Source organism: Chlamydotis macqueenii, chromosome Z, assembly GCF_036417535.1.
Source record: "Chlamydotis macqueenii isolate bChlMac1 chromosome Z, bChlMac1.mat, whole genome shotgun sequence".
Classification (NCBI taxonomy): Eukaryota; Metazoa; Chordata; class Aves; order Otidiformes; family Otididae; genus Chlamydotis; species Chlamydotis macqueenii.
In genome coordinates this window covers 46,935,524-47,053,010 of record NC_141593.1, presented here as the reverse complement: position 1 = coordinate 47,053,010, position 117,487 = coordinate 46,935,524, and the positions used below count along the sequence as shown (strand labels likewise).

General features: G+C 41.7%; 2 protein-coding genes across 2 annotated transcripts; one reads left to right on the top strand and one right to left on the bottom strand.

Annotated features, from left to right (window-relative positions):
* Nucleotides 1–18,324: 18,324 nt before the first annotated feature.
* Nucleotides 18,325–19,212, top strand: LOC104485387 (tubulin polymerization-promoting protein family member 2). The gene is made up of 3 exons (XM_010127718.2): nt 18,325–18,516; nt 18,666–18,819; nt 18,977–19,212. The coding sequence occupies exons 1-3, from the start codon at nt 18,347–18,349 to the stop codon at nt 19,163–19,165; spliced, it is 513 nt and encodes a 170-aa protein (XP_010126020.2). The 5' UTR covers nt 18,325–18,346; the 3' UTR covers nt 19,166–19,212.
* A 5,985-nt stretch (nt 19,213–25,197) lies between these two features.
* SYK (spleen associated tyrosine kinase) lies at nt 25,198–88,830 on the bottom strand. Its single transcript, XM_086770355.1, has 14 exons — nt 88,711–88,830; nt 58,795–59,241; nt 57,908–58,068; nt 47,835–47,973; nt 46,345–46,426; nt 45,291–45,340; nt 40,320–40,388; nt 33,763–33,853; nt 32,922–33,099; nt 31,415–31,624; nt 30,787–30,976; nt 29,315–29,455; nt 28,967–29,079; nt 25,198–27,384 (listed from the first exon to the last, which is right to left on the bottom strand). Exons 2-14 carry the CDS (start codon nt 59,206–59,208, stop codon nt 27,312–27,314), a joined length of 1,911 nt encoding a protein of 636 aa, XP_086626481.1. The 5' UTR covers nt 59,209–59,241; nt 88,711–88,830; the 3' UTR covers nt 25,198–27,311.
* Nucleotides 88,831–117,487: the final 28,657 nt, after the last annotated feature.

Below are 117,487 nucleotides of genomic sequence, written 5' to 3'. Positions count from 1 at the left end.
CCCAGCCTTGATGGGAGCAGAGCTGTGCCATTGCAGAATTGAAGCTAGTAACCACTACTGACCATTACGTACATATATTTTTTCAGAAAACTGGACCATAAAAGTCATGCCACAAATTATCCCAGTTCCACAAAACGAAAGCATGTGGATTGGTCAGTGAAATCATGCAAGAATGCTGCTTTTGAAAACAAAATGTTCTTAGGCCAAAAAGGCCTTGTGTTTTGTTCAGTGGGTTTCAGACCTGGCTGAAAACTGACTCTGGCCTCCTTGTCCTTCCTCCTGGTTTTATGGGATGTGTACCATCAATCTGAGCTGTGAAAGTGGGTCAAGCATCACACTCAGAGAAGCAATAACCTCCTACCGTCCAGCGAAGTGATGGCATCGCAGCCCAGCGGCCTCAGTACTTCTCCTGGACTGCCATGTGTGACAAAGCCTGCACTGCCTGACTTGAAGGCAGAGTGAACTAAATTAAAGTCCCTTGTGAAGTTCAAATGTGTTGCAGCCATTCACACTGCAAGTCTCGGCCTCCATCGGCTTGCACGGCTTGAGTAAGGCATAGTGTGCAGAACAGGTGTCAGCCCTTCTAGTGCAGGCTGGAAAATGTCACTGTTACTTAAGTCAAATATAAATTATTTTACAAGTTGTAAAACAGTGGAAAAAGGGCTGGCACTCTCTTGCTTTTCATGAGCTGTCCTCTCTCAGTTTCTGCTGTCCAGGACTCTAGTAATTCTTTTCAGTGTAGTTGCAAGTGTGAGCTGCTCTGGCTCCAATCTGCAGCAGCACATGGCTTTTACAACCTTCCTAGCCTGAAAGAAGGAGTATTTTGTGGTGTACTGGCAGTTTGTTTGTTTATTTGGTTTAGAAGAATTGCTAGCCTCAGCAGATTTTCCCATTTTCTAGGAGAAGCAGCATAGGCCAAAAGTAGAAGGATGAGAACTGGCAGAAAATATAATAGGTTAATGTCCCCCTAGGTCTGAAAAAATGAAAAATATTTAGGTACTCAGAATTTAAAGGGAATGTAGTGAAAATTGGTTATTGTTTCATTTCTACCTCAGCTCCCTCTGGACACATAAAGGTGATAGAGTGTGTTTGCAGTTTCTCTTAAGGAGATAATAATGGATGCAAAGCATGAACAAAATGCAGTCTGATGCTGCTTTGTGCTTACTGTAATCACCCTTCATCCCTGCATGACTGCTTGTGCAGCCAAGCTTTCTGACTCAGTTTACCCCTCTTCAGTGTTGCTATGGCCAAAGTGGCCCCAGGAGCTGCTAAGCATCACATCTGTGGCAGCCACGGGAGGCAGGGGTCAGCAGCCACAGGGACAACCTGCCTTGGCTGTCTGTGTGGCAGGTATTTTCCCACATATTTCCTGGGCATCAGTGCTGTGGGCTTCGGTGCCTGTGCTACATCATCTGTCCCACCACTTCTAGAGGATGCTTTGGCTCCTTCTGCACCAGTGCAGCCTGCCATGGGGAGAGCCTGGCTAAGACAGGACTGGGCATCTCCCACCTTAGACAAATTCCTACCGTAGACAAATTCCCGTGAGAAGGACTGTCCCACGGGTGTCCCCCTAAAGCGTGTATTTCCCGAACAGATGCAGATTCAAACTGACCACAGGTCAGAAATCATGAACTATTTCTATGCTGAGCCTCTGAAATGAAAGGCAGGTGATTTCCATAGATAGGGAGACAATCTGTTTTTTTGTAATCATCCATTTTTACTAAAGGGATATGTTCAGTAAGGTCAGTGGTTCAGCACAGGGTCAAGAGTGGATAATTTCTTGGGTTTATTTATGTGGGCTTACGGTGAGATCTGTGGCTCACCAGAGACCCCAGGACAATCCAGAAACATAGTTTTCCACGTGTTGATTTTCAAGTAAAGGACGAGACCCTTGAGTTCATGTGGGCTAGACTAAGGCATACAGAAGTTCACTTCAGTGCAGGATTATTAAATTTGTCCTAATTTACTTCTTTGAACAGCAGTTTGTTCTACATGTCCATAAAAGGTTTTCTGATTGTGTATGTGTGTGCATGCCTGACATAAATAAAAGATGCACTGAAGAACTGAAGATACTGAAAAGAAATCCCATAAAATATTTTACACAGAACAGCTGCATGTCTGGTCTCTTTAGCTTTATGTAATTTCTGACAAGTAGCTTCAAATTTCTCAGTGCAAGATTCTTCTTTCAACTGTTCTGTAGGACTTCTCTTTTAAGCCCAGGCACTAACATAGTTCTCTGTTTTCTCCCCTTTCCCCAAACATCTGCATCAAGACAACGAAAGTTGCTGCCTTTCAAACTTGTGGTATGTATTCTGCTGCTTGACACTCATTTTAAATAAAACTTTGTTCATCTACTCAGACACCAAGAAAGGGGCAATTTTGCTGCAAAGAACTTGCTTCAGAATCAAACAAGGGGACTTGCGGAATGAGTACAGCTCCACATCTGAGTTTCAGTTCACCTTCATCCCCCATTTTGGGGGGTTTTGTGGGTGTAGCAGTAATCTGAGCAGCTCATTTTGGCAGATTTAAAGCGTTTCATATGGTAATTGGAATGTCATTGCTTTAATGTCTTCTTTCAAACAACTTCTCTGATCATGCCACTGAAACGGAAGTCTTTTGCTATATATAGCTTTATGTGAAAAAAAAGGAGGTTTGTGATTATGGTAATAGTTCATAAAATCTATCAGACAAAGAATAATTTAGAATTCATTTATTCATAACAGCAGAAGTTTATATTCTTCTTGTCTACAAAAGAGTTTCAGTTTCAGACATTAATCTTTTCTTCTGGATTTCTGCTGTTCTACAGAGCTAGTTTGGATTGCTTCAGTGTTACAGGTGCACTAACTTCTTTTTTTTTGTCCTTTTTAGTCTGTTCAAAACATTGTTTTTCCTTAAAGAAATAATGTTGATTTCATGAATATGGTATCAAAGCTGTCTTCCAACTTTCCTGCAGATTTTTGTAAGTATTTGAACATAACACTGAATTCTGGTCTTGATTTTGCAGCTAATCATTTTACCAATATAGAATAAATCACTTCCTTACAACTAAGATTTAATATTTAAGCAAATGAGCATATCCTTTAATAATTTAAGCATTTCTTGTTAATGGTGTATTTGCTTCCGTAACAGGGGAATATTGCGTGTGTATGTCTGTTTATATATGTTATTTATATTATCTCAGTAGGATACTGCTTTTTCCTCCTTTTTTTTCTCTTCTTTCTTTTTATTTTTTTTTCCTGATGATTCTCCTCTATGTCTACAGCTTCTGTCTTATCTAACATGCTTCAAACCTCCCAAATTTAAACTGAGCTAATAAAAGACTAGCAACAGATTCCAGATACTTAACTAATTACTTGTGACCAAATTGTGTGCTCCCTTAGCCTGACATTGCTAAAAGCCTTGCAGTTGAAAGCAGAAAAAATTGGCATGTAGCCATGAGAGAACTGAAGAGCAAAAATCATAGGCACAGTGATTCAGAGTAATCTCTGTATTAACTTCACTGAAGCAATATATCTGCAGCATATTGAAACAATTTTATTGTATAATCTGTCAATTATGTGTTATCATTCTAGAGGGTGGCTCTTTAAAGCCCTGTCTTACAGGTTAAATGGATGTAGCGATGGTGAACTGACAGATCAGAGGAGATGCTTTTCCGTAGGCCGACAGACAGTAGCAAATACACTGGCAGCCACAAAGAGCATTTTGATGAGAGTGGCAAAGGGAAGGGCCTTGCTGGCTGCCAGGACCTGGCAGACAACAGCGGCTACGTTGGAGCCTACAAGGGAGCTGGCACATATGACAAGACGCATCAGAACTGAAACTGCTTAATGAAACAAGGACTTTTCCCCTATAACATGGGAGGCAAATAAACATCTCATGCAATCAACCTTCTGTGTCTGTGCACCCCAGATCTGACAGGGTGGGAATGCATGGGGTGGGCACTGGATGACTCTGCAGAGTGGTGCAGGTTCTCCATCCAACCATGCCTTGATTGCTTAGTGGTGTGGTTAAATCCAAGCAGAAAATAGCCTTCTGGAGGAAATTCTATGGGCCAGCTAGTCCACTGCCATCACACTGCTTTGCATTTCCAATCAAGTGAACAGTAGGTTAATCTCTGAATAGTCACTCATTGTTGTTATCCTTCCCTCCCAATGCACTATATTTTTTTTTTCTATGATTTTTGTCTTGGGACGCAGTGTGTGCATGTTTTTGTGTAACTATGCTGGGTTACATTTAAATTTGTGGTGGCAGACAGCCCACCAGTGGTGTCTGACCGCACACACCTTGAAGAGCACTCTTACAGGGCATAGGATGCAACGTACCACACTGTGGAGAGGGAAGAGGTACCAATAGCACCAGTTCCTGCTTTTTGCTTTCCCCTTCCCCCAGGCTGAACCCTCTCACCCATACCTAGCCCTTGGCATGGTCATTCATTACTATTTCGCCAGACTTCAGGGTGCTGGCAGCTGGGGAAGAGTTTGTAAGCCTAAGGAAAGCAAATAAGGAGCTGTGGTGTCAGGGATCAGGAAGAAGGGAAGGCGTGTGTGGAGCACAGCAGATCCTCTATAGTTGGGAGGATGGTTTGCAAGCTCTGTCTGCACCCAAATCCTTTCCCCAACTCCTCCCTCTTTCACCCTTTGCCTCCCAGCCCCACCCCTGTCGTTGCTTATGAGATCTCTGGTACTGACAAGACCTAAAATCACAAGTGCACTTGTTCTTTCCCTCTGATATTTTGGTAGGCTGGGAGGATTAGCATGTCCGTTGTCCCTGCTGCTGGATCTGTGGCTGTGTGGCCAGTTTTGGGGTGCCCAGTGTGGGCAACCAGCCAGGACACACTACTGGGCAGCAGAAGACTGTTGGGTGTGTGATCGGCTCTCAGCCCACCAGGGCTGCCTTGCCTGCCAAGCGCTTTAAATCTCCTGGATTTAGCATAACTAAGCTTTTAGGGACAAAGGAAACAGCAGCTTTGGGACAGCTTCCCCTGACATGGAGAATTGCTTAGCTGTGCTATTCCAGTCCCAAAAGCCCTCCTCATGGGCCGTGACAAGGGTGCTCAAGGCACAACGCTTGCTCAGAGCGCATTGCTCTTTCCCCCATAGCACTCACGAATGTACTTCTTGTTGCTCTGACTCCAGCTAACATGGCAGTTGGGTGGATCTGGGAATTACCAAATCCCACTCACTTACTTGTTCTCTCTTATGCTGTCCTTAAGTACTGGTGTTCTTTTAAGCTACTTCAAAACCAATCCATTGTGCCCCTAGGTAACTCGTGTGTAAAACGGTTTGGTAATCTTGTTGCAGAAAGTCCTACTGAAAAGTGAGCAGGTGCATTGGGCATAATTGGCAGGGTCTGGGTAGCTGGGAACTGCAGGGGTAACCTAGGAGGAGTAGGTCACAGGCTGCGGCCTGAGACGGGCTGGAGCAAAGACATGCCACCAGCAAGTGCTGTAACAAAGAAACCCCCTGAGCAAGGGCAGGCACACAGAAGACACTGGAGCAGGTATGGCTCTAGAGGGCTGGTGGAGGCAGCCACACCAGAGTAGCGTGGTGACAAAAAAGGAGCAGCAAAAGAGGAGCCACAGCAACTGACTCAATCTCCTGCAAGGTCCACGGCCTTCTTGAAGGCACGGCGGGGATGGAAGACCAGGAAGGGGGCAAGAGAGGTGTCTGGGGGAAGCTGATGTATTTCCCCTAAATGTTTGTTTAATTGCTTGTCTTTGTTTCTCAAGATCAGAATTGGTAATTTAAAGTTTATGTTAGTAGGCAATAGAATTAAGTGTGAAATTCAGACTGAAGGGTTGAGGTGGTTTCGCCCGGATCACCACACAGTTTCTCACTCACCCTCCCCGTACCTAGTGGGATGGGGGAGAGAAATTGGGAAGAAAGGAAAACTCGTGGGTTGAGATAAATACAGTTTACTAAAAATACTAAAAACTACAAAGCTAACAGAATATAAGGATACTAATATATACAAAGTATACAAAATGAACAATGTACAATTTCTCACCACCCGATGTCCGAATGACCGGCGCAGCCTGTCCTGAGCAGCAATCACAGGAATGACACCGAGCAGCAAGCAAAGTGGTGAGAGCAGCTAGCAAGGTAGAGGGAACGATGCCAGCAAGCCAGAGAGAAGAAAAGGATGCCAAGTGTGCCTGCAAAGAATGCCTGAAAAGAATGCCCCCTCCCAGCGGCAACCCCCACTTATATACTGAGCATGACGTTTATGGCGTGGAATACTCTCTGTGGCGAGTTCGGATCTATTATTCTGTGTGTCTTCCGCCCGGTTTCCCGCACCTGCACGTTAACGAGACTGTAACGAGACTTGGAAAGCCAGACAGTGTCCTTGGTCTCATTAACAACAACTCTTATCATCAGAGTGTTTTTATCAACATTCTTCACACAGGAAATCCAAAACACACTGGCTACTGAGAAGAAAATTAACTCCATCCCTGCCAAACTTATTCCATACCATTTACGTCATGCTTATAGATATACACACAGGTATCACTATCTCAGTCTAATAGCTATCCCTCCGAAGTCTGTTGAGTTGATTTAGTCCATGACTTTGGGCCCCATCTGTGATAGCAGTCTCTCAGGGCAGGAGAGATGGTATGTAGTGTGAAGTTGTTACATACTGCATCTGGAACTCGTAGCTGGTACCTCTGGTGCGGCTGATGTATCACATCTGTGGTCTGCAAGTTGAAGATGTTGATCTCAAGGAAGTTGTTGGTCGCCAGTTCTGGTTCCATCGCTGCTGCATGCCACTCAGTTTCATCGAAGCTTGTTCTTCACTGATGAGGGTGATTCTTGCTGCAATACCTCTGATAGAACATAAAAGAACTACAGACACGATTATATACAGTTCAAATTATTGGCTATTTTCACCTAGAATCAAATCTCCTCGAGGTACACATCGGCCATCCTCTGGCATCACCCACCAAGTACATCCAGGTCCTTGAGCGAAAGCAATCCCACGGATGGGTTTGCCTTTGCCCAGAGGAGGAATAATCCAGACTGTTTTCCCCAACATATTCCCTACATGCACCACAGGAACTTTATCACCATCTACAGTATGTAAAAGTTCAGACTGGGCAGGGCTAGCTTGACTGATGGATCCCTGAGTGTTGACTAACCAAGTGGCTTTTGCTAAATGTTTGTCCCAGTTTTTGAAGGTTCCACCACCCATTGCTTTCAGTGTAGTTTTCAGCAGTCCATTGTACCGTTCAATTTCTCCAGAGGTTGGTGCATGATAGGGGATGTGATATACCCACTCAATGCCGTGCTCTTTGGCCCACGTGTCTATGAGGTTGTTTCGGAAATGAGTCCCATTGTCTGACTCTATTCTGCCTGGAGTGCCATGTCGCCAGAGAACTTGCTTCTCAAGGCCCAGGATGGTGTTTTGGGTGGTGGCATGGGGTACAGAATATGTCTCTAGCCACCCAGTGGTTGCTTCCACCATTGTCAGCACATAGCGCTTGCCTTGGCGAGTAGTTGGGAGTGTGATGTAATCAATCTGACAGGCCTCTCCATATTTGCATTTCAGCCATCGTCCTCCATACCAAAGAGGCTTTAGCCACTTGGCTTGCTTAATTGCAGCGCATGTTTCACAGTCGTGGATAACCTGTGCAATAGTGTCCATGGTTAAATCCACCCCTCGATCACGAGCCCATTTGTATGTTGCATCTCTTCCTTGATGGCCTGAGGTGTCATGGGCCCACCGAGTTAAAAATAGTTCACCTCTGTGTTGCCAGTATAAGTCCACTTGAGAAACTTTAATCTTAGCAGCCTGATCCACTTGCTGGTTGTTTTGATGTTGGTCCGTGGGTCGAATCTTGGGTACGTGGGCATCTACGTGACGTACTTTTACAACCAGCTTCTCTAACCGGGCAGCAATATCTTGCCACAGTGTGGCAGCCCAGATGGGTTTAGAATCATAGAATCACAGAATCATAGAATCATAGGTTAGGGTTGGAAGGGACCTTCAAAGGTCATCTAGTCCAACCCCCCTGCAAGGAGCAGGGACATCCCTGACTAGATCAGGTTGCTCAGAGCCTCATCCAGCCTGGCCTTGAACGTTTCCAGGGATGGGGGATCTACCACCTTTCTGGGCAACCTGTTCCAGTGTTCTATAATTCTCATCGTAAAAAATTTTTTCCTAATTTCTAATCTAAATCTACCTCCCTCTATTTTAAAACCATTACCCCTCGTCCTATTGCAACAGGCCCTACTAAACAGCCTTTCCCCATCTTTCTTGTAGGCCCCCTTGAGGTACTGGAAGACCGCTATCAGGTCTCCCCAGAGCCTCGTCTTCTCCAGGCTGAACAGCCCCAACTCTCTGAGCCTGTCCTCATAGGAGAGGTGCTCCAGCCCTTTTATCATCTTTGTGGCCCTCCTCTGGACCTTCTCCAACTGGTCCATGTCCTTCTTGTGTTGGGGGCTCCAGAACTGGACACAGTACTCCAGGTGGGGTCTCACCAGGGCAGAGTAGAGGGGGAGAATCACCTCCCTCGACCTGCTGGCCACGCTTCTCTTGATGCAGCCCAGGATGCGGTTGGCCTTCTGGGCCGCAAGGGCTCATTGCCTGCTCATGTTAAGCTTCTCATCCACCAGCACTCCCAAGTCCTTCTCCTCAGGGCTGCTCTCAATCCATTCTCCGCCCAGCCTGTATTTGTGCCTGGGATTGCCATGACTCAGGTGCAGGACCTTGCACTTGGCCTGGTTCAACTTCATGAGGTTGGCACGGGCCCACCTCTCCAGCCTGTCTAGGTCCCTCTGGATGGCATCCCTCCCTTCCAGCGTGTCAACAGCACCACACAGCTTGGTGTCATCGGCGAACTTGCTGAGGGTGCACTCTATCCCACTGTCCATGTCGCTGACAAAGATGTTGAACAGGGCCTGGCCCAGCACGGACCCCTGAGGGACGTCACTCGTGACCAGTCTCCACATGGACATTGAGCCGTTGACCACCACTCTCTGAGGGCAGCCATCCAGCCAACTCCTTATCCACCGAGTGGTCCGTCCATCAAACCCATGTCTCTCTAGTTTAGAGAGAAGGATGTCATGCGGGACAGTGTCAAAAAGCTTTGCACAAGTCCAGGTAGATGATGTCAGTTGCTCGTCCCTTGTCCACCGATGCCGTCACCCTGTCATAGAAGGCCATCAAATTGGTCAGGCACGATCTGCCCTTGATGAAGCCATGCTGGCTGTCACCAACCGCCTCCTTGCTCTCCATGTGCCTTAGCATGGTTTCCAGGAGAGTCTGCTCCATGACCTTGCCAGGCACAGATGTGAGGCTGACCGGCCTGTAGTTACCTGGGTCTTCCTTATTCCCCTTTTTAAAAATAGGGGTTATGTTCCCTCTCTTCCAGTCATCGGGGACCTCACCAGACCGCCATGACTTCTCAAATACGATAGCCAGTGGCTTGGCAACTTCATCCGCCAGTTCCCTCAGGACCTGCAGATGGATCTCATCAGGTCCCATGGACTTGTGCACCTTCAGGTTCCTCAGATGATCCCGAACCTGTTCTTCGAGTACAATGGGCGGTTCTTCATTCTCGCAGTCCCTGCTTGCACCTTCTACAGCTTGGGTGGTGGGACAGGAGCTCTTGTTGGAACAGGACAAGAACTCTTTGCCTCTGCGCTGCCAGTTGCTCTGCTTCCATTGCTTTAACCACCCCCATAGGGCATTTGCAACCGTCCATGAGTTGGTGTAGAGATAGAGCTTTGGCCATTTTTCCTGTTCAGTGATGTCTAAAGCCAGCTGGATGGCTTTCACCTCTGCAAACTGACTTGATTCACCTTGGCCTTCAGTGGCTTCTGCCACTCGTCGTGTAGGACTCCACACAGCCGCTTTCCACTTCTGATGTTTTCCTACAATACAACAGGATCCATTAGTGAACAGAGCATATCGCCTCTCATTTTCTAGGAGGTTGTTGTATGGTGGGGCTTCTTCAGCACGTGTGACCTCTTCCTCTGGCGGCATTCCAAAATCTGTGCCTTCTGGCCAATCTGTGATTACTTCTAAGATTCCTGGGCGATTGGGGTTTCCTATTCAGGCTCGCTGTGTGATCAGTGCGACCCACTTACTCCACATAGCATCAGTTGCATGATGCTATGAGGGGACCTTCCCTTTGAACATCCAGCCCAGCACTGGCAGTTGGGGTGCCAGGAGGAGCTGTGCTTCAGTACCAATCACTTCTGAAGCAGCTCAAACTCCTTCATATGCTGCCAGTATTTCTTTTTCAGTTGGAGTATAGCAGGCCTCAGAACCTCTATATCCCCAGCTTCAAAAGCCTAGGGGTCGACCTCGAGTCTCCCCTGGTGTTCTTTGCCAAAGACTCCAGGTAGGGCCATTCTCCCCGGCTGCAGTGTAGAGAAAGTTTTTCACATCTTGTCCTGTCCGGACTGGCCCAAGGGCTACTGCATGAACAATCTCCTGTTTAATTTGTTCAAAGGCTTGTTGTTGTTCAGGGCCCCATTTAAAATCATTCCTCTTTCGAGTCACTTCATAGAGAGGGCTTACAATCATACTGTAATTTGGAATATGCATTCTCCAGAAATCCAGAACACCTAAGAAGGCTTGTGTTTCCTTTTTGTTAGTTGGTGGAGCCATAGCTGTTATTTTGTTGACCACATCCATTGGAATGTGATGACATCCATCTTGCCATTTTACTCCTAAAAATTGGATCTCTTGTGAAGGCCCTTTGATTTTGCTTTGTTTTATGGCAAAACCAGCTTTCAGAAGGATTTGGATTATTTTCTCCCCTTTTTCAAAAACTTCTTCTGCTGTGTTGCCCCATACAATGATGTCATCAATGTATTGCAGATGTTCTGGAGCTCCACCTTTTTCTAATACAGTCTGGATCGGTCCATGGCAAATGGTGGGGCTGTGTTTCCATTCCTGGGGCAGTCGATTCCAGGTATAGTGGACACCCCTCCAAGTGAAAACAAACTGTGGCTTGCATTCTGGTGCCAAAGGAATGGAGAAGAATGCATTGGAAATATCGATGGTGGCATAGCGCTTGGCTGCTTTCTACTCCAGTTCATACTGAAGCTCTAGCATGTCCAGCACGGCAGCACTCATTGGTGGTGTAACCTCATTTAGGCCACGATAGTCCACTGTTAGTCTCCATTCTCCGTTAGATTTTCACACTGGCCATATGGGACTGTTAAAGGGTGAGCGGGACTTACTGATCACTCCCTGGCTCTCCGGTCAACAAATCAGCTTGAGGATGGGGATTATGGAGTCTCGGTTGGTGCGATATTGCCGCTGGTGCACTGTGGTGGTAGTGATTGGTACCTTTTGTTCTTCAACCTTCAGCTTTCCCACAACGGAAGGGTCCTTTGAAAGTCTGGGCAAGATGGACACCTGTTTATTTTTCTCTGTCTCCACGGTGGCTATACCAAAAGCCCACTGGTGCCCTTTTGGGTCTTTGAAATAGCCACTCCTGAGGTAATCTATACCAAGAATGCATGGAGCATCTGGGCCAGTCATTATGCGGTGCTTTTGCCACTCATTCCCAGTCAAACTTACTTCAGCCTCCAATACAGTCAACTCTTGGGGTCCTCCTGTCACTCCAGAAATACAAATGGGTTGTGCCCCTTTATAGCTTGATGGTATTAGGGTACACTGTGCACCAGTGTCTACTAGAGCTTTATACTTTTGTGGGTCTGATGTGCCAGGCCATTTAATCCATACAGTTCAATAAACTCTGTTGTCCCTCTCCTCCGCCTGGCTGGAGGCAGGGCCCCTCTAGTCCTTTTTATAATATTTTCTATTCACTTTCTGTGAATATGAATCAGAAGTTTCTTCCATAGAATCAGAGGTGAGATCAGCCCTTCTACGCTGTCTGGGGAGCTGCCCACTGGAGACTGGAGCAGCAAATTGCCTGGAAGAACCTCCCTTTGTGATTGTTTTACCTCGCAACTCACGTACACGTGCCTCTAGGGCCGAGGTAGGCTTTCCATCCCACTTCCTCATATCCTTTCTTTCATCACGCAAGGTAAACCATAGGTCATCTCGTCGGGTGTACCGTCTCCCTTGAGCAGGAGGAGGATGAGGTCTTGTTCCAATAGCTGAGATATTAGTCCGTGCAGGTGGGGAGCAAGAATTTTCGAGTTTCTGACACACCTCAGATAGTTTTTCTAACAGTTTTTCAAACTGGCTTTCAGATTTCTCAGTCAGTCTTTCTATGGCTGAGGCACAGGCCCGCATCAGGAAGAGAGATTGTCTTCATATTGTTGGAGCTGGTTAGCCACTGCACGTACTGGTGGCATCTCATCATCTTTCCAACTCATTGCTGCCAATGAGTTGGCATACGATGATGGTGTACTCTGTACAAATTTCCGCCACATCGGTTGGGTACATTCAATTTCATCTGGATCTACGGATGTCTGTGGGTCATCCAGGTTATGATAAATCAGCTCCCGAACAGCTAATTCCCTCAGAAACTGGATACCTCTCTCCATGGTGGTCCACTTGCTTGGGTGGCATACAATATCTTCCTTAAAGAAATATCTATCCCTCACACCTGAGAGAGGCTGCAGGCTGCTGACTCTCTTCCAATTGCCCTGTCAATGGCTGCTTCCCTAGACAGGGATCCCAGCTGTCTGGCTTCCCTGCCTTCTAATTTCAGGCTACTGGCCCGACTGTCCCAGCATCAGAGCAACCAGGGGACAAGTTGTTCACCTTGATTACGGCTGAAATCTCTTCGCATATCTCGCAGCTCACTCAGGGATAGGGAGTGGGTGACTACCTCTCCTTCTGCCTCTCCCTGTTCATGTGACAGCCCTGGTTCATCATCATCTCTCGCTACGCGAACTGATTTTTTGGTGTGTATCTTACGTACAGGGGCAACTGATACTGGTGTAGATTGGGTTTTCGGTTTCTCTTTGGTACTGCTTGCCGAGGTTTGAGTAGCCACAGTGTCTGGCGTGGGGGCCGAAGCAATCGCAGTGCCCGTAGCAGGGGCTGGGGTAGCTGCAGTGCCTGCCGTAGCGGCTGAAGTAGCTGCAGCATTTGTAGCAGGACTTTGAGTAGCCACAGTGCCGGTTGCAGGGGTTGGAGGAGCCATAATACTTTTAAAAAATTGCTTGAACTTAATCAATATCAAGATCTGAGATAGCTGCAAGAGACTTGTCAACATGAACACGGTGGTAGGGATATCAAAAGAGTATTCAAAATTCTCAAAAGCTGTTGAAATTAGCTTAGCGAGGTGGGGAAAGCTGTAAACAGATGTTCCCCCCGTGGCCTGGCTTCCCGGAACAAAACAACAGGTATAGTTCCAAACAACACCCACAAGATGGCTCCCGAAATACCCGGGTGGAGCTGCCTCTGCCTCCTCGCTCTGCACGCTGCCCGCCGCCACTGAGTACAGATATGAAAATGGTCCTGTTACCAGCAATCTCACTAAACAAATCAGTGCCGCATAGCAAAGCAGAACGATACCTTTGATCCAACACACATACTTGATAAAGCGTGCACAAACACCGACAAACAGAAAATACGGCAAGTAGGGTGCTATCCAATACAGCTCTAAAAACAACAGCGAGAACGAATAAAACAACATTGTGCCCAGCAATGACCAAACCAGCTTAATGAACACTCGTAACAAATCTGTTTTCAACACACTGTGTTCAAACCTGTCCTTATCTCAACCCTTCAGAACTGACCAGGGCTTGAACCTTGGATCCTCAGACTAAGGTCCGATGATCTCATGACAGATCTAGTGAGGCCCCTTCGAGCCCCACGCTGGGCGCTAAAAAGACTGTGGTGGTTTAGCCCGGATCACCACACAGTTTCTCACTCACCCTCCCCCTACCAAGTGGGATGGGGGAGAGAAATTGGGAAGAAAGGAAAACTCGTGGGTTGAGATAAAAACAGTTTACTAAAAATACTAAAAACTACAAAGCTAACAGAATATAAGGATACTAATATATACAAAGTATACAAAATGAACAATGTACAATTTCTCACCACCCGATGTCCGAATGACCGGCGCAGCCTGTCCTGAGCGGCAATCACAGGAATGACACCGAGCAGCAAGCAAAGTGGTGAGAGCAGCTAGCAAGGTAGAGGGAACGATGCCAGCAAGCCAGAGAGAAGAAAAGGATGCCAAGTGTGCCTGCAAAGAATGCCTGAAAAGAATGCCCCCTCCCAGCGGCAACCCCCACTTATATACTGAGCATGACGTTTATGGCGTGGAATACTCTCTGTGGCGAGTTCGGATCTATTATTCTGTGTGTCTTCCGCCCGGTTTCCCGCACCTGCACGTTAACGAGACTGTAACGAGACTTGGAAAGCCAGACAGTGTCCTTGGTCTCATTAACAACAACTCATATCATCAGAGTGTTTTTATCAACATTCTTCACACAGGAAATCCAAAACACACTGGCTACTGAGAAGAAAATTAACTCCATCCCTGCCAAAACCAGGACAAGGGTGCTTCTTTGCCCATGACAGTAGGAATAGGATATAGTAAAACGGAAGTAATAGCCCTGGAATATACATTAAAAAATAGGCCTTATCTGTGCTTTTTAATTTCCTGTGCAACTCAGATCTTTAAAACACATACTCAAGGTGGTGGTCCGCAGGAATGCTGTCTTGGTACATCACATCCTGTACAACAGTATAAGCAAAGTACCATAAATTAAGAGATAACAGGATGTTGTTCAAAAAAAAAGTAAAGCTAATGCACTCAGTGAAACAATGACGGAACATTCTCACCTAGCTCTGCTTTTGGTGGCGTAACATTCCTTATTTAAATACTGTCAGCAGGTAATTGTGACAACTACTAATATTTCAGAGCTATGATTGCTGTTGCTGACACTTTCTCTTATTAGTTCCTGGAGTGGCTCTGTTCATCCTGTTGCTCTTGAGATGCTACTGCAAAAACACGTCTGAGAGGCTGCAGGACTGCATGATGGTGCCTCAGACCTGGGGACAGCTCTTTAACTGTTTTCTGTGCTTTGGTGTGTAAGTCGTAGTCCCCTGATCTTTCCAGGATGAAGGGCTGATTGATTTCTTTCCCACAGCATAGCTCTGTGTGGGGACCATCACTGGTGCATGTTACAGTGTGATCAAAGATACGGGTTTGAGATTCTCCCAGTATTTTCCACACCCCTTCACCCCCAAATGCTTATTAATGCATGATGGTTAGTAATCAACAGAGTCCTGCTGATGCTTGGTGGCCATGCATGCTCACTCTACCTGCAAGGTGCATAGCTAGAGAGGGGTCTTAGTCCTTTGGCTGAGACGGAGGCTGGATGAGACCGCCTGTTTGGGCCATCCAGATCCACAAGTGTGTGCCCCACCTTCCCTGGCAATCTCTGCAGTTTTGGAAACTTGGCTGGTTTGAGCTGGTTTGATTGTGGCTTTGTTGAGGGTATAGCTGGGGAGCATTTCCCCAAGAGCTTTAAGAGAAGTGACCTTTGCTTTATTCATTGTCACATGCAGACTGTGAGACGTGGAAACAAATAAGCTGTTGCCATCACAGAACCCATCTGAAGTGGTTTTGAGTTACCGGCTGAAAAAAAAAGAGATGAACTCCTGACCTTGAAATTTATGAGCACTTGGCTACTCACTCTTAAGAGAGTATTGCCTTCTTTCTGGATCCTTCAGCTTCACCTGATCACCTAAACCTAGGTATACCTTTTTCAATTTTAAAAAAAGTCGTATGCTGTAACTAAAAGGGGAAAAATGTTGAGTTCCAAAAATACACTCTGCCACAGAAAAGAGACATCTTTCCAGAATGTAAGAAAAATCTCCACCAATAGCACACACATCTGCCCTGCACATCATCATTCCTGTGATGACATCTACTGCGTCATTTCTTCCCTGCTTTCCTTGTGCAGGTGAGGAGACTGGCATTCTTGCTGGGAGAGCCCCAAAACAGGCTGCCTGCAACAAGGAAAGAAGAAACAATTCACTGGGATGATCAGCACTTGATTAAAAGGCAGAAATGGCACTGCTGCCAATTGTTTGTCTGAGTTTCATATTGTTATCCTTAGTCTCTGCCCCTGGCTCACCAGCAGCAAGTGGTACTGCAGAACCGGTGCGCTGCATGGCTGTGCCAGGGCTGTGACGCTGTTGTCATCCTGGCCCGGTGGGATGGCAGGCTGTCTTCCCCAGCAGTGGTGGGAGATGGCACCAGGCACTTTTTGGCCATTTCACCCTTGCCTAGACCACTCATCCCACACAAGCCTCTCAAGGCTGACAGCCATCCACTCCTTTGCACAAGATCTGGCAAGGGGTGAATGAGATTCTCTGGGTGGCAGTGGTATTGGTAAAGAATTATGGTCAGTCCTACAGGAAGACTGAAGGCCAGACAGAAGTGCAGGGGCAGTGAGCATGCCACAGTATCTGCAAGGTTTTCCTCCTGGAATGGGTGAAGTTTGGCCAAGCTCACCCCGCTGCTGTGAGCTTGCTGCAACCAAGAGTAAGACTAGAAAGTATATGCCTGTTGATTAGTGATGAGAATAAAATAGCTCTGAAATAAGGCGTATTTATACATGATTCCACGTTGCTAAGCACAGCTTAAGGAAAATAAATAAATCAACCAATGAAGGCACATTAATTTAATCTTACATGGGTCACAGAGATGAAATGCCTTTTTTAACAATGTGCTGTCACAGTGCCCCCACAAACATGGTACGACTGCCAGGGTGCAAGCTGAGCCTTATTGCTGGCCTGAATGTCCCAGATCCAATTTCCAGCTACTTTAAGTTTGTTAACTTACGAGTGGAAAACTATTTCTCAAAGGTTTTTCACAGGTGATGTGTGTTGTGTCTCTCCCCTTTCCCGCCCCAGCCCACTTTTTGGAGTTATTAATTGCCTGGTGACCCCCAAAGGTCTGTGGGCACATCCCCTAGCCAGGGCAAGAGCATGCTGGTAGCAGATCAGCTCCTCGATGAAGAAGGATCAAGGACTGGCTACAGTTACTGGTTATAGGGGTAAAATCTCCTTCCCTTTGGAGTACATGTCCCAGAATAGAATCATAGAATGGTTTGGGTTGGAAGGGACCTTTAAAGGTCATCTAGTCCAACCCCCAATCCAAACGGATGACATTTCCAGTGTGTGATACTTATGTTAGGTGAAGAGGGTGCGGTATTTGGGTTTCTTGTCCCACAGTGGGCTGAAGGTCCTATAACCCCCACTGAGAGGTTTGCATCACCACACCTCTGGTGGCACAGGGTTGTTCCCCCTGCTTCTCCCACCCCTCCCCCTCCATGCCCCGCCCTATGGTGAGCCTTCCGAGGACTGTGACATACATAGGCACTGAGGTGAGTATTGGCCAGTGAGGCACGAGGAGTGGCTTTGAGTGCCCACTGCCTCCAGGACAGCTGGGAAAGTGCCAGCACCATTGCCATCACCATCAACCACCGTCTCATGCAGGTAAGCTGGATGCACACCTCCCAGGGAGAGAGAGAAGGGTCCTGGGAGGCCCCGGTAAGGCCACCCGAATCCCTCCACTACCCTCTTCGTGCTGGCAGCATACAGCCTCTCTAGTACAAGCCTGCCTGAGTTTTGCTCTAGAGAGGTGCAGGCCCACACAACATTTATGTTAAATGGCAACCTGCACACAACCTTGAGACCCAGAGCCCCTGGGTGAAGCACAAGGCTGTAGGAGAGGCTGGGTATTTCAAAAGGGTTCAAGAGTGTCTCACAAGCAGCAGGAATCAGCTGCTCAAGTCGTGGGGGACTGATTTACAATCCAAGCAATGGCTTTTGTGTTCTCAGAGATCCCTGATACCTGCTTGCAGTAGTCTAAGTTGATCAGTCGTGTAAAATTCACTGGTGTTGGCAGGAGGACAACATAATTCAGGGAGCATTTCAGGCAATGAAGGATGATGGGAAAAGATGGGCGCAATTCCTTGGTAACTTCTTGCAAGAAGGTCTGTGAGATTTAGGCATTTATCTGGGAGTTGGAAGACAAATTTGGGCTCTTTATCATCAAGTAACAGGGAAAGCATAAATCAGTTTACAAATGGAGGCATTTGTTATTGAGACAGTCTAACTGAAACTTGCTTTTCAAAAAGGTTTAGAAGCTTTGGATGTCTCATTCCTTCACATGCAGCAGTCATTAAGTCATTCCAGAGCCCCATCTCTACCCCTCCTTTGCTTGCCTGGGGTCCCAACCTGTCCCTGCCCAGATCCTGCCCGAATCCCAAGTGTTCTGTGTCAATACCTGCGTGGTCATCATGGTTGTCCCATACTGGAGAGATACCTGTGGGTGGTACCCCTTTCTCTGCTGGAGACGAGGTGCATGGGACATGAGCGTGTGTCCAGCAGCTGCAGATGGTCCTCAGCTCCTCCCCTGATAACTTATTTTCTTCACAGCAGCAAGATGTCGGAGTTAGAAAACACTTTCCATAAATTTGCAATATATGGTGACAAATCTGCCAGTGGCAACAACATGACGGGGAAAAACTTCTCCAAGATGTGCAAAGAGTGTGGGGTGATGGATGGGAAATCCGTGACCAGCACCGACATTGACATCGTATTCAACAAAGTCAAGTGAGTGTCGCAGGGAGGCACAGTGGGCAGCACAGCCAAGCGGGAGGAAGGAACAGCAGGCTTTTGTGTGAGAGGCAGCCCTGGGAATTTCCCACTCTGCCGCCATCCAGCTGTAAGGTAACTTTCCTCTTGGTCTCCCCTCGCCATAGGACCAAGGGTGCCCACACCATCACCTTTGCTGAGTTCCAGCAGGCCATGAAGGAGCTCTGCAGGAAGCGCTTCAAGGACAAATCGATGGAGGAAGCGCTACAGGCTGTGTACAGCCTCATTGAGGGGAAGGAGCCAGGCAACATCAGTGCCACGGTGAGTATGAGTCTTCTCATCTGCTGTGCACCTTGAGCTGCCATGTGACCATTTGTCCTTGCTGTAGGGACATGTGCTGTCCTCATATGTAGGGAAGAGCTTGTTTGTGAGCTGTTTCGTAACAGTGGCTGCTTCTTGCTGGCCTCCTTTCTTGCAGAAAGCCACCAAGGTTGGTGGGGTCGAGAGGCTGACAGACAGTAGCAAATACACTGGCAGCCACAAAGAGCGTTTTGATGAGAGTGGCAAAGGGAAGGGCCTTGCTGGCCGCCAGGACCTGGCAGACAACAGCGGCTACGTTGGAGCCTACAAGGGAGCTGGCACATATGACAAGACGCATCAGAACTGAAACTGCTTAATGAAACAAGGACTTTTCCCCTATAACATGGGAGGCAAATAAACATCTCATGCAATCAACCTTCTGTGTCTGTGCACACCAGATCTGACAGGGTGGGAATGCATGGGGTGGGCACTGGATGACTCTGCAGAGTGGTGCAGGTTCTCCATCCAACCATGCCTTGATTACTTAGTGGTGTGGTTAAATCCAAGCAGAAAATAGCCTTCTGGAGCCATCCTGTTGCTCTTGAGATGCTACTGCAAAAACACGTCTGAGAGGCTGCAGGACTGCATGATGGTGCCTCAGACCTGGGGACAGCTCTTTAACTGTTTTCTGTGCTTTGGTGTGTAAGTCGTAGTCCCCTGATCTTTCCAGGATGAAGGGCTGATTGATTTCTTTCCCACAGCATAGCTCTGTGTGGGGACCATCACTGGTGCATGTTACAGTGTGATCAAAGATACGGGTTTGAGATTCTCCCAGTATTTTCCACACCCCTTCACCCCCAAATGCTTATTAATGCATGATGGTTAGTAATCAACAGAGTCCTGCTGATGCTTGGTGGCCATGCAGAAAGGTACTGCCTTCATGGGCCCAGCAGTATCCTACCACCAAATAATGTAGTTTTCAAGCAAAAGATGTAGGTACCAGCAGTCTAACAGTTGTATCAATGTCCACGTTTGGTGTGGCGTCTGATGTCTCCATTCCTTCTAGCTGCATTTCAAACACCTTGGGACATTTTCATTTTGGGGGAAAGGAAGACAAGGACTGTCCTCAACAACCAAGAAAATCTTGAATGTACCTCTTTGTTCAGACCTCAGCTTCCTTGTAATTAAATGACTCAAGAAAGTGCTCACATACCGTTCTGCAAACAAATACAGGAATGTGTTGTATTTTTAGTTTCTTTATTAGTTTGTTATATATATATATATATTTTGCACGGAAAAAGCTCTGGGAAATTTGGGAACAAAACGAGAGCTTTGTACTCATGCTTGTGCAGTGTGAGTTCTGGTTTGCATTAGCTCGGGTACAATGTGACACTAGAGGGTGAATTTCTGAGACATGATTAAATCTGTGCTTCATCCTGTAATCTAACTTGAGTAGTACTCCAGCACCAACAAGAATCTCTACTTGTCCTGCCTATTCCTTATAAGTAGAAACCACAAAAAGATGAGGAATGTCATGCTCACTCCCTGTGGCAGCTACAGAGTGGATAGATAAAAAGGAAGTTGTGGATGACTGAAAAGTTTAAAAATAGTACCTGATTACTTCATGCCGCTGGGGAAGCAGCAATACTAGTGGATGTAAGATTTTAAAACAGCCAAAGACATGCATGTATCAATGATAGAGTCAATAACACATTTACAAATGAGAAAAAAAAAACAAACCAGGAGTTTATGCTGTAGTGCATTGGGAGCCTGCAAAAATCGAGGCGGCTCCTCAGTGCAAGGTGTGTGGGGGTAGTCCTGTTACACCATTGCCATCTGATATTAAATATCATAGAATCATAGAATGGTTAGGGTTGGAGGGGCCTTCCGAGGTCATCTAGTCCAACCCGCTGCAAGGATCAGGGACATCCCCAACTAGATCAGGTTGCTCAGAGCCTCATCCAACCTGGCCTTGAACGTTTCCAGGGATGGGGCATCTACCACCTCTCTGGGCAACCTGTTCCTGTGTTCTACAACCCTCAGTGTAAAAAATTTTTTCCTAATATCTAATCTAAATCTATCTCCCTCTGTTTTGAAACCATTACCCTTAGTCCTGTCACAACAGGCCCTACTGAACAGTCTCTCCCCATCTTTCCTGTAGGCCCCCTTGAGGCACTGGAAGACTGCTATAAGGTCTCCCCGGAGCTTCCTCTTCTCCAGGCTGAACAGGCCCAACTCTCTCAACCTGTCCTCCTAGGAGAGGTGCTCCAGCCCTCTGATTGTCTTTGTGGCCCTCCTCTGGACCCTCTCCAACTGGTCCATGTCCTTCTTATGTTGGAGGCTCCAGAGCTAGACGCACTACTGCAGGTGGGGTCTCATGAGAGCAGAGTAGTGGGGCAGAATCACCTCCCTCGATCTGCTGGCCACACTCCTCTTGATGCACCATTTTCTAGTTGCTCTCTTAAAGAGTCCATATTATCTAGAAAACCAGCCATGTTGGGAGAAAGAGGTTAGGAGCCTTCCTCTCTGTAGTGGCTGAAGTTTATTGTGCATCAGTTCGCTGCCCTTTGATGGTCAGAGGGAACACGAGGGCTTTGGGAAAGGGCTGGCTGCTGGTGCTCCTGTTGTCATTTCAGCACGTTTGCATAGCATTCAGAAGAACAAGGCCCATGGAAGCTGTTAGAAGAGAAATGTAGCTGTATATATATATAAATGGCCCAGTTTAGAGGATTTACTGGCAACAGTGGAAATCTTGCTGAAACAAAATGGCATTTACAATCTACATATTTATAGCCAGCTATGGCTAAGATGTGTCATTACTGTGCAAAAATAGGGAAGCATTCCCTCCAAATTATCTGTTGGGAAAAAGAAACATCAAACCAAGTCAAACAGCCAATTTACAACTACTTCAAAGTAGAATGGAAAAAATATGCTGAAGTCCTGCTTTTTGGCAAGCTCAGTGAGCTTGTTTCTCTAGTGTGTCTTGATGCAACCCTGCGCCCTGCCCTGCCCTTAGCCATTCCCTTCCATCTAGTTTCCTCGCTATCTTCTAGAAATATGACTCAAGACCAACATTAGAAATTCTCTGCCAGCTGGGCATTGCTTCAGGGTGCTGGAGGTGGGACCTGATACACCAGTCAGATAGAAATTACTTGATAGCGTTGATGAAATCTGCACACAAATTAGAACAAGATCTGAAGATCTACAATGGCTGTGTAATAAAAACTGAGGCAGTACGACAGGGTGTTATTGAACACAATTAGGAAAAAATGACGAGAAACTACAGATGTGTGTGTGCCTGTATGTGTGTAATGTTTTTAAAGCCAAGTCTTCAAACTGTGCAAGAGACAGTTATAAAAGGCCTCTGCTACCTGTTCTGCCACTCAGTCATGCAGCTACGGTCTTGGCACTCTTGCTGTTTCTGAAATCGGCATCATTTCACTTTAACAAAGCAAGAAGAAAGAAGAGATATTGATGTTAGTGCAGCCACTGGCTGCTGGCAATGAAGAGGACAGATGAGTATCCACACAAAGTAACAGCTTGTGTTGCATCCTGGTCTAATGGCTATTTTCTGTGGTATTAAGAAAATAGTTTGTATTTTTTTGTTGTTGTTGTAGGTTGTATTCCTAACATGACAGAGGCATGGGGACCCCAGCACTCAGCTTACTATCTTGCTGTCGCATGGGGCATGCCAGGCTGATAGCTGTACCTGCATCCGCATGGCAGTGGAACTCCTTCACATGTACTTTGTTACAGTTAAGCAAGGCCTGGACCTAACAGGCTCTTACCCTAACAGACAAAGGCATTTGCAATGGTAGACAGATGCAGGGAGTTAATGATCTGTGTACATTTATACTGAACTGGTCATTCAGGTGCTATATACATTCCGAGTTATGAATTTTAATGGACAGCAGTGTAATGCCTTCCCCCAGCTGCCTCTTGTTTCCTCTGCTTCTCTGATTATCAAGAAATGTGCACATCTCCACTGCCTCAGGGAAGCAGTGGTTATACTCAGTGCGGGGTTAATTATATGCCAAGGAACCCAGTGGGTAATCACTTCAATTGACACATATATGACAGAAAAGAAAAAGTACTCATTTGGAGACCGATGCGTAGCTTGATGCTTGGCTTCAGAATGCTCTAGGTAGTTGGAGGACTGTTTTTTTCAGCTGGGTTTGTGCTACACCATTCTGACTGTTGTTTCACGTGAATCCATGGTTAAATACAAGCCGAAAGGAGGTGTATGCCTTAGGCTTGTCTCTTTTTCCCCAGTACTATTAATCAATCTAAGAGGAGAAGATTTCTTTCCCTATACACATGGTCTTTCTGATAGTCATGGCATGCTCTTCTCTCATTCCTCCCCTCCTTTTCCAGCTGCACACCTTCACAGGTTACCTGAGTGTCCCAGTAAAGGTGTTTGCACCTCAGTCCCCAGCTGTGGGTAGTTACTGCAAGAGGCGTTAGGCTGTTGAGTCTCGCCCCTCAGCCTTACAACCACTCCTCGCTACCAGTAGGCCTGCAATCCGCATGGGGAGAGGCGGGGCCCAAATGTGGTTGTGCCACTGTCTCGTGTTGCACCATGGTGTGTAGCACCGGCCAACACTGCAGGGGAAGGGTGGTCCTGACTCTGGAAGGGGCTCTTTTCTACCTGAGTCTGGGATCGCTTTAACGCCAACACTGTTTAAATCCGACACAGTTTTTCTTCACTATCCAGAATCAGATGGTGCATTTTTTTTCTCTCTTTTTTTTTTTCCTTCTTCTTTTTCTGCATGACTTACAGGTTTTATGTCCTCACTAAACTTAGGGCTGGTATTTATAATTTCTGGCTCATGTTCTCCTGTCCTATTCAATCCAGATGCCACCCTCACTCCCTGCTATGCATGTGTGGCACATATTCTGTATCCTTCTGCCTGCAATGCCCCACTGATAGTATCACTTCAAAGACAAGGGGACAGAGTCTCAGAAGTCTTTGTTAATGATCCACAGCTGACCATTCATAATATAAATCATTGACTATTTGTCCTCACATGAAACTTTGCTTCACAGCAAGCAGCAAACGGATGAACAAGTTCCTCCATACCACACAGGCATAGCAACAGCCGGGGCAGAAGGTACAGTGCCAGAAATGCTCACACAAATGTGTCAGTCTAAGAGTGGCCAAGCATTGCCACCTCCTGGCAGGGCCAGCCCATACAGCTGCCTCAGCGCACAACACGGCTGCCCAGGGTGCTCTCAGATACGCTTTTTATGAAACCCGCAGTTCTGATGGTGATGATTTCAGGTGTGAAAATTATGGGTATTTTTAATTGTCTGATTAAAACCCCCCTTTTTGCATAGCATTGAAGCAGGTGGAGATTGTGCTGGGGTTTTTATGAAGTTTGGGTAGTTCTATACAGGAGAAGGTGCATGGCCTTCTGTGCTGCAAGAAAACTCCACGATTTTGTAGATTTGAGCCATAACCAAAGCTGTAATTACACTGTTTCCCTTCACTGAAGAACCTGTTTAACATGTTCTCACTTGCTCCTTCTTCTCTGAGTTACTCACACTAGCCTCCCTTCCTCCATGCTGCAGTTTGCTACCCCTTAACTCTGCTTGACAAATTACTTGTGGGGCTATACTGCCAAATGACATTTCTGATATGAGTCAAGCTAAAAATAAAGACAACCAAATCCAGACAGCCAAAAGACAAAAGCCCCTTCATATCAGTTGACGGTGCCACAAGTGAGAAGGCGGAACAATTAGGCCAGACTTGCTATGCAGGTAAACAACCACAGCAGTACAGTGTACCTCAGTCACAGACTGATCCTCTCCAAAGGTAAGTACTTGCTTGAAGAGCTGTCTACCTTTTGGCCTTTGTTGTTTATTGTTCAGATGCACATTTAATTCCATCTAGCCTCTGCTTTCCTGAGGACTTGAGCTAGCAGCAAAAGCTAAATGAAAGACTGAGGTCTCTCTGTTATTTCAGAATACCTAGAAGAGTTGCCTGCACCTTTGAGGGAGGCGCCAGGTGGTATAATGTAACTTAAATCCTACAAAGCTGATAGCTGTAATGCAGAAATCCTTGGACAGCCGATACGCTGCACCAGCTCCTGACACCTCTAACCTACCAGATCCAGCACAGTACTGATGAAAAGCAGTATCTTTGAAAGGCTTAGGCATAATAACAACATGCATATTTTGGGGGATTTTCCTGCTAGTCCTGAATAGCTCCAAAAGCAGCCCAAGCTTCATTTGGCTTATCTGTTGTATCAGTTACCTTTCAGTGTTGGTAGGGGAATCTCAATCTTCCACAACAATCACAGTAATTCAGTAAATATACATGCTCTGCACAGCATGAGCATTTTTTAGAAAACACTTAAATATTAAAGGATTCTTTGTAAAACAATGTATTTTGTAAAACAATGTCTTTAATTTAAGTTTTAAAACCTGATCCATTTATTTCACATTACTTTATATTCTCATTGTAAACTTTTTTACATAATAGTGAAGTTAAAAATAATCAAGTAAGATCAAAAAGTGACAATCACTCAGAAGAGAGGAAAGGAAATACTCCTCCAGTTTTGTATCAGATAACATTTTTTAAGAGAGAGAGAGAGAGAGAGCGCTCTGTCTCAGAGAAAATTAGTAATGTCACTCGCTGCCTAATAGAGCTTTGTGCAATTTGTTTATAACTAATATCCCCATTAATGTACTACTTGTACATGTAGAGCTAACTAATTTCTCTGCAACAGGATAAGAGCAACAAAACATATAACTATGGTTAACTTCTACACAAGCTGTTCTTGTAGAAAAACTATTCTTAAAAACAAAACAAAAAATAAATCATCCTCAATATAAGTCACATTTGGTCACATTTAAAACATGGTCTAGTGCACTCAGTATCTTTCAGTAGCATGTGCTTTCTGAGGTGTCCTGCACTGGATATCCAAGATTAAACTACCAAAAATCACCAGTTTTGTTTTTTTTTTTTTTTTTAAATAGACCATAAAATTAGTAAAAAGAAAAAAATACAGTCACTCCTACATTTGTTTTTAGTCATCTCTTTTATGAAACTTATTTCACACTTTCTCACTGTAATTGCCCACACAGTTTCTTTGCTAGAGAAAAAATAATGCTCTAACCAGCCATATGCAATAAATATATCTAACTCTAAATCTTATTCTTTATATTCTTCTAAAATCACTGTATCTAGACTCCTGATATATATATATGTAGACTGTAAAAGCCAATAAAGTAGCTGCTTCTGAGGAATAACTGATAGAAATTTCGTTATCTATAATATTTAAAATGAGATTGGACAAACAAAGCATAAGGGTAAAAACAGAAGCAGAAGTTATTTGTTGTTACCATTGCTATACTTGCACATTTATGGAGATGCATGGTGCATTACAAAGTATGATAGGACAAATACTTTTTCCTGAGATGCTCACAGGAATTAGTAAGAGGACAAATATTAACACTTAAGAGTGGACAAAGGTAAACTCGATGCCCATATGCCTGTTTTAAAATATTAGAGCTGGGGGTCACATCTGGCTTTAGAAGCAATAAGGTGTGGTGAATTTTCACAAATGCTTTTCAAGAAAGGTTTGAAAAAAAGAAATGATTGCTGCTCAAAACAGAACACAATGAGCTTTGGTATACCCAAAGAGATACATGGAAAAGATATCTTTGGAGAAGGCTGTAACAGCACAGAGGAACAGTGCTGCTCTGTCACCTTTCACTGTACAGCTGTGTTTTCAGGAATGCAGTGATGGAGTTTATGTTTAAAGCCCAGAATCATTATCTTAGGTGCTGATACATTTTGTTCCAAGACAAAAGCAATCCCCTGAGTTCCTAAGTTTCACCAGGAAAAAAATAACTCCCCGAGGGACAGCTGGGCTTCAACATGAGATGAGGAACAAGAGAAGTTGGTCACATTTAAAGGAGGTGATGATGTTAGAAATCCACATCTCCAAGCTCCCCTCTGCTTACTCTACTACTGAGAAGAACAAGATTTGGTTTTAAAAGTGCTTGGGAGTAAAATCAAACATGCTGTCAGTCAAAGTGACTGATACACTTTCACAGTGAATTTCCTTCACAGTGAGAAATGTTTATGGTATTCTTCCTTGGGGAGAGGGAAGGCTGGGTCAATTCAATGCATTTGAGGGCTAAGAATACTAATACAAGAATCTAAATTCCAATTCACATTCAAATACAAGAGAGGAAGACGGTTGAAAGACATTAAACAGGTTCTACATGACCAAAAAATGTAATGCTAATACAGCTGTAAATAAAATGAAATGCTGTGATGTCCTTGTTGTTTGCTTTGGGGCCTCTCCACTTTCAAGACTCTGTTTCTAGGCTGAATATTGCACAGAAGGCAAGAAAAGGCAACTCTACAGATCCAGGGCTTAGCTCTGAGCTTTGCAGGGTGAAAGTAGCAGTACAAAAATCAAAGTTGCTTGGTTTTGGAAACTGAGCTGCTTCTCACAGGGTGCTCGCTGGAGGCAAGGAAGCTGCTGTTCTTCATGCTGTTAGTGGGAAATGTCGTAATAGTAGTTACGTAATCTCAGCTCAACTGCAACAAATCCTGGTCGGTCATCAGCACTGTGGAAAGATGAGAAATATCACTGTGTAGGAAGGACAAAGCTGTAAAGGTGCATGGGCCCTGTAACACCTGGGACTTTACCTCAGCGACAGCTCATTTAAAGCTGCTTATAATATTTTAAAGCTACAAAAATGATGGTACAAAATTAATATCAAGTGGCAAATATCACTACAGAGCATCCAGTCAGTGGATTTCCTATCATGCCTATTTGTGGGTGGTGAAGGTACTGTAAGAAATAAATGGTAAATCAGCTCTTTACTTCAGTAATAATCTGGAAAAAAGAATACTTACAGTGCAATATCTGCCTTATAATGGGTCCTACAGTCATGCAGAGTGGCTTAGCACCACTGAGAGGAGCCTATGTGTGCACTGTATGGCAGTACTGTCTTTCTTTCCTCTGTATCTGCAACTCTTTCTTGATACGGGAGAACAAAATTAAACTGACAACAAGCCCTTACAATAATACATTACATATTGAGTTAGTTACACTGCCTGCCTGACTTGAGCCTTCTTTTCATTTTTTTTTTCTTTTTCTTTCCAATACTAAAGATATTTGAGTATAAACAAATAAAAAGCAGATGCTTTATGATATATTTATTAATCATAACAAAAAAATGATCCCTTTCACTCTAGAACTGTTACAGCATTCTTTGAGTCAAACTAAAAGGCAGAAATTATTTTATGGCTCCACATTCTTTCTAGAGTACTAGATGTAATAAAACTAACAAAGAAGCAAGGTACCTAAAAGTGAAGTACCACAGCTCCTTAAATGGAACCCAGGGACCTTTGTTGGACACACATATTCTCCAGATGGTGAACTGGAAGAATAGTTGACATTCCAGGAGAGTTTGGGTGCTTTATGGACAACTTCCTACAGCTAAAAGTAACTTCAACAAAATAGTTTAAAATGATAAATCATAAAACATTTAAAATATATATTTTTACAATATACTAATTTTAAAAGTGTATCAGGTAAGCTTTCTTTTTTTTCTCTTCTCTGTATTTCATAATTCTAACTTCTGAATTGTTATATGTTTCTGACACATTAGGTAAGATCTGAAAAGATGTTTTGCATCTCACTAACAGGAAGCCAATGTGGGATCCAATGTGACTATATTCAAAAACGAAAGAAGAGAAAAATAGGTCAAAACTATTAATTATTGAGGAATGTGATGAATAACATGACTTTGACATTTCAGTAAAGTCTTGGAAATTAAAATTAAACAAAATACAATCCAAAATTAAACAAAAATATTTGCTTAATATCAAACTTTATTTTCAAAATGCATCATACATGACCTTTTTGTGGAATTTACTTGGTTTTTCTCATACCCTATTTTTTGTATATAACTGTTCCAGCAAAATCAGCTGTGCAAAATCAGCTTCTTGTTGTACACTCAACAATTCAAATAATTTTAACTTGAAAATGCAACTAACTTCTTAGTTTGGAGGTTGTTTGTAAGCTAAACATCAGCTGAAACTATGTACTATCCCTGTTTCCCCCCCTACCCCTTTCTGGCTGTTAATTGAGTAGATTAAAATATACTTGTATTAAAAGAGAGAGCATCACATCACACTCACTTGTACGTCCAACACAATTTCATTAGATCATAGACTTCTGTTGGACAGACTTCAGGACGTTCCATTCGTTCTCCTCTTTCAATCATCTGTGCAACTTCACCACCTTTCATTCCCTGGAATAGGGTGACCAGAACAATCATTCAAGTTACAAATGATTACAGCATTCATGTTAGTATAAAACAAATAGAGGCTGGAGTTGATTTTTGGGCTTTTGACTCATTTGTTCCAACAGCTGTGGTGCTAAGGCCTGCTTGAGCTGCAATAACCCTTTGCAGGTAGGAAAAGGCATTGATCCAAATTTGCTCTGAATTTTTACAGATAAAAAAATTGCCAGATAGAACTACTCACCTTATATGGTTTTTGCCCATAAGAGAAGGCTTCCCACATTAAAACCCCAAAGCTCCAGACATCACTTTTGCTAGAAAATTTGTAGAAATTCATGCATTCTGGAGCATACCACTTGACTGGCCATTTTCCATGACTTTGTGCCTAAAATAAGTCATAACAGAAAGGAAAAAAGCAGGCTACAGACAGTAGTTAGTAGTAAACAACATCAGAATTCACATAAGCCATGTTAACTTAGATCTGCGCACATTTGTACTAAGTACCATAACACTTCTGATGCAGTTGGCATTAAGAGAGAATGGATAGCAGCTTCTTCAAAAGTGTTACAAAATTGTTCCTGATCTTCCACTTTCGAAATAACACATTGAAATGAAATCTATGGTAAAGCAAAGCTTAGCTAAATGACCTGGCATCATGTTTTTAGTAGCATTTAATTTAAAGTTGCTCTTTAAAAGTAAGATTTTTCATCTAGGCTCTCCACAGAGTGTAAGAGATACACACCCAGCTGCTCTGAGTCTCATTATTACTTGAAGCTGATGCTTCATTTCAAAGCACAGCAACCGCTTTGTGGTGAACTGCAGTTTGATTAAATTATCCCGTAACACTGTGTTACGACAATGCAAGTGTCAAGCTATCCTAGCACAGTGCTAGATCTAGTGAAAGAATGGCACTGCATTTTGTGAAGCTGTAAAGGGAATGAGCCTTTGATACCAATTCTCAAACCTCCGACAAGCAGCTCTGGCTAGGTTAGAGGCAGTAGTTTAAGACGTTACTGCCTTTTCTGGCAGTAGTTACTATTCCCATAGGAAGGTCATCACAAAACAATATGTGCCTGCTCCTCCTCTACAGTGTTTCATCATCTGGCTTACTAGTTTTAAACAGCTAATGAAACTGAATAGGCAGAAGGAAGAAACTATTTGAACTGCAAGAGCAATGCATCAGAAAAAAAAATATGGAGAATGCTTTTACCTTATTAAATGTTCCTTTAGCTGTACAGAGATCCAATTAATTTAAAACCAAGCTAAACAAGTTCCGCTAGAATCAAATGATTACTTGCCAACGGTATTTTTCCAAAAACTTCCCACATTCAGTTCTGTTAGTCAATAATACAGTGTGCTAGCCTAAATTTTCTTTGGTCATGGTGAAAAGTGCCCTAAAGTTCACATCTGCAACAAAGACATTTTCCTCCTCTTATATAAGGAGGTATCTAATTTCCACCATAAATTTCAACCTTCTAATTAGAAGTTTACCAAAAGTAAATGAAAGAAGCAAAGAAAAGAAGGGACTAGCTTTTAACTCCCTACACATCTCTTAATGTTGATCGTGCATTTTGAAAATCAGCAACCAACTATCAGGCTACAAAATAATGGATAATACGTATTTTTAATTTTCAAACTTTTACAAACAACTGGACTTAAACTGAAAATAACCTTACAAAGCTATGCTACTATACAGCTTTCATGTGGAAACCTTACCTTATAATAATTTTCATCAGCACTAAGAGCTTTGGAAAGTCCGAAGTCACTAATTTTGGCATAATGTTGGGTGACTAATAGCACATTCCTTGCAGCCAGATCCCTATGAACGAAGTTATTCTCTTCCAAGTATTTCATCCCCATGGAAACCTGATGTACCAGCTCTGTTATGTTCTTCTCTGTGACATGTCTGAAAATCATGATTGAATTTTTAAGAGGTCAGGAGTTCATTTTCATGACTTTTCATGGAGTTCAAATATAAATCTTTACTATGAACTTCCCCAAATCATACTAGGAACCTGATTCACTTAGGTTTAGCTAAGCTTTAATTAAACAGGCAGCATAAAAATGTCCTGAGCAAGGTGTGTGATCATACCAATAAATGAGCAATTGAGAACATGTGAAAATTCTGTCATTTACTTAAAATGCACTACTTTCCCAGAAATATTTGACAGTTAGAAGACATGTACAAGACAATCATGTCTCAATGAAGAGTAACTACAATAATTAATTATTACATTCACAACATGTCAATTTAAAATTGCCCTTAAAGGAAAAAAAAAAAAGGACCTGTATCTTTTTTTCTCCTTTGGATAAATCCTATGAAATGGAATCAAAACTTACATACCTATTTTTTTGCAAAAATTTGTTCAATGGCCCAAGTTCAGCCATTTCCATTACTAACATCCAGGCCTCAGCTTCACATATGCCTATCATTCGGACAATATATGGGTTATCCAGTTGCTGCATTACATTTGCTTCTCTCAGTAATTCATCCTTCATGGCTGGGTCATTACTCTCATTCTTAAGAATTTTTACAGCCACTGGCTTGGCACCTCTACAGAAAAGAATCCAGTTCTGGGATTAGTTGCTGAGAAATCTCTGTGCAAATGGACACAATCTTCATCTGATGATTCTGTGCACATAGTGCAAAATTGTGACAAATGCCAGAATAGACATTCAGAGGGGAAAAAACTCAACTGAAATAGGAACATCTCTCTATCAAATACTCCCAAGACAGCTAAGCAAAAGAAAGAGAATGGAAAGAACCTGATAAAATTATAAATAGTCATCAAAATGTCTTAACAAGCCTGAAAACAAATGTACTGGACAAAATTTTCTTGCCCATTCTGGCAAGAATGCCATAAAGTTTTTTTTTGGGCAAGAAAATCTATTAAAAGCCTTTCTAAGCACTGAGGTGTTTTGGAGGTGAGACTAGAAAATGCAGTATCGCAAGGCCCCAAGGCAGTGCTCTGAAATCCTGAGAAACTAAGCCTACTCCTGTACACTTCAGCTCATACAACTAAGTGAAAGTGAGACTGATAAGATCAACAAAGTTCAAATGTGAAACAAGATTAGCAAATACACAAGCTGGGACCAGAGCCCTTCAAATCCCCTTGGATTGTACTGGAAAAAGAAAAATCCTTTCTGGCTCTGAAAACCTGGGTTAAAGAAATGCCCCCAGCTTCAGGTGATTAAAGTGTACACATAATCAGCCCATGCATTTAAACAACATCCTGGTAACATTTTACTATGAAAATGCATGAACAGTCAGGTGCTCCCACTTCTGTCAGTATAAACAGGGTCTGTTCCTACTGCACTTACACGATAAAAGAGGTCACAACACGTTCTGTCTTCCTGAAAATCAACATTCCAACTTAATGAAATAGGTATTTATAATACTTATTTTTCATTAAAATCTCTTTGCTACAGGTAAGCTGTCCATGGCACTCTACGCTATTTCTAAAAGAGAGGTTGTACAGATGGGAAATACTGAGTAGCATGACTGCCTATACAAACTATGGAGGAAAATAGCTGACTTCCCATTCTACTATCCTTGACAGGAGAGAAAATAGTCATAAGGGGCACTTCCTCACTTTACAGGCAAAAATAACGTCTGGGATGTGACTACGCTACAGGCAAAAAGAGGAAAACTGGTTACAAACAGAGGAAAGGAAAATCAGTGTACAGAAAATGAGTATATGAGTCTATGTACAAAGACAGAAACTGATGAATGTTAGCCCAAATTACTTAGGTACAGTCCGTCACCCTCAGTGACATGCAAAGATTACCGCTGCTCCAAAAAAATAAAGGCTAGAGCTTTAGATGTCATGAAAACAGAAAGCAACACTTACTTTTTCATCTTATAGAACCCTTTTTTTACAGTACCAAAGTTGCCAGAGCCAAGTTCACCTTCCTCCAAGGTTAACAAATTCCTGTCAAGAGTGACATTTTTTGGTTTAATTTCATCTGGATCAGCATATGGACTTTCATAGACCTCAGTATCCATGGGTAAGGCCTCTCTCTGATCACCTGTGGTTCAATCAATGAAAAAATTAGACATTATGTGAGACATTTTTGCTGCGACAGCTACTACATTCACCCTTTCTATGTTCAGGATCATCAGTGTGCTTGACTTACAATGCCATTATAAAGAAAACACATGCACTCCAGCTATAGGCACTTCAGTGATCTCCACCTGGTGAGATGCTCTAATTACTGAGAATCTGAATAATGTAAAACCAGGAGGTTCTGTTACAGAAGGAGAGTTAAAAGCTGGCCCTTCTCCTTAGTACTTGCCATTAGTTACCTCAGAGAATTCTTCACTCTGAATGCTGCCTTATATGTACTTCATTCTTAAGCATCCATCTTTAATTGCATTTTACAGAAAGCCTGAGCACAAACTTGGCACTGTGGATGAAAAGGCACAATTCTTTCTATGAAATGCAAAGATGCAGCTTTTAGAGTCAAGGAACTATTCTTCCACTTCAACATGGAAAAAGGGATTTCTGCTAAATGACTTTTATTACAGATGGTGACATGTGGCAGTTTCAGCTACCAGGCTTGAGCTATGACAGTGGCTATGCCAATAGACAACATGGTGTGAAATATATGCAAAAAAAAAAGAAGTATGAGTTGAGGAGAGATCTCTGGTATAAATAAGATTTTATTAATGACATAAATTACTCTGCCTACCTTTTTCTGCTCCTCTAAGACCTCCCTTCTTTTGCAGCACGTAAGGATTAAAAGGTGCTTCATCAGGTGGGTAGCCAATAGTTGGCTGAAGCTGTAGCACACAAATAGAGTTTTTATGTTCAGCAATGAATAGATAAGTTAAAAGCACTTTTTTTTTTTTTTGCCCCAAGTTTTATGGCATAATGACTGCAAGAGACACATAGGTGAGAATCAGAAAGTAAGGAAAGGATTCAACAAAGTTTATTCCATTCTGGAAATTACTGCTTGAGTAAATATGCAGGCCAAATGACACATACACTGCTAAAGCACAAAAAGTTACTGCAAATATTTCAGAGCATTTGATCTGAGAGAATTAACTGGAATAGGTCATGCACAAATCTTATTCTGCAGATATTAAATTTACATGGTCTTTCTAAATCTGCCTTGTAAGACCAGTAGTCATAAGGATTTCTCTTTAATCTGTCCTTCCTCCTGCTCCAAGTTATCTCTCCCTGTATCTAGGCCATAGAGAAATTCCTAGCACAAATGAAACCAAAAAGTACTCCCCTGTTTCTCTTGTGGATGTTATAGAGTGACTCCACTTGGAAGAAACTGGGGTAAAAAGTAATTATTTTAATAGGCTTGTGTAACGTCATGGACAAACACCATGAACCAGATACTAGGCCAGTCTGCCTGCTCTGAGGAGGGAGAAAATGACCTAATTCTTACTGTACTGGAACATCTGGTTCAAATACAATCCCTGTGCTTTTAATCTTTGTCAGAGGAATACATTGGAACACACAAACCACTCCAGCAGAAACATGATGTGCTCTGGAGCTCCTTAGCTGAAGGATGAGTCTGGCACAATAAAGGATAGATGAAAGAAACTTAGAATCTGCTCTCTTATGTCTGTGAACTGTCATGAATGTGGAACTACAGAACTTATTTCTGCAGTTTAGTCCCTTTTCTTTCTCAATGCAGAAATTTTACTCTATTCCTGAGTGACCTCACCCTCCTAAGAGAGTGTTTAAAACCAGAAATTCAAACATTCAACATGAGGCTGCTCAGCTTGAATAGGAAACAAAGGTATACAGTACTTGCAAAACACTGGATGGGGCTATTTTGCATATATTTGCTTATATAATTCTTCTTTTTAATAAGTGACGTTTTCAGTGGTATAAGTACCTGCCTGAAACAGTTGTGGTTTTAAAGTAAAGAGAAATGTCCAGGAGTGAACTACTGGGTGAATCAGAAGTTTTAACACTTGAAAACTGCATTTTGTAGGGAAAATGCCTGACTTGAGTGGTACAGATCTTTAAATCATAATTAAGTTATCTGCCCAGTTGGATGAGGGCTTTGCTACATAGATTTTATAGCAAACTGTGAGTAGGAGAGCAACATTTGGCAAGGTTCTGGCCTTGTGGGATGAGCACAGTAGCATCAGTGATGGTAAGGATAACGTTTCTGACCTGAATTGCTCAGCCTTGTGGACCAGTGTTGAAAGGCCATTTGCTATCAGGTACCAAACTGACCAGCCAATCTCAAGAACAATGAGGGAAATGAATGGCATAAAACAAGAATCCTCAGCTCTAGTTTTGTTTTTCTAGCCTAATTACACCTTGCCAGGTCTGAAAGTTAAGAACTGTATTTCCAAGACCTGTATCACTCTATTTCACACACAGGCCATTAACTATCCCCAAAAAAACCCACTAAGTTTGGAACTCAGTCCTAAACCTCTCAAGTGATGGTCTGGTAGTTTCACTGTGAACACTGAGGACAGTCTTTCCCTACACTATGTCAGGGTGTATAGGGAAATGCTTGTCTTCCATCAAAAATATTAATTATCTTTTGCAAAGCAAAACCAAATCAGGTGGAATTATACTTACTGAGACAACAGTGATTTTAGTTTGTGCATTTCATATATTCTGTATTGCTTCAGAACAAACACATCAAAACTTCATAGTGTTCTTTGATCTTATTGGTAGTTACTATGACTCATTCAGTATTACTACTAGGAAGTGATTATAGTTCCACTGGACAGCTTCTTGGATATATTCTTGCTTCCTACATTGACTATATTTACACTTTAAAAGAGAGATCATTTCACATTCTAAAAGGTTATTGGAATCAAAGAACTGAGTGGATACAAAGCAATATGGACTGACATGAATACCTGTTGCTAGATAGATAAAAGTAGAAAGGAAGCAGATGCAAATCGCGACATTGCATGGATTTACCAAAGTTCCTCGTTAACACTTCTCGGCCAAGGGATCCAAAAGAAGAGTGGGAAAAAAAGGATAAAAATATGGTGACTATCTACGAAAGGGACTGAGACACTAAGTCTTCAGTGGCAATTTCCAGGATACTGGAAGGAAAGTTCTGAAATACTTAGGAATGACAGAATCAGAGTTTTAAAGGACGTGTTTTGCGTACTTTACCCTTAAAATAATCTTTCTGATAGAATTACAAAGTGTTCAGAAAATGACATCTAGAAGAGACTGCATTGCTCTGGGACTCTTTTGGTTTTTGAAAGCTTCGATAGGAGTATCAATTGTCCTCTGTTCACTGTGGGGAGTACCTCAACCGTGCAGCAAAAAGTGTGATGGGAATATCTGAACCCAAGCTTTGAAATGCCTCACAGCACACCCTTCACTTAAAACACCGAAACCTTTTCTGTAGTCACAAGTAGGTAAAGTCACATGGGTGTAGCTGTAGCTCTAAGCTAACCAATGAAGCATGGCAGCTCCGTTTTCTTTCTTTCCACAAAGTTAAGCAATCAATGGAATTTGTGTGGCTGATGTTACAGAACGAAGAATATAAATTCATCCTACAGAAGGGCACAACTTCAGCAGATCTTCCTTGTTTTCAGATGAGTGAAAAGGCCTTTGGAAATTATAAGCTCAAGATTTCAAATGGACTTGAAATTACTGTTTGAAGAATTGATGCTTTTTTGCATGGTAATAGAACCCAGACAGCTGAAACATAATGATGGAAATGATTAATTCCACTGCAAGACCTGGTATAGGCCTGAGAAGTAAGCTTCACCTGATTGCTGCTGAACAACAGGGCAGAAACACTTAAGGTGTACTCAGCCAGTACTGGATAACCCCAGAAATTTAAAAAAACTTGGGAGGACATAAAGCCTCATGTGATTGGTATCAGCTGCAGACTAGAGAGGTATTTAAGTATCCGTGATCGTAAGTCTCAGCGTATGAACTGGCATACTTTGGACTGGCCAAACAGAATTTGTGTACACCAAATTCATACATCTCAAGAATCCATTCACCTGTGTAGAACATCTGGTAAAAATACAGCTTTGTCCACCACATAGCTGACTCCTTAAATAGGACATACAGAGATGTTTCTGCTCTTTGCAATTTGAGAACAAAAGAAAAAAATCAGAAAGGATCGGATGCTCTTGTTCAGGAACTGCATTTAAAAAAATGAGCGCATCACTCCTGTGCTTGTGAATAGAAGTCTGTAGCTGTGAACTAGAATTGACACAGTGACACTAAATCGAACAAAGAGGGTTCTCTTTGTCAGTGAGCTGCTCATGTTTAAAATGAGTGATAATATCTTATATATCATTAGTGTTAGCTTAGTTAACTAATATATATGTTTGTGTGGAATGATACACCCTATAGTTGTAGTTTGATTAAACAGCTTAGTAATGGCTTTTTCAGTAATGTTTCTGGTTGAACTGCAATTTGATGTTTTGCAGACACCTTTTCACCTCATATTAGTAACTTGGGAATATTGTGCAACACTCAGAAAACCTCAGACATTTTTCTTTAGTTCTGCCAGTTACGTATTCATGGCATGTAGCACCCTCAAAGCCTTTGAACAGAATTTTCTAGCAGAAAGGCTGTAATTTTTCTCTTGAAGTCAAGCAATACTGACTAGAAATGGTGCAGGAGGCATGAATCATTGCATGTACAGTGGTCTGGGTAACAGTACAATAAAATTTAATTCTTATTTAACTGTCACTTAAATCCAGAGTCCTTTCTGCCCTACACTATAAAACCAGCAATTTTAACTTTGCAGACCTTTTCCTGAGAAAAGTAGCTTTGTCTTAATACAACCAAGGTACAGTGTAGGAGATTACTCCTTATATTCTTACAAGAAGCAGAGTATGGGAAAAAATTACCACAGATTTGCTTGTCCAGTAAAAAGGAATACAAGAAAATAGTCCGCTAGAAAAGCCTATTAAAAATGGCAGATACTACATGACACTTTGTGGTACATACACTTGTAAACTATGGGGCAGGCTGTCATTTTATGCTCTCATACTAGAAAGTTGTTGTAAGCCTGTCCTATTTTCACATCAACATATTTTTTTTTCTCTTCTGTTAGGGTTTACTTTTCATTGGTTAAACTTCTCAGGTACCCACAGTTAAGCTAACCTAAATGTGCCATTCTTACCCTTATTAGGGATTGGCTATACTAGTGTGGCACTTTTATGGTAATACAGCCACATCCACAATGAGAGGAAAGTAGGAGGCAGAGAGTTTGCATTGACTTAAAGACATATTTCTAGAAAAAGAAATACCACCTTCTATGCAAGGCGTTGGTAAGAAAACACCTAAGCAGGTTTGATAGCATCTAGTCATGCAATGAGAAAAGGATCCACTCACTGTTTGCTTTAAAATATGAATGAAACAGCTCTAACTACTCTAAACATAATTTTTATAGTAAAGATTATAATTTTATAGCAAAGAACAGACTTAAGAAGGTAATCTGTACAGCAAGTGTGATTTCTTTTCAGGTTAATTATTATGATTTGCAGAAAACACAAACGTAGATGTAGGACTATAAAGTCATCTTATTTTGCTAAACCGAACTGAAGAGCAAAATACTGCATGACAAAGACATTATCAGCCAAATCCCCAATGAGCTTTGGCTAAAACATTTTCGTCGCCACTAGGTGGCATGAGTCCATTTAAATTGTTGTCTAAATTGCCAATTTTACATGAATGCATAAAATAGATTGAAAAAAAAATTGATCTGAGTGCTAAAATTATAGCCAAATAAACAGTTCGTAATTTTTTTTTTAAAAAACCCTATAATTTCCAAGACTGAATAAATATAACAGGGTAAATTATCCATTTTACTGTCTGAAAGTTTTTGACATAAAATAACTGCCTAATTAACCAGGTCTAAAGTAAACTCTGCATGTTGGGGTTAACGGATGGTAAATTTCGGAAATGGTCAGAGCAGGACTTTTGTTTAGAGTCTAAAATTGTGTGTGTTTGAGTATTCAGGGTAAAGTATATGCAAATGGCGATTAAATCAGATTTTGGAAACTATTTCCTTAAACGATTGCTCTTTCTCTGCCAATATGCTTAGATTTGTACTCTCTGTATGTTCCTCAGAAGGCAAGGAATAAGTGTTTAACTGCAGAAAACAACTAGAGAGAAGCGTAGGTTTTAGCAGGTGATCAGAGAGCAGAGTGTCTAGAGACATGTCTAGAGAATTCAGACACCACATTCTTCTGAACAAAATAAAAATATTTCTCTTGTCTAATGTGTGATAGTACAGCAGTTATTTTCAGATGGCTTTAGTGTGATAGTACAGCAACTATTTTCAGATGGCTTTAGAACATGTCCTGACACTGTGTATGTATTTGTACAAGATGATAAGACATTAAAAACAAGACGTGGGTCCTGTAAGTGTATGCAGATGACAACAGCTATTAATACTTCAGTATAAAAATAAACTGAACTTATAAAGAAAGAATAATTATCAAATACAGTATAAGTCAAACATAGTTTTTCACTCTGAACAGCAGAGACTTCTTATGCCTGCACATTTTTGTTGAAGAGCAACTAGAATTAAACAAATAAATAAAGAGAGACTCGTGGGTGCAACAGGGACACACATGTTATTCTCAGCATGCAAAGCTCATAACTAGATGCTTCACAACTACATCAGTTACTGTACAGCATAATTTTCTGGCCATGCAGCAGCATTTTCATTAGCACAGGGCTGGGTTCCCCTTGACTCCCTGACATCTAATCACATCTCCCATTCTGCTTGGTGGTGTGACACCTTACACCTGCTTAAATGTAATTAACATCAATGCATAAAAAGATTTGTGCACACAGGTTCTGGAAGAATATATTTATGATTGTTATCAACAAATCGTTCCCTAAATGTGCTCAGTGACAGCATTGTGTAAGCAAGCCAATTTTCTGATCGGGAATGATAGTTCAGAGTAGAAATACTTTTTTGTTCTGCTCTAAGTGACTGGTTTTTAAAAACATTTTATCACTTACATTTTATTTGCAGACATGTTGACATCTGCACTAGTATTTTGGGATGTCAGAAATTACCTAAAATAATCTCTCAATTTTAAAAACTTCTTTGAAACCATTGCTGTAATTATAAAATCAAGGTCATAATTAGGCAGATGATTAGAAAGAAGCAGAAAGCTCACAAAATCTTCACAATCTGACTGTTAGTAGCCATGACACAGATTTAGTAACAGCAATCCAAAAGAAGGGGGAAAAAAAGAGTGAAATTAGTCAAGTGTAAGTCTTTTAACTCAGTCAAAAACCTAAAAAGACTGTATGAGGCACCTTTTTGCTGCCAGCCTTTGGAAAGGTGTACGATTTGAGTCTTGAGATAATTCCACCTCCTGGCCAAATCTAGAAACCACAATATCAAAAAGGAACAGTACATGTGTCAGGAAAATAATTAAAGGTATTTTACAAAACAGATGTAGTACAAAACTGTCTTGATAGTAGTATACAAGAACAAAACACCGCCAATCTTTCTCTTGTGTGTGCCTGAAAGTATACATACGATGCATCAAACCAATGTAGTATAGGAAATCTTAGTACTAAATTTCCTTTCAACTTTATTACTCTCAAACTCTCTTGAATCTGTAGATACACAGATATATCTGTGGATATACAGGCAGTCGTTAAATTCAAGCACATTGCCCTTTCCCCAGATCTTCTACACAGTATATTTCTCCTGCCTCTGTTACTGAATTTTAGCTGCCCCGAACATACTTAGCAGTGTAAATCAGTTGACAACTGTAGTATCTTGAAGTATGACTAATCTATCAAGCAAGATTTGAAGCCCATCTTGATCTTAAAACAAACAATGTGGTTACTGAAGCAAAAAACACATAAAATTATATTCATTCCAAACAAAAATGAACAGGCTTTAGCTTTTACATGTGCACTTATGCAATGCATAAAGATACTTCTAAAACAAATGCAAATACATTAATTTAATTAAATGTGGCTAATTAGCATTTCTAGAGGTCACTGAGAGATCATAGCTGCCTCATTAGAACTGCAATGTAGTACTTACTGATAAAGCATTTAGACTGAGACTGAGCTTGAAATAATAATCTGAGCCACATTCTCAGCCACTTTAAACAGCCTTTGTACTGTCTTACGGTTAGATGTTCTGAACCTTTGAATAACCCATGTGGCCTTTTTTTTTTCTGAAAAGATAGCTTTTGTAATTGACAGGATTGGCATTTTTCCTAGCTTTCTTTACAAAATAAGTTTGATTTCACATAAAAAGGTATATTTTGTTTTAAAACACCAAAAATCACTATGCAGTCCCTATTCCTGCTCCAAGAATAGAAACTTTTTTGATTCTCGACAGTCTTCATAGCTGTGATATAAAAAAATTCAGCTACTGCACACTGAAAAAGCCTACGGAATCTGCTATTTTCTTTTACTTCACAAAATTCTCTTTCCATATTGGGAATAAATGAAACCTGAAACACTTCTTAGCTATAGTTTTGCAACAGACAATTTCTCTAAGAGGTTAAGTGCTCTTTTGCACATGGTGAGCATGGGTCATTATACTTTTCCAACAAGAGTAGCTCTGAGCACTTGACCAAGCAGCCATCTGTACTGTCTTGATGGCAAAACTGCTTTAACTCAAATGTTTTTAATGTATTAAACATACAAATGCAGGCTAAGAGGAACACTTAATCAGGGAGAGCAACATTACTAGTTGAAAGTTAGGCTGTACTCATAAGGTTTAGGTTTATTACTACTATCTGATAAACTGTGGATAAATAAATTCTGACCTTCCAGTACATAAAGGGGGCCTACAGGAAAGACAGGCAGAAACTCTTGAGCAGGGCCTGTTGTGACAGGAAGAGGGGTAATGCTTTTAAAATAGAGGGAGGCAGATTCAGATTAGATATTAGGAAAAAAATTTTGACAATTGAAGTGGTGAAACACTGGAACAGGTTACCCAGAGAGGTGGTGGATGCCCCATCCCTGGAAACATTCAAAGCCAGACTGGACTCTGAGCAACCTGATCTAGCTGAACATGTCCTTGCTCCTTGCAGGAAGGCTGGACTAGATGACCTTGAACAGTCTCTTCCAACACTAACTATTCTATGATTCTATGAAAATGCTGGAAAAGGTTAAGTGGAGAATTCGGGCAGTGGCCACAAGTTGTCAGCTTCACTGTAACATCAACAACTGATTTTAGGCTCTACGAAAAGCTCCTCCACAGGTTTAAATACATATTGGGATGATGTGCAGGAGAAAAAAAAAGTAACTTAAAGTCAAAGGGGATCAAAATCAGCTTAAATCTAGTTATGGAGCCTCTGGTAAAAAAAAAAAAGTTCTAGTCCATATACTTACTGAGAAAAGTAAGAAGGAGTAAGCCTCCATATTCTGCATGGAAAAATTATTTTCAATACAGACTTTCAGCAGAAAGTTCTTCCTTTAGCAGAGGAAGCATATTAGTATCACTAAAATGGAGATGTCTAGATCACCAAAAAGGAGACAAGAAAGAGTAACATTTTGTTACTCTAAGTTTGTTCTTGGAGCATTAGCTAATACTATGGAAATCCTCTCCCTGAGGGTGTAAATTCTACTACAAGCCCTTACAAACCAACAATTTGCAATTAAATTAGCTGGACAGTCTGCCTTTGCATATCATCCATAAGACCTTTCTACAGTGGTCACACATTCTCTTAGCTTCAAAGTAGCTTCACATTTCGGCATGGTCTCCACTAAGGCTTTGGAATCTCACCAGTGTATTTGATGTATTTATATATATAAAAAGTCTAAAATATTGAAAAATTAGTCTTTGTATTAGATTGTCCCTCAGAGCGGGCCATCTCCCTCCTTTCCTCAGCTGTTAACCGTGTTCTATCCCTCTCCTCTCTCTCTTTCCTTCTTTATTCTAATCAATCTTTTCTCACAAGCCATGAACATTCCTGTTGCCTTACTCTAAATAATCTCCAGTTGGACAACATTCTCTGGTGCAGTGACAAAAACTGGTGAAAGTATTCCAGCTGAGACCTTACCAGTGTTGAACAAGCTGGAAACTCTTGATGTGTCCCTTTCTTCTAACAGCGTGATGGCTGCTGGTCCTTGTTCCTGTTTTGACCCATTACAGGCACCACAACCTCTGAAAAACTGTTGCTGCTCCCCATCCTGTGTTCTACAGCTGACTATTAGAAGTGCAACATCTTGCACTAGTTTCTACTGAACTTCACCCTGTTTTTTCCAGGACATTTCTCCAATTCATCACAATGATTATGAGTCCCAATTCAAACACTCACAATCGCAATTCACATATTTTGGCAATCAAAACAGATGCACTACTTCAGAAAAGTCAGAAACTCTTAAATCTTAATTACAATGGTGTAAATAACATGAAGATACATTGCATGTCCTCTACATAAGACACTGTGATTGTATTTGTTATTTTCAGGATGCATTTTTTATTTTGCAATCCGGATTCATTGTATTTCAGGATCTGTGTATTAAAAAAAGCTATATGAGTGATCTTTAGTGAGTTACTGGTTTTGCACCAAGGTATTAACATATAAGGACCTGGCAATATTAACTGAAGTCTTTGACCTCCACAAATAGTAGCATTAATTTTATATTTTCCATTTTCTACTTTTATGTTTATACTACAGGAAAGCAACTTAGCAGGCTTGTTTTATAAAACTCCTAAAGAAAAAAACAAAATTCAGATTCCAGTTTTAAGAAGTTCAGAATGTCAAACAATATTTTAGGAGGTTATATGCAAAATATGCACTCAAAATATCTCAGGCATTATCTTTGATGCCTTTTGTTCTAGCCATCATGATGAATCTTAAATATAACTACTACTGATCAATCCTGAAAACATTAATGGTTGTATGTAAAATGTGCAAGTGACAAGGCATATTTAAATCAGCTACATCCTAGAGAAGTATATGTTTAAGGGTGGAATTAATCTCACTTAATTATGGCTACCTAAAAGCAAGGCATATAGTCTTGACTAACCACCTAGGCACCTTCTGAGTGGAAAGACACAGGCATCTATTGGTGGAAAGTCATTCCACCACTTTTAGGCTGAAGTGACATGTTTATGGGTAGGTAACTGTCTCTTGCTCCAAAATTCCTCAAAAGTGAGCCTTTGTGATTTTCTGAATGACTTGCTCTTCACTTGAATTTGGTAATACTACGCAAGATTAAGCATACCCTGTTAGCAAGACTGAGTCACCTGTAAAGCATCATGAACAACTGAGGCGGTATTATGGCAACGCACTGACGAAAAGAGGTCGTAAATGGGTCGATCCATTTACTTTCAGTGCACAGTCCTGAACATAGTTAACTTAGTCAACATTTTTTTTTGTTACTACTTCTTTGACAAGTTAAATATCTAAAGTAAGACTTCTTGAATCTACTTTCATTTACACTTAAACTACAAAATTTTTGATGGATAATCTAAAAGCTACACAGTATTCCCACACTGAATGTGCTTGCTGCATCACTATAACTGCATGTATACCAGATAATACACATGTGGTCTCATGTGCTTAAACTCATGATCATCCTTGTAAATGGCATCAGTTCAAACCTCATTTAAAAAAAAAAAAGGCACTGATTGTGGTTGCATAATTTCCAATTATTTAAAAAGGCATCTGATTTTCAGAAAGTGGTGGTACGAGAATGGTTGTTTATGGACCCACAGAGACTCAACAGTACTGAAATAAATGTAATTGCTTATTTGAACAAAAATTATTTTTTTCTATAATGTGGGACTGCATCAAGATAACGACCTAGATGATCAGGTTCTCCAGAGGGTGGTGAAACAAGTAAATTAAACTCCCTATTTTATATGAGATCAACTACAGCTAAATGAGATGGTGTTATGTATCACACCACAGGTGGCTCATCTAATCAATGGACTCTAAGAATTTAGGCAATTACAATCACAGATGGGCTTCCTCACTCTTCGTGGAGTAGTATCTCTCCTCCTAGTGTTGATACAGTCACTACAGAACATGACCATCAATGAGGCATTTTGCATATGAAAAATACTGATTTTCATATACATTATATATATAAAAGAAGTCATGAATAGCTCATGCAAAACACTGATGAAAGCAATAACCATGCTAGAATATGCTAAGCTTATTCTTTTCAAGTTACTGCTTATATCCCTAGAAAAACAAATTCACAGCTGCAGTAATATCTAAGCATTAGGATTCCTACAGCAGTATGTGACTGTGAGTCTTCTCAAATAAACGCTACTGCTATATCATCACATACTTTTACCTTAGAAGGGGTTCCAGGAAGAGAAGGACGAGTGTTAAAAACAACATTATCTGTAAAAGAATCAAATGTAGAAGGATACTGAGCAAGGTGAGAAATGTACTGTAAGAAGACAAAATTTTACATAGGGGACCAACTTCCTAGTTTTTAAATCACATTACACTGTTTCTCCTAGCCCGTCTCTTTCCTTTTGTCTCTACTGTGCAGCAGACTCTGGTACCTCCTGTTACAGAGACAAAAGTGTGTGCAGTGCCTAAATTATTCAAAGCAGTGGAAAAAGTACAGGCATATCCTCTCACCATGGCACTGGTATCCAGTCAGAATGACAGAAAGCAGCCTTAGAGACAGAACACTTCTGAAATTGCATGAGTTAGACAAGGATCAGGCAGAAGCATCTCTTTTCCCCTGGCAGCCAGGGAAAGAAGAAGGACAAGGTCTCGTCGGTGTTTAACAACACATTAAAGAAAAAAACAGACCAAAGAGCATATTGGACCTCAGGATGCTCCTCCCCACCCCTTCCCCTCCCATTCCCCAGCTTACAAGGAATGCCTCTCTGAACCCCATTTTCAGCATCAGGTGCAACCAACCTCTTGTTCTGCCCTGCTCTCCCCAACATAGGAAGAAACTCCTCATCTACCAGCAACCCATGTGTTGGGTACACCTCTCACTGCACCCAATCTGAGTGCCTATAGCAACATAGCTGAGGTGCTGGACTCAGCCTGGAGTAAGGACTGTTGGAGGACTGCTGGGAAAACCACCTTGTTAGGGTGTGTGGGCCAAGTAACACACAGTGCCACTTTGTGCACCAAATGTGTTGGATCTGACATTAATCTAAAGCCAGCAATAGCTGGAGTTAGTAGCCTCCCTTACAGGATCTGCCTCTATGGCAGATGGTCTGACATGGTCTGTCAGATCTCAACTCATTTGAAAAGTTGGAAACAAAACTTTAATCTACCGTAATCTGCACCCACCTCATGGCAACTGGAAAAAAATACACACTTCTTTATCATCATTAGCACGGCTACTTATAGGTATCAAAAGAATAGCAATAACTCACCATTTTCTGAGCCAAGTTGAGGACAGGGAATAGTAAGAACCCTTAATAATCCATCTGGTTTGTATGAATAATGCTCAACTAACTACCAGAATGAGAGGAGAAAAAAAAAAAGAGAGAAGGAGAGAAAAAGATATGAAAAGGTAAGGGAGGTATAATTGAACATATCTACTCTTTAAAATTATGTGCATATGCACAATAATTGGTATACATCACAGCAAATGAACTGGGCACACAGCAGATCTTTACTGCACATATTCTTACCTCATCTTTACTTCTCATTAGCAAAGGTGCATGTTTCTGAAGAAACCTCGTGGATGAATCTGGAACCTGATCAATTCCCTTTTACAAACTGGATTTGTAAAAGTCTGCATTCCACGCCTGCTTCTGCTACTAACCAGCTTTGTAACTCTGAGCAAATCACTTTTTCTGGTACCCTCTTTTTTTTTTTGTTTGTTTTTACAAGATGGGTATAACTACAGTGCAGGAATGCAATTCCTAACATGCAATGCAATGATATGTAAACAGTTAATAAACTGCACCAATTGTTGTGGCCATTTGTGTTCCTGGATTGTCCTCTCCATGACATTTTATTACAGGTTTCCTACTGCTATTTTGCCTTTGGTGCATTTGAGCAGAAAGGAGGGGATCTGTGAGTGAAAGAGCTGCACACATATTCAGAATACTTGTAAGATATCACAGCTGTTTTTAAATTTCCAGTGACTCCAGGAAAGAAATATGCAGGACATTCACAATAAATGCTAAGAACTAATATATGCAAGTAAAGACTTGTACTTTAGATTTGCAACTTACTTTACTTAATAGACTTTTAAGCAAGAGAACGTAACAGATTTCTGCAGGGGTTCCAACTCCCTTAGCATTTTCAATTTACACAGTAATTTCCCTGATATTCGGTTTTATTAACAACTATGGCACAGTCAACTATGCATTCCTTAATTGCCCTGCCTCTGCCTGGGTTCAGACATATTTTGGTGGTAACCCTCAGCAAACTATGTTTTTTCAGCCTTGAAGGCACAGAATTTCAAAGCCAAAGAATGCAGTATGTATATAGCATCCTAAACCATCCCCTTTGTGCTTCCTAGAATTCTGTTTATTGCCATCATAAAGAACATTAGCAAAAGACTATACCTAGCATAGTGATTATTGAATATGGTCACTTGCAAATGCAAATGGTCTTCCATGCTAGAGAATGTTCAGCTAACTGAATAATAACTATGATAATATTTAACTCAGCCAAGCTGTAACATCACATTTAAAAATTATTAAATTCTCTACACTTCCATAGTTTTCGACATTAACATATATTTTCTTCATGTACAGAAACCACATAAAGTTAGAAAACATATGACAAATAACCTGTCAAAACTTGCTGCGGTTTAGCTAAAGACTTGTTACACAGCAAAGGAAAACAAGCTGCCTTAGTTATAAGGAAATACGATGACAGATACCCAAGTGATTCAAATTTAGCAGACCTGCCAGAGTGTGTCAAATCTTTTTCCATCCGGTATGGAGAGCTTTCCTGTCTTATCTCTGTCAATACGGTAATGCAGCACTTTTCCATCATTCAGCAGACACAGGGCATAGGAACCATTGCTGTCCCTTTCTCGGATGCTGCAGGAATAAGAGAGATTTTGAGGGTTACACTTTACTAGGAATGAGCATCTGGGTTGATTTTTTTTTTTTAAATCACCCTTTCCTTTCAGCTTTTGAATTAAAACCAAAGCAGAATCACCACTGCAACTTCTGAAAACATTTTGTTAAGCCTTTTATTTATATCTTAGTGTCATTTGCTTTCAGATAGAATTCCCTAAAGTTTCTTTTTTTTTTTTCCCTCAAAAGGCAACAGATGACAACAGAAAATGCATGATGTGGAGCTCTTTGCTAGCAGCTACAGAACATTGTGCAGCGCACAAAGCACTTTCTAAGCAAGGAAGCATTTGAAGGCTTGTGCAGTGCAGGCCTACAAAGCCCATGGAAGTCTGAGGCCAGGATCCAAGCAGCTACACTTCAATCTCCTCAACAGCTGACCTAAATCTAAAACCAACATATAAGTGCCTTCATTAAAGCAAGATTTCTCCCTTACATCTTTCATTTTGAAATAAAGAGATGACAGTAAGGGCAGAAGATAAAATAGTAAAAGAACACAATGTGGAATACTAATAAAGGGAACACTTTTGTACACTGAAACAGCTTGTTGCTTGGCTGCGAATTTAAAGTAAACCATACATTTCTACAATCATCAATTATTATAATTTTTATAAAGACATTAATGCTTTGTTGCAGATTTCACCTAAAATTCACATAAATTTTCACATAGTATTTGGGTATATATCTGGTCTAAACTTCACCATGGAGAGACCATGGAATGCAATATAAAAACATGTCTAAAAATCACAGGTAACCAGGATGATCCCCTCTTTCCAGGAGATCTGCAAGTAACATCTGACATGCCTGTGAAGTGTTGCAGAGTTGTTTTACATGTACTCAAGTCTAGTTCACACTGAGATCAGTGTCTTCTGGTGACTGGACCCAAAGTAGATAGGAATTTGCTACTTGCTCCATCATAGTTGGTGTAGCATTTCTAAGTTTAGAAAGTAGGCTTTTCCTTTTAGTTTGAGTTACCCATGTTCACCTGCTGCTGACAACGAGAAAGCAACACTGAAACAGTTCTTGTTCCAGTGTACACAGATATCTACTCACTCTCCCTGGAATTTTTCAAAAGTATTGAAAAGAAATACAGCAGGATATGCTCACTAGGGTGCTGGGAAGCTTTGCTGGTGCAACACTAATCCTTGCTATCACATCTCAGAAGACTGCAGAGGAAACATTAAATTCTGCCTCACACAAGGCTGAACTAAAACTGTGTTTTTTCTGAACTACTCATGCAATTATTTTTTTTAAGCAGAGTGATTCTTGTCACCTAAGATGTGAACAAGACACTGGTTAAAGGAAAAGGGAAGTAAGGTCAGGTTTTTTTTTGTTTTTTTTTCTGAAACCAAAGTAACTCGCCTAGTGTTTCTAAAGTAACTTGAAACACATTGTGGTTTTTCATGACCTGCAGGTATTTTCCCAGCATGCTGATTTCCTGTGCTGACTGACCACTGGAGAGCAACAGGATCTGCTAAAATGAAAAATGACTTTTACTTTGTCTTACTCTGACTTGCTCTTTGCAAATAAGGCTTTGAAAAATATTTTCAGAATAGAGGGCACTGTTTCTAGACCATAAATGAATGGCATGTCATTACATTTAGACTTCAGGTCAGAATACAGCACAAGTAAGGTTATGAAAATGCAACGCATTGTTTCCCGGAAACATATGTCCTTCATGTTTCACATGAGGAAATGGTGGCTCCAATACAACCAGCTCTACTGAAATTTATTCTCATTTGCAAGAGTTGTTACTATCACAAGAAGCATTGTAAACATCTCTTGAGAGCACAGGCATCAATGGAAGAAGACAGTTCTAATTTCTTAGGACCATGTCACAGGTCCAAACAGCCCTATCAGTATCCAGTGCAGGATTTAGAGAGAATTCAGGTTTATAAGGTTGTAGTTGCATTTCTGAGCTCTTCCTTCCCCCGACCCAACAACTATGTAACTGTGAAAACATCTGCAGTTCACAGTCATGGCAACTTCTGTCAGACAGCTCTACTACTGCACATCCAAAAATATCTAGGATTGACAAGGGACCAGAAAACCCTTGTTCCCTTCGGGTTATGGTCCAGGTGTTTTTATAAACTGTGGCCAGTCAAGTCCAGTACAATTTGGATCCCTATAAAACACAACAACAGGAGATACCACTATCTTCCAAAACAGGTCTGAAGAGTAGAAGTACCAATAGCATTGAAGCAACAGCCAAAAAATTGCCTAAGTCTTAGTTCTGGCAACCAAATCCCTTACTGGTCCAAAAAGTGCTCTCACAGAGCTTCCCATCACAGTCCAACCCAAAAACTTTTATTGTCTCTGGTGACAAGAATTGTCATAGGCCATGTTTCACAATTTCATTTTGCTTTTGTGGACTGTGACAATGGCTGTCTAGGTTACGCGAGCCCTTCAGAACTCCGTTTGGGTACGCAGTATCCAGCATCTTAGAGTCACCATAAAAAACTGAACCAGAGAAAAAGGCTGCTCAAATGGAAAGATTATGAACTGCAACCTCTTCAAAGGGAAATCAAGGTTTTCACCTCTTCTTGACAGTACTGTCTGTACCACTCAGGGTCATGACATCAGATTTGGGGGCTCTCTCCATATATGGAACTTTCCTTCTATGAAAAGTAATAATTTTGAGAATGTTGAGAAAAAAATCCAGAATTCAAACTGCACTATCTGCTTTAATGTGCTCTGAAATTACATACACTATTTACTGTTCTTCAATACAAAGTGATAACAAAGAAATCTTCATTTTGAAAAGCTGTATTTTTTTAAAAAAAAGCATTTTGGCAAGGAAGGAGGCCAGCAGTGAAATATCACATCATCTTCCATTTCATGCCATGGCAAAGAACCACAGATCCACAGAAGAAAAACAGAAAGCTGATAAACACATGTAAACAAACAATATTGTCCTTTCCTCCACTGAGATTAATCAAACATGAACAACTTCACTGAGAGCAAATTTGAATTCATAGATATATTAGAGAAGCACCAAGGTATCTAGGTTTTCTACTACATAAATTTTAAAACAGCAATTTTAGAAGGACTGGGAAACTCAAATTGTTACATGACGCAATGCAAAGAAGGTTCAGTTATTGATTTTAATTTTCATGCAATCTATGCTTGAATATTTCTAACATTTTTGTGACTGTAACCCAAATAGCAAACAATAACTGTTTAAAGTATCATTACAGACTGTGTATTCAGCTATCCATTCTTTCTTTTCATAAAGTCTCTATTTTTGCTTGGAATAAAAAAGAACAATGTCCCAATGCTTTCTGCTTCCAAGTGAAAAGCCGAATGATCCCTTTCTTACTAAAGGAAGAAAATCCCTAAGGGTAAAAAAAAAAAATAAATTGCTATTACAACATGCCTCATTGACTGCATAGAAAAAAGAAGTCACAGCATTCTACAGAGGAGAATAATGAAGGAAATAAACTAGCAAAATGCTTGCTTTAGGAAAGGTGTGAAATTGTTCTCACTCCTGAATCCAAGGTCATGTTAAAGTTTGTTCTCGGCCTTGATTTGCCTTCTCAGGGATAACACCTTCCTTGATGCCAAAGACACTGACATTCCCCACTGCTCATCAAGATCCAGCCATTCTCTACTTGTCTGCCCTTATAAATACCTCTCTTGTAATGTTATTAACAACATGGCTGTACATTATAATTTCAGATATCTTCAGCACATTGCACGTGTTCCAAGTCTGAGGGCAATAAGGAATGAACATGGTATCATCTATAATAGGATCAGACAAAAGAAAAAATGGATTGACTGCAGTCTTCATTTACGTCATTTTTTTCTCCTCTACTTAGTAACATATTCAAAGCTGTTTCAGAAAAGTCAGCACACTACAGAATTTAGGAGCTAGCCCATCCACACACTATTGCTATCCACAATGGAACCTAAAACTTATCTCCTGACAAGGCTATTGTGGCGTGCCGCACAGCGATGAAAACCTTAACAAATAGCTTTGCTGCAACAGGGGATCTTCTCAGTACAGCCATCTTAGCCAGGAATCGCACCTTTTATTCACACCTCTGACCCACTCTGCTAATGAAGCACACAGTGTAGAGCTAGCCTTGAGAAGCCACAGCCCTGCTGCAGTGGCACCTAACTATGTACCTAACTGAATATCAGTAAACAGTTCTCTCAAAGACCTGTGGGTATTATCCAGGCTGCTATGGAAGGGAATATAGTACCTCCTGAAACATAGTTCAGTGTCTGTATTCTGTCATCTATCTTGGAAAATTTTTATGGTCGTCTAAGCCTAGCAACTACTTGGCAATTTGAAGAGGAACTTCATCATTAATTACCATCCCTGAATAAGGGTCATGTTTAGAAAGATTGTTTTCACCTTGTCTGATATCAACAATGTCCAGTGCCATTTATGGATACAAACATAATACTGACAGATGTATTTAAAGAATACTCTATAAAGCCGGCTAAGTCACCTAGCTTAGTATGCACTCCTTTAGGGGAAGACAATAGGATTAGTGTAAACATAGACTGTTACATGTATCAGGAAGACAGATTTTTGGTCAGAAAAAAGACAAGAAAACTCTTATGGACAACTGCACATCAAAATTTGTTATTTTGAAATGGTATTACAAGTGTTAACTATTGTGACATATATTGTGACAGTTTAGGCTCTAGAGGTCATGAGATACCATGATGAGTAGTGCTGTGAGTCATTCTGAAAGTCTAAACTAGTTTTGTCCTCTTTAGTATAACTTATTACATATTGAAGACATTCTTACGATACTAAAATTATTTTTTACTTTTCTTTTACAGTTGTTCACATTTTATGTGATCTACATATGGCTATGAACCCATATAAAAGGACCATAGAGACTAAACTACTAATTATGCAATGCCTTCACTCACTATTTCCTTAATGTTGAACTTTTAAGCTTAACAGTATTGCTTCAAAATTTCTAGTTCTTAACACATATGCAAGATCACATGTTCATATAACTGAAGTGGTCACTACCAACAACAAACCAAGATGTGCCAAGAGCTATCATATACTTAGCAGAGTTTTTTCCTATGTGAAACTGCAGAGAAAAATAACATTTCTTACACTGCTGGTCTGTCACCATTAGGAAATTTTTAGTTTATTTTTCAACTGGTCCATGCATGCATGCACTCACATAGACAGTATTAGCAATATTATCAGTTATATTATTTTATATTACTAATATAAATATAATTTCAATATTACTACCACTATTAATAATATTACCTATTATAATCTAGACAATACTGGCCACCATATTCTACAATTATGCCCCCAACAGGCAAAGTCTAATGAAAATCTGATACTTACCAGAAGTCTGGTAAGAAACAGAGCCCTATACAACATGAAAGCCAATGTTAATGAAGCTAATAGGAGCTTGAGACTTAAATCAAGTTCTTTATTTTCAGCTGTTCTTCAGATAATTTTAAGGATATCATATTTTCCTCCTATTCCACTGCTATAATTTTTTCTCCAAATTCTGTGGCTAGAGTGGCAATCTTTCCTGAGTGTTCTTCTCAGAAGAGGTGGGCACTGCTTCCTATTTCTCATCATTCCATGACATTGTTTCTATGTTTGGCTTTGAAAACAAACTCTATAGCACCTGCATACATACTTTTTTAATTGACTTTTCAGTCATGACAAAAACTTTAAGAAGACCTTTGAAAATTCACTAGCAAAGCACCCACAACTAGCTTGGAACTTTTCCAGCAGCTTGAATGAGTGGCAGTGTTAGACTTACGATGCTATCCATGGCATTTTGAACTGCAATTAGGAATGTTTTCAACTACTTCCATACTTATTATACAAAAACAATTTCTACATTTTATAATCTTGTAGTGCTGCAAAGCAGTACTAAAGAAATCTACACATCAGATGTGTTCTCATAGAGATCGCTGTACTGGATTTTGTTTCAAGGTAGGTAGGTCAGACAGTCAGTAGATTTCTGCTGTAATGAAGTTTTAGAGAACCTTGTAAAGGAGTATACAAAAATACTCTAGCCTTCTAAAATTAGTATTTTTTCCATAACAAACAAGATTATTTTTGTCATATACCAGCAGTTAATAAAGACCTCCTTGTGGACTTGTTGAATAGCTTCAGAGCACCTAATCTTGTCAAAAATATAGCTTCCCTTTCCCTAGGCTCCAATTTCTACCTCCACATGTGAACTTCTCTTAGACATTCAATGTTTCTAAGTTTTACCTTTCAGTCAGCTACCAGGCTTCAGTATCTCAATTAGTGTAAGAAAAACATTTCCTGAGCAGCTACATTCACAAGCACAAATTTACAGTCTTCAGTCCACAGGTGTACAAAAGATCCTGACATGCACTGTTACTGGGTAAGGAAAAAGCATGCAATGCTTGTGTCTGAAATGCAAAACAATGCACCTCCCTAGCACTCAACAATCTTGCTGCTACTGTTTCAGTTAGCTAACAAGTGAGTGGTTTATTTCTCAATACCTGCTGAGCAAGCGCATGTTAAGCAAACTCCTGCAGAAACCAGAAACTCTCTGAACTAGATGGCTATTTTGTTATTTGCTATGAGCCTCTAGGTCTACTGATCTGAGAGCTACTAGAGCTCCAAAAGGATAAATAACAGATTTCTGATACAAATTAATAATACACTACTCCTCTTGCTCCTCTGGCTGCTGAATTATGAGGCAGATGAAGATCTCACCTTGCTTCTTCCCCGGGACCATAAGAGTAAACAGCAGCTAAGTGATTACTGAGCTCTAAATCTGCCAGACAGTCCGTGCAGGAATAATTAATGGATTTGAAAGCACCCTACAGATGCAGAAGTAAACAGTGTTGCCCTTAACAAGAGACGCACGCTCAAAATAACATCAGTTATATTTTGTTATTATTCAAGCTCCAGTGGCATGTCTCATGGTTTAAACAGAACTTTAAGGTTTGCATTTTCTTCTCTAGGGGTTTATCTACCTGATATGAAAGTAGCCACCTGACTTCCATCAGACCTATGTAAGATATGCACCCACAGACAGTCCCACAGGAGAACATCTCACTGCTGCCTCTGCAGCTCATTGAGCATGTCACTGTGAACAACACTAGAAATGCCTCCTAGGCCATCTCTAAAAGAATACAGGAAAATGCTGGGGAAGTATTTCTATTTAAACTTACAAAAGATTAAAAAGAGACTAGGGTCTATAATGGAGACTGAAAATGTCAAATCTGCTAAGAAATTACACTCCCTCACTCCAAAGCCCATCTCTGCTCTTAAGAAATGTTAGCTAAAGCTTCCATTTCTTTGAAGAAAAGTTAGCTTTCTTGGGTTTTTTACAAAGAAAAACAAGCACTTTCACCACATAGGAACCAACGTGTGCAAGATGTAAACTGTAAAGCTGCAAGTTTTAATACATGGTCAACATCAAGACTCAGCTGATATAACACTGATTTGGTAAGACACTAATATAAAAAATAATAATTTTTAGAAAAGACAGGTCATTAAAAGAAAGGGTTGCTGCTTTGTTTCAGATTACATATCCACCTGCCTCCATGTCTAAAAAGCAGGAAAAGAAACTAGCCAGGTCACAGGGAAATAAAGAGGAAAGGTAGTATGGTAATGCTGTGCTGGTAATCTACTACAGTGACTAGGTTCATCAAAGCAATGAAACTTCTCCTGTGTTATGAAGAAGCATTCAGAAAAAAATTAATATTTTGATATGGGGGAAAGGGTAATCTTTGGCTCCACAGACTTTTGTAACAATTTTTTTTTTGTTTCAAACATAACAAAATTTGTAACATGTAAATTTTTTTTCATTGCAAACCGCCACTAAAGCAGCCAGTAAATGACCCTCTAAATGTGATCTCAAGAAACAGGGAGTATGAGGATGAAAAAGCAAAGACGTATAGCAATTTGAGTGAGAGTGACCATGACATGCAAAAAGTTCAAGGACTGAGAGAAGGGATTTCAAGAAATGAGATCTTAGTACACTCAAAGTATCCACAGGCAAGATCTGGTAGGAACTAACTCTACCAGAAAGAAACACTTAGAGGAGTTACTAGTCACACACAATTAAGATTGAAAATGCAAACTATCCCGCACGGAAACATGTAGAAGCTGCATCTATATTAGCAGTTAGTGGGGTACGGTAAGAGCAAACCAGTAAAGTGAAAAAGTTGGTACTGAAGAAGCACATCCATCTTGTACACACTCATGGGTGTTTATGTTGGACTAGCTTTAAAAAAGTCAAAGACAGCTGAGTGCTGAAGGAGACTACATAGGTAGGCGATTAAATTTCTCTCAGGAATTATGCAGCTCTAAGTGATCTTTCTTGGTCACAACCTTTAAGCTTTATTTTCTACCACACAAACACCTCCATCACGGGGGGCAGGGGGGTGGTGGTGTGTGTGTGTGTGTGTGTGTGTGAAAAATGGCTGAGTGATTTTTTTCAAATTAGGATTTTCTGAAATAAAAACTTTTTTGTTAGAAGTTTATGACTGGTTCTAATATTCACGAGATGACAACTGTTAGCCATTATCCTAAATGACACATTTGCACTCAGAAAACAAAAGATCATGAGATTGAGTAAATGCAGAAAATGAGAGACACAAAATGGCATTACTAAGGCAAAAGCAATTATTTCTGTTGCTGAACTGCAAAACAAAACACCACCGCTTTCAGTAAAACTGACAGTTATGGAACCCAAAGGTTGTTAACATAGGCAGTTTGTTTGTATTTCCACCGCGTTGCTAAGTCAGTGCATCAGGTGCTGGTGGCCAGGCTTTGTCAGTAGGACTGCAGGGGCTCTGTGAGGAGGCCAGGGACTGCCTTGGGCTGACCACAGCCCGTTCCAGCTGGCTCCAGCCAGAACCAATGGACACCCCTACGCAGAGCACTGCAGAGCACACCTCAGCCACGATGTGCACCGCACCTCCCTCTGTGAAAATATCCTTAAGAAAGAGCAGAAAAACGCATGGTAGGTAGCAGTGGAGATTAAAAAAAAAACAAACACAAAACAAGCAGCAGCACAAACACCCAGGGTAGAGGAGGCAGCGGGGAGGAGGTGCTCCAGGTGCCAGAGCAGACAGTCCCGTGCAGCCAGTGGGAGAGGCCATGGTGGATCAGGTGTCCCCACCGCGGCCCTCCAAGCAAGTGGGTATTTCCTGTACAGAGCCCACATTGCAGCAGGGAACAGCAGGAAAAGGAAGGAGCAGCAGAGAGAAGTTGTTATGGACTGACCACAGCCTCCAGCCCCTACCCATCCTCCCCCACTCTGCTAGTTGGGGAGAGGAGCCGGGTGTGAAGGAGTGAAATGGAGCCTGTGAAAACTGTGGGGGGTGCGTGTGAGTAGAATATAATTTTTTAATGTTTTTGTCTTTGTTTCTTACTGTCCAACTCAATTTTAATTGACAATAAATCAAATTACTTTTCCCCAAGTAATTGTTGTTCCTGTTACATAATTGTTTTGCCTGCAAGAATTAGTGGTACCTGATCTCCCTGTCTTTGTCTTGACCCATGAGCTTTTCCATCCTGTTTCCTCCCTCTGTTTGTTGAGGCAGCGGAGTGTGACAGTGGCTAGGCAGGCCCAGTTTAACTTACCACGGTCACTTAGTACTGCTTATCAGTTATAAAACAAAGTTCAATGAATTTTTCTTGGTATTGAGTTTCTCTGATGCTCCCTAGAATCAAACCTAGTATTTGACAACCTACAGTTTCCCATCTTTAGTTAAGTGGAAACTTAATCTTGGAGGCATTTACTTAGTACAGGAATGATTATACCATGTATGTCATGCTGGTCTGGGCTGTGTTACTGTGAATGAGGCACTTCTTAGGGCATACTCTCGTTTCAGACTCATTCAAGGGAAATGTGTACTAACACTGGTGGCAAACAGCAATTCCACAGAAAAAATAACTCACAGAAATTTTCCATTGTTTCTCGGCCCAATGAGGATACGGTGTTCTGACTCTTCCCGAGAGATCCTCCCATGGAACCATGGCATCTTCTCATGGGCTGTAGTGGCAATCAGCTTCTCCAGCTGAGGCTTTTGACTTATGATAGCTTGTTCAAGAGCATGCCCCTAGACAGTGGTAAAAAGACAGCAGGAAGCTCAAAGTGTCTTCTGCAATAAGAACATGACAGATAGACTCCCAGTACTGGATTGCTTTTGGGACATCCAAAATCTGCATGTATTTGTTGAATGTAAAGAAAATATCTGGTTATTACAAAGACATTAAAACAGAAACTAATGTATGGTAATCTAAATATCACAAAGCTGGGATTCTTCCTTTACCTCTGAGAAACAGAAGGAAAAACAACCAGTAAATTAAGTCCTTAATATATCATTATTTCAATTGAAAATTATGTCCTCTTTTTATGCTAATGAGACATAGCTAAGCATACTTGGTGTTACTCTGAGATGTCATAATGTACCTCCATATCACATAACCTATGTCAATTTACCAAAATAAACTGAATACGCTTTGCATTGTTGCAGCATGTCTATGTTGACGCATCAATGCAAATTTCCCAAAGGCAGACAGGATAGTTCCAATTTTACAGTGAACTATGTTAATATTTTAGGTATAACCTAGACACTTCTAAACCCATCTACAACCTATCACTTCCAAATTTCACCCAGAATCTGAGGGCAAACCCCCCAAGTTTCATCAGTTTTCAACTTCGGTTCATCAACTTCCTTCTAGATTGGGCTCAGACTCATCAGAATAAAAGCTGGAAACAAACGCTGCAATCTCTTTTTCTCCTAACTCAAAGACCACTTCACAGCAAATCAGCCTGGATTTACCTGCAAATTCCAAGTTTGTTTGACATACTCTCTGATAAGGTTCTCTTTTAAATCTTCAAAGGGTCCTGTTTTGGGTTCAACACCTGGTGGTCGGTTGAAAGGTTTTCTCAGTAGACAGATAAGGCCATCCGCTTCCTCTGAGTGATAGTTAATGAGTTCAGCAGGACTAGCATGCGACTTGCCTCCTGCAATAGCATATGAGCCACTCAGCTCCCTCTCAATTGTGTAATGATGAACCTTCCTTCCATGGGCCAAGGATAAGGCAAAGCCCCCCAGGTAATTCCGGCTTTGGCGGAGCAAGTACAGTCCATCACTCACTCCTCCTTGCATCAGATACTCCTCAGCTTCTTCACGTGTAATATTGCCAAAGAAGTACGGCAAATGGTTAGCAGGGTTTGCCATGTTGGAAGCCATGTTTCTTCTTTTCCAAGTAGCAAACTTAGTATTCTATATGTGAAAAACAAAGACAAGAGACATGAGTATCAGCTGAAAAAAAAAAAGATAAACCAGTAACACAGCAGTTCACATGTGGTATGTTGGTTACACATTTTTTAAAAGATTTTGGGATGCAGATCACATTTTTGTTTTTATCTTGTTAAAAGTTGTCTTTCTAAATCCCAGTAGAAAGTTTCTTCCTGTTATATAGTAATATAAAAGTTTCCTGTAACTGCATAAGCTTCCTTTAACTCTTTTCCTCTCTGCTCCTTTGCCTAGCCATACAGAGGTCCTGACATTTTCACTTCCCTGAATGTCTCTATCCATCCTTTTGTACTGGCCTTGAGGTGTTTCCCAATAAAAGGAAACAACTAGATAAGAAAGATTCAGTGAGAACAATTTTCTGTTACGGTTTTGTGCCATTATAATTTTGCTTATAAAAGTAGCTTATGCCAGCATGTGAGCTGAGTATGGACAAAAGTTCCATATTAAAATAGATAACATTCCTCTCCACAAAGATTTACCAGTATTTTTTTAAATGGAAAAAAAAAAGTGATAATGTCTTTTTTAACAGCTTTCATTTCAGACAGTATTTAAATAAAACAAAGACACACTACCAACAAAAACACAGAAGAGAATCAAGTTCAACAATCTTGAAGAATAATAGTGAATGTAACATAAAAAGCCTCAATTCTTTTATTCTTGCTTTAACAAGAAAAATAATCTAATATATATATGAGATTATATTATTATATATTAATATATGATATATTTTTTAAAATATGCACAAGGACTGTGTAGAACTCCAGCTACAGGAATATTGCTCTTGTGTTCTGTCTTCCCTGATTTATCCCAGCCTCTAACCTGCTTTCTCAGCAGGGAAATTTATTTTCATTAAATCCCGTGGCAGATTTATTCTGCCTGGAAAGCTAAGTATTGTGCTGGAATTACTTTTGTCTCTTTCAAGTTATTGAAGAAGAGACATCAGAATGCAAAAGCTGAATTTGGTTTATTATTTGAATTAGTGACATTTAAATGACTATTTAATGGATACTGGGAAACATACTCCAGATAAAGGTCCCTTCCAACCCAAACCATAACTGCTGATAACATTTAAGTGGATAGGAAGTGAATATATCGATACCAACAAGACTTCTATTCTCGCAAGAGTATTTGCAAGCCCTTTGTCAGATGAAGTGGTCTACAACTGCACTTACTTATGTAATCACAAGTTCACCAGTGGAGTCATTAATGCTTCCTGCAAAATTATGAGATTTTCATATTTCTCCTCCAAATGCTTCCCCAATCTAGTCACTGTTTAATCAGGACTGGCCACATACTGGTACATCTAGAGTTTATGGGGCATAAGATGGAAAAAAACTCCATTTAGGAACAGTTCGACATCTTCTTTCAGTCTAGAAAGAAGAAAACTCGCACCAAGTATTATTGCCTGTGCATTTGTAAATAACTTCACCATCTGGAAAATTACTTTCAGAATAAACATGAAATGCTGAATAAGACTAGCAGTACATGCTTATGTTCGTATTATTTGTGTGTGTTAGATTAAACTTTTCCTTATGAAATATCTCACAACTTCATTGCTAAATTTTTTATTTCCTAGTCTTTTAAGTTCAGTTCTGACAACTTGATATTGAAATACTCTGAAGTAAACAAACTAAGTGACAGCCTCTATTATCTGTGGTGTATTATGTAGATTTTAGGCTAACTAAGCAACACTACAAGTATGCTAAAGGAAAAACACTGTTGTTTCTTTGTATTTACAAGGTCACTGCACATCTTATATTATCTTCTTCCAATGTATATATACTAAGTAAAATGTATATATACAGAATATGAAACTCATGAACATTAACCCTCAAAATACTGTTATCTGTGTTTTATTCAGGTTACTGCAGCTCTCTTTCCCCACCTTCCATTACCTGGGGTAGAAGCGGACAAAGGGATCAGAAGTTCAATTCCTGCTTCTATTGCAGTGCAGGATATAGCAGTAAAAACAATGTGCCCTTCACAGTTAAACGAAAGGCATGATTTTAGGGAAGCCATGTAGCAGTCTGTGGAGTCAGCATTAAATAATTCAGGATGTATGTGAACGAGGTTAATAGACTTCTCAGCTTGCAGCATGCCATAGTATGCAACTGAGTTACATGAGCAAAAGTGGACAGGACTTTATGGAAGACCACGTAAGAAGGGAGGGTCCATAGTGCAAAACTGCAACTGAGGAAGGGTGTCTTAACGTAAGGCCTTTTCCCACATGGTGCTTCAGGTGGACACCTTCCCTGGCAGCTCTGCAGCAGGCAGAGCTGTGGTGTGCCTAGTGCTTAGTTCAGATGCAGCCCGTCAGTGGACTATAGCTGATTTGCTGTCTCTTGCCCTGAGATCAAGAAACAGTAGAGAAACACCTGTGCTACTCTTTGAATCTCTGAAGGGGTGGGGGCGAGGGGCATGGAGGGGAACACGCAAGTCAAATGAGCAAGGCTCACAGAGAAAACTCAACAGGACATAGTCAGGACAAACCACGTGTTGTGCAGATGTTCTGGTCTTCTCCCACCTTCCCAAAGAAGGGAGATATCAAACCTGCAGAACTATTGAAGCCCTACAAAACAGAGCTGTGTGCAGCATGTTATTTATTACTCTTGTGGTTTGCAACCAAAGGTTACTAGTTTAAGATCATGTACTATGCTCAAGTTAATACTTCTGGTATTTTTGTTGACAAAATTTCTCTCTACTTTCCCATTTAAATGTCTTGGTTCTGAGAATATGTGTTCTTAAGCCAAATGATCTACTAATACATCGTTTGTTTATTAATTGCAAAAGAAAGCTGTAACTGAAGAGACAGAAGGTGGCAGTCCTCAGTAAATCACTACAAAACACTGGTTCTGCATAAAATACTATGCAAAATGACAATTTAAACTGCACCAGATGAATACAAAGGCAGATTTCCTTAAACAGAACGCACTATTTCATTAGCATAATGCAGGGCCAGAGGATTGTAATCAACAGTACAAAGTCCAGTCGGAGGCCAGTTAATAGTGTTGTAACCAGGGTTAGTACTGGGGCCAATACTGTTTAAGATCTTCATTAAGGAGATGGACAATTGAGAGAGCACACCCTCAGCAAGTTCACAGATAATATACAAAATACAGAGTAGTGGCTGACACACCATAGGGTTGTGATGTTATCCAAATGGACTTGGAAAGGCTGAAGAATTGGACTGAGAGGAATTTAATGAAGTTCAACAAGGGGAAACATCCTCTGGAGCAGGCTTTCTCCCTTTGGGGCATCTGCCTTCCTGGCTGTGCAGCTGTCAGGGGCAGCCCCTTACATGCCTGTAAATCCCCAGCCAGGAAATGGCTGTGACAGGCCCTGACCTCGCTGCTTTTGAGCAGCCACACCTTCTGTGCCCATGCATTTTGTCCAAGGCTCCTGCAGGCACACACACAAGGCGTGCAGGCTCCAGCAGGACCTTCATCTTGCTCTACCAGCTTGGATGGATGAATGATCCAGACTGGCTCTTCACCAGCACTGCACAGCTGTAAGAGAGAGAAAAGGTCAAAATAATCCCATGCAATTCTCATGCCAAGAATGGTACTGCACTGCAGTACCTGTTCAAAGGACCTCAATAATGTTGTTGAGAACAAAATTCAAACAGACAAATGCCACCATACTCTTTATTCTGTGGGAATTTATTTTCATGGAAGCATTTCACGGAAGTTCCTTTTCTCAACAATTTTATTTTAACACTTAAAAAATTGTTAGGTCCTGCATGCCTAAAAAGGATGAAAACCTTTAGAACGAAATTAAGAGCTAATAAAACAAAAGTGGGAGGGGTGGCCGTAGGAGAGGAAACTCACATTCCCTGGCCACAAAAGACCATGATGCAATGGCTACTGAAATTAAAATTCACTTTGACTTTGATGTGTTTCAGATCAGGCTACTCCTCAGAGTATTGTTTTGTGTCAGGTTAGTCTCAGTATTTACCACACATTCTTCAGGGAGCTGCCTGGACACAAGTTCTCTTCGGTGGTCTGCTTTTTGTGTAATCTGTAATGTCAAGTTTTTCCACTGCTGAGAATTCAGCACGTTTATGAGTATCAAAATACACGTTGGAAAAAATCCTGTCTACTCATTAAGAAGTCACAACAAAGACACAAACCAGAAATGACAGGTATGCACAGCAATAGGACCAACAGTCTCTGTGTAAAATGTCTCTACTCTTTCTAAAAGATGTTTCAAACCACTTTACAAAGGGGGAGCACGTATAGGCATACCAAGTTAAATTGAGTACTCATCTCAGATACAGAAAGCAGAGAACGTGATACATCAAGACATGCAACGGGGTTTAAATGTTTATCTGGAAATCCAACTCAATGCTCAAAAAACTAGACAGTGCTGAGCTTCATGCTACTGTTCTGGCAGTGCTGTTGTTAACAAACAGCAGATTTGAAAATAGTTTAACTACAAAAGGTGTAGCCACACCTTTGGGGGCACCTGTGGATAGATGACAGTAAGAGTGACGCTGGAATCTGCCTAGTCAGCACTGAGATATTTTGTGTTCCCAGAGGCTCCTCATCTGCACGCTCATCATTCAGACTGTGGGACCGGAACTGGCCCTTATTACTTCTTGCTGGAGCTTGAATTTTAGTGATCCTCAACTGTCTGACCTGCTAACACATCATGGTGTTGGCCTGGACTCTCTTACTACCCATTGGCTGCAGTTCTATACACAGTTCTTCAATTTCCTTTAAAGTCTTTGATGATACATTTTATGCTGGAAGGAAGTAATCTGTTATCCTGAATGGTCAAGTTCAACTCTGCAAGTGAGAAGGTATTGGTTTTCACAAATTCAGTCTTTATACGTTCCTCTCTAATAGATGAGTTACGGCTATTATATCTAGATACAATAGCTAGTTCTCTTAATGCAATCAGAGTTTGTGGATTTGAGTCAGAACTTCATTCTTAACTAAAATGAGGCACTCAGAAATGCCACCATTGTACACAGGTATAGAACTGCTGAAATAAAATACACAGATTTAACTGCCAATAAATATCTTTCTTTTAAGGGCTGTTTGCTTCTTATTGACTGACTTAGTTTTCTTCTATTTTTTTAAAAGTTCTACTTGAACATGGCAAAGGAATAGAAATAAAAGCTAAAAAAAAAAAAGGTTTTGATTAAAATTCCCCAAAGATATTGCCTGCTGTAGAAGACATTGAGATGGATTCTGTAAAGTTATTTAGAGACATAGATAAGATTCAATCCTCCTCTTCATACTCTTTGACATAAAACCAAACTCCTTCATCCTGAAAAAGTATCAGCCCTCTTGAAATGTGATCTAGCAGTTCACAGCAAATTCGGAATTCTCTCAAGTACAAGAAATACCACAGAAGCCAAAGTAGACTCTGGCACCCAGCAGGACAATGGCACAGATGGGCAGATAAAAACATTTTGAAGAAACGGTAGATATGGTGGAGTCCTGAGTGGTAAAAAGTAGGTGTCTGTGATAGGTGTGTATTTAGACATCTGGGGTTCCTTATTGACACTATAACATCTGTTAGCAGCAGCTATGGGCAATACACTCCACAATCTCCAGTTTGTGAAGAGACTTCATTCCAGTACAGATAATTACTTGATTGCAGCAACTTGCATAGTTGCAGGATCAAATTGCCTATGATATCCCAGAATTGCCCAGAACATTTGTTCAAGAAGTCATCATTCTTTGGTAAACTTCAGTCACAAGAAAACATTAAAATACTTCACCTGTCTAAGGTGCTGTCACTTCTGAGATAAGGGCATCATAAAGACTTCTTACAATTCTGAGATGAAGACTGCGGGCAATAACGCATTTTTGACACAACACACATCTCTATACGGAGATCAAAGTTTTCCTGATAGAAGCTTTGACCAACACATTGAAAGAGCAGTAAAAAATGCTGTTCCAAGTGCAAGCTTGGTTTCTTTGACTTTGCTTACCATACCTACAAACTGACCTCCCAAAAGACAACAACACACAAATATAAGTACAGTCACTCCAGCTCCTAGAAGCCTATCAACATGTTCTTTGTGCTTCTCACTTGGGCCAAAAAGTGAGAGAAAAAGTAACACTAAATTAGTTATTTCCATCTCATCATAATGAGAACAATGTAAGAGCCACTTCTGGACTCCTTCCCTTCACCTGGCTACCTTAAGCATCTATCTGATGGTACCCAAGAGGACAGAAACTCTCTCTTAGGTATGCTGCACGCCTATTTCCAAGACATAGAGTACAAGCAAATGTTCTGGTGTCTTAAAAATAACCAGTAAGAGGCTTTTGTTTTATTATAATATTGAGATACAGTGGTCACTGCTCTGACTCACTGGCATTTGTTGAAGACTCATTTGGAGTTTGAGTTTGTACAGGTCAGGAAGTCCATGAACATGAGCCAGCTCATACACAGGTGACTTAATCCTTCCACTCCTCATGAAAGTTAAACCAAAACCATACAGAATTCCACAGAGAGCAAATAATTACATGTAAAACTAAACAGGCAACAAATATACATAAAACTTCCAGTTCTTTCCTGAGTATTATCACTTCTCACAACAAGGCAAGGCTACAGCCCATCAGTGACCTCCTTATATGAAATCACCACATGCTACTCCTGTAAAATATCAATTAAAAGTCTGTAACTAAATTTTGAAAAATATCAAGGCAATATTATGGTGGGAATACTAGAAACTTCCACTGCCAATGATCAATATTGGTCTATTCTAACTGGGTAAGCATTGCATGGTTTCAGCTGCTGTTCTCATTCTGCTACTTCACCTTAAAGTTATACATGGAATGGACAAATTCAGTAGTCCGAATTTACAAAAATTTGCTTCTACAGAAATCTGCATTTCACAGATCAGTCAGAACAACTGTCACATCTGATTTTGTTTTCTTATAATCCTATGAGTTTTCAGTCAAGGTCTTAGCTAAAGGTCAAGAAAAAAAAATATTTCATTCACTCTTTTAAAAACATGTTTCTACACTATACTAAACGCTTTCCTGTGATGGGTAAATTTAAAAATGTTGTTCCTTTTTACTAGTTTATAGTTCCTAATACAGAGATTTAAAAAGACTCCATTGGCTGCAATTTAGATGACATGGCAGTGCCAGTGATGAGGGACTATCTCTTAATTATTCAGGATGTAAAATGGAGAAGTTCAAAGTTCAAATAAATAAGAAGGACTGCTATAAAAAAAACCCCATAAAATATGGAGAAGATTTCTCAATTATCACTGAAAGAACAGTACCAGGATGCTTATGATCTCTTAGATTTCACAAGCAATTTATTATTCACAGCAAACTGTTTCAGACAACAAAGATCTGATTTACTTTTGTAAAACAGGTTAATGTTGATGGATTTCAGGCAAGACTTCTCCACCATGTCTAATATATGCAGAATATTCAGTGTGTGGCAACATTAGTTTGGACTGCGTTAGCATCCCATGGACATGCAAGGAGCCAAATACACACACAAAACACTAGATAACAGTTAAAAACTTATTTATTCTGGAAGAATTTTTGAGTTTGAGATGGCTGTTCTCTTTGGTTGGACGTTCAAAATCTTGTCTTCCTTTTGGGAGTTAAATACTCTTCCAGGATCAGTAATAGAGTAGAAGAAAATGTATTTGGATTTACACTTTTCTCCTCCTCTAAATTCCTCCAGGGGACAAATACTGCTGAGCTTGTCAAGTCAGCACAGTTACAAATGTGAGGCTGTAAGATGGAGATTAAGTCCCTAAAAGGGCTGAATGTAAGGCTTTACCCTTGAGAGGGCTGAAGGAAGCATGGCTGGTTACCTGAGAAATGCACTTGAATGTAATAGTAAAAAAGGATCTGAAGTGCAACTCTCCCCATAGCCATTAAACTTTACTTTTAAGGAAGCTACAAACACAAACAAGTATCATGTCTATCTTACATGAAAGAAAAAAAAAATGCAAACATAGGAAAATTAGGTACCCACTTCCCCTGAGGTAGGTTCCTCATCAATGACGCAGACAGTGGGTACTCCAGCAGGGAAGTGGAACATTCTTACAAAACAGAGGAGCAAGACTCAGGAAAACTCACCTGGAAACTGTTAGAAAAAAACATGTGTTGACCATACTGATACCTTTAGCTTGCTTCTCCTTCATCTCTTATATTTAGACAAGGATAAAGGTAGAATAATTGTTTTGTTGAAAGGTTTGCATAGCAGTGAGCATAGTGTTACTGAGGTACTAATCTCCACTCTAACATAAAAAATTATAAATAGGAGTATGAATCTTTCTACAAAGACCAAACAGGAATGTGGAAGGGGACTTAAGGATAGTGAAAGAACTGAAGCGTGACAAAAGATCAAAAGCCATGTAGTGGTGAAGCAGTGTTCTGAATAAGCTCTTTATTTGAACAGTTATTTTTTCACTCTTACTTTGTTTTTCAAAGTAGTACTCTATGAGAAATGTATGAAAGTGAAGAAGTAAAGTTTAAAGCAAGTATCATTTCCATAAAAAAGACATCAGAAAGGCTCATCAGACAGCAGAATTATGAAAATATCCTGACTGAAACAATTTGTTCTGGGACACTATGATATTTTAAGCATGCAACTTGTAACTTCAACAATTCTCTGTTCATATATAGAAATAAAATAATATTAGAACAAGGTGAATACACATTTTTTTTTCTAAAATTCTTGTTCGATTAGCCTTCTTGGAGTCAAGATGTGTTCCTCTGTGAACAGCACTACAATTTTTAATTCTAAGATTCTTTCCTACATTTCCAGCTTAGGCAACATACTAAAAGCTGAAAGGAATTCAGCATGGATAGGATTAGAAATACAAATTTGATGGTCACTTCATATAGTTTATTAATTATTTTTATACTTTCATGGTTTAGTATAATCATAGAATCATAGAACAGTTTGAGTTGGAAGGGACCTTTAAAGGTCATCTAGCCCGAACCCCCTGCAAGGAGCAGGGACATCTCCAAACAGATAAGGTTGCTATTACCTCACATTTAAAGCAGGTACCTCGATTTTTATAGTATTTTAACAAATAAAATGTGTACAAACAATCGGTCTATTCCCATTTCTTCACCTTTAAAATAACCTTCCAGTCTGTCTAGGCAGCTGAATGGTGATCTTAATTTGACTCATCAGATTATCTTTAAATGTCTTCTTTACCTTCCTGCATAAACACGAAGATTTAATTTCTATCCATACCTTAGGAGAGGAATTTTTACGAGAAAACTATGCAGAAATAAAGGAAGACCACAGTAAATGTTTAAAAGTAAGTCATCAGGGAAGGAAATTAAGAAGAATAACATTTTTTTCAAGACATTCAAACAAACTAGAGCTTGATTGGGACACTACAGTTAACTTTCTGACCTACTGAAAAAATCTGAAATCTTATTTAATTCAGCTGATAACACTGATGATTTTTACAGCTTTTGTTGGCAATGACTTCTCCAAACAATGACCTGTTCATCACACCGAAACATGTATATAGTACTGTCTCAAAGGGAAAAGGGACATGCACAGGATCACCAACATGTTTCTTCCAGTATGGTGATCTTCTTCAGGGAAGTGGCCTGGCTGTGTACTGATGTTTAAGGCAGGATGTCTCAGCCTCCACCTACTGCATCTCTAACTAGATTACAGCCTGCCTTTCCATTACTAATGCCTGGGCCTCCTTCCCAATGTGTTTTCTCCAGTTTCTTCATGAGAAGTTTTCCTCATGCAATCAAATGCCCGTCTCTGATCTCTGCATCCCTTTACTGACAATGTAAGAATTACTCTGCAGTGCTTTTTTCCCCTGCACTTCAGACTTTAAAATGAGCCTTCTTTCATCTCCAAAAGCTTTCCTCTTGTTAGACATACACAATGCTGATGGACATACAAAGCATATCTGCTAGTTTTAAAGCAAATTTCACTTTTATTATTTCTTCAACATCAGTCTCTCTCTTTAGTACTTTTATCAGATTTACCTGTCTTAAGTGCCAAGTTCTGTATTTTACTTTGGAGCAATTTAGTTTCAGAAGCATTTTTTTTTCAGATATTTTGATTTCTTGCAATGCTTTTAGGATAACTACAGTATTCCTGCTAGGGTTTTAAAATACTGAGATGTATTCTCTAACAGAACTGCAGCTTAAATAAAGTCTGTCTGGGAACAAACAAGGAATGTGGTAGCTCTGGGCTCAGAAGACTTTTCTGTTGGGAAGTTCACAGCCTGGATCTAATAATACCATCAGTGACCTGTGGGAGTGTCCAATCTGTGGAAAGTTTGGTGTATTCTCATAATCCTGAAAGTTAGCGGCCTTGCTAGTACCTTTCTCAGCTTAAGAAAAAACAATGTTTGCCCTTGTTCATGTAAATCCTCAGCATCATGGTCACATTAGAACAGACAACTGCCTGCTGAACAGGCGGTATTGCTGCTTCATGTGCTAGGTTTAGGGAAAACACCATTTACCTCCTCTCCCTTGTATCAAGGGGTTATTCACCCAAGGAACTGAAAAAAAAATCACAAACACACCTAAAATTATTATTAGCTGAAAAAAAAAGTGATTTTAGAAATTGTTTTCTTTGTATTTGCTTTCTAGAGTATTTTCTTTTTCTACACTTGTAGGGAACTGCGCTCGGAAGATCTCGTATTGTGATGGAAAGATAGGCTGACCCCTCCCCTAGGAGTGCACCGCCCATGAAGGCGGAGCCAGCCGATATATAAGCGTGTGATGCAGCCTAATAAATTGCTATTTGCATTTCCACCACGTTGGTGTTGGGGTGTTTATTGGCCCCAGGGTGGGTGTCCCTAGACTCCACATAGCACCTTGTGGATGCAAATAGGCATAAGAGGGAGGTCTGCCGCCGCCTACAGGCACCACCGATCCTGATCACGAAGACCGAAGCCAACAAGTGGTGACCCCGACGTCATAAACAAAGGGGTCCGACGTGACCAACAAGATTGGTGGTGGAAGTTGACGTGATCGAGACCGGTGGGACCGACGGGGCCACAGAAGCACACAGTAGGTGTGCCTGGGCTAGCCTACCAGGTTGACGGCAGACCAGAGACCTTGAGAGCCTGAAGAAGGGAGGAGGTGGCTGCAAAGCAGCGGGACAATGCCTGTGGGCGGCTGGAGGACGCTGCAGTAGACGCTGGGGGGACTGCAGTCAAGGAGACTACTATTAAGGTATTGGAGGGTCTGGTGAGGGTATATGGGATTTATATTAAATCGGCCTTGACCAAAGATTGTATTGATTATTTGATACATTCAGGAGCGATAAAGACTTCTGCTAATATTTTTGATAGGAAAAACTGGGAAAACATCAGAGGCGCGCTTGTGGGGCTTGCCGTTTTAGGTAAGTCAGAAAAAGCTAAGACCTTGAGAAAGGTCATCAGAATTTTAGAAAAGGTGCGTGAGGAGCAAGAGGCGTGGGAGGAGGCAAGAGTATGTGTATTAGGGAAAAAAGAAAATAGCGAAAAAATTGTGCAGACAGGACCCTCCTTGGTAGGAGACGAGGTGACCTTGAAAGAAAAATGAAAGGACGTTGAGGAGGACGAAGGCTGCCAGATCAAAATGGCTGCCGGGTTGGAGGAGAAGAACGTGGCAGAAAAGTCGGAGCAGAGTAGGACACGCGAGGAGGACTGGCCACCCAAATCGCCTGGTGCCTACCCGGTGGAAGGGAAAGAGTTAAGGGGACCCCCGCCTCAGTATCCATGGGGGGATCTGGCAGAGGCGGCAAACTCGGATAGGCAGAGGGCAGAGGAGGAGGAGGAAGCAAGGAGGGACCGTAAGGCATGCGAAATTAGAGAGGAACATAAACGCAGGAAAAGAGAAGAACAGTTACTTGATTGGGTGCCCGGCAAGAAGCTGTCCTTGGATAGTGACTCAGAGGCAGCGGGACCGCCCCCATCCCCGATTCCCGCCAGAAAATGGCGTCAGCCCCGACCGTCCTTCCCCTCGTCTGAGGAAGAAGGCGGAAGGCATAATCACAACGAAGGAGAGGGGGGGAAAATTCAGCGGTGGGAGGTTCCTGCTGCGTGCCGGGAGGGGGCGCGACCGAAAGAACGGGTCGGTACGCCCACAACACCAAAAAGGGCCGACACCCAAATAAGGAGATAGGTGCAGAGAAAATGTTACAAAGTCTCATAGTGGGAATGCGGGAGCTGACTGCTGTGACCTCCCACCAGAAAAGGTTACTAAGTAACATTCCGCTGGGGGAGGGACATGAGCCAACAGACTGGAACCTGACCGCCAAGGAGTGTATCATAAAAGGCGTTAAGTTAGAGTCAGGGATAACCACAGCCTTCCCTGTAAAGGCGAGCCCAACCGGAGGGCATGAGTGGACACCTTTAGAAGCGAGGCTTGTACAAGCGCTATATAAAGTGGTGAAGGAGAAAGGACTAAGGGATGAGGAAACACAAATTTTATTAGACAGTGCCCATGCTAGCCCATTAACACCCGCAGACATAAGGCAGCTGGCAAAAGCCATCTTAAACCCCACATTATTCATACTATGGAAGGAGGCTTGGCAGAGTGGATGTGCTGCGATAGTGCAGGCAGCCACTCAGTCAGAGCATCCTCTCCAAGGGACCACTCTGGAAAGGTTAGTGGGAAGAGGTCAATTTACCATGCCAGCTGCACAAATCACAGGGCTAAGGGGAAGAGAATTCCAGGCTACTACAGAACAATCGAGAAAAGCCTATGGAGAAACTGCAAAATTAGAAAGGCGAGCAGAACCTTGGACCACCATCGTACAATGAGTAGGAGAGAGTTTCACAGAATTTTGTGGCAGGCTCCGGAAGGCCATCTTAGAGTCCAACTTACCGGATGCGGCAAAGGAACCAGTTTTGCTTGAATGCATCAGGCAGCAAGCAAATCCGATGACAAAAGACATCTTAAAAACTGTGCCGCCAGGGACCCCCCTCGCCCAATTAATTAGAACAGTGTTGCAACAGGAAAATTTGCAGACAAACCAGCTTCTTGTAAAATCACTGCAATCAGCAGTAATGGCCACAGTGGGACCAAGGTGCCACAGTTGTGGGCAACTTGGGCACTTTCAAGCTATGTGCCTTAACAGGCAGGGACAGAGGCCACTGAGAGACCAGAGAGGCCAAAAGGGTCTTTGTTGGATATGTGGTAGACTGGGACACATGCCACACGATTGTAGGCAAAAATTCCAACAGGGAAACGGCCAAGGGAGGCTAGCGCGCAGAGGGGCTGTGCCTCCCTCTGGAGCGCGAACCTCTGCAGCAATGACGGCAGCCTGGCAGCAGCAGGGGACAACAGAGGCGAAGCAGCAAGGCTAAAAGGAAGCAGCCTGGGAACCGTGTCACTCCCAGGAGTGGCCTTGGTCTTAGATTGTGCCGACAAGCCCATGGTCATGCTTTGGATGCAGCACGGAACCGGCACAAAACCTAAAGAAATAGCCGTGACAGCCCTAGTAGACTTGGGGGCAGATGTCACTGTTATTGCTGCATCCGTGTGGCCACAATCCTGGACGGCCCAATACGACGGGACCGTAACAGGCATTGGGGGAGAACAGTCCATTTATAGACGTGTCCCTGATCAGACTAACAATAATAGACAAAGATAAGGGGCCCTTGATTGCGCTACTGCATCCAGCCATCACGCAGGTTGCGGAATCGCTGCTGGGCAGAGATGCCGTTGTACAGATGAAAATAGGGCTAAGAAATTTAGATTAGGGGCTGCTGCCTCAGGCATGGTGATGCACGCTTTGACTTGGAAGACAAATGATCCAGTCTGGGTGGAGCAGTGGCCTTTAACATGCGAAAAATTAACTGCAGCAAAAGAGATAGTGGCTAGAGAGTTAGCAGCAGGACATTTAGAACCATCTACCAACCCTTGGAATACCCTTATCTTTGTTATCCCCAAAAAATCAAAAGCACAGTGGAGACTACTACATGATCTTAGCAGTCAATAACCAAATGGAAGCAATGGGACCGCTTCAACCGGGTATCCCATTGATCATAGCCATACCGGAGGACTGGCATATTATCATCATTGATATAAAAGACTGTTTTTTCAGCATACCGTTAGCCTCTGAAGACAAGAAACGCTTCTCATTCACACTTCCCTCGATCAATCAGGCAGAACCAGCGCAGAGATGGCAGTGGATGGTATTACCTCAGGGAATGAAAAATTCACCAGTGGTCTGCCAGCGGTATGTTGCCCAAGCCATGAAGCCCACAAGGGAAAGATACCCTGAAGCATACATCTGTCACTATATGGATGACATTTTGATTGCTACAAAGGAAAAAGATGAGGGTGAGATGGTATTAAATGATATGGAACAAAACCTGAAAAGGAAAAATCTCCATATAGCAGAGGCAAAAATACAGAAGGGCCCACAATTCAAATATTTAGGAGCAACTATAATTGGAAATCAGGTAATAGCACAATCATTGAAGTTAGAACCAGAGGTGCAGATGCTAAACGATGTGCAGAAATTAGTGGGAGCAATACAGTGGCTGAGATCATTTGTATGTGTACCTCAAGAGTTCATGAAACCGTTTTACGAGTTATTGAAAGGGAAAGAAATTTGGGAAAGCAGACAGTTAACTGCGGAGTGCAGAGATATGTTGAGCCAAATACAAGAAAAAAATGAAAACTCAGGCAGTATACAGGTGGAATCCTAATGAGGAGTTGGTGGCTTGTTGGGGGTTCATGAAGGAGGGAGTGATTGGATGCCTGGGAAGTATCAAAAACAATAAGCCAAGACCTATGTTATGGTTATATCAAAGGTCTTGTAAAGATGCATTTAGCCCACATATAAAGGCAGCTGCAAGCATGTGTCATCGCTTAAGAACTGCCAGTCTGAGACATACCGGACAGGATAAGCTCATGATACCATGGACTAGATCTCAGTGGGAAAGATTGTTTAAGGATGAGGACGAATTGCAGTTAGCAATTCACGGTTTCCCAGGAGAAGTGCTCACAGGCAATCAAATGAACTGGCAAAAATATGTACAGATACTACAGCAATCGTTAGAATTGAAGGTCCTAGACTCCCCACAGCAAGGAATAACATACTTTACAGATGTCTCTTCTCAGACACAAAGCGCCGCAGTAGTTTGGAAAGTGAAAGGACAGTGGCAGAAACAAACATGGACAGAACAGGGAAAGAGTGTGCAGTGGCTAGAGGCAAAGGCAGTACAAATGGCGTTACAGAAAGACAAAGATAAACATATCAATGTGTGCACAGATTCCATGTATGTATACAAATCAGTATTATCTATGAAGAGAGGGGGACATTGCAATTCCGTAATTGCCATCATGTTATTAGATGCACTGCAGCAGAGAGCAGGTACTAGTAGCATAGTACACATAACAAGTCATCAGACAGGACCAGGCCCACTGATTGAGGGAAATATGAAAGCAGATCAAGCAGCTGCAGGGATCTGGACAGTGCAAGATGCAAAGACACTTCATGAGCGTTTACACCTAGGAGCAAAAGCACTAGCAAAAGAGTGTAAAATACCTATCTCAGAAGCCAGGAGAATCGTAGCGACCTGTCCGTATTGCCAACATTCTCCACTATGGGAAGCAGGAGTCAATCCTAGAGGTTTGGTGGCTAATGAAATCTGGCAAACTGATGCCACTGAATGGCCCATGTTGAAGCCCAATTTCGTACTGTTTGTAACAATTGACACATACGGCAAAATTATTTTGGCAACATCGCATCAAAAGCAAACTGCTAGAGTAGCAGTACAACACTGGGAAATGGTAATGGCATGGCTAGGAAAACCAGTGACCATAAAAACAGACAATAGGCCTTGTTTCACAGCACAAGCTACACAAGACTGGTGTCAAAAATGGGCAACACAATTGAAACACGGTATTCCATACAACAGTACAGGGCAAGCAATCGTTGAACGGGCGCATAGAACATTGAAAGACAAGATTAGGCAGCTTGGGGAGGGGGAGGGTTATACAGGAGCAATACCCCAAGCAGCCCAATCCACAATTTTAAATTGAGCATTATATGCCCTAAATCATCACATCAGGGGCAATAGCGATGATACAGCAGTGCAGAGGCATTTCAGGGAGCCCAAAGAACATGAGAGGTACCCCTTAGTACAAATAAAGCCACCTGGGACAGTAGATTGGGAGAAAGGATGGAAACTGAGGGCACTGGGAAGAGGATATGCCGCAGTAGAAAGAGATTATTGTCTACAATGGATACCAGCAAAGTGCATTAAGCCAGATCTTAAGGTTACCAGTAGCAACTGAATTAACACACTGTGAAACTAAATCTGCTATTGAGTCTCTTCTTAGAGGTCATCCTCGGCATCCTAGGACTGCTGTGCCTAAGTCAAGACGTGGAGGGTGGCTACTGGAGGAATTGGATGTCAAAGAGGAACCTGACGAACATGTGTGTCTACTTGCCGATGACGGATGCAGTGAGAACATGTTACGCATTCGTGGCGCTGCCCGGAACCATCACGACGGCGGTGCCCCAATTGTGAGAAGCGGCTCGGAGAGGAAGCACGAGAACGGTGATAAAGATAACTGATTCTGTCAATTATACATGTACGGGGGCAGAAAGGCATGGAATAGCAAATTGCGAGCACAGAGGGCAAAATTGGGTTGTCAATTGGGTAAATTCAACAGCTATCTTAGAATTCAGAAGCTCATGTATAAACAAAGATAAAACAATAGACACACTAATACAATACACTGAAGAGATGAGCAATATGTATCATGACTGGCGGCGGATCAGTGAGATAATCCACCTTCGAATGTAGATTATTTAGGTTAATTCTGACAGAATGGGATGGGAAAGAACACTGGTTTTCTGAGCCTATGAAGGTAATGGCTTCGATAAGGCCGGAGAACAAAAGTACGCCGACTATATGGATAGGACCTGGGAGTGAAATAGAGGGGCATCTTAATATAGTCCTCCCAGGTCTAAATGACCCTTATAGTTCTATGGTAGTAAAATTAACCGATGCTATTAACGGCACCACGCTGTCAATAGACTATTATGGCCCAGGACGGCACCAGTGCCTAAGAAGTCCATTCGTTTTCCTGTGCAATGAGACAGTCCATTTTTGCATAAAGCCTGGAATAATATATGGGGTGTGCACCCTAGAGACTTTGCAAACATTAGCTGTGACAAAAGAGGGAGGCTCAGTGAATCGCAGGAAGAGGAGGGTATAATTAGAAGAAGATGCATTTTCAGACGTGTGTGATGATAAAATTGCAGTCCCAGACTGGGACAATGCTGGGGGATTTTTCACTTTGATGTTCACACCAGGATTGGCTGCACAAAGAGTCACATTAGCTTTGAAGAAGGTGACCTGTCACACATTGAAGACATCAAACCTCACAAAGGCAATACTTGCCGACATGGAGAAGAGATTGGGCACACTCAGAAGGTATTGGAGGCACATGCGAAGGTAATAGATTTAGCATTAGAGCTCCTGGGTCAAGGAGGCTGTGATGGAGCCGTTATACAAAATCTATCATTCTGTTGCCTCGATAACACAGATTATGAGAAGATAGGAAGGAGGAATATATATTTGAAGAAGCTTGCAGATAACATAGCAGATAACGCAGACATAATGCGTATAGATTTGGGTAAAGGTTTGAACGCGGTATGGGAGTGGATTACGAGCTGCTTCAGTTGGGATTGGTTATATACAGTTCTGGTAGTTCTTGTGATTGTATTTGCAATGTTATGTTGCGGTTTACCTGTTTGTATGTTTTTCGGAAGACGGGTTATTGTTCCTTTATGTGTATTAATGGATGATAGACATCAGCAAGTTACATATCATTTGTTAAGGAATGCATGGTGAATAAAGTTGTGCCTTAAAGTTTATCATGGGGAGGGGGAGATGTAGGGAACGGCGCTCGGAAGATCTCGTATTGTGATGGAAAGATAGGCTGACCCCTCCCCTAGGAGTGCACCGCCCATGAAGGCGGAGCCAGCCAATATATAAGCGTGTGACGCAGCCTAATAAATTGCCATTTGCATTTGCACCACGTTGGTGTTGGGGTGCTTATTGGCCCCAGGGTGGGTGTCTCTGGACTCCACATAGCTCCTTGTGGATGCAAATAGGCCATAAGGGGGAGGTCTGCCGCCGCCTACAGGCACCACCGATCCTGAAGACCAAAGCCAACACACACTGAGGATAGTTAGATGTTTTTATCTTTACTGAAACATGCCAGAAAAGCCCTTGTTTATTCTAAATTGCATCTGACATTGCCAGGCACTCTAAATATTGAAATACTACTACTGCCCTATTATAAGGCAAAAAAATGCTTAGAAAAAGTACCACAGCATATTTTCTTTGTTATTAAGGGGTTTCCTATATAAGCTTCTGTAGTGAAGCCATGGATGGGATCACTAAAAAAACATTCTTCACTGATGCCAGGAATCTACTGTTCTCTTGCACCACACCTTCCTTTTGGGACTCCTCTGTCTTTGGCAACCTTTCCATATGTCATCATTTTCCTCTGAAAAGGTTTTTCTGCTTGGATCCTTTCAAAAGGCTCAGAATGCTACTGAAAAAAAAAAAAAGGCTGGCATTTATGGATTAGAATAATTCTTTCCCTGGCAGTAGAAACCATACAATTTTCACATATATTTAAGAAAAGCAGGAGGAAAAAAAAAAAAACAGAAAAAAAAAGGTTTTGGTGGGGTTTTTTCCCCTTTAGAAAAAGAAAAAAAAAATGCTAATCCTCACCATGCTCTATCAGTCATTCCCTTGCCTCCTATGACAGAGAACTCTTACACTGTCATAAATGCAGCCATTGCCTCTGGCTAAAGATGTCTCTTGTCAAAACAAGCATTTCTGCCTTAAAACAGGTGGCACTGTATGGAAGCCTGTTCCCTTTGGCAAAAGTACTTCACTGTGATCAGTACCCATTAAACTACCATATAAAAAGTAGATCCACTGGGGATGAGCTAACGTCCAGAGGAAAGCACTCAAGATACTCCAGGCAGACCCTTCTCTAACCTCCTGTTTTCCCACTGTAACAAGGTGTGTACAAACTTATTTGGGCACAGACAGACCCTCACCAACACCAGCTGTAGGCTCTGCAGCAGCTACAGAAGAGTACAGGTTTCTTCCCAATGCCGACAAAAAAAAAAAAGCCAGCCTGCGTTGGGGTGCAGTTATAAAAGTCTTTCTCAGGGAGACCAAAACTACCTCTGAACACTTCAGAAACTATTGAGCTGAGTTACATAATATATAAAGTTCCCCTCTGGTTTTGTTTCAAGTTTAGTGCCTTTCCAGAAATACAGTAAAAAGTAGAACTCTTCTATGCACCACAGAGGCTACTTACTACATCTGCACAGAACAAGCTGTGAAATGAACTTATAAAGTTGGTGAAAACGTGAAGAGCAAATAAAAAGTATTATCAGCCTACTTGAAAAGAGAATCACTAAAATTAGAAGGAACTGCCTACCCAATGGCCTGAATATTTTCTGGTTCAAAGGTACAGTGACATTAAGTATGTCAGCATAGGCTGTTTCCAGGTGGAATATATTCTTATTTTTACGGAAGACTTTTTACAGAGATGGCTATGATGAAACTGTTATGGACAAAATAGCACAGTAAAACCAAGACACATCAAACTATCACTAAACTTTCTCAGAAACAACTTCAAAATCTTTTTTTCAAGGTTCCCTACTGTCATTTTTTTTTCATAGCTCAAAAAGAAGTTGCAAGAAGCAGATCTACCAGAGTGCTGTACCAACAACACTGAACAGAATTGTTCCTCATCTTCCAGGAAGGCAAAACCTGGACTACCCACCCAATTTCCAAACACATATAAAAAGTCCCCAGCCAAATAACCAAAAACCCCATTGACACATGCAGAAGAGAAAGGAGATGATGCAGAAGAATGGAAGCTTGCAACAGCAAAGACCAGCAGGAGGAAGAGACTTCCCCCAAAACATTAGATGCTCTTGCAGAACTGCTTCGCCACTCCACAGACTAAAGAGGACAGACCCAGCACATCAGGAGAGACACTGGAGAAAAGCACAGCAGCCCAGCCTGCTCGTATAACGATCAGTGCATCTAAGAAGAGGTGATGGGTGATAGCAGTGGGTGACACTTGTCTGAGAGGTAAGGAGGCACCCACTTGTTGACTCCACGCATTCTCAAGAGAAGTGTGCTGCTTACTGGGGACTCATATCAGAGATGTCACCAAGAGACTACCAAACCACATACAGCCCAGACTATTATCTGCTGCTGCTGTTTCACATGGCCACCAGTGATACATCCAGGAGCAGCCTGAGGAGTATCAAGAAGGATTTCAGAGCCCTGGAAGCAATGGTTAAGGAGTCTGGGGTACAGGTAGGTTTTTTTCATCAATCCCCTCGGTCAAAGGGAAGGCACCTGAAAGGGCCACCTGAATCTGGCAAATGAACAAATGACTACAGGAAGAGTGCCACAGCCAGGCCTTTGGCTACTTAGACCATGGGACTTGTTTGAGAAGCCTGATCTACTGGGGGCTGATGGGGTCCACCTGACAGAGAAGGGGAAGAGCGTCTTCGGACAAAGGCTTGCCAGGCTCATCAAGAGGGCTTTAAACTAACATTGACAGGGAAGCACAGTCAATCCCACCACTGTCAGTATGGCATCAGTGCCAGCAACAAATGCCCAGAACCCAGGGAAGGATCACATGTAAGTATGAGAGAACCTAGAATGCGGCACAGAGGAATTACTATTGCTCCAGCCAGCAAGCTGACTTCATCGGAGATCTGGCCAAAGTGCCTCTATGCCAATACATGTAACATGGGGAACAAAGAGGAAGAGTTAGAGATGAGCACACACCTGCAGGGCTACGATCTTTTTGGTATCATGGAGATGTGGTGGGATGGCTTCTGTTGCAGGAACAAAAATAACTTGCTTTTCATACTCCTAGAACAGGTAAGTTTCTACAAAACTGATCAAGACTTCTCAGTGCCACTTTCTGGAGTATTGGGATGGAGGCATATATGCTCTCCAGGAGGGACAGGAAGGTGAAATAAGGAAGGGGTGTCATGCTTTATGTCAATGACCAGCTGGAGTGCATGGAGGTCTGCCTGGGGATAGATGAGAAGCTGACCAAGAGCTTATGGGTCAGGATTAGAGGGAGTTCAGGGACAAGTGACATTACAGTGAAGGTCTGCTACAGGCCACCTGACCAGCAGGACTGAGAGTATGAGGCCCTCAAGACAGACAGGAGCAGCCTAACGGTCACAAGCCCTGGTCCTCATGGGGGACTTCAACCACCCCGACATCTGTTGGAAGGACAACACAGCAGGGCATAGGCAATCCAGGAGGCTCCTGGAATGTGTGGATGATAACCTGTTCCTGCAAGTGATAGAGAAGGCAATGAGGAGAGGTGCTATGCTGGACCTTGTTCTCACCAACAGGGAGGGGCTGGTGGGGAATGTGGAGCTCTAGGGCAGCCTTGGCTTTAATGACCATGATATCATGCGGTCTGCATGGATGAACAAGGAGATCCTGGAAACAACTGAAAAACAAAAAGGAAGCCTACAGAGGGTGGAAGCAAGGACGAGTAGCCTGGGGGGAATACAGAGAAATTGTCCAAGCAACCAGGGATCAGGTAAGGAAGGTTAAAGCCCTGATAGAATTGAATATGGCCAGGGACATCAAGGGCAACAAGAAAAGCTTCTTCAGGTATGTTGGGGACAAAAGGAAGTCCAGGGAGAATGTGGGCCCTCTCCAAAAGGAAACAGGAGACCTGGTTACCTGGAACCCGGAGAAGGCTGAGGTACGCAATGACTTTTTTGCCTTAGTCTTCACTGATACAGGCTCCAGCCACACTGACAAGGAGCAGAAGGCAAAAGTAGGGACTGGGAGAATGAAGAACTGCCCACTGTAGCAGAAGCGCAGGTTCAGGAACATCTAAGGAACTTGAAGGTGCACAAGTCCATGGGACCCGATGAGATGCATCTGTGGGTCCTGAGGGAACTGGCGGATGAAGTTGCCAAGCTGCGGGCCATTGTATTTGAGAAGTTGTGGCAGTCTGGTGAGGTTCCCACTGACTGGAAGAGGGGTACCATAACCCCCATTTTTAAAAAGGGAAATAAAGAAGACCCAGGGAACTACAGGCCGGTCAGACTCACCTCTGTGCCTGGCAAGGTCATGGAGCAGATTCTCCTGGAAACCATGCTAAGGCACATGGAGAGGAAGGAGGTGACTGGTGACAGTCAACACAGCTTCACTAAGGGCAAATCGTGCCTGCCCAATTTGGCCAGCTTCTAAGATGGGATTACAGCATTGGTGGACAAGGGACAACCAACTGGCATAATCTACCTTGACTTCTGCAAAACATCTGACGGTCTCCCACACAACATTCTTGTCTCTAAACTGGACAGATGTGGATTTGACAGACGGACCAGTCAGTGGATAAGGAATTGGCTGAATGGTCACACTCAGAGAGTGGTGGTCAATGGCTTGATGTCTAAGTGGAAACCAGTGACAAAGTGGCATTCCTCAGGTGTCTGTATTGGGACCGGCCCTGTTGAACATCTTTGTTGGCCACATGGGCAGTGGGATAGAGTGCACACTTAGCAAGTTCGATGAAAACGCCAAGCTGTGTGGTACAGTTGACATGCTGGAGGGGAGGGATGCCATCCAGAGGGACCTTGACAAGCTGGAGAGGTGGGCCCGTCAAAACCTCATGAAGTTCAACCAGGCCAAGTGCAAGGTCCTGCACCTGGGTCATGGCAATCCCAGACACAAATACAGGCTGGGCTGAGAATGGATGGAGAAAAACCTGGGAATACTAGTGGACAAGAAGCTCAAAATGAGCAGGCAATGTGTGCTTGCAGCCCAGAAAGCCAACCGCATCCTGGGTTGCATCTAAAGAATTGTGGGTAGCAGGTCGAGGGAGGTGATTCTGCCCTTCTACTCTGCTCTTGTGAGAGCCCACCTGCAGTACTGCATCCAGCTCTGGAGCCCCCAACATAAGAAGGACCAGTTGGAGAGAGTCCAGAGGAGGGCCACAAAGATGATCAGAGGGCTGGAGCAGCTCTCCTATGAGGACAGGCTGAGAGAGTTGGGATTGTTCAGCCTGGAGAAGAGGAGGCTCTGGGGAGACCTGATAGCGGTCTTCCAGTACCTAAAAGGGGCCTACAGGAAAGATGGGGAGAGGCTGTTCAGTAGGGCCTGTTGTGATAGGACGAGGGGTAATGGTTTTTTTTTAAATAAAGGGAGGTATATTCAGATTGGACATAAGGAAAAAAAAATTTACAATGAGGGTGGTGGAACACTGGAATAGATTGCCCGGAAAGGTGCCAGATGCCCCATCCCTGGAAAAATTCAAGGCCAGGTTGGACGGGGCTCTGAGCAACCTGATCTAGTTGGAGATGTTCCTGCTTCTTGCAGGGGGTTGGACCAGATGACCTTTGAAGGTCCCTTCCAACCCAAACTATTCTATGATTCTATCTCTTGCTGGCAATCACTCTCAGAAACGGCTCACACTTACAGAGGTACAGAAGAAAGGACTAGTTGGTTTTATTCTTTTTTTTTTAAAGGAAGATGCTATATTAGCTCACACAGCCAGACTGCCAACATTAAGGACAGTTTCTTAAAATCTGTGTAATAGTTTTCTAATTAGGAGCCAGATCAGAGCAAGACTTCTCTCCTAAAATAGTATCCTCCAGCAATGAAGCCAGCTCTTCCTGACTAGCTTTTGCGAGGACACGTACATCAAAAAGGTAGACTGCATAGCAAAAAAAAGGTCCTCATACTTTAGTGCATCAGTGAATCAGCAGTCCAGAAAATACTAAGTCTGCATCCTCTCCCTGTACTACCCTGTATCCTTAGAAAAAGCGGAACAGCTAAACCTTACTTCTCATTGTTATAAAGAGTGGATGAAACAGTTTCTTAGCTGCAGGAATCTCTTTTAGACAGCAAACAATGACTTGGATTAACTGCAATCTCACCTCTCACTTACAACATGAGAATGTTCCAGAAATACTGTGCAGAGAGAGGCACGAGCCTTCTCCTCCGCTCTCACAGAGGAAGCCTATTTGCAGCAACCAGACCAGTGAAATACTCTTGACAAGGCACGTTTATCACTCTGGGCAGAGAGAGGATGCACCTGGCCTCAGCGCGTTCTGGGCCAACAGGCAGTATTTCCCTCATTCTTGCATGACAAACTGCCAGGCTGGAAAAAATCGGCTTGTAGTCAGGCTTCTTTTCTCATGTTGTGCCGTTCTCTGCACAGCATTAATGGTTACATTGCTACATAGTCCAGTGGTAATTGTCACTATAGATTGTTGCTACACCAGGATACCAAAAAGCTGCCTTCATTTGATGAAACTTGTCTCTTGTGAGTCAGAGGCAATAGGATTTCACACCAGGAGCGTCACTCCCTCAACATAGCACTGCTTCCAACTGAACACAGCTCTGCATCCTTTGCAGAACGCAGGCTGCAGTGGATTGGAGCTCACTTTTCCCTTACTGGATTCTTCCTGCACTTCAGTGCATAAGAGTACCTGCAGATCAGATCTTTGTTACATAAGACTTCTTACCAACTGCACATGATAGTCACTCAAAGCCTCCCTTGATTCCCATTGATTCTGCGGTGTCCTACTTGCTTACATGACCAGAGCTGTTCAGACTAGTGCTCTTCCTTTTGATACCTTTTAAATAAGTCATCATTCTCAGAAACTTGCAAGATGATCCACTGATTGAAAAGATGGCTAATCCCATTATCTGATTTACAAAAATAACCCTTACTTAAAGATCCTGCTCACTTTTCTAACTTTTGAGCAAAATACTGTGCAACTCACGTATTATTTGAAATGCAACAGTAAAATCTAACACCTTATGTGAAAGATTACTACATTAATGCTGGTTTCTTTACTTATATTTCCCATATTTCAGATATTGAAGATTTTCACGTTGCCAAAATCTTAGTTTTGTTTTTTCATAGAGTGAACTTGTTTTCTTGATTCAAGTTATCGCATTTGGGCTGAGTTTCCCAGAGTAGGAACTTATGCAGAAGCAACCGCTTAGTACACTTACTAGCTTCTTTTTCTATGTTTTGTTTTCATGGGAAAAAAAAAAAAAAAAAAAAAAAAAGGATTTTTCAGTTTAAATTTTTCCTGTAACCTATTTTAAAAGAGTTTGAGGGGCAGAGAGAAATTGCCTTTATAGCAGGTTTCTAACCCCACTTTTCCAGTTCCAGATTTCAGGCAACCTTACAAAAAATAAAGAAAATTAATTTCTAAAAAAATTAAGACATTGTCTTAAACTGAGTTTATTCCTTTGAAATTTTTAGAGCAATTTTGAAATCAGCACTAGAATTTTTAAAAGCAGAACTACACACTCAGTGGTCAGCAGCGGCACACATTTTAACATTTGAGCTGTAGCATCCCATAGATGCTCTCAGTTACACTGGGCTTAGTGAAGAGGCAGCACACTGGCTTCTACACGTTCTAGAGGCTGTGGTCTCAAAAGTTTTGTGTTTTATTCCTTTTCTTTTCTCGCTTACTTCATTATTTTATCCAAACAGGGAAAAAAAAGAGACTATCCAAGAGGGTAGGAGTAAGCTGTGCCTGATATATTTGATGATGACCCCTGGTCCTTTTACTAATTTTGCTGAATCTGTTCCTTAAGATAAGAATTTTTGACTATTTTTTTTAAAAAAAAAAGGGCTTCTATTTTTTTTTTTTACTTTGTGATATTAAAATATTTAGGCAACTGTATGCCCATTTCCTTGGTGCATATTCTACTGTAACACTTCCTGCTCATCTTTTCTCCAACCACAATTGTGATTCCTGACTATTTCAACTCCATTCCCAGCCTAGGAGTTGCCTCATGAACTTACATGGCTACATTTACATCCTACAGTGCCACTGTAGTCCTACTTCTTTACAAAAGATTTTAGCACCTCACATCTTACCCCTACTCAGTGCCAATGCTGAAAGATTCTTTGCATTGTCTCCGTGCATTTTGAAAGGAAGAGAAGTTGCTGGACATATTGTCCACTCAGGACTCCTGGCATCCCATATCTGTTCTGAAAAGACTGTTCAAGAGCAAATGAGGACAAAGCTGGAGAAATGACAGGGTAGTCCTAGCTGGTCAAATGAACACATTCCAACATCAGCTAGTTACAAACTGAGTGATAGTGAAACTGCACAAACTATCTGTATCGTACTATTTTATACTGGTTATTTAGGTTCTACTGCATGTTAATTTTTTATTAGTTGGTCTGGTACCTGGCAAGGGAAGGCTTGTGGCACTCTGCATATACTAAAATCTCCTTAAAACATTAAGTTCCTTGCGAGTCTCAAAAACATCTTTCCCCTTTCTTTCCTTTTTACAACAACCATATTTACAGAAGCGGCCATTTAGTCACTCTACGTACAGGGACAGGAAGTTATGACCTAATCTTAACTTTGGAATGTACAAACAAACTACAAAATTTTATTTTATTTCTTTGAGGCAGGTGGTATTTTGTGTCAAACATTATGAACATATATCGATTATCCCTTCCTACGAGTACACAGGCTCCTTCATGCTGCTTGTACCTGCAATGCTGATGTTTCCTCATCACCTCAACAAGCAATGCAGAAGTCAATGGCAAAAGGTTTTCTTCTGCTTAATTGTATGACTCCACATTACCCTGTGTCATGATATTAAAAGCCAGACAACATCAACTACATAACCTTGCTGCTGAAATCTTAAATCAAACAAGGAAAATGCCAACAGTAACCAACAACTTTGTGATCAAACTATTTTTACTATGGCTAAAATAAATATTAATTGTGTATTGCACTACCCTCTACTGCATACGAGAACAGAGAATGATCCTGCAAAGCCCAGGGCATCTTTTTCTCACATGAGTGATCAAAGGGCTTAGATTAAACTGCAGAAATCATATTATTCCTCTGTAAAAGTGGTGCAAATATTAGGAATGTTTCTCTGTAAAAGCGCTTCTAGAAATGCCAACTGAGACATAAAGTGAGCTACCATCACCTCCTCCTCCAAGATTTCCTTCTTTTGTCAAATGCAAGTAAAACTACTGTTAAATTGGATTACAAAACTATTTCTCTGTAATAACATGCATTTTTTTTCCTAAGTTAGAAATTAAGAAGCTGATCCTACAAATCCTTGCAAGGTGACAAGTTTTCATTCTTATGATTGAACGTTAACAATCGCACTCACAAACGCCTACAAGACTATCTTCCAGCTTTTAAACAGGCACCTTGAATGGTACAAATATTCTCATCCCAGTGCACATTTAAGCACATTTACCTTTAAGTAAAAAAATAAGTAATTTTAAATAGCTCATTGGAATAATCATTCTGCAACTATTTCTCACATTCAAAGGTAAGTGTTTTATTCCTTGTAACTATTATATAAAACCAGACATGTTCCCCTTTTCAGCTGTGTTATTCTGGAACTAAACACATGCAACCAAAAGCAAATTCCAGCACAGCCTATCTGATGTGCACACAACGGATCTTGAGGAACTGATCCAGAAGTTTATAAAGCTGGAAAAAGGTTGACACTACCTAGTATCTGCAGTGGATTCAGATGCAAACACAGCTTCTTATAGTCACAAAATCAGCAATGACATCAGATTCCCTGCTTTCTGCTACATATTGCATATTGGAAAAGCATTAGAAAGGAAAAAAGAAATGTAATTTGCAAAAAACAATTATGATTGTGAGACCATGACCTCTGAACACAACATACATTTCAGAATTGACTTTTCCCACTTCCAAAGCCTTTGGCATAACAGATTCAAAAGAAAGGATGGGAGACTAAGAAAATGCCCCTATACCCTTTTTTGTTTGGTCATCAGTAACTTCAAAGGTGCTAAAGTCCAGCCTATGATTTTACCATCAGACTTCTAAATTGTTACTTTGTGCTCAACATAACTCACTAGCTGCTTCTAAAAATATACTTCAGCTTTTGTCTTCCTGTGACTTGAGATTGAATTTTGCTCTTGTATTAGAATCGCAACACCATGCAAATGGGAAAGTGGCACAGTTCACCTTTGCTTTGACAAGAGTGTTAATATTTTTTACGAGAAGCAAAACCAAAACATTTCAACTGTATTTCTCTTGGAATTTTGCAGTTATTTCAAGTGAATGTGAAAACCAAAGCAACTATGTACTTTTATCTATTTCAGCCATTTTTGAGCATCCTAACTGATTCCAAACCCTTTAGTTCAAATTATTTTGCCTTCACCACACTATAATCTTTCTCCCTCATAGGATAACTGTCAAAATACGAAGAACATTTAAACTTCCTTATTTGTCTGTTTATCGCTCAATGCTCAACAGAGGGATTAAAAAAAAAAAAGTCACAGTTCCTCTAAGTGGACTGCCTCAATGTACTCTATGGCCTCCAAGCCTATAAAAATACACAGCTTTGCATGCTGATACTAGCTCGGTACTGGATGACTGTGTCCATAGATTAGGCTGCAGATTCAACCCAAGGACTCAAGAGATCTAAGCTTCTGTGGATAAAGAAAGCATGAAAGAAGACTAACCAAAAATAACATTAAAAAAAAAGAGCAGTTAATTGCCTTAAAAGGAATAATTTTGTTTTAAAACGGAAGTACTTTACAATACATCATGTAATTTGGCCAGACTCGGACACCACTTGCCACTCTTCTACAGAGTCAGTGTCACCTAACAAAAGTATTGCTCATCTTTGTCCAAAATAGCATCACTTCAAATTAATTTGGCCAACTACAACATAAATTTTATGTAGCACAGTGCTAAAGAAGACGGAATAATGCTGGCAGAACACATGAAATGAAGAGCCATGACTCTGGCATCAGACTCGTAGTATTCAATGACTTTCAGCACTTCTAGTAACACATTACAGTTGTTTTCTTGGAAACAAAACAGGGAAGTTTGATAACGAAAGAAACACATTTTAAAGACGTTTTGTCAAGCATCAAATCTTTGGCATACTACGCACCATTCAGACAGAAGCCCTACGTCTATGTACATCTTGCTCGGTTTAAAACGTACCACCACAATAATGTATGAAGATATATCAAAATCTGGGTGTTTAGGTTTTTTTTTAATATATTTACGTTCCAGATTTAAGTTCCTCAAACGCTGCACTAGCGCTATTTGTGTTCAGACACACAGTAGGTAAGGTTTCACGCTTGCCTTCAAGCCGGTGCATTTTCAGCCGGCCGCCCCCGCCCTGGCACGGCTGCCGCTGGTTCGCCGCCGCTCCTGACGACGCTCCCGCTTCCCAGCGCCACCTCGCCCTTCCCTCGCTCCGGTTCCCGGTGACCCGGCAGGGTCGCCTAGCTCTTCCCTCTGCCGCTCCCCCCGCGTCCCCCTGCGTCCAGCCGCCACCCGCAGGAGCCGGCAGCAGAGCGGCCCGTCCCGCCCGGTCCCAGCCCCGGGCACGGCGCTGGTGGAGAACGGGCGGTGGCGGCGGCCGAGTCGCCAGCGGGGCCGTGGCGCTGGCCGCCCCTTGCCGCTACTCACCACTCCCTGCGGGTCGCTCGGCCCCGCGCCGCCGCCTCCTCCCGCCCCACGGCGGCTCCTGCCGCTGCCGACGCCGCCGCCGGCGGTAGAGAGCTATCAGGAAGGCAGCCCTCGGATGGGCGGCTGCGGCTGGATATAGCTGGGCCGAGTCTGGGTACGGCCAAGAGCGCAGCTGGATCCGCGCTCTGCGCCACGGGTGCCGCTGCTTCCTCGTTTTCTCTTGCAGCCGCGGCCACTTCCTCAACGGGGTGCCGGCGCGCGCTCCCTCCGCCTCAGCGGGCGTAGCTGCCGTGCCCCCAGCCTCCTCTTTCGGGTGGCGGCCCCGCCGAGAGGATGCGCGGCCCCCGCCCCTGCCTCGGACCCGGCAGCACGGCAGGGCACGGCGGGGCACAGTCTCCCAGCCCCTCCGGCGTCGCTCGTCCCCCGGGGCCGGGAAGCGTCCCGCTGCTCCCGGCCTCGCAGCGCAGGGCTGCTCGGGACCCCGTGGTGTGGGTCCCCTTGGTACCGCATGGTGTGGGTCTCCTCGGGACCCTGCGGACGTGGCAGCGGCAGTGGCTGGCGGATGGGTGGCTTTGTGAGATGGACATACTGCTGCTCAACACCATGCTTGGGACAGAGGGTCAGAGTGTATCGAATGCGGGCCTTTTTTAAGGAGAAAAGGAGCATGCACACTTTTAGTGAATACTGAAGTTCTGCGTCTTTCTGTACTTCTGTGTACTTGGGTGATAAAATGGAGGGTTTCCTTTTGGAGCAACATGGGGGACTACCATAGCACAGCATCTCCCCTTCCTGTTATATTTCAGGCAAAAAGACCCTCATATTTCAACCAAAAATACTTCTGTAGCAGCTCCAGGTGTGGAGGAGACTAGAGTGTGCCCAGACACCGAGCTGAAGGAAAGCCCCTCTTCAAGGCCTCCTCAGCACCCTGTGTAACAGAGAATTAATTCCTGTTGCAGATGACCCCACACAGACAAAAGCTGGCAACTATCCTTTGCCAGGGACTGTCCAGGAATGAGCTGCTCCTGCTGTGGGTCATACAGAGCTGGTGAGTGGTATGAGGGCTCTTGGCTGAGGCCCAAGTGGTCAGGTCTCCCTCAACTGTGATTGTGCTGTGTTGTGTCCCATGATGAACAGTGCTAGTGGGAGGTAAAGTCCACTTCCTTCTTCCCCATAATAAATCAGTGTTAGTGCTAATGTGGGGTGCAGGTGTTATTTTCAATGGTGAAACACTGGCTCTCTTTTCCTCGCTGCAAAATGGACCATATACCTCTCATAGTTAATAGAGCCACCAAAGTACAAAACTCTCATATTAACATAGTGGTTAAACAAGTCTCTGCTTTTGGTCCATTTCAGTGAGACTTTTGGTAATTGCTGTAGTGGCAAGGCATTTCTAATTGGCACTATCTACGTGTTAGGAAAAAAAAAAAAAGAAAAAACTTAGAAAACCTAATTCTTGAGCATGTTTTGATGGCACAGTTCTTCTCGTATCGACATCCAAATGTGAAGAGCACATAATCTGCAGGAAATAGCTTTTGGAAAATCATTACTGGACTGTGAACTGGTTTTTAAGGAGAAGACTCAAACTGGTGAAAAAATTGTCAGTATTGCATGGCTTTAAATTGTATATGAGCAATTGTACTGGACCTGGCTGGGATGGAATTAACTTTCCTCAGAGCAGCCAATATGGTGCTGTGTCTTGGATTTTGGCTAAAACAATATTGATAATACACTAATAACTTGGCTGTTCCTGGATACTGCTTGCACAATGTTGAGGCTTTCTCCATTTCTCACTCTGCCCCTGTCCCCTGTGTGTAAGCTAGAGGTGGACAAGAAGCTGGACTTGGACAGAGCCAGGACAGCTGGCCCCAAGTGACCGAAGAGATATCCCATACCATACTTGACAATCAAAACTGGGAGTAGATGAAGATGGGTGGAGGGGTGGGGGTGTCTTCCAAGGTGGCCACTGCTCAGAGACATGCTTGGCATCACTGTGCTAGTGGGAGGTGGTGAGTGACCGCCTATGCTTCACTTGTTTGTTGGGTTTTTTTTTCCCTTTCCTTCAGCTATTAAGCTGTCTTTATCTTGATGCATGACTTTTCTTGCATTTGATCTTCCTGTTCTGTCCTCTGTCCTGCTGGGCAGGAGGAATTGAGCAATTGGCTGTGCAGGTGGTTGGCTGCTGGCCTGGATGTATTGGGTTTGCATGGCAGGGTTTTTGTAGATGGGGGACTACAGAGGTATCTTCTGTGAGAAGCTGCTGGAAGTTTCCCCCATGTCCAACAGAGCCAATATAGCCAGCTCCAAGATGGACCCACTGCTGGCCAAGGCCAAACCCGTCAGCAATGGTGGTAGTGCCTTTTTGATAACATATTTAAGAAGGGGGGGAAATTACTGCACGAGAGAAACTGCAGATGAAGAGAGGAGTGAAAATATGTGAAAGAAACAACCCTGCAGACACCAAGGTCATTGAAGAAGGAGAGGGAGGTGTAATGCTGCTCCCGGCAGAGATTCCCCTGCAGGCCGTGGTGCAGCCCACGGTGAAGCAGGCTGTCCCCCTGCAGTCCATGGAGGCCCACTGAGGAGCAGAGATCCACCTGCAACCTGTGGAGGACTCCACACCGGGGCAGGCGGATGCCTGAAGGAGGCTATGACCCTGTAGGAAGACCTGGGCAGGCTCCTGGCAGGCTCCTGGCAGGACCTGGGACCCCATGGAAAGAGGAGCCCATGCTGGAGCTGGTTTGCTGCCAGGACTTGTGACCCCCTGGGGGACCCACACTGGGACAGTCTGTTCCTGAAGGGTCTACACTGCATGGAAGGGACCCACACTGGAGCAGTTTTTGATGAACCTCCGTGGGAAGGAGTCATGCTGGAGAAGTTCATGGAGAGCTGTCTCCCATGGGAGGAGCAGGGGAAGAGTGTGAGGAGTCCACCCCCTGAGGAGGAAAGACCAGCAGAGACAAGATGTGATGAACTGACCGCAACCCCCATTCCCTATCCATGTGCGCCACTTGGTGGGTGGAGGTAGAGACTTTGGGACTGAAGCTGACCCCAGGAAGAAGGGAGGGATATGTCAACAAATGGCTGCAGGAATGGTGCCACAGCCAGGCCTTTGGCTATTTAGACCATGGGACTTGTTTGAGAAGCCTGATCTACTGGGGGCTGATGGGGTCCACCTGACAGAGAAAGGGAAGAGTGTCTTCGGACAAAGGCTTGCCAGGCTCATCAAGAGGGCTTTAAACTAACATTGCCAGGGAAGCACAGTCAATCCCACCACTGTCAGTATGGCATCAGTGCCAGCAACAAATGCCCAGAACCCAGGGAAGGATCACATGTAAGTATGAGAGAACCTAGAATGCGGCACAGAGGAATTCCTATTGCTCCAGCCAGCAAGCTGGCTTCATCAGGGGTCTGGCCAAAGTGCCTCTATGCCAATACATGTAACATGGCGAACAAAGAGGAAGAGTTAGAGATGTGTGCACGCCTGCAGGGCTACGATCTTGTTGGTATCACAGAGACATGGTGGGATGGCTTCTATGACTGGACTGTTGGGATGGAGGGATATAGGCTCTTTAGGAAGGACAGGGGAGACAAGGAGTGGATGTCGCCCTCTCTGTCAGCAACCAGCTGGAGTGCATGGAGGTCTGCGTGGGGATGGATGAGAAGCTGACTGAGAGCTTATGGGTCAGGATTAAAGGGAAGGCAGGGACAGGGGACATTATAGTGGGGGTTTGCTGGACGTGGCCAGGAGGACTGAGTGGACCAGGCCCTCTACAGCCAGATAGGAGCAGCCTAATGGTCACAAGCCCTGGTCCTCATGGGAGACTTCATCCACCCCGACATCTGTTGGAGAAACAACATAGCAGAGCACAGGCAAGCCAGGAGGTTCCTGAAATGCATGGATGACAACTTCTTTCTGCAAGTGATAGAGAAGGCAATGAGGAGGTGCTATGCTGGACCTTGTTCTCACCAACAGGGAGGGGCTGGTGGGGGATGTGGGGCTTAAGGCAACCTTGGCTGCAGTGACCATGAGATGGTGGAGTTCAAGATCCTCGGGGCAGCAAAGAGGGTGCACAGCAAGCTCTCTGCCCTGGACTTCAGGAGGGCAGAATTTGGCCTCTTCAGGGATCTGATGGGTAAAGTGCCATCGGATACAGCCCTGGAAGGAAGAGGAGCCCAGGAAAGTTGGTTGATATTCAAGGAGCACCTCCTCCAAGCTCAGGAGCAATGCATCCCAGTGAAGAGCAAGTCAGGCAAAAACGCCAGGAGGCCTGTGTGGATGAACAAGGAACTCCTGGACAAACTGAAAAACAAAAAGGAAGCCTACAGAGGAAGGACAGGTAGCCTAGGAGGAATACAGAGAGCCTGTGCGAGTGGCCAGGGATCAGGTAAGGCAGGCTAAAGCCCTGATAGAATTGAATCTGGCCAGGGATGTCAAGGGCAACAAGAAAAGGTTCTATAGGTATGCTGGGGACAAAAGGAAGTCCAGGGAGAATGTAGGCCCTCTCCAAAAGGAAACAGGAGACCTGGTTACCTGGAACCCGGAGAAGGCTGAGGTACGCAATGACTTTTTTGCCTTAGTCTTCACTGATAAGGACTCTAGTTATGTCACCCAAGTAGCAGAAGGCAAGAGCAGGGACTGGGAGAATGAAGAACTGCCCACTGTAGCAGAAGAGCAGGTTTAGGAACATCTAAGGAACCTGAAGGTGCACAAGTCCATGCACCTGATGAGATGCATCTGCGGGTCCTGAGGAAACTGGTGGATGAAGTTGCCAAGCTGCAGGCCATTGTATTTGAGAAGTCGCAACAGTCTGGTGAGGTTCCCGATGACTGGAAGAGGGGTACCATAACCCCCATTTTTAAAAAGAGAAATAAAGAAGACCTAGGGAACTACAGGCCAGTCAGTCTCACCTCTGTACCTGGCTAGGTCATGGAGCAGATCCTCCTGGGAACCATGCTAAGGCACATGGAATGCAAGGAGGTGATTGGTGACAGCCAACATGTCTTCCCTAAGGGCAGATTGTGCCTGACCAATTTGGTGGCCTTCTATGACAGGGTTACAGCATTGGTGGACAAGGGACCAGCAACTAATATGATCTACCTGGACTTGTGCAAGGCAAGGCATTTGATGCTGTCCTGCACAACATCCTTCTCTCTAAACTAGAGAGACATGGGTTTGATGGATGGACCACTCTGTGGATGTGGAATTAGCTGGATGGTCACACTCAGAGAGTGGTGGTCAACGGCTCAATGTCCAAGTGGAGACCAGTGATGAGTGGCGTTCCTCAGGTGTCAGTATTGGGCCTGTTGAACATCTTTGTTGGCCACATGGGCAGTGGGATAGAGTGCACCCTCAGCAAGTTTGCCGACAGTACCAACCTGTGTGGTGTGGTCTACACGCTGGAGAGGAGGGATGCCATCTAGGGGGACCTTGACAAGCTGGAGAGGTGGGCCCGTGCCAACCTCATGAAGTTCAACCAGGCTAAGTGCAAGGTCCCGCACATGGGTTGGGATGATTCTATACAGCAAAGTGCTTTAAGATTTGGTTTCAGTTCTCATTATCCTCCTCTGATTTGACTGGTAATAAATTAAATTAATTTTCCCCAAGTCGAATCTATTTTGCCCTGATGGTAGTCAGTGAACAATCTCTCCTTGTCCTTACCTCAACCCACAAGCTTTTTGTTATATTTTCTCTCCCCCATCCAGCTGAGGAGGAGAGTGACAGAGCGGCTTTGGTGAGCATCTGGCTTCCAGTCAGGGTCAGCCCACCAGACCTGGATCAGCCCATAATCTGAGGGGAAAGTAGAGGGGAAATCCACTGAGGGAAGTAAATTTTTTTTATGCCATCCACAGTTTACTTTTTTATGCAAGATTTAATACAAAGAATTGTGTAATGGAGTTCTACTATACTGATTTTTGGTAAGGGACTCACAACAGTGGAAGATATTATTTAATGTGTTAAATATAATGTTATGTAGGTATTAACTTATATGTTATCCTTCTGAAGCTTTTATGTGATGTGTGTCTGACTCTATAATAGGCCAGTAATCTGTAAAGTAAAATAATTCAACTATTTGTCTGGCAAAATTTGATCAGAGTATATCTGGGGTTTCTGGAAAGATTCAGTAAATTTGTGGAATCTCCTGCCCAAGTAGAAAATAATAGTTTGTACATAGCCCCTCACTAGTTGTGCTGTGTAATAGCTAGAATAATTAATTAGCTTTGTGTCCTGGTTTCAGCAGGGATGGAGTTAATTTTCTTCTCAGTAGCCGGTGTGTTTTGGATTTTGTGTGTGAAGAATGTTGATAAAAACATTCTGATGATACGAGTTGTTGTTAATGAGACCAAGGACACTGTCTGGCTTTCCAAGTCTCGTTAAGGTTGCGTTAACGTGCAGATGCGGGAAGCTGGGCGAAAGACAGACAGAATAATTGATCCAAACTGGCCAAAGAGAGTATTCCATGCCATAAACGTCATGCTCAGTATATAAGTGGGGGTTGCCCATGGGAGGGGGCATCATTTTCAGTTATTCCTTTTCTTGTCGGGTATCCGTTTGGGCACCCTTGGCATCCTTTTCTTCTCTCTTGCTTGCTGGCATCGTTCCCTCTACCTTGCTAGCTTGCTCTCCCCGCTTTTTTGCTTGCTGCTCGGTGTTGTTCCTGTGATCGCTGCTCAGGACGGGCTGCGTCGGTCATTTGGACATCGGGTGGTGAGAAATTGTACATTGTTCATTTTGTATATTTTGTATATATTAATATCCTTATATCCTGTTAGCTTTGTAGTTTTTAGTATTTTTAGTAAACTGTTTTTATCTCAACCCACGAGTTTTCCTTTCTTCCCAATTTCTCTCCCCCGTCCCACTAGGTAGGGGCAGGGTGAATAAGAAACTGTGTGGTGATCCGGGCTAAACCACCACACTTTGTAATCCTCTGTAATTTTTGGAGGCATCTGAGGGAGTTTCAATGCCTTCTTACAGTAATATGATTTGAAAGACATAACTTAAGGCCGGGGTACATCTATTGTGATGCAAGGCTTTACAACTACATGACCATGTGCCATACCAATCAATGCTAGGAGAAGAAGAGAGAGATGGAGCCTGGGTGAAATACTGTGTCTCTTTCTGGTAAAACTTTGGCCCTGAAGCTGGACTTAACTTTTACTGTAGACAAAGTCCAGATTTCTCCTGATACAAAAATCCTGAGTAATTTCTCACATACCATGACACTGCTACAGTCATCGACTACTCTGCTGGTTCCACATGTGATCTGCCAGTTTTTTCTGCATAGTGAAAGCAATTTGCATGACCCCTTGAACTCAAAGGACCTAACATGGAAACAAAGGAGTATTGCTGTTGGTAGTGATGAAATTTACACCACTGATTTGTTTCAAAACTATTTTTTATCATATCATGAATCACAATAGAGTTGATTAAATTATTTAAAAGAATATTTCCAAATCTAATTTCTTTACTATACTGACTCTATGATCACTATAATTTATAAAAAGTAATTATGTAACCAAATGTCTCCAAACTTCAGAAATTTGGAGTTATGAAGTGTCTATTCTGTTGCCTTCCCATTATCTGTCTTCATTGTTACAGGGAATAGATGGTTAACAGAAAATACAAGTAGGTATGTTGAAATAGGCCTTTCTTCAGATAAGGTACCATACTGAAGCATGATTTCATTCTCTAGATGGAATTTTTAGATTGGCTTGTGGCTTACAGGTGTAGTGGAATTTGCAGATGTACTTTTGCAGACATAGTTGGCACTGCTGGAATTCTGCTCCAGCACAAAGTGTACTACTGCAGCTTACTCTCAAGATAATTACAGGCTGAGGCTGAGTATTTTTTAAAAGCCATCTCTATTTCTATAGTAGGGAATGCTGTAAGTTAAGCTGGTGCTTTGTCATCTCATTGAATGTTAAATTCTCTAAAAAATAGAGAACAACAACATATACAACAACAAAATATACAGCACCACAGACAGACAATCTCATGTGAGGTTCAAATGCTTGATACTTGACCATATCTACAGCTAAATGTTAAGGGTCTCTCTGATAGAAGCAATTAATGTCAATAAGACAGGGCTCTACATCTATACAAAGAGAAGAACGCAGAAGTGACTCATTTTGCCTAAGGAATATAAATTTTCTGCACAGTTCATTGAATTCAGTCTTAGTTTGAACACAAACTATTTGAGACTTACTTATTATCTACTTCATTTTAATTTTGATGGAAGCAGTGATGCAGTGTTAGCACAATAATGGTAAACAACATTTAGAGAAAATCAAAAGCTAATAGCCTGAAAGCAGTGTTGTGACACAAAAGCAAATGTCCTGTATTGCAGTCAGAGAGAATTGAGCTGGATCAGAAGCTTCAGAAGGTAAGGACCATAATTCCATATGCTTTGGCCCTTTTCTGTTATCCAAGGAGTAGCAACAACCCCTATTTTGCATAAGAATGAGGCCTGAAGTTATTTCATACATTGTAAATACTAGTTATTTTTGTTTCCATAAGGATTTCACTTACTTATAGCTGAATTTAAGTGGAAAAGTGGCAATCTCTACGGAAAACAGTACAATTACACAGAAGTAAATTCAGGGAGATGTGCAGCAAACTAACCTACCTGTTCATTGTGACAATCTATAGATTGTGATTCTTTTGGTTATATTCTAATTTACAGCTTTGACTAGAAATACCAGTATCAATATTCTTTACTATATGAAGCTCAACATGAGCTGGCAATGTGCGCTTGCAGCCCAGAAAGCCAACCACATCCTGGGCTACATCTAAAAAAGCGTGGCCAGCAAGTTGAGAGAGGTGATTCTGCCCCTCTACTCTGCTCTCATGAGACCTCACCTGGAGTACTGTGTCCAGCTCTGAAGCCCCTAACGCAAGAAGGACATGGACCATTTGGAGAGAATCCAGAGGAGAGCTACAAAGAAGACTGGGGCCCCTCTGCTATGAGGACAGCCTGAGAGAGCTGGGGCTGTTCAGCCTGGAGAAGAGGAGGCTCTGGGGAGACCTTAGAGCGGTCTTCCAGTACCTAAAGGGGGCCTACAGGAAAGATGGGAAGAGATTCTTCAGTAGGTCCTGTTGTGAAAAGATGTTTTTTTTTTTTTTAAATAATTTTAAATAGTTTTAAAATAGAAGGAGGTAGATTGAGATTAGACATTAGGAAAAAATTTTTACAATGAGTGTGGTGGAACACTGGAACAGGTTGCCCAGAGAGGTGGTGGATGCTCCATCCCTGGAAACATTCAAGGCCAGGTTGGACTGGGCTCTGAGCAACCCGATTTGTTCAAGATATCCCTGCTCCTTGCAGGGGGGTTGGACTAGATGACCTTTAAAAGTCCCTTCCAACCCTAACTATTCTATGACTCTATGATTCTATGGAATAGAATACATTACTTTACAAAATACATAGTTAAGTTAAACTAAAGATGTAGACTTGGGCCACTCCGGTCTTTATGACTTCATATACCACACACTCATAGCTAGTTGTCAGTTCTAGCTTTTGTTTTTATAGCAATGGTGTGTCTGTTTAAACAAGTATTAAAGAACGGTGCATTGTTTGAGAAGAATGGCTGAAAGAAGCAAAACTGTATACAATAGAAAGTTATAACAGAACAAAAAGTAAGGCTTTTTATAAAGTAAATTGTTCTTTAAAATAATGGCCTAATTGTAACACAGAAAATAACCAAGGCAGTGCATAGCAACGAGGTGATTATCAGATTTTTAAGAAATCTTGAGCAAAAGCCTTGAGAAGAATTTATTAGCAAAAGAATGAGTAAGCTTTGCTTTGGGTGAGAACCAGTGCAAAGGGGAAAAAAAAAGAAAAAACAAAAGGAAGAGAATGCATGATCACCTTTTAACCATTAGAAGGCTGAGTAACAAAAGGGGAAGATTCTGTTTCAGTAACATTTCCAGCAGCATTTCAGTCTGTAAAATGCTGGATCTGTAGCCTTCTGAGAGCGGTCTTGGACTGTCTCAATCAGCAGACAAGAACATTGTTGGGAGCCAGCATGGAGCTGAGGATTGCATTGGCATAAGGTTAAACCGTCAACGAAAGCCTTTTTTTTTCGTCCTCGGTTGTGTACTGACATGCTAGAGCATGAAGAGCACATTTTCTTGGTCCTATTCCATTTGGGATTCCCTCTGACTAGGGATCAGTTAATGGATGGAGTAATCCACCTTTCCAGCTCTTGTATACTGTAATGATTACTGTCTAGATAGGCATTCCTGTGTGGCCGTTCTACGAATATAAGAATAGAGCACTACTGGATAGAAACATCTTGTTAAGGGGAACTGTATTGGGTCAAACATGGGGTATTATTGGCTGTCATGCCTCCTGGTCATATGCATTGGTATATAAGTATCTAAAATTTTGTTCCAAGACTATTATATATTGATGTGGATAGACAAAGCAGTCACACTTATGCTGAACCTAGGACATCAGTGAATAGAGATAGATGGACAAAAATTACAGATCCTTAGGAGTATATAGAAATGGAAATAGAATCAAATATTCCCAGTTTAAGCCTACTAGTGGCACACAAAACTCCTATTTTTTTCTTTTCAACTGAAACATGGTTGAACTTAGTTTAACCTGTAAATAGCACAAAGTACTTAAATAGTGTTATTTATGTATTTATATACATACTTACAAATAGTGTGAAGCTAATTCAGTGTAAGCCAAGCTTATGGGACTTTTTCTACAGTATTTCTCCCAAATTCCATGCTCCAGAGAGTCTTTTCTTTGTTGGATGTCTCATGTCATGTTTTTGTTAACGAGCCCTTTTCCAGTCTCAAGGATTGGGGAGCAGACATGAGAGAGAGACTGCAAGAGTCAGCTTGGATCCAGCTGTATTTTTTTCTGTCTGCAACATTTGTCAGCTCTTTTCTACAGAGCCAGTCGCTACCTTTGCACTGTGGTCAAGGACCTCATATTTTTTTAGAGGCACTGGTGGCACAGTCTGCATCTGTGCATTCATGATTAATCTATTAAACCCCCTTACAAACTGGATTAGCTGTCACCCATAGTGCTCAAAGATAATAATCTCTCTTGGACCCACATTGCTTCCTGAGGAAGCAGGAAGAGTGTTCCCAACAGCAAGAATCACCCTCTTTATGAGCATAGGTTGTGGAGACATCCAGTCTGTCTCTTCACGAAGCCAGTTTATAATTGTCACAGCTTCTTACTGATGCAAAAAATGTCTACTATTTCTGGATTAGTGCTAGCCCCGGAAGAGGTATGATGCATTTCCATATCACTGCACCTCAACTAATAAGTCCTGTCAGATCTGAGCTGACCTTGCATCTCAGTCATAGCTATTCTTCTGACCAAACAGCATGGGCACCTCTAACTCAGGATTCACTGTAAATGAATCAGGCTGTAAAATATTATATTTTCTTTTATGATGCAAAATATTAGCCATCTGTTCTCATAACTTACTTTTCTGCCTTTATAGTCCATTGTACTCGAAGAGCAGGTTCGGGATCATCTAAGGAACCTGAAGGTGCACAACTCCATGGGTCCTGATGAGATCCATCCGCGGGTCCTGAGGGAACTGGCGGATGAAGTTGCCAAGCCACTGGCTATCGTATTTGAGAAGACGTGGTGGTCTGGTGAGGTCCCCGATGACTGGAAGAGAGGGAACATAACCCCAATTTTTAAAAAGGGGAATAAGGAAGACCCAGGTAACTACAGGCCGGTCAGCCTCACCTCTGTGCCTGGCAAGGTCATGGAGCAGATTCTCCTGGAAACCATGCTAAGGCACATGGAGAGCAAGGAGGTGGTTGGTGACAGCCAACATGGCTTCACCAAGGGCAGATCGTGCCTGACCAATTTGGTGGCCTTCTATGACAGGGTGACGGCATCGGTGGACAAGGGACGAGCAACTGACATCATCTACCTGGACTTGTGCAAAGCTTTTGACACTGTCCCGCACGACATCCTTCTCTCTAAACTAGAGAGACATGGATTTGATGGACAGACCACTCGGTGGATAAGGAGTTGGCTGGATGGCCGCACTCAGAGAGTGGTGGTCAACGGCTCAATGTCCATGTGGAGACTGGTCACGAGTGGCGTCCCTCAGGTGTCCGTGCTGGGCCCGGCCCTGTTCAACATCTTTGTCGGCGACATGGACAGTGGGATAGAGTGCACCCTCAGCAAGTTCGCCGACGACACCAAGTTGTGTGGTGCCGTCAACACACTGGAAGGGAGGGATGCCATCCAGAGGGACCTTGACAGGCTGGAGAGGTGGGCCCGTGCCAACCTCATGAAGTTGAACCAGGCCAAGTGCAAGGTCCTGCACCTGGGTCGTGGCAATCCCAGGCACAAATACAGGCTGGGCGGGGAATGGATTGAGAGCAGCCCTGAGGAGAAGGACTTGGGAGTGATGGTGGATGAGAAGCCTAACATGAGCAGGCAATGTGCCCTTGTGGCCCAGAAGGCCAACCGCATCCTGGGCTGCATCCAGAGGAGCGTGGCCAGCAGGTCGAGGGAGGTGATTCTCCCCCTCTACTCTGCCCTGGTGAGACCCCACCTGGAGTACTGTGTCCAGTTCTGGAGCCCCCAACACAAGAAGGACATGGTCCAGTTGGAGAAGGTCCAGAGGAGGGCCACAAAGATGATAAAAGGGCTGGAGCACCTCTCTTATGAGGACAGGCTCAGAGAGTTGGGGCTGTTCAGCCTGGAGAAGAGGAGGCTCCGGGGAGACCTGATAGCGGTCTTCCAGTACCTCAAGGGGGCCTACAAGAAAGATGGGGAAAGGCTGTTTAGTAGGGCCTTTTGCAATAGGACGAGAGGTAATGGTTTTAAAATAGAGGGGGGTAGATTTAGATTAGAAATTAGGAAAAAATTTTTTACGATGCGAGTTATAGAACACTGGAACAGGTTGCCCAGAAAGGTGGTGGAGGCCCCATCCCTGGAAACGTTCAAGGCGAGGCTGGATGAGGCTCTGAGCAACCTGATCTAGTCAGGGATGTCCCTGCTCCTTGCAGGGGGTTTGGACTAGATGACCTTTGAAGGTCCCTTCCAACCCATTGGGATCTACTGGACTCTAAAAGCAATTGGGTTGAGTTTTACCTGAGGCATAGTATTTGAATAGTGAAACTGAAGCTGAAACTATGCCTGATGTGTAAATCAATTAAAGAGCATCTTTCTCCTGGATTACCAGCCCAGTACTACTAGTTACTGTCATGTCCATCCACATTTTCTCTCCTTTTGATTTACTTCCTTAATGGATGGCAGTGCTAGATTACCTAATAGGAAGTTATCTGTAGAATGCAAAGTAGTGGATTAGTTAGACCTTGGGGTCTAAAATTACTTTTTGAATCCATACTTCAGTCAATCTGAGATGGTAGTATATGATATTTAGCTATGCAAATACTTGTTAATTTATAAAAAGCAAACATCAATGAAGAAAAGTTAGCTGCTGTGATGAGGAGAACTGCCCAAATCTCATCTGACCTCACCATAAGTGTTACTCAGTCACAGTAACAAGCAATAACAGCAAACTACCTTCTCACTGAACCGCATATTCCTTAACTAGGCTCTGGTGCAAGAAGAATATTGCCTTAAAAATGCCAAAGAGGCAGAGAGCTGTATGACACAACAGTGCAATTCACCACTGTAAATCTCTGTCTGCTACTGTTTTATCTTTAAAATGTGGCAGCTAAGATAACGAATTAGTTTGCACCAAAAAAAGACATAAAAGCCATGAGATGGTCCAAACTTCCTAACAGCAGTGGGACAACTTCTACAGTCCTTACCTCATATGCTTAGAGAGCTGTGATTGAGTGCATAGTTACACAGAGCTGCAGCCTTTTACTCAAATGATAAAGTAGAACATGGAGCTGATGGTATTGTCATTTTTCTGCACACAGTATGTATCCAGTTATGCCTGAATACAAAATATGCTTGATAAATTGTGGGTGGAATGAAACTGGAAGGCATTGCAAGTTGGAAAGCAGTATTAAAATTCAAAATGGAAAACAAATTGGAGAAATGTTCAGGAAAATGGACACAAAATTTACCAGGAAGAGATACAAGGAACTAGCTGTTGGGAGGAGTATCAATGGCACAAACTGGGGAGAAGAGTCAGCTGGAGATAAGAGTTTTTCTGAAAGTGTTTCAGAGGTTATATTTAACACTCCAATCATTGTATTGAAATTTACGATGAGGAGAACAGATAGCGAGGCATGTGAAATCATCCTTCTGCTCTATTACTTCTGCAGCGTTACTATAGCTGTGGTTGGAGTGCTGTCTTCAGTTGCGGGACATGCATTTCCAGAAATGTGTAAGGAAACTGTTTAGAGCAGAGAGATTCAGAGATAGTCCAGTCCAGTCCACAGAACTGGTGAGAGGTCCAGGAACCATGCCCTGTGGGGCTGTTAACAGGAAGAACAGTGGACTGAACAGACGACATGATGGTGATCTTTAAGTAACAAACGGGCTATGGAAAAAGGTAGGAAATAATCTGTTTTCTCTGTCTCTGAAAAGTATCTAGGACAAGAAATAATAAGCTTATGTTGCAACCAGAGATGTCCAGAATAGAAATGAGGAAAATCATTCTAATACAGAGGGCAGTGAGTAACTGGAATGGAATAAATAGTGTGGGCAGGTTGTGTAATCACTCTCTCTGAAAGTCTTCAGAAAAAAAGTCTCTGGCATATACCTCATATGATCCTGTGCTAGGAAAGAACCCTGACATGGAAATCCTCTCACTGTTTCTTCCAGGTCTAGTTTTCTACAAGTCTGTACAAGACAATGTATTTAATTTTACTTCTACATTGAATTTTAGATTAATAGAGATCCATGTTAGATCCATGTTTCCAGCAGGTGGCTTGTGGCACTGTGGGAACTCCTAGCTGCAGCCATAGGCAAACATTGACAATCCCTAGTTGTTTCCTGATTACACATGAAGTAAGCTTTTGGCCTTCCTGGGTTCAGAAGTCCAGATCAAAATATTTTTTCACTAAAAAGCTATAACCTAGAAAATGCTCTCAAAACGATATTTTGGTAACTGTTATTCGTGAAGTTATAAAGTGTATAAAACAAGCTGGAAGGTCTCTACCACTGTAGACTGGTAGCATGCCACTTTTTGGGATTCGTTCCGTTACCATCATATCTTACAGCAATAGTTGTTCTTAGGTGCTGAGCAGAATCTCTGTAGAGAAAGATTTGAAAGATGAAGTTGTACATGTACAGCCTCTCAACAATTAAGCTACAGTCTGACATTATTCATTGTGTCAGCTGATGTTTTAGTTTTATTTATTCATTAGGATGTTTCATATAAAAATAAAATAGAGGCCAAGGCTACAGGTAACAGACTTTGATGATCGATTTTCATTAAAAGGTACTGTACTAGGATATTTTTAAAACTACAGAGAAAAAGGAGGGGGCTTAAGTGCATAACTAAACAGTTTAATTATTGTTTTAAATAATTATTAGTTGTATTAAATCAGTTTAATCATTCTGGGAGAATCCACAGGTAAATTCACTGAGAAGGATTCCAAGGGTAACATTGTGCTGTGTGGCTCTTTGGCTCTAGGACTCAGTCTCTTGTGGGTTTGCCTTTGTCAGCAAGCTAGCACAGCTTTTGCTGGCTGCTCTCAGCCAGAATTTTTGACTCCCTGATCAGTGTGATATCACTGACACTTTTTGCAATCGTTCCTACCCAGTTACTCAGTTTAGTAGTCCAACGATAACAGTTTATGCATGACTTGTTTGGCCAACATGGATTTAAATGTGAGTTCTACCCAGAGTTTCAATAATACGTTCAAGAGATTATACAAACCAGCTTACTTTAGAAAGGAACAAGATTACTTTGTTGCCTAACAACATTCACTTCTTGGCCATTCTGGAGGCACTAGTGATGTCTGATGTGAGAAGAAGTAGAGCACTTAGACACCTGCCCGTTGATAGTCATACCGAAAACACCCACTCACTTCACACAAAACCGTTGATAAGTCAGTAGAAGATAAAAATTTGATGCTGAGCGAGGTTGAAGATTACATGGTGATGCTCTGGTAACCCATTTGTTAAGAATTTGTGATGCATTCAGTTTCCCTAAATTTCACCCACACTTCATGTATTTACATTGTCTGTACAAGCGTGAATTCCGTTGTCTGCAAAGTGAGATAACCAAATGAGATGTCCTAAGCTGAAATAACACATGCCTTAATTTTTGAAATAAAATACCTGAGTGAAAAGGTGAATCTGTAAGGACACAAATCTGAGTGTATCCTGCTTGGAGATAGCTTACTTGGGGAAAACAGTTTGTGATGTGCTAGTGTGCAAATGTAGACTACACATTTCATATTCTGCGTGAAGACTATGTTAATCCACAACACATAGAAGGAGTGAGAGTCATCCCATCTAATTTCAGACATCTTTCATCATTTAAATGTATATTTAGTATAGGTCAGTCATCTAGAATAGAATCCAACAAAGGAGAAAAACAGTGCTGAAAGATTATTAATTATTTAGCAAGGTAAGTGTCTAATGTAAGGGGAACAACTCATCTTCTGCATATCTCACTCTTTCTGTCTTTAAACCATGGAAATAGTTTAGGCTAATTTCTGACTTCTGAATGGCTGAAGTTATGTGAGTGAAATACCACCTGAGAGCTGTGATTCCTTCTTCATTGCGACTGGCTGAAAGAAAGCCTAAGTGAAGGTTTACATGTGAAGCTATCTCAGGCATAGGGTTATCAACTTGTACCCATAGATCACAGTGTTGGAAGAACACCAGGCTAAACACATATTTTGATATGTGGGTTTCCGTTTCATAGGTTTCTAAAATTGTCCTAATTTACTTAGATTTTTACATGTACGTGGTTAAGGAAAGAGACCAAAATAGAGGAACAAAAGATGCAAACTATTTTCTTGCTCTTGGAATAACATACTGCAGATAAATATTTGCTCTGATAAAATATAAGTTCTTAACAACTCAGAAATTACTTTTTCAAACAACCAAGAAATTTTTCTTTAATTCTTGTTAGAGAAGGACTGTGATTAAGATGACAGGACTGTAGCTTACTTGAATTAATGAGCTCAACAGATGTTAGAACGTCTTTCAGTGATGTGTGGGAACATTCACCAATAATTACATAAATCTACATGTTTTGTTGACTACCTGTGTTCTAATAAATTATGAGGGACATTTACAAATTTAGTTAAAATTAAGGATTATCATACTATCAATTTATCTAGAAAGTAACCATAAATATTAAATATCATACAATGTATTTTTCTTAATATTGGTATAGTGAAGACAAGCATGCAATTTCTTATTTTAAAGACAAACTCATTAATGTCTTCAAAGCCCCAACTAGTTTGTGTTATCTAAAAACAAAAGACTAACTTCTGCTTTGGGCTACATTTTTTTTGCAAGCCAAATGAAGGTCAGTGGAATTATATGTAAAGTGAGATGGGTTTTACAGAGTTAATTTTGACACCACATCTGTTGTCTTGATGTCTTAGCCAGGAGGTGTGTCAACAACAAATGTAGGTTCAGAAGATTTTGCAAGTATCAGCATAACAAGCCTCTATTCTGTCTTCTTTTATTTTTTTAAATGTTTGGTTTTTAACATGAATAGAAAGATCAGTCAAGAATACTGCCTTCTAAAAAGTTTGTAAAGAAAGATAACAGTATATTTTAATACCCTATTTACTAGAACAAGTCCTAATCAGCAAAAAACTTCACTGTTAAATATTAGTAAGTGAACTACCATTGACCTTAAAATACAGAGTAATTGATAAAGAGAGTGGAGAGGTACATCAATGGCAAGTAAATGTTGCCAATTTAGAGCTAGCTTTAGTCAAAATGTCTTTGCAGAGATGCTTTAACTGAATGTGCTGGTTTTGGCTAAGATAAGGTTAATTTTCTTCATAGTAACTAGTATGGAGCTATGTTTTGTATTTGTGCCAGAAACAGTGCTGGTAATACAGAGATTTTTTGTTACTGCTGGGCAATGCTTATGCAGAGTCAAGATCTTTTCTGCTCCTCATACCACCCCACCAGACTGGGGTGGGCAAGAATCTGGGAGGGGATACAGCTGGGACAGCTGACTCCAAATGACCAAAGGGATATTCCATACCATATGGCATCACCCTGAGCATACAAAGCTGGGGGGGAAGCTGGCAGGGGGGCTGCTGCTCAGGGACTGGCTGGGCATTAGTTGATTGGTGGTGAGCAATTGTTTTCATTTGCATCACTTCTCTTTCTTGAGATTTATTTGTCTCTCTTTGTTATTTTCCTTTTCATTACAGTTTATTATTATTATAATAATCTTCCTCATTATAATTATTATTTTCATTATTATTTTATTTCATTTCAATGACTAAACTAGTTTTATCTCAACCCTCATGTTTTCTCACTTTTACCCTTCTGATTCTCTTGCCTTACCCTACTGTGGGTAGAGTGAGCAGCTAGGGTTGCTGGCTAGGGTTAAACCACAACACTGAGTATTGCTGTTTCTGGTTTACAGGGGAAGATTGCTGTTCAGAGTATCATCATACATAGCATGGTAGCCAAGGCCATTTCAAATAATCAGCAGAGTGCCAGATGAGTGGTAATATTTGCATATATTATCCATAAAGAAGAACTGAGTAAAGAGTCAAAATATCCTCAATTCTTAGTTTCCAAACATGACCTCACTTCCAGTTTGACCTCCTGATTTACAACTTCTTTTATAATTCTTAATTCTGCAAGTTTATTTTTATTAAGTTCATCCCTCTACTATTACATGCCGCAGCTCCTACTGACCTCCTACTGTGGTCATTACTCTTATTGTGTGAACCACTGCTTTTGATGCAATGTCTTAACTAGGATTTCACACCTTTTAGAAATAAATATAATATCCAAACTGCCACTTAGCAGGTAGCTTTTACAGGTACAAGACAATTGTTTCTTAGAGCTTGTGTTAGTCCACCGCTACCTGTCCTCCATAAATTATTTCTCTCCTCTGTGAGCATAAAGCATGCTCTGCTGTGTCCACTAGGACACAGCCTTTTATGTAGCATCCCTTCAGGGAGACATGGTGATGGCTGCTATTCTGAAAAAGATCTAAATTAAGACTAAAAATTCTCCAATTCTAAGGTTATTTTTTTTTTCAACTGGCTTGAAAGGTACTTCCACAATCAAACTTCTGTAACAGTTTCAGACATACCATAGCACTTTATAATGCTGCCATCACTGAAGTGTCGTGTAATAGGCTTCACAGAGTCCCCATCTTTCCTCACTGTCAGTGGGAAAGCACTTGCCTGATGTAATTTTCTTTGGTTCCTTTCTATAATTTGCTTTGGGGGCAAGCGTAAGCTAGTATTCAAGCAGGAGACATACTGAGATTTCTATATAGGTATATCCATGTTTTTAAGGATATGACATGATATGATATGATATGATATGATATGATATGATATGATATGATATGATATGATATGATATGATATGATATGGAGTCTGGTCTGAGTGCTAATACATAGGAGAAAATGAGGGTTTCCAACAACTTGGACAATAATCCCTATGCAGTAGTGTACCACAGTGGAGAACTACAATTTCATGTTGAATACATATGAAAGAAAAAATTTTGTTTCAGTTTTACAAACTAACAAACATTTTCCCTGAAAAAATAAAGGGGCTTTTTTTTTCATAATTATTTATCCATTCGAGATAGAAATTTCATGCTGGCTATAATACTGTATTATATAATTTATATTCCACATCTGATCTGTAGAGGAAGTTGTGCCTTCTATTTTTCCTGGGGTACTTTTGAGTAATTCTAATTTTTTCTAGGCTTTTCTGTAGAATCTTTAGACTCTTAGGTTTGCATCTGTTTATATTGACCTCATCAAAACTATCTAAGGCATATTCACACATAGATGCTTATGTATCTGTACACAATCTACTTTTTAGTTACAGTTCTGATTTTCATTTGTCAGTGGAACACATCTTTGGAGATTTTGTTTTGTTCATATTGGAAGGGAAATTCACATTACACATCAAGAGGGATTTTTTTTTTGAGAAAATTATCAACCAACTAAAGACTCAATCACAAAAGACCTGTTGTAAACAAGCAGTCTAGTATAGAATCATAGAATAGTTTGGGTTGGAAGGGACCTTTAAAAGTCATCTAGTCAACCCTCCCTGCAAAAAGCAGAGACACCTTCAACTAGATCAGGTTGCTCAGAGCCCCATCCAACCTGGCCTTGAATGTTTCCAGGGATGGGGCATCTACAACCTCTCTTTGCAACCTGTTACAGTGTTCCACCACACTCATTGTCAAAAATTTTTTCCTAATGTCCAATCTGAATCTACCTCCCTCTATTTTAAAACCATTACCCCTCATCCTATCACAACAGGCCCTGCTCAAGAGTTTCTCCCCATCTTTCCTGTAGGCTCCCTTTAGGTAGTGGAGGACCGCTATAAGGTCTCCTCAGAGCCTTCTCTTCTCCAGGCTGAAAAGCCCCAGCTCTCTCAGGCCATCCTCACAGGATAGGTGCCCCAGCCCTCTGATCATCTTTGTGGCCCTCCTCTGGACCCTCTCCAACAGGTCTATGTCCTTCTTATGTCGGGGGCTCCAGAGCTGGACGCAGTATTCCAGGTGGGGTCTCATGATAGCAGAATAGAGGGGCAGAATCACCTCCCTCGATCTGCTGGCCATGCTTCTTTGGATGCAGCCCAGGATGTGGTTGGCTTTCTGGGCTGTGAGCACACATCACCAGCTCATTTCGAGCTTCTTGTCCACCAGTATCTCCAAGTCCTTCTCCTCAGGGCTTCTATCAATCCATTCTCTGCCCAGCCTGTGTTTGTGATTGCCCCAACCCATGTGCGGGACCTTGCATTTGGTTTTGTTGAACTTAATGAGGTTTGCACAGGCCCACCCCTCCAGCCTTATCACCGTGAACTTCCATGTATTTGGAAGAAAAATTGTAAATCATATTTCTTCTGCTATAAATGTAGAGAAAATATTTCTCAGTGCTTGTTGAGTGCAAGTGTGTGGTGTGTGGGCACATGGAAGATGGCTTTATAACCTGGATCGTTTTACTGAGTGTAATGGTGATGGGCACCATGCAAAAACTAGAAGAAACATCCTGCTTGTTATATTCCATAGCTGTAGTTCAGGTTGTAGCTGAACTACAGTTGTAGCTCCAGCTACAAAATCATAAGTTAAAGTAGAAAGAGGCATGAAAAGTGGGTTCTGAGGCAAATTTATTATGACATTTTCTCTCTCATGCTTAGGTAGATCAGGTAGAGGGGCAAGTGCAGATCTTATGGTTTTGTTTATGCATTACTATATCACTTAAGGGGAAAAAAAGTTTTGGCAAAGAATGGTCTTGTATCATATGATTGTTGTAGAAAAACATTCTATATTGCCACTTTACTGTTTTATGCTGGGTCCTTACCTTTGCATTGAATATGTACTTTAAATGCAGCTGTGTGTTTAAGCTATGATAGCTGCTACAGTGAGAGGTTCTATTTTAAAGGAAATGGTAAAGACAGGAGAAGAAAAAACTAATCCTTTTCAACCTTGGAAACGGTCTGTCAGGGAATATTTAACAGAGATCTATAAAAGAATACATTGCACAGAGTGACTTAGTAAGGGCACCAATGAGATGACAGATTCAAAACAAATTAAAGGCATAGTTCTTCACACAGAGTCTAGTTAAGCTGTAGGAGGTCTTGCTACATGGTCTTGTATATTCTTGTTTTTTAAAAAAGTAAACTGCCATCTAAAATTATTTTGAATAACAGAGGGAAGTCTAACAGTCCCTGAACCTTTTTCTGCTAAGAACAGAAGTTGGGAATGAATATGAGAGCTTGTAGGTGAATATGTACAGCCTGAGACTCTTGAAAAACAGAGCACAAATATTGCTTTTACATACACATTTGAAAGTTTTTCTTAAATAAAGAGTTAGATGGAGATAGTTCTACTTCAGATACATCTGGCTAGCTTAGTTAAGCTGATCTGGCACAGATGTATGTACTACTTTGAGTAGGATGGGAGCATGAAACCTTATGTAGATCCGGTCATTGGTATCCTAATTAAAATATAATTACAAAGTTCAGAATGCCTCTTCAAACTCAATAGAACCAATGAATAATTGATGCTCAAGGCCAGGCCTCATATCACGTGTCCTTACATCATGATCCTGGGAAAGATCTATATGAGAAAGAGCCGCAAGATGTCTTCTTGCTTTGGCTCAGGAGCCACAGTGGAGCTCAGGGGTTTGCCAGGACTGCACCACAGCCATGACCATGAAGCTTTGTATTTTATGTGATTTTTATTTTCTTTAGGAATTGGATTTTTACCTAGTGGCAAGTACTTTTTTTTTTTTTTTTGAGGGAAAAAATCAGAGGTCAATCACTGACCTGTTGTAGGTGATTGTGAAAGACAGTAAGTTCTATTGATTCACTGATGTGAGAAGAGTCAAGGTGGACATACACATCAAGGTTCTTCCCACTTCTGCCTCTATCCCAGGACAGAGTTTGACTTGGCATGAGAGCAAAGACATACAATGCAGTGATTTTCAGTGCCCTAAAGTTATGATGACAAAAAGAGAGATTAAAAATTCTGGAGGTGTTTTATCATCAGTGACCATGAAAGTCTGTCAAAGCATGTTGGGATCAGCTGCTCCAGTGTGAAGTAAGGAAGACAGCTGGTGAAGAGTCAGTGCCCAGACTGTTATACCAAGGGTTAACAAGGTGGCTTAATCAAATACTAAAGGTGGAGAATGCCAGAGACCAAAACAGGATTTAGTTCATATATTGTCACAAGGGAAAAGAAAAATAGGGTGCCAGTGACTAGCTTGAAGAAGAGCTATTTGCTTAAACAACATGGAAAATACTGCTCTCTAAATTTCAGGAGTATGTAACTCATGAAAATGGCTAGATAAGTTCTCAAGAAACAGAACCACCTTTGTGGTTCTGTAATTCAAAATTGTATGTAACCAAGCACATCATTAAACCTCTTCAGTTTTCTGTGATAGGTTCAGATAACAATGATTTCACAGCCTCCCCAACCTCTGCCAGGCTCTGCCACAAATCTGTGTGATCAGGAGTAGAGTAAAGTAACCTGTGACCAGCCCCATGGCTTTCCTCTAATGCATTTTAACTTCCATAGAGGAAATCCCATTATTTCTATGAAATTCACAGGCTTCAGTGAAGAGGTCGTCAGAAAAGATAACTTTGATCTTACAAAATTCTTGAGCAAGTTAGAAAAGGGAGTAGGTCACAGATTATTTTATGCATATGCACAGAAACAAAGACACACACACTTTCATCAGTATTGAAATAGAGAATGGGGAATATTGAGGATGCAAAAGATTTATTCCAAAGAATGTGGTAAGGGAAGCAGCAAACACTCTTGAGTTTCGGGAAATCAGGGGTCAGTATTATTTATACCACAACCTTGCTCAAGTGGTTTGTTGACAGCAATAGGACTTCTGAGTATCACTTCTCTGCCTCCTAAATATAATATTTGCTGGGAAGAAAGTTGGGAAGCTGCAACTGTTATTTAATCTGTGTCTGACAAAAGACTCATACCAGTACTTCTAGGATGTCAGTGGAGACATTCTTTGCCATGGCCAAGTCATATTATGATCAGGAAGATAATGGTGACTGATGACAACCTATCTTAATATGCAATGTTTCAGCACTGAATATAGGGTCCTGAGATGTCATCTTAACTGTTCTAAGGCAAAAATGAAAGAGAAACAAGAAAATTTTCACAATCTGCAATGACACAGGCGTGGCAACAGACTCAGAGACACAAGAGTGTCTTTTTCAATGACACACTTCCTGCCCAACTACTTATCCCAGATGAAGCAAGGGATTCATTAACATTTCCTTTCTCTGCTGGAAATCAGAAGTGGAAGTGAAAGTTCAGCTTTCTGTGGTCTTTTTTTTTACTGCAGAAAGAATATGTTGGGAATAAGTAAGAGGCTTGTGCGCTTGGAAATGGGCAGGAGTTCACACCCTCAGGACTCATCACTTGCTCTTCAGTTTACATTCCATGAACAGAATAAGGCCTTGAATCACTGTATGTAACCAAAACGGAATTATTAAATAATAACAGCAACAGCAAGCAAAACACTCATTATACATGGAAGTAAATAAAGTCGGTACATTTCCCTTTGTGGGCTGAGAAACTGTTACTTCAGCTGTTCCCCTTTGGCTGGCTTTCCTCTTTAGCACTGACTCAGAAACAGGTGAGCCATGGACGGGTTTGTTCCACAATATATTAATGACTCCTCTTTAAAATTTTCCTAAGAACAAAAAGACTATTTTCTTTCTTTTACATCTTGAGTTATAGTCAACCTTTCTGCATAAAAAGAAAAAACTGCTTTCAAAAATGTCACTAGTTCATAAGTAGCACTTTGGCAATTTAATGTCTTACTTAAAGGAGCTCTTGGAGAAGTGATAATTTTTCATTTCTTGACCTGGATTTTTTACTGTTTTGGGTTTTTTTTTTTGTTGTTGTTGTTGTTTTCTAATTTGAGGACAGAATGTCATTTTGCACATCTTAAATCTGACTAAGTTCTTTTATATACAGGTCTTAGAAATTCCATCACAGATCAATAGGAACTATGAGTCATTAAGGCATGATAGGACTGTTCAGAAACAGAAAGTAAAAAAATCAATAAAAATAATTCCTTCATTTTATTTTCTCAGTTATCCATTTTCTGTTTTCCATGCACATCATCCTTTTGTTGTACTGTAAAATACCGGTAGGACTAATACGTCCAGCTTAATTACACTAGTGTGACAGAACTGATTTGATACAGAGTGAGAAACATATCCTAAACCTCATGACACTTAAATGAATTAATGTTATAATCTATACACTATAGAATCCAAAGCTTTCTTGATTCTTTTTATAACCATTTCTAACACTTGCTCTGACTCAGTCACACAACGTGAATGGCTATAAACAGACATGTGCAAAACAACTGACTCAATCTGAAGCATGCTTGTTTGACGTGTTTGGTTGTGTTTCCCCACTGAAGCTGGATATGTACATTTTTCTCTGGTCACAGAAGTACCCTGACTGAATCAGAATATTTCCAGTACAGACTGCAACTGAAGGGGGTTAGGTACTATTAGGTGCTCTATAGAAGCCTGAGAATATATTTGGCAACTGTAGTTGCAGGTTGGTAAAAAGCATGGTTTCTCAGAATTTTCACAATTAACTGCAGTGAAAGGAACTTTATACTGGGGCTGATGCACTTTAATAGTACTTTAACTTTTAAGTTTGGGAACCCAAGTATTCAACTGCAGTAACCTCAGACAATGAGGTGAAAGCTGAAAAAGCACAATTTGAGGTCCTGACTGCCATCTGAGTTTTCAGGACTGACTGAAGCAGAAAAAAAGCCTAAATGCTTCTAACCAAAATATGCAAATATCACTGAAAGGCACAATAATATTTTTATGAACTTATTATTTATTCATATAATGTTACTTTCAATATAGAGTGCCATATTTTTGGAAGTTTTGACACACAATTAGTAGATTTTTTTAATAGGAAAATATCCCGTGCAAAGCAACTAGTTGAATATTTCAGCATCATCAGCAGCATTAAGGATGAAATCTCATTCTTATCCAGAGATTTCTGATGTTTGGTACCTATAGGTAGGTTTGGTATAAGAGAAGAGTATGGTGCCAGTCCTTGATACCATCTAAATCCTAAAAATAGATCTGTTTTCTAATGTATCCTAAACATCTCCAGTTTAGTTGGTGGGGTTTTCTTTCAGGGTTTTTGGTATGGTTTTATGTGCTGAGCAAATTTTCAGACCTTCAGGAAATGTTAGCTTATGTGTGTTTCGGTTCCTAAAAGTGTTCACATGTGATCAGTTTTCAGAAGCACATGGTTGGCAGCAGCCCACTGCTTTCAAATTCAATTACATCAGTCATGTTGCACTGCTTGAAGCAGAAAAAGACTAACACTACATTTTCTTACTTTGTCACCATCCTCTCAGAGGATAAATAAACTGTGAGATCTGTTTAAATTTTCTGGGTAAGTTTTAGAAATTGCACGAAATATCCTTTTAAAATTTTGGACTTTTTATTGTTTGGCCTGTGGAAATTGAATACATAAATGCACAGTATACAAATGAGAGCAAGCACTGTGATGTGGTCAGTAACCAGCACAGATTCATTGATCATTGTATTGACATTCTCAGAAAAATCAGACAGCAGCATGTGTTTAATGAACGAGCAAGGCACTTGGAATTTTGGCTGGATCCTTTAATTTAAATGGCTCTGTTTGCCCTGAATGTTGAAGTGGAGGTAGGAAACTGACAAAGTAGCTATGAAGACAAAAAAGTAGGGGTTTTTTTTTGCCACAGTATTTTGAGCATAATATATTCTTTTTACTACCTGAACATATTGTGGTACCATACATTGGAAATGATGGATAATTATTTATCAGATACATTAATATCTGTTATAGGAACTGTTACCTAAATGAAATATCTCATTTTGCAAGCTTTAACTGTGTAGATATATAGAATATATTTATTTATGTATATATATGTAATGTATGTATATATATGTATATGTGTATATATATACACACACAGTGAAATATATACACAGAGAGCAAGAAATACATAATTTTAAACTACAGTCTAATTAAAACCACAAAGCTGCATAGGTATGGGGAAATTATTGTTACTGAATTTGAGCTGTCTAACTGTTTCAATATATGAATGCAAAAAATAAGTCTATTCTGAAAAATAATGAAATCAGTATAATTCCCCTTGGTGACATGCTAGTCATCTGAAACTCCATAATTCAGACAATTGGAGAAGAAACTCTAGCTATATTAAAACAGATACGCACTATTTTAGCCTACATGCTTCACTGTAGAGTAACTAAACAGGGTGGGCTTTACACTGTTTTTTTTTTGTTATTTTTCTGTGTCATCTGTTAAAACTGTGTTGACCTCTGATCTTCTGCACTTCTTTTACAGTCTGTTATAGGCAGAACGCCCTTTACCACAGCATTAGAGTCAAAGATGTTATTTTAACTTTCTTCCTGTACTCTTTGTCATCCAAAGGGCTACAGACATAATAGTTTTTATTTACTATTTCTATTCCATGTTGTAATTGACCTTTATCACATGTCCTCCTGTTTAGCACATTAGGTTATTCTTTCTGGGAGCTGGACTCTGAAACTTTACCATATATGAACCGATTTAGTCTGTCCAGCAGCCCCTTTTCCTTTTCCTGTCATGCAGAAATTTGGTTGCATTTAATAGGCTCCGGGCTACAAATTTATCTTCATATTGATTAAAATCCTCACACATAGAAACAAAGTAGGTGAAGAATTTTCTTGTAAAAATAATTTTTATTACTAACATGGAAATATTTTATGGTTAAGCTTTATCCACCAAACCCAGTAATAGATGTGATGAATATTTACAGAAAACTCATTTGTGCTCTTCTGTCAGTGAAAAGAGCTCTGAAATGGTTGCACGTATAATTTGCTGTTCTGTTTTTTTTGGGTGAGGGTGGGGCCTAAGGTGGTAGCTTCTGTAGGAAACTGCTAGAGGTCACTCCCCTTCGTTTAGTGGACTCGGCTGGGCGTAGAGCAGACGCGCTGCTGGCCAAGGCTGAGCGAATTGGTAGCAGAATGTTCCGTGATAACGCCTCTGCGATAACGTATTTAAGAAGGGGAAAAACAGGAAAAAGAGAGAGAGAACATGTGAAGCAGCTGAGTTGGGGCAGAGAGAGGGAGGAGCGAGCCTTGTGGGCCTTGCAGGCCTCACCCTCTGGCCTCCTGCTGGGCAGCCAACTGGTCCCAACTCGGCCTGGCCTGGCTGCAAGAAGTGGAGAGGAGATGAGAAGTGAATAAGATGTAAAAAAGGATCCTGAGAGGCGTCTGCCAGCCTGTTGTGAGGAACGGCTGCAGATGCTAAGGTCAGTGAAGAAGGAGGGGGAGGAGTAATATGGCTCCTGGCCAAGATTCCCCTGCAGCCCATGGTGACGACCATGGTGGAGCAGGTTGTCCCCCTGCAGCCCATGTAGGTCCACGGAGGAGCAGAGATCCACCTGCAGCCTGTGGAGGACCGCACGCCCAAGCAGGTGGAGGCCTGAAGGAGGCTGTGGCCTCTGGAGGGCCCGCTGGGACAGCTGTTCTGGAGGGACTGCACCCCGTGGAAGAGATGACCCACGCCAGAGCAGTTTCACAAAGGACTGTGGCCCATGGGAGGAACCCCGCGCTGGAGCAGGGGAGGAATGCGAGTAATTTTTCCCCCGACGACGAAGTAGCAGCATGAAACAATGCGTGATGAAGTGACCGCAAACCCCATTCCCTTTTCCCCCCTGTGCCGCTCGGGAGGGGAAGGTAGTAGAGATAATGTTAAGCCCGGGAAGAGGGACGGGTTGGGGGAGGTTATCTCATTCCCTGTCTCATTCTCCTGCTAGTTTTAGAAAGAAGTGAATAGTTTTCCCCAAGTCGAGTCTGTTTTGCCCATAACGGTAACTTTAAGGATTTCTCCCCGTCCTTATCTCAAACCTTGAGCTGTTTTTCCTTATATCATCTCCCCCTATACTCTCGGAGGGTGGGGGGAGTGGGAGAGAGACTGCGTAATCTGGTCCTGATGAGGGCTGAACTACGACATTTGCTCAACTTTAAGGCACTTTGTTACGTGAAAAGGTAATTCAAAGATACCTGTAATAAAAAAACCCCCAAACTTTCTAATAAATTACAGAGCTAATTCACTTGCTTGGCTTTGCTTGTCTTGGTTTGCAAGGCCAGAATTGTGA

Excerpts from the sequence above, each read along its gene's own strand:
- LOC104485387 (XM_010127718.2), top strand. The coding sequence starts at position 18,347 with ATGTCGGAGTTAGAAAACACTTTCCATAAATTTGCAATATATGGTGAC. Across the intron at positions 18,517-18,665 it reads ATCGTATTCAACAAAGTCAA|GACCAAGGGTGCCCACACCA; the intron begins GTGAGTGTCGCA and ends CCCTCGCCATAG. Across the intron at positions 18,820-18,976 it reads CAGGCAACATCAGTGCCACG|AAAGCCACCAAGGTTGGTGG; the intron begins GTGAGTATGAGT and ends CCTTTCTTGCAG.
- SYK (XM_086770355.1), bottom strand. The coding sequence starts at position 59,208 with ATGGCTTCCAACATGGCAAACCCTGCTAACCATTTGCCGTACTTCTTT. Across the intron at positions 58,069-58,794 it reads AACAAACTTGGAATTTGCAG|GGGCATGCTCTTGAACAAGC; the intron begins GTAAATCCAGGC and ends ACCACTGTCTAG. Across the intron at positions 40,389-45,290 it reads TTCCTGGAACCCCTTCTAAG|ATTTGGCCAGGAGGTGGAAT; the intron begins GTAAAAGTATGT and ends TGTGGTTTCTAG.